This window comes from Anthonomus grandis, chromosome 19 (genome assembly GCF_022605725.1).
Source record: "Anthonomus grandis grandis chromosome 19, icAntGran1.3, whole genome shotgun sequence".
In the NCBI taxonomy this organism is placed as follows: domain Eukaryota; kingdom Metazoa; phylum Arthropoda; class Insecta; order Coleoptera; family Curculionidae; genus Anthonomus; species Anthonomus grandis.
Genome location: NC_065564.1, coordinates 12,995,573 through 13,139,751, shown reverse-complemented (window position 1 = coordinate 13,139,751; position 144,179 = coordinate 12,995,573). Strand labels below are relative to the sequence as shown.

The window sequence follows — 144,179 nt, the reverse complement described above, 5'->3', positions numbered from 1 at the left end:
GTCAAGGTCAAACTTTGAGTCTCTCGTTGATGTGTCTCTCTTGGACGACGCGACCTTCACGTGACCTTGGGTCAAGGTCAACCCTTAAGTCTCGCGATGTGTCTCTCTTGTGTGTCTCTGCGTTAAGAGGCGATGATTGTCTGATGCACGTCGTCAGTCTACTGTGTGTCTCTGTGGTTATAGACGATGGCTGTCTGATGCACGTCGTCAGTCTACTGTGTGTCTCTCTGGTTAAAGACGATGGTTGTCTGATGCACGTCGTCAGTCTACTGTGTGTCTCTGTCGCTAAAGACGATGGCTGTCTGATGCGCGTCGTCAGTCTACTGTGTGTCTCTGTGGTTATAGACGATGGCTGTCTGATGCACGTCGTCAGTCTACTGTGTGTCTCTCTGGTTAAAGACGATGGTTGTCTGATGCACGTCGTCAGTCTACTGTGTGTCTCTGTGGTTATAGACGATGGCTGTCTGATGCACGTCGTCAGTCTACTGTGTGTCTCTCTGGTTAAAGACGATGGTTGTCTGATGCACGTCGTCAGTCTACTGTGTGTCTCTCTGGTTAAAGACGATGGTTGTCTGATGCACGTCGTCAGTCTACTGTGTGTCTCTGTGGTTAAAGACGATGGTTGTCTGATGCACGTCGTCAGTCTACTGTGTGTCTCTGTGGTTATAGACGATGGCTGTCTGATGCACGTCGTCAGTCTACTGTGTGTCTCTCTGGTTAAAGACGATGGTTGTCTGATGCACGTCGTCAGTCTACTGTGTGTCTCTCTGGTTAAAGACGATGGTTGTCTGATGCACGTCGTCAGTCTACTGTGTGTCTCTGTCGCTAAAGACGGTGGCTGTCTGATGCACGTCGTCAGTCTACTGTGTGTCTCTGTGGTTAAAGACGGTGGCTCTCTGATGCACGTCGTCAGTCTACTGTGTGTCTCTGTGGTTAAAGACGATGGTTGTCTGATGCACGTCGTCAGTCTACTGTGTGTCTCTGTGGCTAAAGACGGTGGCTGTCTGATGCACGTCGTCAGTCTACTGTGTGTCTCTGTGGTTAAAGACGATGGTTGTCTGATGCACGTCGTCAGTCTACTGTGTGTCTCTGTGGTTAAAGACGATGGCTGTCTGATGCGCGTCGTCAGTCTACTGTTTGTCTCTGTGGTTAAAGACGATGGTTGTCTGATGCTCGTCGTCAGTCTACTGTGTGTCTCTGTGGTTAAAGACGATGGTTGTCTGATGCTCGTCGTCAGTCTACTGTGTGTCTCTGTGGTTAAAGACGATGGTTGTCTGTTGCACGTCGTCAGTCTACTGTGTGTCTCTGTGGTTAAAGACGATGGTTGTCTGATGCGCGTCGTCAGTCTACTGTGTGTCTCTGTGGTTAAAGACGATGGTTGTCTCTTGCTCCTCGTCAGTCTACTGTGTGTCTCTGTGGTTAAAGACGATGGTTGTCTGTTGCACGTCGTCAGTCTACTGTGTGTCTCTGTGGTTAAAGACGATGGTTGTCTCTTGCTCCTCGTCAGTCTACTGTGTGTCTCTGTGGTTAAAGACGATGGTTGTCTGATGCGCGTCGTCAGTCTACTGTGTGTCTCTGTGGTTAAAGACAATGGCTGTCTGATGCGCGTCGTCAGTCTACTGTGTGTCTTTGTCTTTAGAAACGATGGCTGTCTGATGCACGTCGTCAGTCTACTGTGTGTCTCTGTGGTTAAAGACAATGGCTGTCTGATGCGCGTCGTCAGTCTACTGTGTGTCTTTGTCTTTAGAAACGATGGCTGTCTGATGCACGTCGTCAGTCTACTGTGTGTCTCTGTGGCTAAAGACGGTGGCTGTCTGATGCGCGTCGTCAGTCTACTGTGTGTATCTGTGGTTACAGACGATGGCAGTCTGATGCTCGTCGTCAGTCTACTGTGTGTCTCTGTGGTTAAAAAAGATGGTTGTCTGTTGCACGTCGTCAGTCTACTGTGTGTCTCTGTGGTTAAAGACGATGGTTGTCTGATGCGCGTCGTCAGTCTACTGTGTGTCTCTGTGGTTAAAGACGATGGCTGTCTGATGCGCGTCGTCAGTCTACTGTGTGTCTCTGTGGTTAAAGACGATGGCTGTCTGATGCGCGTCGTCAGTCTACTGTGTGTCTCTGTCGCTAAAGACGGTGGCTGTCTGATGCACGTCGTCAGTCTACTGTGTGTCTCTGTGGTTAAAGACGATGGTTGTCTGATGCACGTCGTCAGTCTACTGTGTGTCTCTGTGGTTAAAAAAGATGGTTGTCTGTTGCACGTCGTCGGTCTACTGTGTGTCTCTGTGGTTAAAGACGATGGTTGTCTGATGCGCGTCGTCAGTCTACTGTGTGTCTCTGTGGTTAAAGACGATGGCTGTCTGATGCGCGTCGTCAGTCTACTGTGTGTCTTTGTGGTTAAAGACGATGGTTGTCTGATGCACGTCGTCAGTCTACTGTGTGTCTCTGTGGTTAAAGACGATGATTGTCTGATGCGCGTCGTCAGTCTACTGTGTGTCTTTGTGGTTAAAGACGATGGTTGTCTGATGCACGTCGTCAGTCTACTGTGTGTCTCTGTGGTTAAAGACGATGATTGTCTGATGCGCGTCGTCAGTCTACTGTGTGTCTCTGCGGTTATAGACGATGGCTGTCTGATGCACGTCGTCAGTCTACTGTGTGTCTTTGTCTTTAGAAGCGATGGCAGTCTGATGCACGTCGTCAGTCTACTGTGTGTCTCTGTGGTTAAAGACGATGGCTGTCTGATGCACGTCGTCAGTCTACTGTGTGTCTTTGTCTTTAGAAGCGATGGCAGTCTGATGCACGTCGTCAGTCTACTGTGTGTCTCTGTGGTTAAAGACGATGGCTGTCTGATGCACGTCGTCAGTCTACTGTGTGTCTCTGTGGTTATAGACGATGGCTGTCTGATGCACGTCGTCAGTCTACTGTGTGTCTCTGTGGTTAAAGACGATGGTTGTCTGATGCGCGTCGTCGGTCTACTGTGTGTCTCTGTGGTTAAAGACGATGGCTGTCTGATGCACGTCGTCAGTCTACTGTGTGTCTCTGTGGTTAAAGACGATGGTTGTCTGATGCACGTCGTCAGTCTACTGTGTGTCTCTGTGGTTAAAGACGATGATTGTCTGATGCGCGTCGTCAGTCTACTGTGTGTCTCTGCGGTTATAGACGATGGCTGTCTGATGCACGTCGTCAGTCTACTGTGTGTCTTTGTCTTTAGAAGCGATGGCAGTCTGATGCACGTCGTCAGTCTACTGTGTGTCTCTGTGGTTATAGACGATGGCTGTCTGATGCGCGTCGTCGGTCTACTGTGTGTCTCTGTGGTTAAAGACGATGATTGTCTGATGCACGTCGTCAGTCTACTGTGTGTCTCTGTGGTTATAGACGATGGCTGTCTGATGCACGTCGTCAGTCCACTGTGTGTCTCTGTGGTTATAGACGATGGCTGTCTGATGCGCGTCGTCGGTCTACTGTGTGTCTCTGTGGTTAAAGACGATGGCTGTCTGATGCGCGTCGTCGGTCTACTGTGTGTCTCTGTGGTTAAAGACGATGATTGTCTGATGCACGTCGTCAGTCTACTGTGTGTCTCTGTGGTTATAGACGATGGCTGTCTGATGCACGTCGTCAGTCCACTGTGTGTCTCTGTGGTTATAGACGATGGTTGTCTGATGCGCGTCGTCGGTCTACTGTGTGTCTCTGTGGTTAAAGACGATGATTGTCTGATGCACGTCGTCAGTCTACTGTGTGTCTCTGTGGTTATAGACGATGGCTGTCTGATGCACGTCGTCAGTCCACTGTGTGTCTCTGTGGTTATAGACGATGGTTGTCTGATGCGCGTCGTCGGTCTACTGTGTGTCTCTCTGGTTAAAGACGATGATTGTCTGATGCACGTCGTCAGTCTACTGTGTGTCTCTGTGGTTATAGACGATGGCTGTCTGATGCACGTCGTCAGTCCACTGTGTGTCTCTGTGGTTATAGACGATGGTTGTCTGATGCGCGTCGTCAGTCTACTGTGTGTCTCTGTGGTTAAAGACGATGGCTGTCTGATGCGCGTCGTCAGTCTACTGTGTGTCTCTGTGGTTATAGACGATGGCTGTCTGATGCACGTCGTCAGTCCACTGTGTGTCTCTGTGGTTATAGACGATGGTTGTCTGATGCGCGTCGTCGGTCTACTGTGTGTCTCTGTGGTTATAGACGATGGCTGTCTGATGCACGTCGTCAGTCTACTGTGTGTCTCTGTGGTTATAGACGATGGCTGTCTGATGCACGTCGTCAGTCTACTGTGTGTCTCTGTGGTTAAAGACGATGGCTGTCTGATGCACGTCGTCAGTCTACTGTGTGTCTCTGTGGTTATAGACGATGGCTGTCTGATGCACGTCGTCAGTCCACTGTGTGTCTCTGTGGTTATAGACGATGGTTGTCTGATGCGCGTCGTCGGTCTACTGTGTGTCTCTGTGGTTAAAGACGATGATTGTCTGATGCACGTCGTCAGTCTACTGTGTGTCTCTGTGGTTATAGACGATGGCTGTCTGATGCACGTCGTCAGTCCACTGTGTGTCTCTGTGGTTATAGACGATGGTTGTCTGATGCGCGTCGTCGGTCTACTGTGTGTCTCTCTGGTTAAAGACGATGATTGTCTGATGCACGTCGTCAGTCTACTGTGTGTCTCTGTGGTTATAGACGATGGCTGTCTGATGCACGTCGTCAGTCCACTGTGTGTCTCTGTGGTTATAGACGATGGTTGTCTGATGCGCGTCGTCAGTCTACTGTGTGTCTCTGTGGTTAAAGACGATGGCTGTCTGATGCGCGTCGTCTGTCTACTGTGTGTCTCTGTGGTTAAAGACGATGGCTGTCTGATGCACGTCGTCAGTCTACTGTGTGTCTTTGTCTTTAAAAACGATGGCTGTCTGATGCACGTCGTCAGTCTACTGTGTGTCTTTGTCTTTAAAAACGATGGCTGTCTGATGCGCGTCGTCAGTCTACTGTGTGTCTCTGTGGTTAAAGACGATGGCTGTCTGATGCGCGTCGTCAGTCTACTGTGTGTCTCTGTGGTTAAAGACGATGGCTGTCTAATGTACGTCGTCAGTCTACTGTGTGTCTCTGTGGTTAAAGACGACGGCTGTCTGATGCACGTCGTCAGTCTACTGTGTGTCTCTGTCTTTAAAAACGATGGCTGTCTGATGCACGTCGTCAGTCTACTGTGTGTCTCTGTGGTTAAAGACGACGGCTGTCTGATGCACGTCGTCAGTCTACTGTGTGTCTCTGTGGTTAACGACGATGGCTGTCTGATGCACGTCGTCAGTCTACTGTGTGTCTCTGTGGTTAAAGATGATGGCTGTCTGATGCACATCGTCAGCCTACTGTGTGTCTCTCTGGTTAAAGACGACGGCTGTCTGATGCACGTCGTCAGTCTACTGTGTGTCTCTGTGGTTAAAGACGAAGGCTGTCTGATGCACGTCATCAGTCTACTGTGTGTCTCTGTGGTTATAGACGATGGCTGTCTGATGCACGTCGTCAGTCTACTGTGTGTCTCTGTGGTTAAAGACGATGGCTGTCTGATGCGCGTCGTCAGTCTACTGTGTGTCTCTCTGGTTAAAGACGATGGCTGTCTGATGCACGTCGTCAGTCTACTGTGTGTCTCTGTGGTTATAGACGATGGCTGTCTGATGCACGTCGTCAGTCCACTGTGTGTCTCTGTGGTTATAGACGATGGTTGTCTGATGCGCGTCGTCGGTCTACTGTGTGTCTCTGTGGTTAAAGACGATGATTGTCTGATGCACGTCGTCAGTCTACTGTGTGTCTCTCTGGTTAAAGACGATGGCTGTCTGATGCACGTCGTCAGTCTACTGTGTGTCTCTGTGGTTAAAGACGATGGTTGTCTGATGCGCGTCGTCAGTCTACTGTGTGTCTCTGTGGTTAAAGACGATGGTTGTCTGATGCGCGTCGTCGGTCTACTGTGTGTCTCTCTGGTTAAAGACGATGGCTGTCTGATGCACGTCGTCAGTCTACTGTGTGTCTCTGTGGTTAAAGACGATGGTTGTCTGATGCGCGTCGTCGGTCTACTGTGTGTCTCTGTGGTTATAGACGATGGCTGTCTGATGCACGTCGTCAGTCCACTGTGTGTCTCTGTGGTTATAGACGATGGTTGTCTGATGCGCGTCGTCGGTCTACTGTGTGTCTCTGTGGTTAAAGACGATGATTGTCTGATGCACGTCGTCAGTCTACTGTGTGTCTCTGTGGTTATAGACGATGGCTGTCTGATGCACGTCGTCAGTCCACTGTGTGTCTCTGTGGTTATAGACGATGGTTGTCTGATGCGCGTCGTCAGTCTACTGTGTGTCTCTGTGGTTATAGACGATGGTTGTCTGATGCGCGTCGTCGGTCTACTGTGTGTCTCTCTGGTTAAAGACGATGGCTGTCTGATGCACGTCGTCAGTCTACTGTGTGTCTCTGTGGTTAAAGACGATGGTTGTCTGATGCGCGTCGTCGGTCTACTGTGTGTCTCTGTGGTTATAGACGATGGCTGTCTGATGCACGTCGTCAGTCCACTGTGTGTCTCTGTGGTTATAGACGATGGTTGTCTGATGCGCGTCGTCGGTCTACTGTGTGTCTCTGTGGTTAAAGACGATGATTGTCTGATGCACGTCGTCAGTCTACTGTGTGTCTCTGTGGTTATAGACGATGGCTGTCTGATGCACGTCGTCAGTCCACTGTGTGTCTCTGTGGTTATAGACGATGGTTGTCTGATGCGCGTCGTCGGTCTACTGTGTGTCTCTCTGGTTAAAGACGATGGCTGTCTGATGCGCGTCGTCAGTCTACTGTGTGTCTCTCTGGTTAAAGACGATGGCTGTCTGATGCACGTCGTCAGTCTACTGTGTGTCTCTGTGGTTATAGACGATGGCTGTCTGATGCACGTCGTCAGTCCACTGTGTGTCTCTGTGGTTATAGACGATGGTTGTCTGATGCGCGTCGTCGGTCTACTGTGTGTCTCTCTGGTTAAAGACGATGGCTGTCTGATGCACGTCGTCAGTCTACTGTGTGTCTCTGTGGTTAAAGACGATGGTTGTCTGATGCGCGTCGTCGGTCTACTGTGTGTCTCTGTGGTTAAAGACGATGGCTGTCTGATGCACGTCGTCAGTCTACTGTGTGTTTTTGTCTTTAAAAACGATGGCTGTCTGATGCACGTCGTCAGTCTACTGTGTGTCTCTGTGGTTAAAGACGATGGCTGTCTGATGTACGTCATCAGTCTACTGTGTGTCTCTGTGGTTATAGACGATGGCTGTCTGATGCACGTCGTCAGTCCACTGTGTGTCTCTGTGGTTATAGACGATGGTTGTCTGATGCGCGTCGTCGGTCTACTGTGTGTCTCTGTGGTTAAAGACGACGGCTGTCTGATGCGCGTCGTCAGTCTACTGTGTGTCTCTGTGGTTAAAGACGATGGCTGTCTGATGCGCGTCGTCAGTCTACTGTGTGTCTCTGTGGTTATAGACGATGGCTGTCTGATGCATGTCGTCAGTCTACTGTGTGTCTCTGTGGTTATAGACGATGGCTGTCTGATGCACGTCGTCCGTCTACTGTGTGTCTCTGTGGTTATAGACGATGGCTGTCTGATGCACGTCGTCAGTCTACTGTGTGTCTCTGTGGTTATAGACGATGGCTGTCTGATGCACGTCGTCAGTCTACTGTGTGTCTCTGTGGTTATAGACGATGACTGTCTGATGCACGTCGTCAGTCTACTGTGTGTCTCTGTGGTTATAGACGATGGCTGTCTGATGCATGTCGTCAGTCTACTGTGTGTCTCTGTGGTTATAGACGATGGCTGTCTGATGCACGTCGTCAGTCTACTGTGTGTCTCTGTGGTTATAGACGATGGCTGTCTGATGCACGTCGTCAGTCTACTGTGTGTCTCTGTGGTTATAGACGATGGCTGTCTGATGCACGTCGTCCGTCTACTGTGTGTCTCTGTGGTTATAGACGATGGCTGTCTGATGCACGTCGTCAGTCTACTGTGTGTCTCTGTGGTTATAGACGATGGCTGTCTGATGCACGTCGTCAGTCTACTGTGTGTCTCTGTGGTTATAGACGATGGCTGTCTGATGCACGTCGTCCGTCTACTGTGTGTCTCTGTGGTTATAGACGATGGCTGTCTGATGCACGTCGTCAGTCTACTGTGTGTCTCTGTGGTTAAAGACGATGGCTGTCTGATGCACGTCGTCAGTCTACTGTGTGTCTCTGTGGTTATAGACGATGGCTGTCTGATGCACGTCGTCAGTCTACTGTGTGTCTCTGTGGTTATAGACGATGGCTGTCTGATGCACGTCGTCCGTCTACTGTGTGTCTCTGTGGTTATAGACGATGGCTGTCTGATGCACGTCGTCAGTCTACTGTGTGTCTCTGTGGTTAAAGACGATGGCTGTCTGATGCACGTCGTCCGTCTACTGTGTGTCTCTGTGGTTATAGACGATGGCTGTCTGATGCACGTCGTCAGTCTACTGTGTGTCTCTGTGGTTATAGACGATGGCTGTCTGATGCACGTCGTCAGTCTACTGTGTGTCTCTGTGGTTATAGACGATGGCTGTCTGATGCACGTCGTCAGTCTACTGTGTGTCTCTGTGGTTAAAGACGATGGCTGTCTGATGCACGTCGTCAGTCTACTGTGTGTCTCTGTGGTTATAGACGATGGCTGTCTGATGCACGTCGTCAGTCTACTGTGTGTCTTTGTCTTTAAAAACGATGGTTGTCTGATGCACGTCGTCAGTCTACTGTGTGTCTCTGTGGTTATAGACGATGGCTGTCTGATGCACGTCGTCAGTCTACTGTGTGTCTCTCTGGTTAAAGACGATGGCTGTCTGATGCACGTCGTCAGTCTACTGTGTGTCTCTCTGGTTAAAGACGATGGCTGTCTGATGCACGTCGTCAGTCTACTGTGTGTCTCTCTGGTTAAAGACGATGGCTGTCTGATGCACGTCGTCAGTCTACTGTGTGTCTCTGTGGTTAAAGACGATGGCTGTCTGATGCACGTCGTCAGTCTACTTTGTGTCTCTGTGGTTATAGACGATGGCTGTCTGATGCACGTCGTCAGTCTACTGTGTGTCTCTGTGGTTATAGACGATGGCTGTCTGATGCACGTCGTCAGTCTACTGTGTGTCTCTGTGGTTATAGACGATGGCTGTCTGATGCACGTCGTCAGTCTACTTTGTGTCTCTGTGGTTATAGACGATGGCTGTCTGATGCACGTCGTCAGTCTACTGTGTGTCTTTCTCTTTAAAAACGATGGTTGTCTGATGCACGTCGTCAGTCTACTGTGTGTCTCTGTGGTTATAGACGATGGCTGTCTGATGCACGTCGTCAGTCTACTGTGTGTCTTTGTCTTTAAAAACGATGGTTGTCTGATGCACGTCGTCAGTCTACTGTGTGTCTCTGTGGTTATAGACGATGGCTGTCTGATGCACGTCATCAGTCTACTTTGTGTCTCTGTGGTTATAGACGATGGCTGTCTGATGCACGTCGTCAGTCTACTGTGTGTCTTTCTCTTTAAAAACGATGGTTGTCTGATGCACGTCGTCAGTCTACTGTGTGTCTCTGTGGTTATAGACGATGGCTGTCTGATGCACGTCGTCAGTCTACTGTGTGTCTTTGTCTTTAAAAACGATGGTTGTCTGATGCACGTCGTCAGTCTACTGTGTGTCTCTGTGGTTATAGACGATGGCTGTCTGATGCACGTCGTCAGTCTACTGTGTGTCTCTGTGGTTATAGACGATGGCTGTCTGATGCACGTCGTCAGTCTACTGTGTGTCTCTCTGGTTAAAGACGATGGCTGTCTGATGCACGTCGTCAGTCTACTGTGTGTCTCTGTGGTTAAAGACGATGGCTGTCTGATGCACGTCGTCAGTCTACTTTGTGTCTCTGTGGTTATAGACGATGGCTGTCTGATGCACGTCGTCAGTCTACTGTGTGTCTCTGTGGTTATAGACGATGGCTGTCTGATGCACGTCGTCAGTCTACTGTGTGTCTCTGTGGTTATAGACGATGGCTGTCTGATGCACGTCGTCAGTCTACTGTGTGTCTCTGTGGTTATAGACGATGGCTGTCTGATGCACGTCGTCAGTCTACTGTGTGTCTTTGTCTTTAAAAACGATGGTTGTCTGATGCACGTCGTCAGTCTACTGTGTGTCTCTGTGGTTATAGACGATGGCTGTCTGATGCACGTCGTCAGTCTACTGTGTGTCTCTGTGGTTATAGACGATGGCTGTCTGATGCACGTCGTCAGTCTACTGTGTGTCTCTGTGGTTAAAGACGATGACTGTCTGATGCACGTCGTCCGTCTACTGTGTGTCTCTGTGGTTATAGACGATGGCTGTCTGATGCACGTCGTCAGTCTACTGTGTGTCTTTCTCTTTAAAAACGATGGTTGTCTGATGCACTTCGTCAGTCTACTGTGTGTCTCTGTGGTTATAGACGATGGCTGTCTGATGCACGTCGTCAGTCTACTGTGTGTCTCTGTGGTTATAGACGATGGCTGTCTGATGCACGTCGTCAGTCTACTGTGTGTCTCTCTGGTTAAAGACGATGACTGTCTGATGCACGTCGTCAGTCTACTGTGTGTCTTTGTCTTTAAAAACGATGGTTGTCTGATGCACTTCGTCAGTCTACTGTGTGTCTCTGTGGTTCTAGACGATGGCTGTCTGATGCACGTCGTCAGTCTACTGTGTGTCTCTCTGGTTAAAGACGATGGCTGTCTGATGCACGTCGTCAGTCTACTGTGTGTCTTTGTCTTTAAAAACGATGGTTGTCTGATGCACGTCGTCAGTCTACTGTGTGTCTCTGTGGTTATAGACGATGGCTGTCTGATGCACGTCGTCAGTCTACTGTGTGTCTCTGTGGTTATAGACGATGGCTGTCTGATGCACGTCGTCAGTCTACTGTGTGTCTCTGTGGTTATAGACGATGGCTGTCTGATGCACGTCGTCAGTCTACTGTGTGTCTCTGTGGTTATAGACGATGGCTGTCTGATGCACGTCGTCAGTCTACTGTGTGTCTCTGTGGTTATAGACGATGGCTGTCTGATGCACGTCGTCAGTCTACTTTGTGTCTCTGTGGTTATAGACGATGGCTGTCTGATGCACGTCGTCAGTCTACTGTGTGTCTTTGCCTTTAAAAACGATGGTTGTCTGATGCAGGTCGTCAGTCTACTGTGTGTCTCTGTGGTTATAGACGATGGCTGTCTGATGCACGTCGGCAGTCTACTGTGTGTCTCTGTGGTTATAGACGATGGCTGTCTGATGCACGTCGTCAGTCTACTGTGTGTCTCTGTGGTTATAGACGATGGCTGTCTGATGCACGTCGTCAGTCTACTGTGTGTCTCTGTGGTTATGGACGATGGCTGTCTGATGCACGTCGTCAGTCTACTGTGTGTCTCTGTGGTTAAAGACGATGGCTGTCTGATGCACGTCGTCAGTCTACTGTGTGTCTCTGTGGTTAAAGACGATGGCTGTCTGATGCACGTCGTCCGTCTACTGTGTGTCTCTGTGGTTATAGACGATGGCTGTCTGATGCACGTCGTCAGTCTACTGTGTGTCTCTGCGTTAAGAGGCGATGGTTGTCTGATGCACGTCGTCAGTCTACTGTGTGTCTCTGTGGTTAAAGACGATGGCCGTCTGATGCACGTCGTCAGTCTACTGTGTGTCTCTCTGGTTAAAGACGATGACTGTCTGATGCACGTCGTCAGTCTACTGTGTGTCTTTGTCTTTAAAAACGATGGTTGTCTGATGCACGTCGTCAGTCTACTGTGTGTCTCTGTGGTTATAGACGATGGCTGTCTGATGCACGTCGTCAGTCTACTGTGTGTCTCTGTGGTTATAGACGATGGCTGTCTGATGCACGTCGTCAGTCTACTGTGTGTCTCTGTGGTTAAAGACGATGGCTGTCTGATGCACGTCGTCCGTCTACTGTGTGTCTCTGTGGTTATAGACGATGGCTGTCTGATGCACGTCGTCAGTCTACTGTGTGTCTTTGTCTTTAAAAACGATGGCTGTCTGATGCACGTCGTCAGTCTACTGTGTGTCTCTCTGGTTAAAGACGATGACTGTCTGATGCACGTCGTCAGTCTACTGTGTGTCTTTGTCTTTAAAAACGATGGTTGTCTGATGCACGTCGTCAGTCTACTGTGTGTCTCTGCGTTAAGAGGCGATGGTTGTCTGATGCACGTCGTCAGTCTACTGTGTGTCTCTGTGGTTAAAGACGATGGCTGTCTGATGCACGTCGTCAGTCTACTGTGTGTCTCTGTGGTTATAGACGATGGCTGTCTGATGCACGTCGTCAGTCTACTGTGTGTCTTTGTCTTTAAAAACGATGGTTGTCTGATGCACGTCGTCAGTCTACTGTGTGTCTCTGCGTTAAGAGGCGATGGTTGTCTGATGCACGTCGTCAGTCTACTGTGTGTCTCTGTGGTTAAAGACGATGGCTGTCTGATGCACGTCGTCCGTCTACTGTGTGTCTCTGTGGTTATAGACGATGGCTGTCTGATGCACGTCGTCAGTCTACTGTGTGTCTTTGTCTTTAAAAACGATGGTTGTCTGATGCACGTCGTCAGTCTACTGTGTGTCTCTGTGGTTATAGACGATGGCTGTCTGATGCACGTCGTCAGTCTACTGTGTGTCTCTGCGTTAAGAGGCGATGGTTGTCTGATGCACGTCGTCAGTCTACTGTGTGTCTCTGTGGTTAAAGACGATGGCTGTCTGATGCACGTCGTCCGTCTACTGTGTGTCTCTGTGGTTATAGACGATGGCTGTCTGATGCACGTCGTCAGTCTACTGTGTGTCTTTGTCTTTAAAAACGATGGTTGTCTGATGCACGTCGTCAGTCTACTGTGTGTCTCTGTGGTTATAGACGATGGCTGTCTGATGCACGTCGTCAGTCTACTGTGTGTCTCTGCGTTAAGAGGCGATGGTTGTCTGATGCACGTCGTCAGTCTACTGTGTGTCTCTGTGGTTAAAGACGATGGCTGTCTGATGCACGTCGTCAGTCTACTGTGTGTCTCTGTGGTTATAGACGATGGCTGTCTGATGCACGTCGTCAGTCTACTGTGTGTCTCTGTGGTTAAAGACGATGGTTGTCTGATGCGCGTCGTCAGTCTACTGTGTGTCTCTGTGGTTAAAGACGATGGTTGTCTGATGCACGTCGTCAGTCTACTGAGTGTCTCTGTGGCTAAAGACGGTGGCTGTCTGATGCACGTCGTCCGTCTACTGTGTGTCTCTCTGGTTAAAGACGATGGCTGTCTGATGCACATCGTCAGCCTACTGTGCGTCTCTGTGGTTAAAGACGATGGTTGTCTGATGCACGTCGTCAGTCTACTGAGTGTCTCTGTGGCTAAAGACGGTGGCTGTCTGATGCACGTCGTCAGTCTACTGTGTGTCTTTGTCTTTAAAAACGATGGTTGTCTGATGCACGTCGTCAGTCTACTGTGTGTCTCTGTGGTTAAGGACGATGGCTGTCTGATGCACATCGTCAGTCTACTGTGTGTCTCTGTGGCTAAAGACGGTGGCTGTCTGATGCACGTCGTCAGTCTACTGTGTGTCTTTGTCTTTAAAAACGATGGTTGTCTGATGCACGTCGTCAGTCTACTGTGTGTCTCTGTGGTTATAGACGGTGGCTGTCTGATGCACGTCGTCAGTCTACTGTGTGTCTCTGTGGTTAAAGACGATGGTTGTCTGATGCACGTCGTCAGTCTACTGAGTGTCTCTGTGGTTATAGACGGTGGCTGTCTGATGCACGTCGTCAGTCTACTGTGTGTCTCTGTGGTCAAAGACGATGGCTGTCTGATGCACGTCGTCAGTCTACTGTGTGTCTCTGTGGCTAAAGACGGTGGCTGTCTGATGCACGTCGTCAGTCTACTGTGTGTCTCTGTGGCTAAAGACGGTGGCTGTCTGATGCACGTCGTCAGTCTACTGTGTGTCTCTGTGGCTAAAGACGATGGCTGTCTGATGCACGTGGTCAGTCTACTGTGTGTCTCTGTGATTAAGGACGATGGCTGTCTGATGCACGTCTTCAGTCTACTGTGTGTCTCTGTGGCTAAAGACGGTGGCTGTCTGATGCACGTCGTCAGTCTACTGTGTGTCTCTGTGGCTAAAGACGGTGGCTGTCTGATGCACGTCGTCAGTCTACTGTGTGTCTTTGTCTTTAAAAACGATGGTTGTCTGATGCACGTCGTCAGTCTACTGTGTGTCTCTATGGTTAATGACGATGGCTGTCTGATGCACATCGTCAGTCTACTGTGTGTCTCTATGGTTAATGACGATGGCTGTCTGATGCACATCGTCAGTCTACTGTGTGTCTTTGTCTTTAAAAACGTTGGTTGTCTGATGCACGTCGTCAGTCTACTGTGTGTCTCTGTGGCTAAAGACGGTGGCTGTCTGATGCACGTCGTCAGTCTACTGTGTGTCTTTGTCTTTAAAAACGATGGTTGTCTGATGCACGTCGTCAGTCTACTGTGTGTCTCTGTGGTTAAAGATGATGGTTGTCTGATGCACGTCGTCAGTCTACTGAGTGTCTCTATGGCTAAAGACGATGGCTGTCTGATGCACGTCGTCAGTCTACTGTGTGTCTTTGTGGTTATAGACGATGGCTGTCTGATGCACGTCGTCAGTCTACTGTGTGTCTCTGTGGTTATAGACGATGGCTGTCTGATGCACGTCGTCAGTCTACTGTGTGTCTTTGTCTTTAAAAACGATGGTTGTCTGATGCACTTCGTCAGTCTACTGTGTGTCTCTATGGTTAATGACGATGGCTGTCTGATGCACATCGTCAGTCTACTGTGTGTCTCTGTGGCTAAAGACGGTGGCTGTCTGATGCACATCGTCAGTCTACTGTGTGTCTCTGTGGCTAAAGACGATGGCTGTCTGATGCACGTCGTCAGTCTACTGTGTGTCTCTGTGGTTAAAGACGATGGTTGTCTGATGCGCGTCGTCAGTCTACTGTGTGTCTCTGTGGTTAAAGACGATGGCTGTCTGATGCACATCGTCAGCCTACTGTGCGTCTCTGTGGTTAAAGACGATGGTTGTCTGATGCACGTCGTCAGTCTACTGAGTGTCTCTGTGGCTAAAGACGGTGGCTGTCTGATGCACGTCGTCAGTCTACTGTGTGTCTTTGTCTTTAAAAACGATGGTTGTCTGATGCACGTCGTCAGTCTACTGTGTGTCTCTGTGGTTAAGGACGATGGCTGTCTGATGCACATCGTCAGTCTACTGTGTGTCTCTGTGGCTAAAGACGGTGGCTGTCTGATGCACGTCGTCAGTCTACTGTGTGTCTTTGTCTTTAAAAACGATGGTTGTCTGATGCACGTCGTCAGTCTACTGTGTGTCTCTGTGGTTATAGACGGTGGCTGTCTGATGCACGTCGTCAGTCTACTGTGTGTCTCTGTGGTTAAGGACGATGGCTGTCTGATGCACATCGTCAGTCTACTGTGTGTCTCTGTGGCTAAAGACGATGGCTGTCTGATGCACGTCGTCAGTCTACTGTGTGTCTCTGTGGTTAAAGACGATGGCTGTCTGATGCACATCGTCAGTCTACTGTGTGTCTCTGTGGCTAAAGACGGTGGCTGTCTGATGCACGTCGTCAGTCTACTGTGTGTCTTTGTCTTTAAAAACGATGGTTGTCTGATGCACGTCGTCAGTCTACTGTGTGTCTCTGTGGTTATAGACGGTGGCTGTCTGATGCACGTCGTCAGTCTACTGTGTGTCTCTGTGGTTAAAGATGATGGTTGTCTGATGCACGTCGTCAGTCTACTGAGTGTCTCTGTGGTTATAGACGGTGGCTGTCTGATGCACGTCGTCAGTCTACTGTGTGTCTCTGTGGTCAAAGACGATGGCTGTCTGATGCACGTCGTCAGTCTACTGTGTGTCTCTCTGGTTAAAGACGATGGCTGTCTGATGCACGTCGTCAGTCTACTATGTGTCTCTGTGGTTAAAGACGATGGCTGTCTGATGCACATCGTCAGTCTACTGTGTGTCTCTGTGGCTAAAGACGGTGGCTGTCTGATGCACGTCGTCAGTCTACTGTGTGTCTTTGTCTTTAAAAACGATGGTTGTCTGATGCACGTCGTCAGTCTACTGTGTGTCTCTGTGGTTAAAGACGATGGTTGTCTGATGCACGTCGTCAGTCTACTGTGTGTCTCTCTGGTTAAAGACGGTGGCTGTCTGATGCACGTCGTCAGTCTACTGTGTGTCTCTGTGGCTAAAGACGGTGGCTGTCTGATGCACGTCGTCAGTCTACTGTGTGTCTTTGTGGTTAAAGACGATGGCTGTCTGATGCACATCGTCAGTCTACTGTGTGTCTCTGTGGCTAAAGACGGTGGCTGTCTGATGCACGTCGTCAGTCTACTGTGTGTCTTTGTCTTTAAAAACGATGGTTGTCTGATGCACGTCGTCAGTCTACTGTGTGTCTCTATGGTTAATGACGATGGCTGTCTGATGCACATCGTCAGTCTACTGTGTGTCTCTGTGGCTAAAGACGGTGGCTGTCTGATGCACGTCGTCAGTCTACTGTGTGTCTCTGTGGCTAAAGACGATGGCTGTCTGATGCACGTGGTCAGTCTACTGTGTGTCTCTGTGATTAAGGACGATGGCTGTCTGATGCACGTCTTCAGTCTACTGTGTGTCTCTGTGGCTAAAGACGGTGGCTGTCTGATGCACGTCGTCAGTCTACTGTGTGTCTCTGTGGCTAAAGACGGTGGCTGTCTGATGCACGTCGTCAGTCTACTGTGTGTCTTTGTCTTTAAAAACGTTGGTTGTCTGATGCACGTCGTCAGTCTACTGTGTGTCTCTGTGGCTAAAGACGGTGGCTGTCTGATGCACGTCGTCAGTCTACTGTGTGTCTTTGTCTTTAAAAACGATGGTTGTCTGATGCACGTCGTCAGTCTACTGTGTGTCTCTATGGTTAATGACGATGGCTGTCTGATGCACATCGTCAGTCTACTGTGTGTCTCTGTGGCTAAAGACGGTGGCTGTCTGATGCACGTCGTCAGTCTACTGTGTGTCTTTGTCTTTAAAAACGATGGTTGTCTGATGCACGTCGTCAGTCTACTGTGTGTCTCTGTGGTTAAAGATGATGGTTGTCTGATGCACGTCGTCAGTCTACTGAGTGTCTCTATGGCTAAAGACGATGGCTGTCTGATGCACGTCGTCAGTCTACTGTGTGTCTCTGTGGTTATAGACGATGGCTGTCTGATGCACGTCGTCAGTCTACTGTGTGTCTTTGTCTTTAAAAACGATGGTTGTCTGATGCACTTCGTCAGTCTACTGTGTGTCTCTATGGTTAATGACGATGGCTGTCTGATGCACATCGTCAGTCTACTGTGTGTCTCTGTGGCTAAAGACGGTGGCTGTCTGATGCACGTCGTCAGTCTACTGTGTGTCTTTGTCTTTAAAAACGATGGTTGTCTGATGCACGTCGTCAGTCTACTGTGTGTCTCTGTGGTTAAAGACGATGGCTGTCTGATGCACGTCGTCCGTCTACTGTGTGTCTCTGTGGTTATATACGATGGCTGTCTGATGCACGTCGTCAGTCTACTGTGTGTCTCTCTGGTTAAAGACGATGACTGTCTGATGCACGTCGTCAGTCTACTGTGTGTCTCTGTGGTTATAGACGGTGGCTGTCTGATGCACGTCGTCAGTCTACTGTGTGTCTTTGTCTTTAAAAACGATGGTTGTCTGATGCACGTCGTCAGTCTACTGTGTGTCTCTATGGTTAATGACGATGGCTGTCTGATGCACATCGTCAGTCTACTGTGTGTCTTTGTCTTTAAAAACGATGGTTGTCTGATGCACGTCGTCAGTCTACTGTGTGTCTCTGTGGTTAAAGATGATGGTTGTCTGATGCACGTCGTCAGTCTACTGAGTGTCTCTATGGCTAAAGACGATGGCTGTCTGATGCACGTCGTCAGTCTACTGTGTGTCTTTGTGGTTATAGACGATGGCTGTCTGATGCACGTCGTCAGTCTACTGTGTGTCTTTGTCTTTAAAAACGATGGTTGTCTGATGCACGTCGTCAGTCTACTGTGTGTCTCTGTGGTTAAAGATGATGGTTGTCTGATGCACGTCGTCAGTCTACTGAGTGTCTCTATGGCTAAAGACGATGGCTGTCTGATGCACGTCGTCAGTCTACTGTGTGTCTTTGTGGTTATAGACGATGGCTGTCTGATGCACGTCGTCAGTCTACTGTGTGTCTTTGTCTTTAAAAACGATGGTTGTCTGATGCACTTCGTCAGTCTACTGTGTGTCTCTATGGTTAATGACGATGGCTGTCTGATGCACATCGTCAGTCTACTGTGTGTCTCTGTGGCTAAAGACGGTGGCTGTCTGATGCACGTCGTCAGTCTACTGTGTGTCTCTGTGGTTATAGACGATGGCTGTCTGATGCACGTCGTCAGTCTACTGTGTGTCTCTGTGGTTATAGACGATGGCTGTCTGATGCACGTCGTCAGTCTACTGTGTGTCTTTGTCTTTAAAAACGATGGTTGTCTGATGCACGTCGTCAGTCTACTGTGTGTCTCTCTGGTTAAAGTTGATGACTGTCTGATGCACGTCGTCAGTCTACTGTGTGTCTTTGTCTATAAAAACGATGGTTGTCTGATGCACGTCGTCAGTCTACTGTGTGTCTCTGTGGTTAAAGACGATGGCTGTCTGATGCACGTCGTCAGTCTACTGTTTGTCTCTGTGGTTAAAGACGATGGCTGTCTGATGCACGTCGTCAGTCTACTGTGTGTCTCTGTGGTTAAAGACGATGGCTGTCTGATGCACGTCGTCAGTCTACTGTGTGTCTCTGCCTTTAAAAACGATGAGTCTCTCGTTGATGTATCTCTCTTGGACGACGTGACCTTCACGTGACCTTGGGTCAAGGTCAATCCTTGATTCTCTCGTTGATGTATCTCTCTTGGACTACGTGACCTTCACGTGACCTTGGGTCAAGGTCAAACTTTGAGTCTCTCGTTGATGTGTCTCTCTTGGACGACGTGACCTTCACGTGACCTTGGGTCAAGGTCAATCCTTGACTCTCTCGTTGATGTGTCTCTCTTGGACGACGTGACCTTCACGTGACCTTGGGTCAAGGTCAATCCATGAGTCTCTCGTTGATGTGTCTCTCTTGGACGACGTGACCTTCACATGACCTTGGGTCAAGGTCAATCCATGAGTCTTTCGTTGATCTGTCTACTTGGACGACGTGACCTTCACGTGACCTTGGGTCAAGGTCAAACATTGAGTCTCTCGTTGATGTCTCTCTTTTGTACGACGTGACCTTCATGTGACCTTGGTTTAAGGTCAATCCTTGAGTCTCTCGTTGTTGTGTCTCTCTTGGACGACGTGACCTTCACGTGACCTTAAGGCAAGGTCAAATTTTAAGTCTCTCGTTGATGTGTCTCTCTTGTACGACGTGACCTTCACGTGACCTTGGTTCAAGGTCATTCCTTGAGTCTCCCGTTGATGTGTCTCTCTTGGACGACGTGACCTTCACGTGACCTTGGGTCAAGGTCAAACTTTGAGTCTCTCGTTGATGTGTCTCTCTTGTACGACGTGACCTTCACGTGACCTTTGGTTCAAGGTCAATCCTTGAGCCTCTCGTTGATGTGTCTCTCTTGTACGACGTGACCTTCACGTGACCTTGGGTCAAGGTCAATCCATGAGTCTCTCGTTGATGTGTCTCTTTTGTACGACGTGACCTTCATGTGACCTTGGTTCAAGGTCAATCCTTGAGTCTCTCGTTGATGTGTCTCTCTTGGACGACGTGACCTTCACGTGACCTTGGGTCAAGGTCAATCCATGAGTCTCTCGTTGATGTGTCTCTCTTGGACGACGTGACCTTCACATGACCTTGGGTCAAGGTCAATCCATGAGTCTCTCGTTGATGTGTCTCTCTTGGACGACGTGACCTTCACATGACCTTGGGTCAAGGTCAATCCATTAGTCTTTCGTTGATGTGTCTACTTGGACGACGTGACCTTCATGTGACCTTGGTTCAAGGTCAATCCTTGAGTCTCTCGTTGATGTATCTCTCTTGGACGACGTGACCTTCACGTGACCTTGGGTCAAGGTCAATCCATGAGTCTCTCGTTGATGTGTCTCTCTTCGACGACGTGACCTTCACATGACCTTGGGTCAAGGTCAATCCATGAGTCTTTCGTTGATGTGTCTACTTGGACGACGTGACCTTCACGTGACCTTGGGTCAAGGTCAAACTTTGAGTCTCTCGTTGATGTCTCTCTTTTGTACGACGTGACCTTCATGTGACCTTGGTTCAAGGTCATTCCTTGAGTCTCTCGTTGATGTGTCTCTTTTGGACGACGTGACCTTAGGTCAAGGTCAAACTTTGAGTCTCTCGTTGATGTGTCTCTCTTGGACGACGTGACCTTGGTTCAAGGTCAATCCTTGAGTCTCTCGTTGATGTGTCTCTCTTGGACGACGTGACCTTTACGTGACCTTGGGTCAAGGTCAAACTTTGAGTCTCTCGTTGATGTGTCTCTCTTGTACGACGTGACCTTCACGTGACCTTGGTTCAAGGTCAATCCTTAAGTCTCGCGATGTGTCTCTCTTGTGTGTCTCTGCGTTAGGAGGCGATGGCTGTCTGATGTACGTCGTCAGTCTACTGTGTGTCTTTGTCTTTAGAAACGATGGCTGTCTGATGCACATCGTCAGTCTACTGTGTGTATCTGTGGCTCAAGACGGTGGCTGTCTGATGCACGTCGTCAGTCTACTGTGTGTCTTTGTCTTTAGAAGCGATGGCAGTCTGATGCACGTCGTCAGTCTACTGTGTGTCTTTGTCTTTAGAAGCGATGGCAGTCTGATGCACGTCGTCAGTCTACTGTGTGTCTCTGTGGTTAAAGACGATGGTTGTCTGATGCACGTCGTCAGTCTACTGTGTGTCTCTGTGGCTAAAGACGGTGGCTGTCTGATGCACGTCGTCAGTCTACTGTGTGTCTTTGTCTTTAGAAACGATGGCTGTCTGATGCACGTCGTCAGTCTACTGTGTGTCTCTGTGGTTAAAGACGATGGTTGTCTGATGTACGTCGTCAGTCTACTGTGTGTCTCTGTGGCTAAAGACGGTGGCTGTCTGATGCACGTCGTCAGTCTACTGTGTGTCTTTGTCTTTAGAAACGATGGCTGTCTGATGCACGTCGTCAGTCTACTGTGTGTCTTTGTCTTTAGAAACGATGGCTGTCTGATGCACGTCGTCAGTCTACTGTGTGTCTCAGTGGTTAAAGACGATGGTTGTCTGATGCGCGTCGTCAGTCTACTGTGTGTCTTTGTCTTTAGAAACGATGGCTGTCTGATGCACGTCGTCAGTCTACTGTGTGTCTTTGTCTTTAGAAACGATGGCTGTCTGATGCACGTCGTCAGTCTACTGTGTGTCTTTGTCTTTAGAAACGATGGCTGTCTGATGCACATCGTCAGTCTACTGTGTGTCTCTGTGGTTAAAGACGATGGCTGTCTGATGCACGTCGTCAGTCTACTGTGTGTCTTTGTCTTTAGAAACGATGGCTGTCTGATGCACGTCATCAGTCTACTGTGTGTATCTGTGGTTACAGACGATGGCTGTCTGATGCACGTCATCAGTCTACTGTGTGTCTCTGTGGGTAAAGACGATGGCTGTCTGATGCACGTCGTCAGTCTACTGTGTGTCTTTGTCTTTAGAAACGATGGCTGTCTGATGCACGTCGTCAGTCTACTGTGTGTATCTGTGGTTACAGACGATGGCTGTCTGATGCACGTCGTCAGTCTACTGTGTGTCTTTGTCTTTAGAAACGATGGCTGTCTGATGCACGTCGTCAGTCTACTGTGTGTATCTGTGGTTACAGACGATGGCTGTCTGATGCACGTCGTCAGTCTACTGTGTGTCTTTGTCTTTAAAAACGATGGCTGTCTGATGCACGTCGTCAGTCTACTGTGTGTCTCTGTGGTTAAAGACGATGGTTGTCTGATGCAAGTCGTCAGTCTACTGTGTGTCTTTGTCTTTAGAAACGATGGCTGTCTGATGCACGTCATCAGTCTACTGTGTGTCTCTGTGGTTAAAGACGATGGCTGTCTGATGCACGTCATCAGTCTACTGTGTGTCTCAGTGGTTAAAGACGATGGCTGTCTGATGCACGTCGTCAGTCTACTGTGTGTCTCTGTGGTTAAAGACGATGGCTGTCTGATGCACGTCATCAGTCTACTGTGTGTCTCTGTGGTTAAAGACGATGGCTGTCTGATGCACGTCGTCAGTCTACTGTGTGTCTTTGTCTTTAGAAACGATGGCTGTCTGATGCACGTCATCAGTCTACTGTGTGTCTCTGTGGTTAAAGACGATGGCTGTCTGATGCACGTCGTCAGTCTACTGTGTGTCTTTGTCTTTAAAAACGATGGCTGTCTGATGCACGTCGTCAGTCTACTGTGTGTCTCTGTGGTTAAAGACGATGGTTGTCTGATGCACGTCGTCAGTCTACTGTGTGTATCTGTGGTTACAGACGATGGCTGTCTGATGCACGTCATCAGTCTACTGTGTGTCTCTGTGGGTAAAGACGATGGCTGTCTGATGCACGTCGTCAGTCTACTGTGTGTCTTTGTCTTTAGAAACGATGGCTGTCTGATGCACGTCATCAGTCTACTGTGTGTCTCTGTGGTTAAAGACGATGGCTGTCTGATGCACGTCGTTAGTCTACTGTGTGTCTTTGTCTTTAGAAACGATGGCTGTCTGATGCACGTCGTCAGTCTACTGTGTGTCTCAGTGGTTAAAGACGATGGTTGTCTGATGCGCGTCGTCAGTCTACTGTGTGTCTCTGTGGCTAAAGACGGTGGCTGTCTAATGCACGTCGTCAGTCTACTGTGTGTCTCTGTGGGTAAAGACGATGGCTGTCTCATGCACGTCGTCAGTCTACTGTGTGTCTTTGTCTTTAGAAACGATGGCTGTCTGATGCACGTCATCAGTCTACTGTGTGTATCTGTGGTTAAAGACGATGGTTGTCTGATGCACGTCGTCAGTCTACTGTGTGTCTTTGTCTTTAGAAACGATGGCTGTCTGATGCACGTCGTCAGTCTACTGTGTGTATCTGTGGTTACAGACGATGGCTGTCTGATGCACGTCATCAGTCTACTGTGTGTCTCTGTGGGTAAAGACGATGGCTGTCTGATGCACGTCGTCAGTCTACTGTGTGTCTTTGTCTTTAGAAACGATGGCTGTCTGATGCACGTCATCAGTCTACTGTGTGTATCTGTGGTTAAAGACGATGGTTGTCTGATGCACGTCGTCAGTCTACTGTGTGTCTTTGTCTTTAGAAACGATGGCTGTCTGATGCACGTCGTCAGTCTACTGTGTGTATCTGTGGTTACAGACGATGGCTGTCTGATGCACGTCGTCAGTCTACTGTGTGTCTTTGTCTTTAAAAACGATGGCTGTCTGATGCACGTCGTCAGTCTACTGTGTGTCTCTGTGGTTAAAGACGATGGTTGTCTGATGCACGTCATCAGTCTACTGTGTGTCTCTGTGGGTAAAGACGATGGCTGTCTGATGCACGTCGTCAGTCTACTGTGTGTCTTTGTCTTTAGAAACGATGGCTGTCTGATGCACGTCATCAGTCTACTGTGTGTCTCTGTGGTTAAAGACGATGGCTGTCTGATGCACGTCATCAGTCTACTGTGTGTCTCTGTGGTTAAAGACGATGGCTGTCTGATGCACGTCGTCAGTCTACTGTGTGTCTTTGTCTTTAGAAACGATGGCTGTCTGATGCACGTCGTCAGTCTACTGTGTGTATCTGTGGTTAAAGACGATGGCTGTCTGATGCACGTCGTCAGTCTACTGTGTGTCTTTGTCTTTAGAAACGATGGCTGTCTGATGCACGTCATCAGTCTACTGTGTGTCTCTGTGGTTAAAGACGATGGCTGTCTGATGCACGTCGTCAGTCTACTGTGTGTCTTTGTCTTTAGAAACGATGGCTGTCTGATGCACGTCATCAGTCTACTGTGTGTCTCTGTGGGTAAAGACGATGGCTGTCTGATGCACGTCGTCAGTCTACTGTGTGTCTTTGTCTTTAGAAACGATGGCTGTCTGATGCACGTTATCAGTCTACTGTGTGTCTCTGTGGTTAAAGACGATGGTTGTCTGATGCGCGTCGTCAGTCTACTGTGTGTCTCTGTGGTTAAAGACGATGGTTGTCTGATGCACGTCGTCAGTCTACTGTGTGTCTTTGTCTTTAGAAGCGATGGCTGTCTGATGCACGTCGTCAGTCTACTGTGTGTCTCTGTGGTTAAAGACGATGGTTGTCTGATGCACGTTGTCAGTCTACTGTGTGTCTCTGTGGTTAAAGACGATGGTTGTCTGATGCACGTCGTCAGTCTACTGTGTGTCTCTGTGGTTAAAGACGATGGTTGTCTGATGCACGTCGTCAGTCTACTGTGTGTCTTTGTCTTTAGAAGCGATGGCTGTCTGATGCACGTCGTCAGTCTACTGTGTGTCTCTGTGGTTAAAGACGATGGTTGTCTGATGCACGTTGTCAGTCTACTGTGTGTCTCTGTGGTTAAAGACGATGGTTGTCTGATGCACGTCGTCAGTCTACTGTGTGTCTCTGTGGTTAAAGACGATGGTTGTCTGATGCACGTCGTCAGTCTACTGTGTGTCTCTGTGGTTAAAGACGATGGTTGTCTGATGCACGTCGTCAGTCTACTGTGTGTCTCTGTGGTTAAAGACGATGGTTGTCTGATGCGCGTCGTCAGTCTACTGTGTGTCTCTGTGGTTAAAGACGATGGTTGTCTGATGCGCGTCGTCAGTCTACTGTGTGTCTCTGTGGTTAAAGACGATGGTTGTCTGATGCACGTCGTCAGTCTACTGTGTGTCTCTGTGGCTAAAGACGGTGGCTGTCTGATGCACGTCGTCAGTCTACTGTGTGTATCTGTGGTTACAGACGATGGCTGTCTGATGCACGTCATCAGTCTACTGTGTGTCTCTGTGGTTAAAGACGATGGTTGTCTGATGCGCGTCGTCAGTCTACTGTGTGTCTCTGTGGTTAAAGACGATGGTTGTCTGATGCGCGTCGTCAGTCTACTGTGTGTCTCTGTGGCTAAAGACGGTGGCTGTCTGATGCACGTCGTCAGTCTACTGTGTGTATCTGTGGTTACAGACGATGGCTGTCTGATGCACGTCATCAGTCTACTGTGTGTCTCTGTGGGTAAAGACGATGGCTGTCTGATGCACGTCGTCAGTCTACTGTGTGTCTTTGTCTTTAAAAACGATGGCTGTCTGATGCACGTCGTCAGTCTACTGTGTGTCTCTGTGGTTAAAGACGATGGTTGTCTGATGCACGTCGTCAGTCTACTGTGTGTCTCTGTGGCTAAAGACGGTGGCTGTCTGATGCACGTCGTCAGTCTACTGTGTGTCTTTGTCTTTAGAAACGATGACTGTCTGATGCACGTCGTCAGTCTACTGTGTGTCTCTGTGGTTAAAGACGATGGTTGTCTGATGCACGTCGTCAGTCTACTGTGTGTCTCTGTGGTTAAAGACGATGGCTGTCTGATGCACGTCACCAGTCTACTGTGTGTCTTTGTCTTTAGAAACGATGGCTGTCTGATGCACGTCGTCAGTCTACTGTGTGTCTTTGTCTTTAGAAACGATGGCTGTCTGATGCACGTCGTCAGTCTACTGTGTGTCTTTGTCTTTAGAAACGATGGCTGTCTGATGCACGTCGTCAGTCTACTGTGTGTCTCTGTGGTTAAAGACGATGGCTGTCTGATGCACGTCGTCAGTCTACTGTGTGTCTTTGTCTTCAGAAACGATGGCCGTCTGATGCACGTCGTCAATCTACTGTGTGTCTTTGTCTTTAGAAACGATGGCTGTCTGATGCACGTCGTCAGTCTACTGTGTGTCTTTGTCTTTAAAAACGATGGCTGTCTGATGCACGTCGTCAGTCTACTGTGTGTCTTTGTCTTTAGAAACGATGGCTGTCTGATGCACGTCGTCAGTCTACTGTGTGTCTTTGTCTTTAAAAACGATGGCTGTCTGATGCACGTCGTCAGTCTACTGTGTGTCTCTGTGGTTAAAGACGATGGTTGTCTGATGCACGTCGTCAGTCTACTGTGTGTCTTTGTCTTTAGAAACGATGACTGTCTGATGCACGTCGTCAGTCTACTGTGTGTCTTTGTCTTTAAAAACGATGGCTGTCTGATGCACGTCGTCAGTCTACTGTGTGTCTCTGTGGTTAAAGACGATGGTTGTCTGATGCACGTCGTCAGTCTACTGTGTGTCTCTGTGGTTAAAGACGATGGCTGTCTGATGCACGTCACCAGTCTACTGTGTGTCTTTGTCTTTAGAAACGATGGCTGTCTGATGCACGTCGTCAGTCTACTGTGTGTCTTTGTCTTTAGAAACGATGGCTGTCTGATGCACGTCGTCAGTCTACTGTGTGTCTTTGTCTTTAGAAACGATGGCTGTCTGATGCACGTCGTCAGTCTACTGTGTGTCTCTGTGGTTAAAGACGATGGCTGTCTGATGCACGTCGTCAGTCTACTGTGTGTCTTTGTCTTCAGAAACGATGGCCGTCTGATGCACGTCGTCAATCTACTGTGTGTCTTTGTCTTTAGAAACGATGGCTGTCTGATGCACGTCGTCAGTCTACTGTGTGTCTTTGTCTTTAAAAACGATGGCTGTCTGATGCACGTCGTCAGTCTACTGTGTGTCTCTGTGGTTAAAGACGATGGCTGTCTGATGCACGTCGTCAGTCTACTGTGTGTCTTTGTCTTCAGAAACGATGACTGTCTGATGCACGTCGTCAGTCTACTGTGTGTCTTTGTCTTTAAAAACGATGGCTGTCTGATGCACGTCGTCAGTCTACTGTGTGTCTCTGTGGTTAAAGACGATGGCTGTCTAATGCACGTCGTCAGTCTACTGTGTGTCTCTGTGGTTAAAGACGATGGCTGTCTGATGCACGTCGTCAGTCTACTGTGTGTCTGTGTGGTTAAAGACGATGGCTGTCTAATGCACGTCGTCAGTCTACTGTGTGTCTCTGTGGTTAAAGACGATGGCTGTCTGATGCACGTCATCAGTCTACTGTGTGTCTCTGTGGTTAAAGACGATGGCTGTCTGATGCACGTCGTCAGTCTACTGTGTGTCTCTGTGGTTAAAGACGATGGCTGTCTAATGCACGTCGTCAGTCTACTGTGTGTCTCTGTGGTTAAAGACGATGGCTGTCTGATGCACGTCGTCAGTCTACTGTGTGTCTTTGTCTTTAAAAACGATGGCTGTCTGATGCACGTCGTCAGTCTACTGTGTGTCTTTGTCTTTAGAAACGATGGCTGTCTAATGCACGTCGTCAGTCTACTGTGTGTCTCTGTGGTTAAAGACGATGGCTGTCTGATGCACGTCGTCAGTCTACTGTGTGTCTCTGTGGTTAAAGACGATGGCTGTCTGATGCACGTCGTCAGTCTACTGTGTGTCTCTGTGGTTAAAGACGATGGTTGTCTGATGCACGTCGTCAGTCTACTGTGTGTCTTTGTCTTTAAAAACGATGGCTGTCTGATGCACGTCATCAGTCTACTGTGTGTCTCTGTGGGTAAAGACGAAGGCTGTCTGATGCACGTCGTCAGTCTACTGTGTGTCTTTGTCTTTAAAAACGATGGCTGTCTGATGCACGTCGTCAGTCTACTGTGTGTATCTGTGGTTACAGACGATGGCTGTCTGATGCACGTCGTCAGTCTACTGTGTGTATCTGTGGTTACAGACGATGGCTGTCTGATGCACGTCGTCAGTCTACTGTGTGTATCTGTGGTTACAGACGATGGCTGTCTGATGCACGTCGTCAGTCCACTGTGTGTCTCTGTGGTTATAGACGATGGTTGTCTGATGCGCGTCGTCGGTCTACTGTGTGTCTCTGTGGTTAAAGACGATGGCTGTCTGATGCACGTCGTCAGTCTACTGTGTGTCTCTGTGGTTAAAGACGATGGCTGTCTGATGCACGTCGTCAGTCTACTGTGTGTCTCTGTGGTTAAAGACGATGGTTGTCTGATGCACGTCGTCAGTCTACTGTGTGTCTTTGTCTTTAAAAACGATGGCTGTCTGATGCACGTCATCAGTCTACTGTGTGTCTCTGTGGTTAAAGACGATGGCTGTCTGATGCACGTCGTCAGTCTACTGTGTGTCTTTGTCTTTAAAAACGATGGCTGTCTGATGCACGTCGTCAGTCTACTGTGTGTATCTGTGGTTACAGACGATGGCTGTCTGATGCACGTCGTCAGTCTACTGTGTGTATCTGTGGTTACAGACGATGGCTGTCTGATGCACGTCGTCAGTCCACTGTGTGTCTCTGTGGTTATAGACGATGGTTGTCTGATGCGCGTCGTCGGTCTACTGTGTGTCTCTGTGGTTAAAGACGATGGCTGTCTGATGCACGTCGTCAGTCTACTGTGTGTCTCTGTGGTTAAAGACGATGGCTGTCTGATGCACGTCGTCAGTCTACTGTGTGTCTCTGTGGTTAAAGACGATGGCTGTCTGATGCACGTCGTCAGTCTACTGTGTGTCTCTGTGGTTAAAGACGATGGTTGTCTGATGCACGTCGTCAGTCTACTGTGTGTCTTTGTCTTTAAAAACGATGGCTGTCTGATGCACGTCATCAGTCTACTGTGTGTCTCTGTGGGTAAAGACGAAGGCTGTCTGATGCACGTCGTCAGTCTACTGTGTGTCTTTGTCTTTAAAAACGATGGCTGTCTGATGCACGTCGTCAGTCTACTGTGTGTATCTGTGGTTACAGACGATGGCTGTCTGATGCACGTCGTCAGTCTACTGTGTGTATCTGTGGTTACAGACGATGGCTGTCTGATGCACGTCGTCAGTCCACTGTGTGTCTCTGTGGTTATAGACGATGGTTGTCTGATGCGCGTCGTCGGTCTACTGTGTGTCTCTGTGGTTAAAGACGATGGCTGTCTGATGCACGTCGTCAGTCTACTGTGTGTCTCTGTGGTTAAAGACGATGGCTGTCTGATGCACGTCGTCAGTCTACTGTGTGTCTCTGTGGTTAAAGACGATGGTTGTCTGATGCACGTCGTCAGTCTACTGTGTGTCTTTGTCTTTAAAAACGATGGCTGTCTGATGCACGTCATCAGTCTACTGTGTGTCTCTGTGGGTAAAGACGAAGGCTGTCTGATGCACGTCGTCAGTCTACTGTGTGTCTTTGTCTTTAAAAACGATGGCTGTCTGATGCACGTCGTCAGTCTACTGTGTGTATCTGTGGTTACAGACGATGGCTGTCTGATGCACGTCGTCAGTCTACTGTGTGTATCTGTGGTTACAGACGATGGCTGTCTGATGCACGTCGTCAGTCTACTGTGTGTATCTGTGGTTACAGACGATGGCTGTCTGATGCACGTCGTCAGTCTACTGTGTGTCTCTGTGGTTAAAGACGATGGCTGTCTGATGCGCGTCGTCTGTCTACTGTGTGTCTCTGTGGTTATAGACGATGACTGTCTGATGCACGTCGTCAGTCTACTGTGTGTCTCTGTGGTTATAGACGATGGCTGTCTGATGCACGTCGTCAGTCTACTGTGTGTCTCTGTGGTTATAGACGATGGCTGTCTGATGCACGTCGTCAGTCTACTGTGTGTCTCTGTGGTTATAGACGATGGCTGTCTGATGCACGTCGTCAGTCTACTGTGTGTCTCTGTGGTTATAGACGATGGCTGTCTGATGCACGTCGTCCGTCTACTGTGTGTCTCTGTGGTTATAGACGATGGCTGTCTGATGCACGTCGTCAGTCTACTGTGTGTCTCTGTGGTTATAGACGATGGCTGTCTGATGCACGTCGTCAGTCTACTGTGTGTCTCTGTGGTTATAGACGATGGCTGTCTGATGCACGTCGTCCGTCTACTGTGTGTCTCTGTGGTTATAGACGATGGCTGTCTGATGCACGTCGTCAGTCTACTGTGTGTCTCTGTGGTTAAAGACGATGGCTGTCTGATGCACGTCGTCAGTCTACTGTGTGTCTCTGTGGTTATAGACGATGGCTGTCTGATGCACGTCGTCAGTCTACTGTGTGTCTCTGTGGTTATAGACGATGGCTGTCTGATGCACGTCGTCCGTCTACTGTGTGTCTCTGTGGTTATAGACGATGGCTGTCTGATGCACATCGTCAGTCTACTGTGTGTCTCTGTGGTTAAAGACGATGGCTGTCTGATGCACGTCGTCCGTCTACTGTGTGTCTCTGTGGTTATAGACGATGGCTGTCTGATGCACGTCGTCAGTCTACTGTGTGTCTCTGTGGTTATAGACGATGGCTGTCTGATGCACGTCGTCAGTCTACTGTGTGTCTCTGTGGTTATAGACGATGGCTGTCTGATGCACGTCGTCAGTCTACTGTGTGTCTCTGTGGTTAAAGACGATGGCTGTCTGATGCACGTCGTCAGTCTACTGTGTGTCTCTGTGGTTATAGACGATGGCTGTCTGATGCACGTCGTTAGTCTACTGTGTGTCTTTGTCTTTAAAAACGATGGTTGTCTGATGCACGTCGTCAGTCTACTGTGTGTCTCTGTGGTTATAGACGATGGCTGTCTGATGCACGTCGTCAGTCTACTGTGTGTCTCTGTGGTTATAGACGATGGCTGTCTGATGCACGTCGTCAGTCTACTGTGTGTCTCTGTGGTTATAGACGATGGCTGTCTGATGCACGTCGTCAGTCTACTGTGTGTCTTTGTCTTTAAAAACGATGGTTGTCTGATGCACGTCGTCAGTCTACTGTGTGTCTCTGTGGTTATAGACGATGGCTGTCTGATGCACGTCGTCAGTCTACTGTGTGTCTCTCTGGTTAAAGACGATGGCTGTCTGATGCACGTCGTCAGTCTACTGTGTGTCTCTCTGGTTAAAGACGATGGCTGTCTGATGCACGTCGTCAGTCTACTGTGTGTCTCTCTGGTTAAAGACGATGGCTGTCTGATGCACGTCGTCAGTCTACTGTGTGTCTCTGTGGTTAAAGACGATGGCTGTCTGATGCACGTCGTCAGTCTACTTTGTGTCTCTGTGGTTATAGACGATGGCTGTCTGATGCACGTCGTCAGTCTACTGTGTGTCTCTGTGGTTATAGACGATGGCTGTCTGATGCACGTCGTCAGTCTACTGTGTGTCTCTGTGGTTATAGACGATGGCTGTCTGATGCACGTCGTCAGTCTACTTTGTGTCTCTGTGGTTATAGACGATGGCTGTCTGATGCACGTCGTCAGTCTACTGTGTGTCTTTCTCTTTAAAAACGATGGTTGTCTGATGCACGTCGTCAGTCTACTGTGTGTCTCTGTGGTTATAGACGATGGCTGTCTGATGCACGTCGTCAGTCTACTGTGTGTCTTTGTCTTTAAAAACGATGGTTGTCTGATGCACGTCGTCAGTCTACTGTGTGTCTCTGTGGTTATAGACGATGGCTGTCTGATGCACGTCGTCAGTCTACTGTGTGTCTCTGTGGTTATAGACGATGGCTGTCTGATGCACGTCGTCAGTCTACTGTGTGTCTCTGTGGTTATAGACGATGGCTGTCTGATGCACGTCTTCAGTCTACTGTGTGTCTCTGTGGTTATAGACGATGGCTGTCTGATGCACGTCGTCAGTCTACTGTGTGTCTCTGTGGTTATGGACGATGGCTGTCTGATGCACGTCGTCAGTCTACTGTGTGTCTCTGTGGTTAAAGACGATGGCTGTCTGATGCACGTCGTCAGTCTACTGTGTGTCTCTGTGGTTAAAGACGATGGCTGTCTGATGCACGTCGTCCGTCTACTGTGTGTCTCTGTGGTTATAGACGATGGCTGTCTGATGCACGTCGTCAGTCTACTGTGTGTCTCTGCGTTAAGAGGCGATGGTTGTCTGATGCACGTCGTCAGTCTGCTGTGTGTCTCTGTGGTTAAAGACGATGGCTGTCTGATGCACGTCGTCAGTCTACTGTGTGTCTCTCTGGTTAAAGACGATGACTGTCTGATGCACGTCGTCAGTCTACTGTGTGTCTTTGTCTTTAAAAACGATGGTTGTCTGATGCACGTCGTCAGTCTACTGTGTGTCTCTGTGGTTATAGACGATGGCTGTCTGATGCACGTCGTCAGTCTACTGTGTGTCTCTGTGGTTATAGACGATGGCTGTCTGATGCACGTCGTCAGTCTACTGTGTGTCTCTGTGGTTAAAGACGATGGCTGTCTGATGCACGTCGTCCGTCTACTGTGTGTCTCTGTGGTTATAGACGATGGCTGTCTGATGCACGTCGTCAGTCTACTGTGTGTCTTTGTCTTTAAAAACGATGGCTGTCTGATGCACGTCGTCAGTCTACTGTGTGTCTCTCTGGTTAAAGACGATGACTGTCTGATGCACGTCGTCAGTCTACTGTGTGTCTTTGTCTTTAAAAACGATGGTTGTCTGATGCACGTCGTCAGTCTACTGTGTGTCTCTGCGTTAAGAGGCGATGGTTGTCTGATGCACGTCGTCAGTCTACTGTGTGTCTCTGTGGTTAAAGACGATGGCTGTCTGATGCACGTCGTCAGTCTACTGTGTGTCTCTGTGGTTATAGACGATGGCTGTCTGATGCACGTCGTCAGTCTACTGTGTGTCTTTGTCTTTAAAAACGATGGTTGTCTGATGCACGTCGTCAGTCTACTGTGTGTCTCTGCGTTAAGAGGCGATGGTTGTCTGATGCACGTCGTCAGTCTACTGTGTGTCTCTGTGGTTAAAGACGATGGCTGTCTGATGCACGTCGTCCGTCTACTGTGTGTCTCTGTGGTTATAGACGATGGCTGTCTGATGCACGTCGTCAGTCTACTGTGTGTCTTTGTCTTTAAAAACGATGGTTGTCTGATGCACGTCGTCAGTCTACTGTGTGTCTCTGTGGTTATAGACGATGGCTGTCTGATGCACGTCGTCAGTCTACTGTGTGTCTCTGCGTTAAGAGGCGATGGTTGTCTGATGCACGTCGTCAGTCTACTGTGTGTCTCTGTGGTTAAAGACGATGGCTGTCTGATGCACGTCGTCCGTCTACTGTGTGTCTCTGTGGTTATAGACGATGGCTGTCTGATGCACGTCGTCAGTCTACTGTGTGTCTTTGTCTTTAAAAACGATGGTTGTCTGATGCACGTCGTCAGTCTACTGTGTGTCTCTGTGGTTATAGACGATGGCTGTCTGATGCACGTCGTCAGTCTACTGTGTGTCTCTGCGTTAAGAGGCGATGGTTGTCTGATGCACGTCGTCAGTTTACTGTGTGTCTCTGTGGTTAAAGACGATGGCTGTCTGATGCACGTCGTCAGTCTACTGTGTGTCTCTGTGGTTATAGACGATGGCTGTCTGATGCACGTCGTCAGTCTACTGTGTGTCTCTGTGGTTAAAGACGATGGTTGTCTGATGCGCGTCGTCAGTCTACTGTGTGTCTCTGTGGTTAAAGACGATGGTTGTCTGATGCACGTCGTCAGTCTACTGAGTGTCTCTGTGGCTAAAGACGGTGGCTGTCTGATGCACGTCGTCCGTCTACTGTGTGTCTCTCTGGTTAAAGACGATGGCTGTCTGATGCACATCGTCAGCCTACTGTGCGTCTCTGTGGTTAAAGACGATGGTTGTCTGATGCACGTCGTCAGTCTACTGAGTGTCTCTGTGGCTAAAGACGGTGGCTGTCTGATGCACGTCGTCAGTCTACTGTGTGTCTTTGTCTTTAAAAACGATGGTTGTCTGATGCACGTCGTCAGTCTACTGTGTGTCTCTGTGGTTAAGGACGATGGCTGTCTGATGCACATCGTCAGTCTACTGTGTGTCTCTGTGGCTAAAGACGGTGGCTGTCTGATGCACGTCGTCAGTCTACTGTGTGTCTTTGTCTTTAAAAACGATGGTTGTCTGATGCACGTCGTCAGTCTACTGTGTGTCTCTGTGGTTATAGACGGTGGCTGTCTGATGCACGTCGTCAGTCTACTGTGTGTCTCTGTGGTTAAGGACGATGGCTGTCTGATGCACATCGTCAGTCTACTGTGTGTCTCTGTGGCTAAAGACGGTGGCTGTCTGATGCACGTCGTCAGTCTACTGTGTGTCTTTGTCTTTAAAAACGATGGTTGTCTGATGCACGTCGTCAGTCTACTGTGTGTCTCTGTGGTTATAGACGGTGGCTGTCTGATGCACGTCGTCAGTCTACTGTGTGTCTCTGTGGTTAAAGACGATGGTTGTCTGATGCACGTCGTCAGTCTACTGAGTGTCTCTGTGGTTATAGACGGTGGCTGTCTGATGCACGTCGTCAGTCTACTGTGTGTCTCTGTGGTCAAAGACGATGGCTGTCTGATGCACGTCGTCAGTCTACTGTGTGTCTCTCTGGTTAAAGACGATGGCTGTCTGATGCACGTCGTCAGTCTACTATGTGTCTCTGTGGTTAAAGACGATGGCTGTCTGATGCACATCGTCAGTCTACTGTGTGTCTCTGTGGCTAAAGACGGTGGCTGTCTGATGCACGTCGTCAGTCTACTGTGTGTCTTTGTCTTTAGAAACGATGGTTGTCTGATGCGCGTCGTCAGTCTACTGTGTGTCTTTGTCTTTAGAAACGATGGCTGTCTGATGCACGTCGTCAGTCTACTGTGTGTCTTTGTCTTTAGAAACGATGGCTGTCTGATGCACGTCGTCAGTCTACTGTGTGTCTTTGTCTTTAGAAACGATGGCTGTCTGATGCACATCGTCAGTCTACTGTGTGTATCTGTGGCTCAAGACGGTGGCTGTCTGATGCACGTCGTCAGTCTACTGTGTGTCTTTGTCTTTAGAAGCGATGGCAGTCTGATGCACGTCGTCAGTCTACTGTGTGTCTTTGTCTTTAGAAGCGATGGCAGTCTGATGCACGTCGTCAGTCTACTGTGTGTCTCTGTGGTTAAAGACGATGGTTGTCTGATGCACGTCGTCAGTCTACTGTGTGTCTCTGTGGCTAAAGACGGTGGCTGTCTGATGCACGTCGTCAGTCTACTGTGTGTCTTTGTCTTTAGAAACGATGGCTGTCTGATGCACGTCGTCAGTCTACTGTGTGTCTCTGTGGTTAAAGACGATGGTTGTCTGATGCGCGTCGTCAGTCTACTGTGTGTCTTTGTCTTTAGAAACGATGGCTGTCTGATGCACGTCGTCAGTCTACTGTGTGTCTTTGTCTTTAGAAACGATGGCTGTCTGATGCACGTCGTCAGTCTACTGTGTGTCTCTGTGGTTAAAGACGATGGTTGTCTGATGCGCGTCGTCAGTCTACTGTGTGTCTTTGTCTTTAGAAACGATGGCTGTCTGATGCACGTCGTCAGTCTACTGTGTGTCTTTGTCTTTAGAAACGATGGCTGTCTGATGCACGTCGTCAGTCTACTGTGTGTCTTTGTCTTTAGAAACGATGGCTGTCTGATGCACATCGTCAGTCTACTGTGTGTCTCTGTGGTTAAAGACGATGGCTGTCTGATGCACGTCGTCAGTCTACTGTGTGTCTTTGTCTTTAGAAACGATGGCTGTCTGATGCACGTCATCAGTCTACTGTGTGTATCTGTGGTTACAGACGATGGCTGTCTGATGCACGTCATCAGTCTACTGTGTGTCTCTGTGGGTAAAGACGATGGCTGTCTGATGCACGTCGTCAGTCTACTGTGTGTCTTTGTCTTTAGAAACGATGGCTGTCTGATGCACGTCGTCAGTCTACTGTGTGTATCTGTGGTTACAGACGATGGCTGTCTGATGCACGTCGTCAGTCTACTGTGTGTCTTTGTCTTTAGAAACGATGGCTGTCTGATGCACGTCGTCAGTCTACTGTGTGTATCTGTGGTTACAGACGATGGCTGTCTGATGCACGTCGTCAGTCTACTGTGTGTCTTTGTCTTTAAAAACGATGGCTGTCTGATGCACGTCGTCAGTCTACTGTGTGTCTCTGTGGTTAAAGACGATGGTTGTCTGATGCAAGTCGTCAGTCTACTGTGTGTCTTTGTCTTTAGAAACGATGGCTGTCTGATGCACGTCATCAGTCTACTGTGTGTCTCTGTGGTTAAAGACGATGGCTGTCTGATGCACGTCATCAGTCTACTGTGTGTCTCAGTGGTTAAAGACGATGGCTGTCTGATGCACGTCGTCAGTCTACTGTGTGTCTCTGTGGTTAAAGACGATGGCTGTCTGATGCACGTCATCAGTCTACTGTGTGTCTCTGTGGTTAAAGACGATGGCTGTCTGATGCACGTCGTCAGTCTACTGTGTGTCTTTGTCTTTAGAAACGATGGCTGTCTGATGCACGTCATCAGTCTACTGTGTGTCTCTGTGGTTAAAGACGATGGCTGTCTGATGCACGTCGTCAGTCTACTGTGTGTCTTTGTCTTTAAAAACGATGGCTGTCTGATGCACGTCGTCAGTCTACTGTGTGTCTCTGTGGTTAAAGACGATGGTTGTCTGATGCACGTCGTCAGTCTACTGTGTGTATCTGTGGTTACAGACGATGGCTGTCTGATGCACGTCATCAGTCTACTGTGTGTCTCTGTGGTTAAAGACGATGGCTGTCTGATGCACGTCGTCAGTCTACTGTGTGTCTTTGTCTTTAAAAACGATGGCTGTCTGATGCACGTCGTCAGTCTACTGTGTGTCTCTGTGGTTAAAGACGATGGCTGTCTGATGCACGTCGTCAGTCTACTGTGTGTCTTTGTCTTTAGAAACGATGGCTGTCTGATGCACGTCATCAGTCTACTGTGTGTCTCTGTGGTTAAAGACGATGGCTGTCTGATGCACGTCGTTAGTCTACTGTGTGTCTCTGTGGTTAAAGACGATGGCTGTCTGATGCACGTCATCAGTCTACTGTGTGTCTCTGTGGTTAAAGACGATGGCTGTCTGATGCACGTCGTCAGTCTACTGTGTGTCTTTGTCTTTAGAAACGATGGCTGTCTGATGCACGTCATCAGTCTACTGTGTGTCTCTGTGGTTAAAGACGATGGCTGTCTGATGCACGTCGTCAGTCTACTGTGTGTCTTTGTCTTTAAAAACGATGGCTGTCTGATGCACGTCGTCAGTCTACTGTGTGTCTCTGTGGTTAAAGACGATGGCTGTCTGATGCACGTCATCAGTCTACTGTGTGTCTCTGTGGTTAAAGACGATGGCTGTCTGATGCACGTCGTCAGTCTACTGTGTGTCTTTGTCTTTAGAAACGATGGCTGTCTGATGCACGTCATCAGTCTACTGTGTGTCTCTGTGGTTAAAGACGATGGCTGTCTGATGCACGTCGTCAGTCTACTGTGTGTCTTTGTCTTTAAAAACGATGGCTGTCTGATGCACGTCGTCAGTCTACTGTGTGTCTCTGTGGTTAAAGACGATGGTTGTCTGATGCACGTCGTCAGTCTACTGTGTGTATCTGTGGTTACAGACGATGGCTGTCTGATGCACGTCATCAGTCTACTGTGTGTCTCTGTGGTTAAAGACGATGGCTGTCTGATGCACGTCGTCAGTCTACTGTGTGTCTTTGTCTTTAAAAACGATGGCTGTCTGATGCACGTCGTCAGTCTACTGTGTGTCTCTGTGGTTAAAGACGATGGCTGTCTGATGCACGTCGTCAGTCTACTGTGTGTCTTTGTCTTTAGAAACGATGGCTGTCTGATGCACGTCATCAGTCTACTGTGTGTCTCTGTGGTTAAAGACGATGGTTGTCTGATGCGCGTCGTCAGTCTACTGTGTGTCTCTGTGGCTAAAGACGGTGGCTGTCTAATGCACGTCGTCAGTCTACTGTGTGTCTCTGTGGGTAAAGACGATGGCTGTCTGATGCACGTCGTCAGTCTACTGTGTGTCTTTGTCTTTAGAAACGATGGCTGTCTGATGCACGTCATCAGTCTACTGTGTGTATCTGTGGTTAAAGACGATGGTTGTCTGATGCACGTCGTCAGTCTACTGTGTGTCTTTGTCTTTAGAAACGATGGCTGTCTGATGCACGTCGTCAGTCTACTGTGTGTATCTGTGGTTACAGACGATGGCTGTCTGATGCACGTCATCAGTCTACTGTGTGTCTCTGTGGGTAAAGACGATGGCTGTCTGATGCACGTCGTCAGTCTACTGTGTGTCTTTGTCTTTAGAAACGATGGCTGTCTGATGCACGTCATCAGTCTACTGTGTGTATCTGTGGTTAAAGACGATGGTTGTCTGATGCACGTCGTCAGTCTACTGTGTGTCTTTGTCTTTAGAAACGATGGCTGTCTGATGCACGTCGTCAGTCTACTGTGTGTATCTGTGGTTACAGACGATGGCTGTCTGATGCACGTCGTCAGTCTACTGTGTGTCTTTGTCTTTAAAAACGATGGCTGTCTGATGCACGTCGTCAGTCTACTGTGTGTCTCTGTGGTTAAAGACGATGGTTGTCTGATGCACGTCATCAGTCTACTGTGTGTCTCTGTGGGTAAAGACGATGGCTGTCTGATGCACGTCGTCAGTCTACTGTGTGTCTTTGTCTTTAGAAACGATGGCTGTCTGATGCACGTCATCAGTCTACTGTGTGTCTCTGTGGTTAAAGACGATGGCTGTCTGATGCACGTCATCAGTCTACTGTGTGTCTCTGTGGTTAAAGACGATGGCTGTCTGATGCACGTCGTCAGTCTACTGTGTGTCTTTGTCTTTAGAAACGATGGCTGTCTGATGCACGTCGTCAGTCTACTGTGTGTCTCTGTGGGTAAAGACGATGGCTGTCTGATGCACGTCGTCAGTCTACTGTGTGTCTTTGTCTTTAGAAACGATGGCTGTCTGATGCACGTCATCAGTCTACTGTGTGTCTCTGTGGTTAAAGACGATGGCTGTCTGATGCACGTCGTCAGTCTACTGTGTGTCTTTGTCTTTAGAAACGATGGCTGTCTGATGCACGTCATCAGTCTACTGTGTGTCTCTGTGGGTAAAGACGATGGCTGTCTGATGCACGTCGTCAGTCTACTGTGTGTCTTTGTCTTTAGAAACGATGGCTGTCTGATGCACGTTATCAGTCTACTGTGTGTCTCTGTGGTTAAAGACGATGGTTGTCTGATGCACGTCGTCAGTCTACTGTGTGTCTCTGTGGTTAAAGACGATGGTTGTCTGATGCACGTCGTCAGTCTACTGTGTGTCTCTGTGGTTAAAGACGATGGTTGTCTGATGCACGTCGTCAGTCTACTGCGTGTCTCTGTGGTTAAAGACGATGGTTGTCTGATGCGCGTCGTCAGTCTACTGTGTGTCTCTGTGGTTAAAGACGATGGTTGTCTGATGCGCGTCGTCAGTCTACTGTGTGTCTTTGTCTTTAGAAGCGATGGCTGTCTGATGCACGTCGTCAGTCTACTGTGTGTCTCTGTGGTTAAAGACGATGGTTGTCTGATGCACGTTGTCAGTCTACTGTGTGTCTCTGTGGTTAAAGACGATGGTTGTCTGATGCACGTCGTCAGTCTACTGTGTGTCTCTGTGGTTAAAGACGATGGTTGTCTGATGCACGTCGTCAGTCTACTGTGTGTCTTTGTCTTTAGAAGCGATGGCTGTCTGATGCACGTCGTCAGTCTACTGTGTGTCTCTGTGGTTAAAGACGATGGTTGTCTGATGCACGTTGTCAGTCTACTGTGTGTCTCTGTGGTTAAAGACGATGGTTGTCTGATGCACGTCGTCAGTCTACTGTGTGTCTCTGTGGTTAAAGACGATGGTTGTCTGATGCACGTTGTCAGTCTACTGTGTGTCTCTGTGGTTAAAGACGATGGTTGTCTGATGCACGTCGTCAGTCTACTGTGTGTCTCTGTGGTTAAAGACGATGGTTGTCTGATGCGCGTCGTCAGTCTACTGTGTGTCTTTGTCTTTAGAAGCGATGGCTGTCTGATGCACGTCGTCAGTCTACTGTGTGTCTCTGTGGTTACAGACGATGGCTGTCTGATGCACGTCATCAGTCTACTGTGTGTCTCTGTGGTTACAGACGATGGCTGTCTGATGCACGTCATCAGTCTACTGTGTGTCTCTGTGGTTACAGACGATGGCTGTCTGATGCACGTCATCAGTCTACTGTGTGTCTCTGTGGTTACAGACGATGGCTGTCTGATGCACGTCATCAGTCTACTGTGTGTCTCTGTGGTTACAGACGATGGCTGTCTGATGCACGTCATCAGTCTACTGTGTGTCTCTGTGGTTAAAGACGATGGCTGTCTGATGCACGTCATCAGTCTACTGTGTGTCTCTGTGGTTAAAGACGATGGCTGTCTGATGCACGTCATCAGTCTACTGTGTGTCTCTGTGGTTACAGACGATGGCTGTCTGATGCACGTCATCAGTCTACTGTGTGTCTCTGTGGTTACAGACGATGGCTGTCTGATGCACGTCATCAGTCTACTGTGTGTCTCTGTGGTTAAAGACGATGGCTGTCTGATGCACGTCATCAGTCTACTGTGTGTCTCTGTGGTTACAGACGATGGCTGTCTGATGCACGTCATCAGTCTACTGTGTGTCTCTGTGGTTACAGACGATGGCTGTCTGATGCACGTCATCAGTCTACTGTGTGTCTCTGTGGTTAAAGACGATGGCTGTCTGATGCACGTCATCAGTCTACTGTGTGTCTCTGTGGTTACAGACGATGGCTGTCTGATGCACGTCATCAGTCTACTGTGTGTCTCTGTGGTTACAGACGATGGCTGTCTGATGCACGTCATAAGTCTACTGTGTGTCTCTGTGGTCACAGACGATGGCTGTCTGATGCACGTCATCAGTCTACTGTGTGTCTCTGTGGTTACAGACGATGGCTGTCTGATGCACGTCATCAGTCTACTGTGTGTCTCTGTGGTTAAAGACGATGGCTGTCTGATGCACGTCATCAGTCTACTGTGTGTCTCTGTGGTTAAAGACGATGGCTGTCTGATGCACGTCATCAGTCTACTGTGTGTCTCTGTGGTTACAGACGATGGCTGTCTGATGCACGTCATCAGTCTACTGTGTGTCTCTGTGGTTACAGACGATGGCTGTCTGATGCACGTCATCAGTCTACTGTGTGTCTCTGTGGTTAAAGACGATGGCTGTCTGATGCACGTCATCAGTCTACTGTGTGTCTCTGTGGTTAAAGACGATGGCTGTCTGATGCACGTCATCAGTCTACTGTGTGTCTCTGTGGTTACAGACGATGGCTGTCTGATGCACGTCATCAGTCTACTGTGTGTCTCTGTGGTTAAAGACGATGGCTGTCTGATGCACGTCGTCAGTCTACTGTGTGTCTCTGTGGTTAAAGACGATGGCTGTCTGATGCACGTCATCAGTCTACTGTGTGTCTCTGTGGTTACAGACGATGGCTGTCTGATGCACGTCATCAGTCTACTGTGTGTCTCTGTGGTTAAAGACGATGGCTGTCTGATGCACGTCGTCAGTCTACTGTGTGTCTCTGTGGTTAAAGACGATGGCTGTCTGATGCACGTTATCAGTCTACTGTGTGTCTCTGTGGTTAAAGACGATGGCTGTCTGATGCACGTCATCAGTCTACTGTGTGTCTCTGTGGTTACAGACGATGGCTGTCTGATGCACGTCGTCAGTCTACTGTGTGTCTCTGTGGTTAAAGACGATGGCTGTCTGATGCACGTCGTCAGTCTACTGTGTGTCTCTGTGGTTAAAGACGATGGCTGTCTGATGCACGTTATCAGTCTACTGTGTGTCTCTGTGGTTAAAGACGATGGCTGTCTGATGCACGTCATCAGTCTACTGTGTGTCTCTGTGGTTACAGACGATGGCTGTCTGATGCACGTCGTCAGTCTACTGTGTGTCTCTGTGGTTAAAGACGATGGCTGTCTGATGCACGTTATCAGTCTACTGTGTGTCTCTGTGGTTAAAGACGATGGCTGTCTGATGCACGTCATCAGTCTACTGTGTGTCTCTGTGGGTAAAGACGATGGCTGTCTGATGCACGTCGTCAGTCTACTGTGTGTCTCTGTGGTTAAAGACGATGGCTGTCTGATGCACGTCGTCAGTCTACTGTGTGTCTTTGTCTTTAGAAACGATGGCTGTCTGATGAACGTTATTAGTCTACTGTGTGTCTCTGTGGTTAAAGACGATGGCTGTCTGATGCACGTCATCAGTCTACTGTGTGTCTCTGTGGTTAAAGACGATGGCTGTCTGATGCACGTCGTCAGTTTACTGTGTGTCTCTGTGGTTAAAGACGATGGCTGTCTGATGCACGTCGTCAGTCTACTGTGTGTCTCTGTGGTTAAAGACGATGGTTGTCTGATGCACGTCGTCAGTCTACTGTGTGTCTCTGTGGTTAAAGACGATGGTTGTCTGATGCACGTCGTCAGTCTACTGTGTGTCTTTGTCTTTAAAAACGATGGCTGTCTGATGCACGTCATCAGTCTACTGTGTGTCTCTGTGGTTAAAGACAATGGCTGTCTAATGCACGTCGTCAGTCTACTGTGTGTCTCTGTGGTTAAAGACGATGGCTGTCTGATGCACGTCGTCAGTCTACTGTGTGTCTCTGTGGTTAAAGACGATGGCTGTCTGATGCACGTCGTCAGTCTACTGTGTGTCTCTGTGGTTAAAGACGATGGTTGTCTGATGCACGTCGTCAGTCTACTGTGTGTCTCTGTGGTTAAAGACGATGGCTGTCTGATGCACGTCGTCAGTCTACTGTGTGTCTCTGTGGTTAAAGACGATGGCTGTCTGATGCACGTCGTCAGTCTACTGTGTGTCTTTGTCTTTAAAAACGATGGCTGTCTGATGCACGTCATCAGTCTACTGTGTGTCTCTGTGGTTAAAGACAATGGCTGTCTAATGCACGTCGTCAGTCTACTGTGTGTCTCTGTGGTTAAAGACGATGGTTGTCTGATGCACGTCGTCAGTCTACTGTGTGTCTTTGTCTTTAAAAACGATGGCTGTCTGATGCACGTCATCAGTCTACTGTGTGTCTCTGTGGGTAAAGACGAAGGCTGTCTGATGCACGTCGTCAGTCTACTGTGTGTCTTTGTCTTTAAAAACGATGGCTGTCTGATGCACGTCGTCAGTCTACTGTGTGTCTCTGTGGTTAAAGACGATGGTTGTCTGATGCACGTCGTCAGTCTACTGTGTGTCTTTGTCTTTAGAAACGATGGCTGTCTGATGCACGTCGTCAGTCTACTGTGTGTCTTTGTCTTTAAAAACGATGGCTGTCTGATGCACGTCATCAGTCTACTGTGTGTCTCTGTGGGTAAAGACGAAGGCTGTCTGATGCACGTCGTCAGTCTACTGTGTGTCTTTGTCTTTAAAAACGATGGCTGTCTGATGCACGTCGTCAGTCTACTGTGTGTCTCTGTGGTTAAAGACGATGGTTGTCTGATGCACGTCGTCAGTCTACTGTGTGTCTTTGTCTTTAAAAACGATGGCTGTCTGATGCACGTCATCAGTCTACTGTGTGTCTCTGTGGGTAAAGACGAAGGCTGTCTGATGCACGTCGTCAGTCTACTGTGTGTCTTTGTCTTTAAAAACGATGGCTGTCTGATGCACGTCGTCAGTCTACTGTGTGTCTCTGTGGTTAAAGACGATGGTTGTCTGATGCACGTCGTCAGTCTACTGTGTGTCTTTGTCTTTAGAAACGATGGCTGTCTGATGCACGTCGTCAGTCTACTGTGTGTCTCTGTGGTTAAAGACGATGGTTGTCTGATGCACGTCGTCAGTCTACTGTGTGTCTTTGTCTTTAAAAACGATGGCTGTCTGATGCACGTCATCAGTCTACTGTGTGTCTCTGTGGGTAAAGACGAAGGCTGTCTGATGCACGTCGTCAGTCTACTGTGTGTCTTTGTCTTTAAAAACGATGGCTGTCTGATGCACGTCGTCAGTCTACTGTGTGTCTCTGTGGTTAAAGACGATGGTTGTCTGATGCACGTCGTCAGTCTACTGTGTGTCTTTGTCTTTAGAAACGATGGCTGTCTGATGCACGTCGTCAGTCTACTGTGTGTCTCTGTGGTTAAAGACGATGGTTGTCTGATGCACGTCGTCAGTCTACTGTGTGTCTTTGTCTTTAAAAACGATGGCTGTCTGATGCACGTCATCAGTCTACTGTGTGTCTCTGTGGGTAAAGACGAAGGCTGTCTGATGCACGTCGTCAGTCTACTGTGTGTCTTTGTCTTTAAAAACGATGGCTGTCTGATGCACGTCGTCAGTCTACTGTGTGTCTCTGTGGTTAAAGACGATGGCTGTCTAATGCACGTCGTCAGTCTACTGTGTGTCTCTGTGGTTAAAGACGATGGCTGTCTGATGCACGTCGTCAGTCTACTGTGTGTCTCTGTGGTTAAAGACGAAGGCTGTCTGATGCACGTCGTCAGTCTACTGTGTGTCTTTGTCTTTAAAAACGATGGCTGTCTGATGCACGTCGTCAGTCTACTGTGTGTCTCTGTGGTTAAAGACGATGGTTGACTGATGCACGTCGTCAGTCTACTGTGTGTCTTTGTCTTTAAAAACGATGGCTGTCTGATGCACGTCGTCAGTCTACTGTGTGTCTTTGTCTTTAAAAACGATGGCTGTCTGATGCACGTCGTCAGTCTACTGTGTGTCTCTGTGGTTAAAGACGATGGCTGTCTAATGCACGTCGTCAGTCTACTGTGTGTCTCTGTGGTTAAAGACGATGGCTGTCTGATGCACGTCGTCAGTCTACTGTGTGTCTCTGTGGTTAAAGACGATGGTTGTCTGATGCACGTCGTCAGTCTACTGTGTGTCTCTGTGGTTAAAGACGATGGTTGTCTGATGCACGTCGTCAGTCTACTGTGTGTCTTTGTCTTTAAAAACGATGGCTGTCTGATGCACGTCGTCAGTCTACTGTGTGTCTCTGTGGTTAAAGACGATGGTTGTCTGATGCACGTCGTCAGTCTACTGTGTGTCTCTGTGGTTAAAGACGATGGTTGTCTGATGCACGTCGTCAGTCTACTGTGTGTCTTTGTCTTTAAAAACGATGGCTGTCTGATGCACGTCGTCAGTCTACTGTGTGTCTCTGTGGTTAAAGACGATGGTTGTCTGATGCACGTCGTCAGTCTACTGTGTGTCTCTGTGGTTAAAGACGATGGTTGTCTGATGCACGTCGTCAGTCTACTGTGTGTCTTTGTCTTTAAAAACGATGGCTGTCTGATGCACGTCATCAGTCTACTGTGTGTCTCTGTGGGTAAAGACGAAGGCTGTCTGATGCACGTCGTCAGTCTACTGTGTGTCTTTGTCTTTAAAAACGATGGCTGTCTGATGCACGTCGTCAGTCTACTGTGTGTCTCTGTGGTTAAAGACGATGGTTGTCTGATGCACGTCGTCAGTCTACTGTGTGTCTTTGTCTTTAGAAACGATGGCTGTCTGATGCACGTCGTCAGTCTACTGTGTGTCTCTGTGGTTAAAGACGATGGTTGTCTGATGCACGTCGTCAGTCTACTGTGTGTCTTTGTCTTTAGAAACGATGGCTGTCTGATGCACGTCGTCAGTCTACTGTGTGTCTCTGTGGTTAAAGACGATGGTTGTCTGATGCACGTCGTCAGTCTACTGTGTGTCTCTGTGGTTAAAGACGATGGCTGTCTGATGCACGTCGTCAGTCTACTGTGTGTCTCTGTGGTTAAAGACGATGGCTGTCTAATGCACGTCGTCAGTCTACTGTGTGTCTTTGTCTTTAAAAACGATGAGTCTCTTGTTGATGTGTCTCTCTTGTTCGATGTGACCTTGACGTAACCTTGGGACAAGGTTAAATCTTGAGTCTCTCGTTGATGTGTCTCTCTGGGACGACGTGACCTTCACGTGACCTTGGGTCAAGGTCAAACTTTGAGTCTCTCGTTGATGTGTCTCTCTTGTACTACGTGACCTTCACGTGACCTTGGGTCAAGGTCAATCCTTGAGTCTCTCGTTGATGTGTCTCTCCTGTACGACGTAAACGTGACCTCGGGTTAAGGTCAAACCTTGAGTCTCTCTTTGATGCGTCTCTGTTGAACGACGTGACCTTCACGTGACCTTGGGTCAAGGTCAAACTTTGAGTCTCTCGTTGATGTGTCTCTCTTGTACTATGTGACCTTCACGTGACCTTGGGTCAAGGTCAATCCTTGAGTCAATATCCTTAAGTAATGGCACATTATTTATAATGCAATCAATAAAATAGAAACTATTTAAATTATCATTGGAACAAAGAGTTAAAATGGGTTCTGACTTACCCTTATTCAAGAAGCTGCTTGGTTTTACTCGACAGTGTTGTGCATCATGTCCCAACAAATGGCATATTGGACATTCAACTTTTGGCTTAGGGCATTTTGACTGGTAGTGTCTTTTGGCCTTACAATTGAAGCACTTAACATTTTCCAAAGGATTTTTCTCCAAGCGCACATATGGTTTAAAACGCCTTTCCATTCGTGAATTTCGTAACTCCACCTTAACTTTGTCTCGGTTGGAAAAGTCGTTTGAGGTGCTGCTGCTTTCTTCACGCAACATTGCTAAGTACTCTTCAAACAATGCTTCAGGTGTCGCGCAACGACCAGCCCTTGCGGCATTCTGGATAGAAGGATTGAATATCCCATTAATAACGCAGGATACTGCATTTTTCCCAGTTACCTGACAAACCCTGATAAGCTCTAGTTCAGCTTTTATATTGGTTGGGCTGAGGCCTTTCAAGTCAAACCAATTTTCTCCATTTTAACAAATTCACTTAAAACGTTCACTATTCACGGCTGCCAAACAACGTGGCGTCTTCAAACTTGAAACATATGCCTTATAGATTGTATACTTTCTAATACACTAATATTTTTCAAACTACTACACCACCCCGCATCACATGCACCCCGATGTCAAGCACTACCTATTAGCTATTTAGATAAGCTACATGCAAAGTAACAAAATTTGAAATTAAGCAAAGGAAAAGAGCTATGTCAGGATGGAATTATATACATATAGATCTCCTGATGGATCCGTCATGCCCCACCGGAGTTTACCAGAGCCCAACGGCCTTAGAGAAACCGATAAGGCTCTCTGGTCTGAAGTACTTAAAGTCGCTCGGTACACTGAAAGTGTTACCCAAGAATTTGAACCTGGCGCGCGTGAGTGCTGGGCACTCCCCGACTACATGGTCAACGGTTTTATCCTCCTCACAGCACCATCGGGTTGTCCGCAATACCGATAGTATGGAGATGGCTTCTTAAGTGCCAGTGACCGGTTAAAAGACCTGTCACTAGCCGAATTTCGCGTCTTTTTAGGCGTAGTAGATTTTCGGTGAGACTGGCAGAGGGCCCACCTATGTGCGCTTTGGCCTGTCTCATACCAGGGGACTCAGTTCATCTTCGGTGGGTCCACTTGTCTAGCAGACCCTTCATTGACGCGACCGCAACGCATTTGGCGATACCAACTATGGGTTCCGGCCTCATTCGCGGATCCCAGTGTGGCCAGAAAGTCCGCTTCCTCATTACCTGCATGGCCAGGTATCCAGACGAGCTGGACCCTGCAGCCAACCTGTACCAGTTTTTTCAGGTCTTTTATGCACATGTAAGGATGGAAAAAGCTGAGTAAAGGAAAGGATGCTCACTCTTACCGACTTAAATTTTATATCGCTCTAAACTGATAAATTCTAATAAAAAATTCCCCTCGCCATGTGCCTACGTGTTATCGGTAAGATGGTCCCAATGAATTATGCCTACATATCACGTAGAGCATTTTAACGTAAAAAGCAGGTAAAACTGAGCAGTTTCACCGCATTTTTGTCTGATCTAAATCTTGCACCAATATTTTGAACTTAACTGGAACTGACTTCCGCCGGAGACGTGGCTCCTTATATACTCGGCTGACTATTCCGAGTATATAAGGAGATTATAATTGACCATTCCAGAAGATTATCTGGCCTTCAAGCCGTCGTGGTGCGGTGTGCCACTTGTATTATTCCGGAATAACGGAGAATCAGCTGGTATCTCAGTGCTTACAATACGTTCTTGGCATCACTTCATTTCTCTATTATGCATAGCTGTTGCAATCGCACGGTGTAAAACCTGCTTAACGTAGCGCTAGTCATGACGTTGACATATGACGTGTCACAACCGTCAACTAGGGTAAACAGCTGTTTCAAACAAACATTGAAAAATCATTAAATTTTGCGAAATTATTTTATTATCTTTTAAACATTAAACAAAAGGCAGTTAATAATAACAACTCAAATAGAATAAGTAACTCGCAGAATGCATGAATAAATACCGTAATTTTACCGAAAATCATTAGTGAATAACCATGGAGAGGCAAGATTTTTCAGTATTAACCATAGTGTGTTTTTTGCTATTTTGGAATATTGCCTCACTGGAAAATTCTAGTACCGTATCAGTAAGGAATACTTCTTTAACATTAGGGCAAATATCTTTAAAAAATATACAGGCCCATGGTGGTACCAATGGCACAAATCTCACAGAAACAAATTTGATACAGAATATTACCCAAGCTGTGACAAATGGTACTGTACCATTGCCCAATGGTACTCTACCAACCAACACGAATAAAGATGCCAAAGGGTTAGATTTTAACATCACAAGCACACCACCGGAAACAAATGCAAGTAAAATTAATGTAACTTCGACAACTGTCTCTGTAGACCCTGTTTTGCCTGACAAGGGGTCTGCAGAGGATGAACATAACAGCTCAATGGCAATTTTCTTTGTACTTTGTGTCTTGGCTATTGGGATTTTACTTATACATTTAATGCTTCAGACGGGATTCCAGTATGTTCCCGAAAGTATTGTTATTGTGTTCTTGGGATGCATCATCGGGCTTATAATGAATGCGCTGTCCAACAGGTAAGTTATTTCTATTTATTCATTCTAGCCGAAAATTTCAATTTTTTTTCTCTTCAAATTATTACATAAGTAAAAATTTTATTTGGTATAAAACTGTATTTAAATAAGCTAATGGCTAAGAATAGTATGTTTAATTGTTTTGCTACAATGAGCAATTTGGTCAACTTATAAAATATCAGACTATTTTAAATTAAGGATATTCACATTTATATTCAGCAAGAATCAAGACACTAGAAAAATGTAATAATTTTAGAAATAGTTTTAATTCACTTGCTTTTGAACACAGGACTTAATAGTAAGAAATGCTAGGGTAAAGTAATTATGGTGGAAACCTCTGTTTAAAAAGAAAGTGTATCCACACCCGCTACTGATGCTATCAACTATATACTGACCAATGTCAACAGTGTTTATAAACTTTAAAGCCTTATTATGATTAGAGCAGTTTGTAATATTGCTGACAAAATTATTAGAGAAATTGACATTATTTAGATTCAAAAAGTAGCTTTATTATCACAAACAGTTTTGGCCATTTTACACCATCAACAGTGTAGTATAGAGAGGCCTCTATCGGCCACAGTAAAAAGATGCCCAATATACTATTATTATAGATACCTTTATCCCTGTTAAAAACATTCTTAATGCATCATTTGAGTGTCACACCAAAGATTCGAACCACAGGTCTACTATAAGCAGGAATGTTAAAATCACCATTAATAGTATACACTGAATTTTGCTTACCGAAGAGATTAGCTCCAATTTTTTTGAAAAATGTCTTATAAACATCACTGCTACTATTAGGAACAAAGCAAACTACAATAACATACAAGTAAGTAAATGAGGCAAATGACACACAATGATTCCTGATCAGCATCAAAAATTTAGTTCAATGGCAATAAAACAACTAGTTGTTAATTGCAAGCAACATACCACCTCCCTGAGACTTACTTGTTAACAACCTACTCCTATCCTTTCAAAAAGTTAGTTTATTACCAAAAGTAAACTCAGTAATATTAATTGATTCATTAAGCCAGGTTTCAGATAATGCAATAAATTCATAGTTATTAAGAAAACGGAGGTGATGGTGTGACTCTTTCTTTCGGTAGATCTCCCATTATTTGTTGTGCTGCATGCTGCTTATATCTAATACATTTTATGCATTTGTTTATCATTGTTGCAATTGTCCGTTTTGCATTGATAATCCAAAATTTCTGCCTACTGTAGGCCAAAGTTAGTTGGTTTCCTCCGTGCAATGTTTTCTCATATGGCATCTTTTATTATATGATATGGGCAATATGATTGGATGTTTTTGATCGATTAGTACATTAGCATTCTTGAGTCTTCCTCCTACACGCATTATCCATTTTGATCCAATATTGGGTATAGGTTTTGTAATTTGCTTCTTTTGTTAATTCTTTTATGTTGCTTAAGTATTTTGGTTTCTTCTGCGAACTCTGACTCTTGTACAGCTCGGATGACGGCTTCTAATGTCGATTCTAGTTCTGCTGGACTTAAATTTCCTTTTGGAGAGTCTTTTTTCATTCTTCTACATACTGAAAGAACTCGTAGCATTTTAGTCAATGACGAAAAACGTTGTCTTGACCAGATCAACTTCAATACTTATTTTGCATTTTCCTAGAGCTCTGCATTGTCCACCTGCATATCCATGTATTTTGACATCACACTTCTCCCATTTTTCTCCAAAACATAAGGCATCTGTATATCTTAAAGTCACTGCGGCACACCCTGTATCAAGTAAACCATTGCATAAGAAGCCATTGACTTTGCAGGATATAATATACCAGTCTTTAACATTTTTGTTTGGTACTTCCATTGCCATCACGTTTCTTGAAGTACTCAGTTGAGAACTTGTATTATTTTTAAAACAATTACTTTCCATATGCCCTAAGCGCTTGCATTTTCTGCACTCAATTTCTGGTTTTTGACATTGAGTAGAAATATGTCCAATATTATTACAATTAAAACACTTCGGTTGGAATTTGTCCTTTTTCTTGAAATCATTATTCAACTGGCCATAATGAGGCTTTGAAAATTTATAATTAGAATTATGGTGTTTTGTACCAACAAACGTTTTGTGGTATTTTTCTCTCCTTGGGACCTGCGGACGTTCCACTCTACCCATGTTGACAAATATTTCTTATATAAATTGGCACCGTTTTGTATGACAGGATCATAAATTCCATCAATAATCATGGAAACCGCATTTTTTCCCAAAATGTCACAACATCTCAGCAGCTCCAATTTAGCAAAATAATCTTCAGTCCATTCACTCAATTTCTTTCTAAAAATCATCTTATTTAGGGTTGAAGGAAATCGCGTGTTCTAACGGACTGTAACTTTAGTTTTTAATTCACTTTATTCCATACAAAATATAAAGGCTAGCGGACATATAAATCGCTTAAAAACAACTTAAAGTTAATAATTCGGATGGAGGCCTTGTTGTCGAACCGCTGGTCAGCGGAGAAGAGAGCTCAAACGTCGGCGGTGCAGCAGCAGGCGATTTTCTGGAAAAGCACTTATAAGCATCTGCTTTTATTCTTCCCATGAATGGTTATAATTAGATAACTTTTATACCATGATTTAGCTAGACCCGAAAGTCGACATTGCGTATAGTAAATTATAGTTTGTTCATTCCAACCATTTATTTGTGAAATTTGATCAATTTTATCAACCCAGACTTTTGAACTTAAATTAGGCATATCTGGACTAAACTCCGGAATACAATCCGATCTTATTGCTAATCGTGAAGTCTGTGAAGAATTTGTATCTAACAAATTGTTAACAAGATGTTCGAGATGAATAATCTTTGCATTTGCTTTATCTAAGTCACTTAAATTAGTCGAAGAAACAGATTGTTTATCTAAAACACGGGGTGGCGTGTAAGATAATTTAGAAAAGTTACTCTACACTTTTTTTCGAAAAACTTGAAAGTTTCCAATCTATAGGCAAAAATATGAATTTGTTTTGGATCCAACACCAAAATTGCCATAACTTCCTCAATTCTTGACCGATTTTAATGAAACTCGGATTAAAGTGAACAGTTTTAAAAATAGAACAAAAAGTTACTCTACACTTTTTTTCGAAAAACTTGAAAGTTTCCAATCTATAGGCAAAAATATGAATTTGTTTTGGATCCAACACCAAAATTGCCATAACTTCCTCAATTCTTGACTCATTTTAATGAAACTTGGATTAAAGTGAAGAGTTTTAAGAATAGAACAAAAAGTTACTCTACACTTTTTTCGAAAAACTTGAAAGTTTCCAATCTATAGGCAAAAATATGAATTTGTTTTGGATCCAACACCAAAATTGCCATAACTTCCTCAATTCTTGACCGATTTTAATGAAACTTGGATTAAAGTGAACAGTTTTAAGAATAGAACAAAAAGTTACTCAACACTTTTTTCGAAAAACTTGAAAGTTTCCAATCTATAGGCAAAAATATGAATTTGTTTTGGATCCAACACCAAAATTGCCATAACTTCCTCAATTCTTGACCGATTTTAATGAAACTTGGATTAAAGTGAACAGTTTTAAAAATAGAACAAAAAGTTATTCTACACTTTTTTCGAAAAACTTGAAAGTTTCCAATCTATAGGCAAAAATATGAATTTGTTTTGGATCCAACACCAAAATTGCCATAACTTCCTCAATTCTTGACCGATTTTAATGAAACTTGGATTAAAGTGAACAGTTTTAAGAATAGAACAAAAAGTTACTCTACACTTTTTTTGAAAAACTTGAAAGTTTTCAAGCTATAGGCAAAAATATGAATTTGTTTTGGATCCAACACCAAAATTGCCATAACTTCCTTAATTCTTGACCGATTTTAATGAAACTTGGATTAAAGTGAACAGTTTTAAAAATAGAACAAAAAGTTACTTTACACTTTTTTCGAAAAACTTGAAAGTTTCCAATCTATAGGCAAAAATATGAATTTGTTTTGGATCCAACACCAAAATTGCCATAACTTCCTCAATTCTTGACCGATTTTAATGAAACTTGGATTAAAGTGAACAGTTTTAAGAATAGAACAAAAAGTTACTCTACACTTTTTTTCGAAAAACTTGAAAGTTTCCAAGCTATAGGCAAAAATATGAATTTGTTTTGGATCCAACACCAAAATTGCCATAACTTCCTCAATTCTTGACCGATTTTAATGAAACTTGGATTAAAGTGAACAGTTTTAAGAATAGAACAAAAAGTTACTCTACACTTTTTTCGAAAAACTTGAAAGTTTCCAATCTATAGGCAAAAATATGAATTTGTTTTGGATCTAACACCAAAATTGCCATAACTTCCTCAATTTTCTTCTTCACAAAGAAACTTTTCTTCAATTTTTGTTGCGATTTCTTATGACTTATTATACCGACCAAGCGAATTATTTTCAGAACTTGAACTGGAGTCGCTATCACTACCGCTAGAATTTGATGAGCTTGACGAACGATCACGCTTATTTCGCGATGGTTTTGGCATTTTTAAACTTTTTAAATTTCTTCGGGGACCGCGCCGTTTTGTTAAAATAAACATCCCGGCAACGGTACGTATCGCTTACACATTTGTGGTGAAAATGTGATAAATACATAACGAAATCTTGCAAACAAAATCCTTAAAAGTCTGTATCTCAAATGCACTTATAGAGCTATATTGGTTATATGGTGTGAATAAAATTCAAATATTTCTATTTTGATTAACGTTTATTACTGTATGTGAGAAACACTTAGAAGGTACCCGCGCGACTTTTCTATATCAACTAAAAACTCTATTCAAACCTATACACTATAAGTGACTAAAGCATAATAACCGTTCATAACGCTGATGCCTAATCAGCTCCTGTTATAAAAACAACTTTCGGTTCTTTTTCGATGTCACATAAATAAAAATTATGCCTGGCAGTGTCTGGCAACTTAACAGTTATGTATTGTGCAAAGATTATTAGGAAATTGATTTTTGTTTTGAAACAATTGCCTAATTCAAACACACTTTCTTCTTTTCAGGAACATTAGCAACTGGCGAAAGGAAGAAGCCTTCTCACCCACCGCGTTCTTCCTCATATTACTCCCCCCCATCATATTCGAATCAGGCTACAATTTGCACAAAGGCAACTTCTTTCAGAACATCGGCTCCATATTGGTGTTCGCCATATTCGGCACGACCATCTCAGCATTCGTGATCGGCTTTGGCATCTACTTCCTCGGTTTGGCGGACGTCGTATATCGACTGGGTTTTGTCGAGTCTTTCGCTTTCGGTTCCTTAATTTCCGCCGTAGATCCGGTCGCCACAGTGGCGATATTCCACGCCTTAAACGTAGACCCGGTACTTAACATGTTGGTGTTTGGCGAGAGTATTTTAAATGACGCGATCGCTATCGTTCTCACTACGGCAGCATTAGAATCAAACCATCCCACCATGAGTACCGGAGAAGCGATTGTGGTCGGCATCGAGAACTTTTGTTTGATGTTTTTCGCATCGGCAGGCATTGGGGTGATTTTCGCCCTCATAAGTGCCCTGCTGTTAAAACACGTGGATCTACGTAAAAATCCGTCCCTGGAATTCGCTATGATGTTGGTCTTCACTTATGCCCCATACGTCTTAGCCGAAGGCATTCACTTGTCCGGGATCATGGCCATCTTGTTTTGTGGCATAGTCATGTCACACTATGCCCATTTTAATTTGTCTACAGTGACTCAAATCACGATGCAGCAAACCTTGAGGACCTTGGCGTTTATCGCTGAAACGTGCGTCTTCGCTTATCTCGGTTTGGCTTTGTTCAGCTTCAAGCATCGAATCGAGCCGGCTCTAATAGTGTGGAGCATCATTTTGTGTCTCATCGGACGCGCTTGTAACATCTTCCCTTTGGCGATCTTAGTGAATCGCTTCCGTGAGCATCAAATAACAAAGAAAATGATGTTCATCATGTGGTTCAGTGGTCTTAGGGGGGCCATTTCGTACGCCCTCTCCCTACATTTGAACTTCAGCGACGAGACCAGACACGTCATCATAACCACTACGTTGATTATCGTTTTGTTTACCACTCTGGTCTTCGGTGGGTCGACGATGCCCCTGCTGAAGTTTATGCAGGCCACGAAAAACCCCACCAGGAAGCAGAGGAAGAAGAAGAAGGACCGGGAGGTGACCTTAAGTAAAACCAGGGAGTGGGGACAAGCTTTGGACTCGGAGCACTTGTCTGAAACCACCGAGGGGGAGATGGAAGTTTCGTTTATCTCCAATAGGATCAAGGGATTCGCCAAATACGACCTTAAGTATTTTATCCCGTTCTTTACTAGGAGATTTACGCAGCAGGTAAGTTTGATATTTTTAGATCAATTAGGTTAATATTTGAGCAAGAGAATCCGACTTGGAGTAATTTAAATTTAATTTAAACATTTTGTTTAATAACCTAACTAGTTTTAAGGGTAATTTGGTCACTGGCGCCCCTTGAGCTTTATTTTATTTACTTCCTTTGTTTTAAAGAACTTGCACGACCACTCTCCGCGAGATATCCCAGCACTCTTTTCTTGTCCACCCTTTTATATTGCATTTTATGTTGACCTATGGTAAAAAAAATATGGGTGGTAATTTAAAACGGAAAGCGTTTCTCTTGGAGTCCAATGGAGTCATTGGTCAGACCCAAGTTCTCACTTATTTATTTTAAAGACTCATGTTAACGGAGAACTAGTTGTAGCTGTTCATTTATTGAATGACTAATAAATAGGACGTGTATTAAACAAATGTAAAATACAATTTGAATTCAATATTAATCTCGATATTAATACATATTTTACTATAAATTTACCGTAATAAACGTTCATAAGTATTGTCGAAAAAGCAAAAATCATTTTGCTTTTTGTGTGACACTTTCTTACACTTTTCCACTTCAATATAAGTCTTTGGGTATATAATTTAATATTTGTTTTCTTTTTGTTTCACAAAACTGTTTAAATCCTCTCGCGATAGTACCCTCAGAAACCAGTCTGACACTTTTCTTTTAAAACTAATATAACTTTCACAACATTTAATATCATCAGGGATTTTATTATATAGTCTTGGAGTTAGGTATAGCCAGCTTCTCTGTCCGCACATTTTTTTGCATTTTGGAATAATAACTTTATTTGAAGACCTTAAATTATAGTTTGTTTCGTTGGAAACTAAACTTTCTTGAGGTTTCTTAAACGTTCTTAAGAGCATTCTATAACAGAAAAGCTGTCTGATATCCATGACACCACTTATGCCATATAATGTATCCGATGCAAAAAACCTACTTTTGTTAAATACAATTTTAAGTGCCCATTTTTGAGTTATTTCTAAACCTGTAACATGTGAGTTTAGCACCCTCCCCAACCAATTATTCCATAGATCAAATGTGACTACACTAATGAAAAATATAGAGTTTTTAATTGATTCGTTGACAGGAAGTCTTTCAAATAGTTTAATTTTGGCATGACACATCTAATCTTTTGAACAACATATTTGATGTGATGGTCCCATCGGAGGTTGTTGTCTATAATAATTCCCAAATATTTTATAGTCTTTGTCGCAGATGCTTGATTATCCACTATTATGCCTTGACAGTTTATTGTTTTATCATTGGGAGAGAATAATATGCATTTGGTTGTTTCAAGATTTACAGTTAATAAGTTAAAATCAAACCATTTTTTAACTAGCGAAAAATCCCTTTCTGCTTGAATTTTTAATTCCTCCCATGTTTCTCCCTTAAACAAAATAGCAGTATCATCAGCAAATGATATAGTTTTACCATTGATGTTCAGTTTAAGTAAGCCATTTATATACAAAACAAACAGTAGTGGTCCCAAAACAGTCCCCTGAGGAACGCCACAGGTTATCGACCCAGCCTCACTCATTACTCCACCGATTTTTGTATATTGTATTCTATCACATAAGGCCATATCTTTTGATTTTTTCTAAGAGCAAGGAGTGCGAAACTGTATCGAACGCCTTGGCCAGATCAACAAAGATACACAATGTCGGGCTGCTTTCATCAAGATTTTTATATATTTGTGATGTGAGCCCAGCAATTGCATCCTCCGTCGATCTACCCTCCATGAACCCATACTGATTCTCGGATATCAATTTGTATTTTTTTAAGAATTTCATGATTCTACTTTTTAGCACTTTTTCAAAAATTTTTGCTATGTTTGTTAACAGCGAAATTGGTCTGTAGTTTATAATATCCAGTCTACTTCCAGATTTTAGCAAAGGAGAAATAATACCTATTTTTAATGGTTTTGGAAAATATCCCTTTTTTATACATTTGTTTATTAAAAATGCTAATGGGTATGAGATTAATTTTATGAATTAATTTTAAGATTTCAGTACGTATAGCATCAAAACCGGGGGATTTTTTTGTCTTTAATTTTTTTATAATCTTTTATATTTCTTGTTCAGTAACAAAATTAAGAAACATATTGTTTGCTATTTCAGCTTCGTTGTCAATAACATTTTTAGGTTTTTTAATTTTTTTGGCATAGTTTTCCCCTACTGAGCAATAGTGTTTATTAAATACGTCAGGTATTTTTTTTTATCAGATATAATTTTATTTTTTGATTTTATTTTTTCAATTTCCTGATTTTTTTGGTTTTTGTTACAAATTTTATTGACTGAATCCCATAGGCATTTGGTGTTTTGTTGGTTACTTAGTAATTTTTCAAAATATTGTTTTTTTGAGGCGGCGATGGATTTTGCAAGACTTCTTTTACACATGTTGTAATTTTGTTTTAGAGTTAAATTATTAGGAGATTTTTTTAATTCTTGATGTAGTACATTTTTACTATTAATAGCATTTAGTAGGCTTGGACTAATCCAACCCTCCCTTGGAATTTTTTTTTTGTTTATTTTAACGTTTTAAGTCCTTACAAGAGTAAAAATAATTCCAGTCTATTAAAAAGGAGTCTTGTATCAATTTTCCATAATTAATGTATTCTTTAATGATTTTATTTGGACAATTTCTACATAAATTGTTCTGATCTCCTATTTCAATGATAGTTGGATAATGATCCGTTATCTTGTAATTTAACAAATAAGCTTTAATATTTTCAGAATTTCCGGATTTAACAAAGTAGTGGTCTAGACAGGATTTCTGTAAATTTCTCTCCCAAGTGCAAACATTATTTACGTACGAAACATAGGAGTTTGCATTAAGAAGGTTAAGATATTCTTGAACATGATTTAAATCAATATTAATATCCCCACAAATAACGTGAACATCCAACCTAGGCAACTCAGATAAATAATGAAGCAGGTCTGCATTAAAAACGTCAGCATCTGTGGACGGTGGTCTGTATATAGCAGTAATTTTAAAAGATTCATTTTTTTGTTGAGTTAGATCAAGATCAATAAAATTCATATTTGACAATTTTTTTATTTCAAATTTATAACTGAACTTTTGACTAATGTATACAAGAACACCGTCATTTTTATTAATATTGCCATGATTGTAAAGCAAATCATATCCTGAAATATTTAAAATATCTGTGTTCAATATCTGAAAAGTTTCTGTCAATACTATGATATCAAAATTTACCTCAATCTGTGACAATAAGAGCAATAAATTATCAAGATTTTTAACAGCACTACAGATATTTAGTTGAAATATTTTTATGGAATTATGATTAAAACATTTTGAGTTAATACTGTTTAAATCACTGCACAATATGGTTTTATACTCGTTAGCTTCAAAGTTTAATATATTTGGATCCATTTTCCTTTTGTAATTAATTTAAACTAAAAACTATATTTAATATTTACTAAATTACCTACTAAAATTTTACACTTTTTTTTTTATTTTTTTTTGTTATTGTGCGCTTACCCGATTGGTTTTTAGACCTTGTTTTAATTCTATTTGCATCAGATAACGACGAAGTTTTGGTTTTAGTTAAAGGCTTTTTACTTGATATGTTCTTCGGTGTTTCTTGGTTGCTAGTAGAATTATTTGTGGATTCTTTGTGATTTGTGATTATTTTGTTTCCTTAATTTTTCCTGACTCGATTCTCCTGTTGCTGCTGGTGGATCTGTATATCTTTCTCCGCCTTGTCTTTATTATTGTGTTGTACTGTGTCTGTTGGGGTAGCTGGAGCACTATTGGGACGTCGATCTGAAACGACATATTCGCCTTCATCCAGTTGTTTTGCAGTATATCCTAAGTATTTAATGTAAAGTTTAAATCTTCTTATGTAACTGCTTTCATCTGGTTGTTGATTCCTTATAATTTTTAAATAGTTTCTTAATTTTCTCAAGTCCTCCTGTTGATTTTTGGTCAGATCATCCGAAATCCCAATTTTTGTTCCTTTTAGTTTCTTGAGATTAACCAGTACATGCTTTTTTCTTAAAAAACTTACAAACTCGATTTTGATAGGACTATTTTCGGATTTTCCTAACAAATATACATCGCTTATATCTCGTTCGGATATGTCTGTTCCTAGTACCTGATTCAGATCTTGACAAAGTTTAGAGACATTGTAAACTACTTCCTTATTAATGCCAAAAACAATAATATTTTTCTTTTTGCTTTTTATTTCATAGTTTTCAATTTCTTCTTTAAGAGAAGTATTTTCCACTTCAAGTTTTTTTATTTTTGTCTCTAACTCCTCCAATATACGGGATTCACTGTCCCTTATAGATTTTTTTAGTTCTGCTCTAGTGTTCTGTAGCTCAAGTAATAATTTGTTGACCGCTACTTCATCCATTCTCATGTACGGGCCGCTTTAACGATTCAGTACCATCTTATCAGTGCAAGACAGTATCTAGTACCCGTGACCTTGCTGTTTTTACGAGGTAAATCCACGAATACGAACAACTGCACGAGGTATATACAGGCATTTATAATTGCAATTTGTTGCTTGCTTTGTTTTCAAATTCAAAATATGAACGAAGAATTTAATTCAGTAGCACTAATTTATATATTTGTTACTAAATTTAAACATTTATTTTACTTTTAGAATTAATAAACACGGTTTTACTTCGAAACGAATTTAAGCGCGACCGGTCGGCGTAAAGGTCGCCATACACCTCTACTACAAATTTATATTTTTTTTAAACCTTTATTTAGTAAATAGCTACAATGCGAGCAAAATAATAATAATAATAATACGTATGTACAGGGTGCTCCAAACTCGAATCTCACCATTGAGATAGAAACGTATCATCCATTTTTCTCTAAGAGACCAAACGAAAACAAAACAGAGGTAAGGACACAAAGTCACGGTCTCATCAAATCCATATAATTTCTTAAAAAAGCTCAAAAGCTACACGTGTTTTGTCCTCCTGCATCATCAGGCTGTCGGAGCATCATCAGGCCTAAAAAATACATTAAGATATTTTTCAAAAAGAACGCTTATAAACTCATTACCTAGACCTACACAGATCACATTACAATTAACAACAAAAGAAAAGCTAGGTTAAGTTAACAATTCCCACCATAGATAAAAAAGTATGCTTAAAAAATAAAAAATAAAAATATCACCAGTGGGGAACGATCCAGCAACCTTTAGATTCACAGGCGCGCGTCTAACCCATAGGCCACCAAGTAACATGATAAAACATGGGGAACACTCCGAACTATACTATTAAGTGTGAATATAAGTAAAGATCTTAACAATAAAAACTAAAAATATCTAAAATCGCAAAAGAAAAGACTTTTTAAGACAGGTTGTTATAAATGAGGTGAGGTTCAAACGTGAAAATATCGTTCACACACACAAGGACAGGGCTCTTCTTAGCTTTAGTTATTTCCATTTTTTCTAACAAGTCCAGTTTTAGTCACGATTTAATCCTTTCGAAAGCTGACAAGGGTAATTGCCTGATTATACTTAAGAGGGATGATTACATAGAGAAGGTTTTGGATTTTTTGGGTTCGGGTGACTTTGTTATTGTAAACAAAGATCCTACTAGCTCTTTTTTCTCCAAGGTTAAACAAACCCTTGATAAGTGTAATCTGACTTTAGAATGTTTTCATACTAGGATAGAAAAATTATACCCTATGAATCCCAGAACTCCTCTCCTCTACGGCCTTCCTAAAATCCATAAACCCAATCTCCCTATTAGGCCAGTAGTATCGTTTGTAAACTCACCTTGTTACAACTTGTCAGCCTGGTTAAATACTACACTCAGAGACGAAACTGGTTTTAGAAGTACTTATTCCACAAAAAATTCAGTAGAGTTGACAAATTTTTAAAAAAATATCTGCATACCAGAGGGTTCAAAACTAATTTCTCTCGACGTTAAGAACTTATTTCCAAGCATTCCACCTGGTGATTGCCTTGATCTAGTCAGGTCCCTTTTGCTTCCCACGAAGAAGAAGAAATGAAGTCACCGCTTGACAGATTTATTGTTGATGATCTTTTAACACTCCTTAAGCTAGTACTTGATCAGAATTTTTTCGTTTTCAACAACAGGTTTTTTAGACAAATTACTGGACTAGCAATAGGGTCTTGCCTCTCTCCTCTTCTCAGTGAAATTTGTATGCACCATTTGGAGAAAAAGATTGTCATTGGTGCTTTTCTCACTGTATATAGGAGATACGTTGATGATATTTTTGTGGTATGGAATGGAAATGATCTAGAATTGGCGGATTTGCTCATTTCTATAAACTCTCTTCACGCAAATATTTCGTTTACCATTGAAGAAGAAAGAGATGGAAAGTTACCTTTTCTTGATGTGCTTATTTCAAAAAATACCAACAAACTTGAATTTGAGATCTACCGCAAACCCACCACTACGGACAATGTCATCCAATACTCCTCAAACTCCCATTATTCCTACAAATTTGCCTCTTTTAATTCCCTTTTCTAGAGAAGTTTTTCTTGATGAACTAAATATAATTAAACATATTGCTTTTAATAATGGTTTTCCACTTGATCGCCTTTATTCTAAATTCTATAATAAATACAAACTTACTTACAACTTAATCCATCTTAATAATGAAAATAGGCACCTTTTTAAATCAATGTAATTTTTTGGTAATATTTCTTTTCAGCTGGCAAAGTTTTTTAAGTCTACAAATCTTACAATTGCTTTTAAAACTACAAACAGTTTAAAAAGTCAGCTAGTTAGTTATATTCATTAAGATCTCATCCCATCTTCGGCAATTTTATCGCTCATTCCCTTGGAAAGAAGTTTGCTTTAGAACCAATAACATCTCAGAATGTGCAAACCGAATTACAGGGACGATCTTGGCAGGAATGGAAGCTTATATCCTTTTTCTACTAAATGCGGATCAAACAACAAGCAATGGTTCAACCTGAATTGCAAAAAGGCAGTAAACACTAAAAACGCAGCATATCGCAAATGGCGTCAACATCCTTCCATCGAAAATCGGAGGAACTTTTTAGCCTTCAGAAATAGCTGCAAGCGAATTATTGATGAATGCAAAGAGAGTCACAACAACAGGATCAAAAACAAACTGCTAAACTGCCCAAACGGAACAAGATCTTTCTGGTCGGTATCGAAAGCCGTTAGTCAAGGATTTGCTAAGTCGGCCTTGTCACCCCTAACAGCAGATGATGGTTCTATCGCGGTAACAGCAAGGGAAAAAGCCAACTTACTGGGTAAACTCTTCGCGTCCAATTCTACTCTGCACTCGCAAGGCAAAACACCGCCATATTTGCCAAGGGTGAATTCATCGATGGGAGAAATTTCGTTTCCCCAACGAATTATAAATAAAATTCTTAAAAGCGTAGACACCAACAAAGCTTCTGGACCCGATGGAATTCCAGCCCTAATACTAAAACGTTCTGCAGACAAATTGACCTTTATGTAGACTGTTCACTGCATCGTATAAGCAGGGCCAATTTCCAACAAGCTGGAAAATTACTCGAGTGCAAGCTGTACCCAAAAAGGCTAAGTAGACGATGCCCTCCAATTACCGCCCGATTGCACTAGTTCCAGTAATATCGAAGATTATGGAGAAAGCAGTCAACCAACAACTGTTAAGATATCTGGAATCATCTGGACTAATCAGCGATCATCAATACGGCTTCCGAAAGCTTAGATCCACCGGCGATCTCCTGGCTTACGTCACACACTTGTGGACGGAGGCCATGGAGAAGCACGGCGAGTCCCGCTCAGTCGCTCTTGACATTTCCAAGGCATTTGACAGAGTGTGGCATGAGGGACTACTAACCAAGCTCTCCTCAATCGGCATACAAAACTCATTATTGAATTGGATCAAAAGTTTTTTTGAACAACGAACAATCCAAGAAGCCGTCGATGGACACCTCTCCGACAAATTTAACATTAACGCTGGAGTCCCTCAAGGATGCATTCTATCCCCCACCCTTTTCTTGATATATATCAACGATTTGCTAGGAACCACTGTCAATCCATCAACAGCTTTGCGGACGATAGCACACTTATTTCCACATTTAAGTCCGCCAAACCAACGACAGCCGCAAGTTCTCAGAATCTTAGGCAGCAACAAGTAGCTTCAACCAACAATGATATTAGAACAATCTTGGAGTGGGCCGATAACAATTTGGTCAATTTTAACGCTAAAAAAAACGCAGGCTGCAGTATACACCAGAACAGCTGCTGACTCTTTATAAGGCTCAAATACGCCCTTCCCTCGAGTATTGCTCGCATGTCTGGAGCTCTGCACCCAAGCATAGTTTAAACCTGCTGGATTCTATACACAAGAGAGCTATTCGTCTTATCGACAAACCAGAACTGACAAAGAGTCTGGAGCACAGGAGAAAGGTGGCCGATCTCTGTTTATTCTACCGTTATTATCACGGTCAGTGCTCCTCTGAGCTGGCAGGCCTGATTCCACCCAGGGCTGTTCCGGCAAGAAGGACGCGTCTAGCAGTTGCGGCTCATCAACATGGAGTACACCTGCCTACCCCAAGGACGTCGCTGTATCGGGACTCATTCATCTGGAGAACATCTTCTTTGTGGAACGGGCTTCCACCTGACATATTTCCCGACGCATACAACCTACAGCGATTCAAGATAAATGCCCACAAATATGTTCGCGCAAGCACCACTCCAAGAGTGACATAGGATTTTCCTCTTGTGCTTGTGTTTACAATAAAAAAAAAAAAAAAAAAAAAAAAAAAAAAAGGATGTAATGACTGTAATGCCATTTACATAGAGCAATCGGGGAGAAAATTTTCTACCAGAATAAAGGAACATACAAGTTTGGTGGACAGGTATAGGGATACTGACATGATCGAAACTAAATCGGCATTTGAAAATTATTTATTGGCCTCCTCACATGGTTTTTCTTTGACTCAGGGAGCGGATATTTTGCATGAGTGCTCAAAAGGCAAAAAACTGGACTTGTTAGAAAAAATGGAAATAACTAAAGCTAAGAAGAGCCCTGTCCTTGTGTGTGTGAACGATATTTTCTCGTTTGAACCTCACCTCATTTATAACAACCTCGCTTAAAAAGTCTTTTCTTTTGCGATTTTAGATATTTTTAGTTTTTATTGTTAAGATGTTTACTTATATTCACACTTAATAGTATAGTTCGGAGTGTTCCCTATGTTTTATCATGTTACTTGGTGGCCTATGGGTTAGACACGCGCCTGTGAATCTAAAGGTTGCTCGATCGTTCCTCACTGGTGACATTTTACATTTTTATCTATGGTGGGAATTGTTAATTTAACCTAGCTTTTCTTTTGTTGTTAGTTGTAATGTGATCTGTGCAGGTCTAGGTAATGGGTTTTATAAACGGTTCTTTTTGAAAAATATCTTGTAATCAGCGCCGTAGCTACAATGGTTCCACGGGTTCGGTGGAACCAGGCCCGCCACTCTCAAGGGCCCGTAGCCAGCTAATAAACATAATAATAAATAAATAAACAAAGGATGTAAATTTGAACTAAAACTCAATAATATATTGTGAACTTATATAATCTAACAAACCACATAAAAAACATAAAAATCCAAAACTCAGTAAAATTCTTACATCGATGTGCCTATCCGCAGCCGAAGCAAATCTTTTCTCTTATTAACAGTCTATAAAATGAGTTCCAATTATAAACATTTATCTGGTGCAAGTAAAAGGAAAAAGAAAGCCGAGCTTGAAGAGAAAACTCGAAAACATCCAAAAATTTACAAATTTCAATTTTTCATTTAATCAATTCAAGCAGTTCCTCTTTAACTAATTTTGTTACTGGTGGGATTGCTACACCCTTTACGTCTACGATTGTGAGTCAATCTCTTAGTGGTAAGTATTTTACAAATTTTCAATATCTCACTTCTTAGGTCTCGAAACATAATTATTTATATTAGACCGGCCAAATAGTACAAGTGTTCTTAAAAACTCTCTATCTTTTATTGACCTAATGCCGCCTGGCTAGAACAGTTTACAAACAAAATTATTGAAGTATCATACTATCAAAAGTCTCTCATTAGCACAACGATTCATTCCTTAGAGTAAGCCATAACTTTTAAAGTATCAAACGGGCTTCTCAAAACAACTACCTATTATAGGGTTTCTACAATAAATTAATCTGACGACTTAGCCTTTCCTGACATTAAGTATGTTATTTTACTTTGTTTTGTTTTACGCATTTTTTACATATTTATGTCAGATGTCAGAATCAGAGATACTTATCAATGATGAACCAGATATTAATGTAAGTAGGTGCATAGTCTGACAAATGGATCTGTAACACTAACGTCCCGTAGGTTTTACATAAAATATTTCTGTTTTTATTAAAATCGCATTTTATGATCAGATTGTAAAAAACCTATATTAAAATTAGATCACGAATAAATTATAATTTTTTTTTTGGTAATTTGTATTAAATTTTTTTATTCGTTCGCTGTTCCATATCCATTTGTTCCATTCCACATCTCTTTATTCTAGAATCTAGATTTAGCACTAACGCTAAAACTAGGAATAAAAAAATAATATTTATAGGTAAATTTTCCTACGGACAAAGCTAATTTTGGCGAAGCTTTATTAATCCAAGAGAAAAGATTTATTATTGATAACGAACCTTGTCGTCCACGAGGACCATTTCCCGAAGATGCAAACAATAGAAGTTTTTCCTCATTTTATTATTCAGAAATATCTAAATCTGGCATTAAAACAGAAATATGGTGGCTATGTTATTCACTTAAACTAAATAAATGTTACTGTCAACCATGTTGGTTATTCTGTAACTTACAAAAACCCGATCAATTGATTTATGGTTTTAGTGACTGGAATCACTTAAACCGTATCATAAAGAGACACGAAGCAAATGATGAGCATAATAATTGTTGTGCTATTTTTGATAAATAAAAAAATAATAAAACAATAGACAAAGCCCAAGAAGATTTGTTTCATCAGGAGATTAATAAATCGAGGCAAATACTAGAGCGAATTATTGATGTAACTCTTACTTTAGCGACAACAAATATGCCATTTCGAGGTACAAATCAAAACTTAAATTCAAGCAATCCAGGAGTGTTTTTGTCCATTATAAAGTTACTTTCTATGATCAAGTTTTAAAAAATTCATTAGAGAATCATTCGAAAATGTCAACTACTTATTTAAGTCCGCAAATACAAAATGAAATAATAAATCCTTTTTTTTCAATAATTATAGATACTACTCAGGATATATCTAAAATTGATCAGCTTAGTCTTATTTTTCGATATGTTTCTGTTTAATATGATCAAAATAAGAAGTTAGTAGATCTTGTTATTAAAGAGTCATTTATGGGTTTTATTCCAATTGAAAATCAGACATCGGAAAATCTTACCAATGAAATTATAAATGCAATTAATGAAATTAGCAACTTAAAGAAATTGCGTGGTCAAGGTTACGATGGTGCCGCAAATATGAGCGGTATGTATAATGGGGTTCAATCTAGAATTTTAAAAGTGGCGAAAAATGCTCCTTTTTTACACTGTGCTGAGCATAATCTTATTAATCTTGGTCTTGAACGATTCTGTAAATAATGTAGAAAAAATTACAAATTTTTTTGATTTAGTGCAAAGCTTGTATGTTTTTTTTGCCCACAGTATTAAAAGATGGGCGTTGCTTGAGTCATGTAAGAGCGAGTCGAATGTAAAGCTTAAAAAACTATCAGCAACCCGTTGGTCTTCACGAAATGATCCTATAAAAGCCTTAAGATTTAGGTATCTTGACTTAGCCTTAAGAGCATGGCCTTGTCAAAAATTATTTTAACATCAAATAATAAAACTGAAATTGACGACTCTAAAGGATATAAAACTACATTGCTAAACTTTGACAGTATTTCTAATTATTTTGCAATCTAGAATTTTAAATAGCATAGACGCAGCATCAAAACTTGCAAAATGAGCAGCAAGATATACAAAAATCGAGTAAACTCCTAAAAAACGTTACAAATGACATATAATCTTCGAAATGAGTTTCTAAATGTAAAAGAAGAAGCTCAAGCCACGGCGAGTAAATGGGGTAAGTCCAGAGTTTGGCCAAAAACGAATTTCTAAACGTAGACGTTTTTTTTTGATGAATCTGCAAATGACTTTGTTTTTCAAACTGCGGAAGATATCTTTAGAGTTTAAGTTTTTTATAAAACGCTGGACATTATTATTAGTCAGTTACAATATAGAACACTTAGTTTACAACAAATATCTACTAACTTCAATATTTTGGATACAGAAGTTCTATTAAATTCTAGTGACACAGTAATATACCAAATGGCTGAAAATATTCGTGAAATATATCAAGATGATATATCAGATATACTTTCGAATCAATTATTAGCATTTCGAGCATGTTTTTCTGAAGAACTTAAAAATATTAGGTCAGTTAAAGATGTGCTTAAATTTATCCTGGTTGACAATTATTCGTCTAGTAGTAGCTTTACTGAAATAATAACATTATGCTTCCTATATCTGACAATTCCTGTAACGGTTGCATCGGCAGAACGATCGTTCTCAAAATTAAAATTAATCAAAATATATTTAAGGAATTCGATGAATCAAAATCGATTATCTTCTTTGGCAATGCTGTCCATTGAAAATAAAGTTGCTCGCTCTAAATTTAAAGGAAATTATTAAATCATTTGCGACTGCTAAATCTCGAAAAGTAACTTTTTAATGGTTGTATTTCTTCTATATTAACTTTGTATTTGTAACCTTTTGTAAATGTTTTTTATAATTATGCACATATGTTTTTAATATTTTTCCGTAACTATTGTTATTAGTATTTTTGTCTTAATATTAATTTCAAAAAATTTTAGTTAATATGTAATAGCCTTTTAATTTTGTCTTTCCTTAAGCCGTCGATTTATGGAGAGACGAAGGTTAGTATCTCTTTAGGGGCCCGCGGATATAGTCTCGAACCCAGGCCCGTTATGTTGTTGCTACGGCGCTGCTTGTAATGTATTTTTTAGGCCTGATGATGCTCCGATAGGAGCGAAACTTGTGAAGCTTTTGAGCTTTTTTAAGAAATTATATGGATTTGATGAGACCGTGACTTTGTGTCCTTACCTTTGTTTTGTCACCATTGGGATCTCGTAAACTAGATAATATACGAGGTCGGTTAAATTGAGGCAAAGTTGCACAATTTGGTGCTCATTAAAATGCCTTTTAGAAATTTCACAAATTCCAAATACTTAACGCACACGTTACTATTTTGCCAAGAGTTTGCAGACGGTAGCTCAGAATTATTGGAGACTTTGGATTCGAAGGTTCACTTATGACTGGCTATTAAAGAATCTAAACTTGATTATAACTATTAAATAAGAGGGCGCCACTTTTTTTTTATAAATGAAAGAAAACTAAGAAAAAGACTTGGTATATAGGTTTCAATTAACAATTAAATGACCCTGGATAAAGTAGATTTAAAGAGGCAAAAAAATATCTTAACAATACAACCAAATTATATTTACATCAAAGATATGTATACACCTCATGTTCTAATCTGTTAAATGTTAATAATTTATTATGAATTAAAATATGAATAATGTTGATATGATTAAAATAATTTTGATAAAAGTAACATTTAAATTATGATTTCGCTACTAGGTAGATTTCAGCACTTGAAAAATAAATTGCAATTATTAAAGTTTTTTTGTATATATTTGTAGTACGCAGGGGAGAGTTCAGGAACCTTTTTACCTAAGGTATATCAGCCTTAACCGAGTTATATCTACTTAACTACCAACTACAATAGTCCAATTGTGGTAGAATAAGTGACTTGATTAGCATAAGTTTAGTCCCTATCAGTAAAATATATTTGAAGGCATATAAACTGTTTAATTTAAAATAAACTCTCACAATTTCAACTGGACATGGGCTTCAAAGTTTAAGTTCTTATCAAACATAACTGAACATTTCTAGTGTGCTCTACATTTGGTAGAGGTGCACAATTAATATGTAAAATGGAAAAATTATACAGATGAACCTTGTTTATTGCAGAATTAGTACCAATAAGCATGTAGTTACTCTTTTTTTTATTCATTACCAACCCATGATTATTAGACTATTCAAATATGATAAATATGTATATACAAATAACAATGTAAATGGGCTCGGATAAGCTCCCTTGGCACTTGGGCTCATATGCATTGCATACCCTTCAGTTCAGGTTTAGTTCTTGTAAGTTTATTAAGACAAAAAAATATTTTTTCAGTTTAGCATTTTATTCAATAAATAGCATTATAGTTCTAATTAAAACAATTTAAAACACAAATTCTACTTAATACTGTCTGATTATCATAATTTACCATTTCAACTAACATTCAGCTTTTAATTTCTTCTTATTTTTCCTTTCAAACACATAAAGTACCAACAACACAAAATGTCCAAAAAAGAGCCCCGCCAATGCACCCAAGATACACGGCACTGGCCACACTTGAAAAGTCCTATCCCAGTCTAAAGGTATTACGACTGCCCCAAGCCAAGCACCTAGACAAGTAAATTGCATGAGTGCAAGAAACTGCTTGTATTGCTCTGTAATATTTAACGAGGCCAAAGAGAGCATTAGTGCAACTGATTTATCACCGCCAAGGTATAGGGAACAAGGCAGCACAGTCAATATGGTCATAGTAAGGGCAAAAGTGAAAGTTTCTTGCTGTTTGGAGAAAAATGGGGCCCCAAAGAACACAGCGACCACATAATAGGTGGCGATCATCCCAAGTAGAACTGCAACAGTTTTAAACACTCCTGGTGATTTACTTTTTTTGGTTTCGTTCTTCTTCACCTCCTTGCTGTTGTAACGATTAAAAATTATATACTTGACCACTTCGGCGAACAGTAGAACCCATTGCAGGTATGTCTTATTAAAGTGCCCCACATCAAATAAGGAATTGGTCAAATGGAGCCATAAAACCAATATTAAGATGTACAAACATGACGTCACATTGTTGATGGCCATTAATTTCGGATTGAGGCCCGTTGCAGTTTGCATTTTTCCGATTAAATGCAATTTCTATTTTGATTTGGAAATTGGAAACAATAACAAACAAGTGAGGTTATGAAGGGGCGTGGCTTTACGGCGTGTCTAATGTTAAGACCGCGAGATTTTACGTCGATCGTCGGTGACCGGTTGGTTGTTAAGGTGCGTTCATAACCCTGCGGAACAAAAAAAATTAAAAAATCTGCGGCATTTATTTTGTTAATTATTTTTATAAACACTTAGATTCGTCATGCACAGTATTCGTATTTGTTTCCTAGAAGAAACTTCTTCTAGAAAATATATTTATTTCACAATATATCAGTTATTACAATAGAATGATATTATTTAATTATTTCAAAAATTAAACTATAGCTATATCTAATACAAGTCTTAGTACTCAACACCTAGATGTAAAAACATCTGTATGTGCGTAGTAAAGTTTTTTAATAATTTATTACATTTATTTGTAATATTATTCTACACCGTGAAAACCAAAACAAAAACAATTCTACTATAACAATTTGCATATACAATCAAAAGATTAATAATGTTAACATCATAGATCTCTTAAATCTACCCAAATAGACATAAAATCACAATAACTAGTTCAAAATCCTTACAAATTGATGGTGATTTTCAAAAAATACATTCTTTGTTAGTAATTTAAATCTTTTCATTCTAGAACATATTTTTACCTCTCTTGGTAATAAGTTATAAAGTTTTGGGCCAAAGTAGTTTATATACCTCAGATTAAGATTATTTAAACTTGTCGGAATTTTTATGTGTTCGTGATATCTAGCTCTTGTTTCATAGGAATGATCTATCAAAATCTTTAAGTTAGGTTGAGTGTGTATATAGGAACATGTTGTAAGTATATATAACGACCTAATATCTAGAATATCTTTATTAAAAAGCAAATTAGAAGGATATAAACGGTTTTTCTTAAGAATTATTTTTAAAATGTACTTCTGTATTATATTTAACTTATATAAGCTGTTATTATAAAGTCCTCCCCACACCAGTATTCCGTATTTTAAAATTGACTCTACAAATGCTTTATAAATGATAGTGAGTGTTTTTTTATTCAAAAGTTTTCGGATTTTGTTGGAGACATAATCAATATGTGTTTTCCACTTTAAATTTTTGTCGATTATAATACCGAGATATTTTGTAGATGAGGTCTCCTTAATGCAATCATCATTAAATAAAATCGAGGTATACTCAGGTCTATTTACACTAGTCAAAGAAAAAGCTATGTAATTAGTTTTTGTTAAATTCAAAGTTAGTTTAGAAGTTTCTAGCCAGTTTTTTATTTCTACCAATATGTTCATGGATTTGTCCCTTATGCTTTCCCAAGAATCTTCCGAAACAACAATTGCCGTGTCATCAGCATAAGATACTGTTAACCCATCAATCTGTAATTTTAAAAGGGAGTTTAAATATGTTATAAATAATATCGGGCCTAAGACCGTTCCTTGAGGAATGCCAATTTTTATTTTTCGTTTTTCACTCGACACATTATTTAGCCTTACCATCTGATACCGCTCCGACAGATAACTAGAGAAGAGCTGAAGGGCTCTTCCCCTTATTCCATATCTTTCAAGTACATTGAGAAGATCCCTATGAGGGACGGTATCAAATGCTTTGGCAAGATCCAAAAATACCGCTAAACACCTTTTATTTGAGTTTAAATTATTTACAACCTCAGTTATTAACCTATGCGTCGCATCTTCTGTACTACATGCCTCAACAAATCCAAATTGGTTTGTGGATAAAACATTGTTTAGTTTAAAAAAGTTTGTTATTCTATGTTTTATGCATTTTTCACAAATTTTTGAAAAGTTACTAATGAGGCTGACAGGTGGATAATTATTTATTAAGGTTTTGGTACCTTTTTTGTGAATGGGAGTTACAATTGTAATTTTAAATTGTGAAGGTATTTCACCTGTTTCTAAAATTAAATTTGGTATATGTAAAAGTGGGTTTATAATTTCTAAATGGGTCTTTTTTATAAGATCGGCCCTTATACCATCATGTCCAGGGGAGCTATTCGTTTTTAGTTCTGAGATGTATTTTATTAGTTCATTTTTTGTTATTGGGATTAGGTAAACGGAGTTTGTTATTGGAGGCTCCAATTGTTGAACATATTGTGGTGGTGGAATTGCTTTTTCCATGTCAACCCCTATATTAATGTAGTACTCATTACATTAATTAGATGCCTCAAGTGGACTACTGAAATTTGCATTATTTTTATTCTTTATATTTAGAAAAGTGTCTTTGTTATTACAATTTTCATAAGTGGCATCTTTGATTATTTCGTAAAGTTTTTTCATGTTATTTTATGTTAATTTCTATTTGATTTTTGTAATATTGATTTTTTTGTTTATGTATAAGTTTGTTTAAATTATTTCTGTAGTCTTTATATGTTTTTTCTAGAATGGGACAATAATTTTTTGATAATTTTTTCTTCATTTTATCCCTTGTTCTGATTGAGGTAATAATACCATTAGTAATCCATGCTTTAATTTTTTTGTATTTTGGATTTTTTAGAATGTAAGTTTTTGTTGCATCTGCTAACAACTGTTGGTATTTTTCTAAAAAAATGTTTGTAGCAATTTCAGAGTTATTTTCATTTAATACAATTGACCAATCAAAATTCTGTAGAAGCTGTTTAAATTTAGAGATATCAATTTTATTTCTTTTTTTCTGTGTTGATATTAAATTTTCCTTTGGTTCTTTTTGGCTTATATGAAGCATTATTGGGCTATGATCTGTGATGTCCTCTTCTATAATATAAGATTCAAAACATATTGGACTTTAATTTTTGATTTATAAACAAATGATCAAGGCAGCTTTTTGAAATATTTCTTGTTTTTTTTTTTTTTTTTTTTTTTTTTGGTCGGTGGAGAAATTGTTTATGAACACTGGTTACGCGGCGCCGCCCCCAGTAGTGTGGGACTCAGTGTCGAGTCTGTCTCGTCCTATACCCACTAAAACTCCACCGCTGGGTGGTGCCTTATGGCTCCCTACACTGCGGTCTGCTAAGAAGCAGTCCTATTGTGTCCCATATGTTTAGTCCCACAGGTTCAATTCTGTAGCTTCAAGGAAGTCCAGGATTGTGCCCAGTGGTAGATTTCTTATACCCTCTGGTGCGGGTTTCTCTTCCCCCAGGAATGTTGCCCTGGTTTGATTAAATGCTTCACAGAAGCACAGTATGTGAAGAGTTGTTTCGTCCTCTTCATTGCATCCCCTACATAGCGAGGTAACTGATTTCCCTAGCGTATGCAGGTGTTTCCTGCTGGGTGCATGGCCTGTAAGTAGCCCTGCGACCTTTCGCAATTGTTGTCTGGAGAGGCCCAGTATGTTCTCACCCTTCTTGATGGGTGGGCTGCCTATAAGTTGTTTGGATTGTTCCATCTTTGGCAGCTGCTCCCAGTAGAATTTGTTCTGGTTTGTTAGCCAGTTGCCGATTTCCCTCTTCCAGGTCTTATCGCTGACATAACATGTTGGTTCAGGGCCTACCAGGCTGTTGCTGGCTCCCTGGGTTGCAAGTTGGTTAGCCCTTCTTGCAGCCTTATTGTTGCCCATATTCTCTGCTAGGATTATCTCTGGCCTATTTTGCGCTTCGGCGAGGTTCCTGAGATCCTCCCAGCAGCTTTGCACAGTCCTTGACTTAGTCTCGAACTGTTGTAGTGCAAGTGTTGCAGCCTGGTCTCGTGTGAAAATTGCGAAGGTTTTGCCTCTTGGCAGCCCTTCTCTCATCAGTTGGACACAGGTTTGTATTCCTATTATGCTTGCCTGTAAATTTGTTCTTTCCAGGCCCAGATTTAGCGTGAGTTGTCTGCCCTGTCGTTCGTCCTCCACCATGCCCACAGCTACCCCGATCTTGGATCGTTTGGTTGCCGTGTGCCATACTGAGTAACCTCTTTGCCTGAGCCTGTTCGCTTCTGCGTCCAGTGGTCCCCTTTTTTCTTTGATGATAAAAGGTTTGTCTAGGTATGTGACCTTGGTTCTGTCTGTTCTTAGGGCCAGGCGCCCAAGGTCCTGTATCTTGTCAAATAAGGCATTGTGCCCATCTTTCGATAGGATTGTTGCGCCATTTGACAGCAGTCTTTTCGCCCCCGTTATAGCTTCAGCCCGTACCACTAAGTGTAGCGGGCTTAGTCCTATCAGGTTCTCTAGGGCAGCAGTCGGCTTTGTTGACATCGCTCCTGTTATGCCCAGACATGCTATTCGTTGTGTTTTGTTGAGTATCTGTATTACAGTCCTCTTTTCTGCCGCATGCCACCATATAGGTAATGCGTATGTAATGATGGGTCTAACCATTGTCGTGTACATCCAATGTACCATTTTGGTGACAGTCCCCATGATCTGCCGAACATTCTCTTACAGTACATAAGAGTTTTCGTGGCTTTATTTGTAGCCTGGATTACATGTTTCTTGAAGCTGAGTTTTTTATCCAGGGTTATACCTAGATATTTGACATCGTCTTCAAGTCGCAGATTTTCTCCATAAAATGTTATGTTTCTAATGGGCTCTAGTTTCCTTCTTTTGGTAAAGGAAACCAGAGTAGTTTTTGTGGGACTTACCCTTAGTTGCTCTTCCTCACACCAGTGCTCGACAGTAGTCAGGGCTCTTTGCATTTTTTCGAATACATGAGCCTGACTACCCCCTCGTGTAAGGATGACTATATCGTCAGCATATCCTATAGCGAAGATAAGCTGCCTCTCCAGTCGTGTCAGCAAGCTGTCCGATACAAGGTTCCACAGCAGCGGTGACAGTACGCCCCCTTGCGGTGTTCCCCTGCACACTTTGGCCTTAACCGTTGTGCTGTTGAGATTTGCTGCTACTTTCCTATGATTTAGCATTTGGGTTATCCAGCCGCCAATCATGGGATGTATTCCTCGTGCTGCTATCGCACGGTTGATTGAGTCATATGATGTGTTTTTGAAGGTGGTAGACAATGGTACAGTGAAAACATCTTGTCGAACTTGCATTGTCTTATTTATTTAATGTAACACGACGTTTCGGTTGGTAAGTATCTCCAACCGTTATCAAGTGTAAACTGACCTTTCAGTCAGTTTACACGATAAGATGTTTTCATATGATGTATTGTCGAATGCTCCCTCAATGTCTAAGAAAGCTCCTAGGGCGATCTCTTTGTTGTTCAGAGATTGTTCGACCCTCTGGGTTATCTCGTGAATCGCTGATTCGCAAGATTTACCTGTTTGGTAGGCATACTGGTGTCGATGTAGAGGGTTGACCCGTAATACATTGGTCCCTGGTATGCCTTTCTATGAGCTTTTCCTCCGTTTTTAGGAGGAATGATTTAAGGCAGATTGGTCGGAAGGATTTAGGTTTCGCATAGGAGTCGCGTCCCGTCTTTGGTAGAAATACTACCTTTGCTTCCCTCCAACTCTCTGGTATATGCGCCGTGGCTAGACTTGCACGCATTATTTTACATAGTGCAGGCAGCAGCAGTTCGCTACCCCGCTGTAACATGACTGGCATTATGCCATCCATTCCGGGAGATTTAAATGGTTTGAAGGAATTTATCGCCCATTTAACCTTCTCGTAGGTTACTACCTTTTTCGCTAGTTCCCAGTGTTCCCTTTTGCCCCTGTTCGGAATGATAGGAGTTGGGTCCTGGGTATGTTCTGGTTGACGGAGAATTTTCGATCCCGGAAAGTGCGTGTTCAGCATTAAGCCAAGCGTTTCTTCCTCGGTTGTCGTATATTCTCCATCGGGTTTTAGACAAGAGCCTAGGGTTTGTCGTGGCCCTTTGGATATTGCCTTGTGGAGTCTAGCATATGCTGGTGTCTCTGTTAGGTCCCGGCATAGCTTCCTCCACCCTTCTCTCTTTGCTCTTTTTATAGCATCATTGTACCTGGTTAAGTGTTGTCTGTATAGATTCCACTCACCAGTTCTTTTGGCTCTGTTAAAAAGCTTTCTTACTGTCTTCCTTAGCTCGCCCAATTCTTGGTTCCACCATGAGGTGTTCCCTGCTTGACGCGGTTTGCTTAGTGGACATGAATTTTCAAAAACAACTTTAAGAGCCTCAGTCAGTCTCAATAGTCAGAGTCAGTCGACTCTGTCTGCACTTCGAGCTCTACATTGTCTTTTGCCTCCGTTGGACAGTTCTCCAGTTCGCGTCCTAGTATCTCATTGAAGAGGTCCCAGTCCGTTTTCCTGGCGTTCCTGTAGGTCTCCGGATTTATTACTCCGGATTTTCTCCTGTATCCATAGATTCTAGATCGAATCTTATGTACCTGTGATCCGACAAACTTGGTTCGTCAGATACATGCCATTTTTTAACAAGGTCGCAGATGCGTCCCTTGCCAATGGTTAGATCAATTACTTCTCTGCGAAGTATGTTGACGAAAGTCGGTTCCTCCCCCACATTAAGTATATTTAGACCGGAGGCAGCACAGTAATTTAATAATGATTAGCCTGGTTTGTTTGTTCCAGTGCTTCCCCAGATAGTGTGGTGAGCATTGGCGTCACAGCCTATTATGAGGTTTTCCAATCTTTGATGGTCTATCAACCTCCGAACTGTTGTCGGAGGTGGTTCCCCTTGTTGATCGTGCGGAAAGTATGCTGATACTATTATTGTATCGTAGCTCCTCTCCGCTGTTTTGATTTGCACTTTAACCGCCGCTGTGTCCCTGTCACAAAACTCCCACAGCGGTGTGGCCTCTATATCTTTTCTTATAAAGATACAGCTTCTTAGGTTAGGTCCCTCTTTTGGGTCTGACACTAGTCTCCCGTTGAGGTTTCCTAGTCCCCTTATCTGGCCCCTATAAGCATAAGGTTCCCGAATCAGGGCTATCTGAATATTGTTGTCGGCTATGCATTTTTGTAAGGCCGCAGTGGCTGCTTTGCAGTGGTGGAGGTTTATTTGTATCAGCCTCGCACCCATTGCGGAGAGCGATTTTAGAAAGAAGAGGTTCCCGGCAATCCCTCTGTTTCCATAGAGGTTGCCTGGTCCCTCTTCTCTTTCTCTTGGCTGCTGGCCAAGAGTCTGACTTTTATGCTGCCAAAGTTGAGGTATAGCGATTGATTCGCTTCCCTTACTTCGGCCCAGGATTTCTCGTCCATGAGGAGCGTTACCAGGCAACCCTTGTCGTCCTGGTCCTTCCTCATATCGAGCACTTTCCACAAGCTGGTGTTGATGTTGTTTTGACCATCCAGCTTGTGTAGGAGTGCTTTCGGTTCCTCAGTAGGTCCCGGCACCCAGGTTATTGCCTTCACCGGTCTGGGAAGTTTGCCGTCCTCCGTTATCTGGAGTTCAGCTCCTTCCCAGGGAGTTTCCTTCTGCACCAGTTCGACGAGCCAATTTTTAGTTGACTCGTCGACACAGGTGATGTGAAGGATTCCCCCCCGTGGCTTACGCCTGCAAACTTGGGCGCAATTTGCGATCCGCTCTGCAGAGCGAACGTTTTGTTGAGCAGCCAGCCCTTTAGGGTGTTTGCCTGCTCCTCCGAGACGAATGCCTCGGGGTATTTTTTGGCTGTTATGGCTATTCTTAGAACCCCCGCCGCAGCATCCCGATAGGACAGCCCTGGTTCCCGTCTTGGGCCCCTGGGCTTCTTCCTGGGTCTTTTTGACTCCGGCGGAGTTTCTCCCTCCGAGCGATGTCGTTTTTGCGTCTCGCTCGTATTGGCCTTGGTCTGGGTGGGTGTCAGTGCCTCTTTGGGCCCCGTCCCTCCCTTCCCTTGGCCGCCAACAGTTTGGCTTTTCGTCTTTGAGCCCCCGACGGTCGTTTCCTCCCGGCAGGTCCCTCTTTGGCTTTCTCAGCGGCGGTTCCTTGCGGCCCCGCCGTTGACTTCTCAACAGCGGTTCCTTTAGGTCCCGCCATTGCTGGTAAAGGTTGCTCTTGGCCCCCTTCTTTGGTGTTTTGGTTATCTTGGTCCATCATAGATGTTCCCACGAGTAGCTAGGGAAAGGGTGGTCCACCCCTGCAGAGCCCCGCATGCAGGGGTAAGGCTGTATACAATGGGGTGCGCCTTGTTCCCCAGGGTTCCTTTTTACGATTCCTTTTTCCCTTTCGTTTGTATTGAATAAGTTCAAGTTAATGTCCCCAGTAAAAATTTCACAATATTCTCTTGCATTTATTGAAAAGAAGTTTTCTAAATCGTCGATAAAAGAATTTATTGGAAATAGCGGTTTGTATACCGCAGTGAGACCGAAAGTAATACGATCAATGGAAAAAACAAATCGGCTGAGAGTTGGCAGTTTATATGTTAAAAAAGTAACGTCAATATTAGACCTTATGTATACTACAACACCATCATTTTTATTATAATTGCCGTCATTGTAAAATAGTTTGTAACCAGGAATATGATAGCAATTGGTATTTTCAATATTAAAAGTTTCTGTAAAAACGAAAATATCACAATACGAAAGGTCAACATTTTCTGTTAGCAAAAGGACTTATGTTGAGTTGTAAAATATTTAATAGCTTTAAGTGTATATTTATTTCCCTAGATAAATGACTAAAATCTAAAAACTAACCTACACAATCACTTTGGTCGGTTAATTCCTCCAATAATTCAGCTTCACTTTGGAAAAGCTCTACCAATATCTTCTTGATTATGAAAAAGTGTTGAAGTATCTATTTAATTTTAAATTCGCTGCAAATCTGTCTCTGATCTTGTCTAAATGGGTCTATCAGTACTTTTTTTGTTGATGTAAATCTTGCCTGTTTTTGAAGGTGGTAGACAATGGTACAGTGAAAACATCTTGTCGAACTTGCATTGTCTTATTTATTTAATGTAACACGACGTTTCGGTTGGTAATATCACCTTCAAAAACAGATTGGATAACCGGTACGGACCCGGAACCAGCAACCTATTTAGAGGCTTTGAGAAAACCAAGATAAAGATGATCAAGGAGGAGGAACACATCAGCTTCCTGCGAGAGACGAGAGATGCCAATGTCATTCCTACTGGTCTACGCCTCAAAACCGCTATACCAGGTGCAAGATCAGAACGTATACTTGAAAGTGCTAGTATGGAGCTGCTGCGATCTCAACTTAGCTATCACCGTTGGAAGAAAGCACAAATAGAAATTGAATGCATTCAGCGATTCGAAGAAATCAAAGAAGTTACATTGGAGGAAGACTATCAACCAATCTTTGACAAAATAGACTTCGCTTGCCAGAAACTAAGAGAAAAGCTAAGAGCAGGCCACCTTTCATAACTCCAAAACCTTAAATCCAGACGAACCAACAGGACTCAACCAGCACCAACCTCTAACCTCCCCGCCATCATCATTAATGTGTCAAAAAGAACCCTCACCGATGCTAAACAAAAGGTGTTAAGCAGAGGACTAAACTTCGCCATATCCTCAAAACCATCCTTTATAGACATAGTGTCTTCAGTAGGATCAATCCACCTACCACGTCCTGAGGCCGATGAACTTCGACACGAGGTAAGGGTTGCTCTGGACTCACTTAAAAAACAGAAACCTTCGCAGAACATCAGCAAAGAAGAGGAATCAGCTCTCAAGAATCTCAAAAGTGAAAAGAACATCAAAATTCTTCCTCCAGATAAGGGCAATGCAACTGTGGTTATGGACCTGAAAACCTACGAAAACAAGGTTGAGGAAGTTTTGAACAAAGGCGAATACAGGCTTCTATCTAAGGATCCGACGACAACCAAGGTCGAATTTACAGAGCACTTAAGAAGTACTCCTCAACATTGTCGGATGTGGTACGCTCTAGGCTGACACCACATTATAGCAAACTTCCACACCTATACGGACTACCCAAGATTCATAAGGAGCAAATGCCTCTGCGGCCCATCACGAGCTCTAGAAATTCGCCGACATCAGAACTCTCGAAATTCCTTTTGGAGATCATTAGACCGATCCAGGGAAATGCAGCGTCCTTCGTGCGAAACCCTGCCCACTTTGTAAACCTTCTTGGAGGGATCGAAGTCGAGACCAATGACAGATTGGTGAGCTTTGATGTCGAAAGTCTCTACACCAATGTACCCATAGGAGAGTGTCTTAACATCATCCGAGACAAACTAAGCAAGGATGCAGCTTTCTCAACTCGGACCACACTGCCTCTGGACGGGGTGATGGAACTTTTGGAGATCTGTCTTCGTAATTCTTACTTTCAGGTCAAGGATAGATTCTACGCTCAAGACGAAGGACTTCCGATGGGTTCATCTCTTTCCCCAGTAATAGCGAACATCTTCATGGAATGGTTCGAGGAACATGCAATAGATGCCTCCCATTGCAAACCCAAGCTCTGGCTTCGATATGTGGACGACACCTTCATCATCTGGGACAAAGAGGAAAAAGCACTTCAGGAGTTTCTGCTTCACCTCAACAGCTTCAGACCAACAATCAAGTTCACGATGGAGACAGAGAAGGACTCAGTTCTACCTTTCCTAGATGTCCTCGTTAAAAATATCTTCACTATGAGTCCAACCATCCTGCAACCACCAAAGTAGGCATCATAAGATCCCTCTACAATAGAGCTCGAACCATCTGTAGAAGCGACGAGGATCTCAAGACTGATGTGGATACCATCTACAAAGACCTACAACAGAATGGATATCCAAAGAAGCTAATAAGTAGGACCATCCAAAGGACGCGTCCAAATCAAATCAGAGAAGAGGCCACCACGACAACCAAACTTCTACCCATACCTTACATTAGGGGTACATCGGAACAAATCCGACACATTGCCAGCAAGTACAATATTAGAAGTGCCTTTAGATCTAGCACCACTATCAGAAGCGTGGTATCAAAGACCAAACCAGATGGCTTGTTGGATACCAAAAATTGCGTCTACCGGATCCCATGAAACGAAGCGCCCCCTAGAAATCAGAGCGAAGGAACATCGCAGCTGGACCCAAAGAGGAGAGGTCTCCAAATCCGGAATAGCAGAGCACGCGTGGCATAATGGACACAATATCCATTGTGCACAAGGAACAGCACTGGCGGAAGAGGAAGTTCGTAGAGGCAGTTTTCATTTCACAGAATCAGGGGATCTTCAGCCATCCAAGCGTCGATGTACCCAACATCTGGAAGCCTCTACTCTTAAGACAGTGTAGGATCTAGAGAGAGGCGTGTCCTTCCCCCAACTCTTTTTCACGGATGACTTTCCTTTCCACATCGCTGCACACATCTAGTATATAAGCCTATAGAATAGTAGTTTGCTGTCAGTTTACACTTGATAACGGTTGGAGATACTTACCAACTGAAACGTCGTGTTACAGTAAATAAATAAGACAATGCAAGTTCGACAAGATGTTTTCATCACCAAACTTATCAACAGTACAGAAAAAGTTTTGAAAATGTCTCCTAATTAGAACAGCAGTCCCTCCATGCAGAGAGTTTTGTCTATAATAAACTGACGGTGGTACATACTCATCAATACAAATACATTCATTAGATCTAAGCCAATATTCTGTTAATATAACAATATCAGGAAAATTAAAATTAGCAAGCAGAAGTTGAAGCTCATCCACCTTATTCCGAAGGGATTGAATATTTAATAAAAATGCACTACAATGCTTTAATTTTGATATTGCAGTTGAATGAAAGGGAGCTTCAACCTCTACGATCTCATCTATAAAAAAGAGTCACGCGCTCAGACGCAGTTCCCACGCTTTCGACAAAATTAGGTGATCTATTTAGTTTTAGAAAATATTTTTTTATGTGACCATGTAATATACAAGCCAAATCAGCAAAATGATTAGCATAATTGCATTCAAGTATTCGACTTAAGTCAATGTTGTTTTTATGGAAAGCTTTATATAATGACAGATTACTATTTTATACGACACTGCAACTTGGTCCAAAACAAGGGCTTGTCATAACGAGCAAAGTAGTGTTTTTACAGGGAATGATAAAATCGTTAATAATAGATGTAGGAGAATATGTTCCGTTCAACCACAAGATCACCAAATCGTTCTTGGTAAAATTGGAAGCAAGAGCTGAAGCAGTTAGTACCAAATCACGAGTCAAGCAACCAGGTTTTAAAAAATATTGAATGTTGTACACATGTCCCATTTTGTTACGTAAAAGCTTAAGAAACAATCTATTACATTTTCCAGCTACAAACAGAAGCTTTGGACGAAAATCATCATGTTTATTGTTTTGTTTATTGATCTCAGTACGCACATTCCTGGAGTCAGTGACTGTTGATACCACCTGCTGAGGTTTCAAGAGCCCAATCTCCAAAAGGTGGCTTTCTTTTTCTGCTTCTAAAACTCTTATAGAAGTCACCATCTCTTCATTAATAGAAGAATACTCATCAACATCTCTTTGTAGCAAAAAAATTTGATGTTTATATGCAAGACTCTCGTTTTCTATAGCGTGAATGTTGGTAATTAGGTCCTTATTTAAATCCGTTAATTTGTCCATTTTGAGTGAAAGATCCATCCAGAGACTTTACCAACAAATTCAGATCATGTTCCTTAGTCTTAAAATTGTCAATCTCGTAACTAAGTTCGTAATTTTTTTAATTGAGAATATCAAGTGTCGATGAAAACTTTCTTTCCGCTTCAAATACTTCAAAAATCAGACTATTTCTACGAATTCTCTCTAAGTGTCTATTCTTTTCCCTAAATTCCTCCATCATACTCTCAATTTTCTGGTCATAGGCCCTAGCTTGACCTTTTTCTTTATTAAAAGTTGTCTGACATCTTTCCGTACACAAAATTTTATAGCCTCCCAACCTTATAACCTCAGATTGTCGCTCGAGGCAACTAGGGTGAAAGATTGAGTTGCAGGCTACGCAGCAGTAATTTAAAAAATCCTTATTTTTACAGCACTTAAAGCTACGATTCATCTTATAAAACTAATATTTCTAAGAATTTAAATGTGCTGCTGAAACCTGAATTTCCCTAATTATAATGTGATATTGATATGATTGCAGAGACTTGAATATTCAGATGCTGAAATTGGAGTATCAAACTATGATTTATATAGATATGATCGTCAAATGGGTACGAATACTACCAAGGCTCGTGGACGTGGTGTATTAATTACGGCTAAAAAGAGTTTATGTTCACATAGAATTGTTATCCTACCTGTTGATGTGGATATTTATCAGATCTATTTGACTTTCACAATAAACAGTCCAAGCTTTGTTGGTTGCATTTATATACCATCTCCATCTTCACTTCAAGCGTATTTAAGCCATTGTGAATCCGTTGAAGTAGTCAAGTAGTTTGTTTGTCTTGGCAGGTGATTACAATATACCACATGCTAGATGGGAGAATGATGATCTTGGTTTGGTGGTTGGTGGTTGTCTGGAGAATGGCAGAGAGTCTGTGCTTTCTCTGGCCAACTGCTTTAGCGTCTATAACTTTTTCGAACGTGCAACACACAAGATTTTTTAGAATAGTTACTTACACCTTACAGCAATTAGTTTTGACCTTTGTTGTGCAGAAAATTCTGATGATATGATATATGAGGAATATTTTTATGATTTTGGTAAAGGAACTTACATGTCAATTAACGATTCTCTTCCTGGGATAGACTGGAATCCATTGTTCTTGGGAGAGACATCTATTGATGTCATAATTTCAATTTTCTATAATGTGATCTACTCCTCGATGGAAAGGTTTATTCCTCTAAAGAGGTACAAAAGTTCGGAGCTTCGCAGTTTGATCATAAGAAAGAAACAAATTCACAAAAAGTTCAAAATTAGTGGTCAACAGCAGGATTATGATGAATTTATGATGAACTTAAGAGAGTTGTGCTATCAACAATACATTAATAAGGTGGAAATGAATCTCGCTGGCAATCCGGGGTACTTCTGGTCATATATTCAAAATAAAAGAAATGGTTTTAGCCTTCCCTCCAGAATGACATACAATAACAGGATTAGCATGAATATCTCGGATACTGCGGATACGTTTGCAGAATATTTTTCATCCGTCTACTCGGATGAGCAAGTCAATGACATACCATCTTTTGATTTTGATAAATCAATTTGTCTGAGCACTTAAACTCTGTCAGCGCAGGATGTTTATGAGGTTATTACTTCCTTTAAGAATAATCCAGTTCTGTGCTGGGCCAGATGAGATTCCGGCATTCTTAACAAGTACTGTTCATTTTTAACAAGTCTCTGGTTACTGGTTCTTATCACACTCTCTGGAAAAGAAGTTTTCTAAAACCCATTTTTTAAATCTGATAGTAGAATTGAAATTTCCAATTATCGGGCTGTGTGTAAACAATCTGAATTGCCAAAGCTGCTTGACTGCCTGGTCAGTCGTAGGATTGCCTGGAGTGTTACCGCTGCTTGGAGAAAGGACTTCAGGTTGACTCGATATATACAGATTTTTCCAAAGCTTTTGATCGGGTTAACAACTTGGGACTTTAAGTATTGTGGGGCCTCTTCATCAGAGGTAGAACCAAGATTGTTAATTAAATAAAGTGGTACATGTTCCACTGAAATTTTGGTGCCACAGGGCTCCCACTCGCGCGCTGTTTTGTTTTGCCTCTTTTTGATTGATTTAGTTTGGAAACTTGAAAAAATTGTCTTGTGCTAATGTTCGCTGATGATGTGAACCTATTTAGGCTTATCATATCCCTTGATGATGCTGTGCTCCTGCAAAAAAAGTTAATTTGTTTTTTGATTGAGGCCAATTGAATAGAATATCCCTTAACATCAATAAGTGCCCTAAGATTACTTGTTCTAAGCAAAGAATTGCTTTTCTTTATAAAATAAACAATGTGGCATTTGGTGCCAAAACGGAGGTTTCTGACTTAGGAGGAATATTTATTGACTCCAGGTTGTCTTTTAAAAGTTACATCAATCAGGTGACCGGTAGGGCAATGAAAATGCTAGGTTTTATCCAGCGGTCTACAACTGATTTTTCTTTGTTTACTTTTAGATTACCGGATGGCTCTCTTGTTAGGCCCATCTTGGAGTATGGCTCAATTGTGTGGTCCCCTTCATGTAACTGCTACATTAAGCAGATTGAAAAGGCTCAAAATAAATTTTTAAGGGCGGCTGCTTTTAGATGTGGTTACAGGAGACAGGAGTATTACTATCAATGGGTCAGGGATAACCTGAACTTACCCACATTAGAGTCACGAAGAACATTACTCGACTTATGTTTTATGCATAAAGTCTTTAATGCTACTATAGATTGTCCCAAGTTATTTACTGAAAATATCACAAATATTTTCAGTCCCATTCCACCATATTTTCAGTTCCATGTCAAATTACTTTTTACGCACTAGTGCGTGTGTGTAGATATTACGGTTTCGAAAACAATAACATTATGGAAACGTGAGTCCAGCCTATCAGAATTAGGTAGGTACACTTCTGACCAAGAGCGCCGATGTGGCAACTTTTTGAAATTAGTTTTCGTTCATTTTTGGGAACACACATTTAGCATATAGAACACTCTCCTTACTTCAGGCTCCTTGATTATATCTAATGCCCAGACCCGTGTGCAAGGTGCAAAGCAAAAATCGATATTATACAGGGTGTTGCGTCGATCATGTTACAAACTTCTAGGGTACATAGAACATAAACATGGGTCCGGAAATGCTTCCTCAGGGAGCTAGAGCTCTTTGAAAATAACCTTTAAAAACTAGTTATTTTTTAATAGCTCCGAAACTACTTTAGCTACCGCAACCAATTTTGGGAGCTAAATTACTGTTAATACGTTTATTCTTTTGGACCTAGTAAACAAAAGTAATTTTAACCAGGGGCGTGGAAACCAGGGAAGTATTTGGTAAATTTAGAAAAATTGACTAAAAGTAAACTAAGATACAACACCAATACCAACAACCCCTGTTAAGATATTTTCTGTTTAATAGTTTAAAAAGCATAAACAAAATAATTTATGTCTCATAAATGGTTACGTTAAATATTGTTAACGTATGAATGAATGAATGAATTGTCGAAACAGTGAGCTGCCAAGGCAGTTATGCATATAGGTCTCCTAATGAACGCGTCATGCCCTACCGGGGGTTACCAGAGCCCAACGGCCTTAGAGAAACCGATAAGGCTCTCTGGTCTGAAGGACTTAAAGTCACTCGGTACACTGAAAGTGTTACCTAGAGATGGGTTGCTAAATAGCAGCCTGCTATTTTTTAACTGCTATTTGATTTCTAATAATGTTAGCTGCTACGGCTTCAAAAAATAGCTGCTATTTTTGTAGCAACTAAAATTGAATACGGAGCGGCTATTGACGCGAGTGTCACGATAGCTGGGAAATGGAATAGCAATAGCACGACACGACTGCGACTGGCGGGACTGGCCGACTGCGACGCGAAGTGCGATTCGATGAGTGTAACACAAACGGGAAACGGAGTATTCGGGATTCGAACATTGAAAATGTATTATGATTATGAAAGTAGCGGATAGAGATGGGTTATGGCGTGACTGGAAATACGGAAATATTTTAATATTTTGTTTCCGTGTAATATTTTTATTGTCATCCATTAAATTTAATATTAAAAAAAACTACTAATTGGAAAAAAAAATTAATTTCAAAAAACAAAATTACATTCTTAATAAAAAGCTGTTTAGAAAAAATCATATATTCTATGGAATAGAAATAACTTGTTTATTATTAATTTATAAACATTTATTAAAGAAAAACTTGAAACTTAGCTATTCAACAAGAGTATATAAAACTGTAACATATAGTAAGTATAACAGTCAGGGAAAAGCGTTAAAAGAAGTGAAAAATAGAAAAAAAATCTAAAAAAGTCTGAAATAATAAACGTAATAAAAACTCAAAGTAACTTTTGATTAACATTTAAAAACATAATTTTTTTTACTTTCTCTAACTTAATGCGACTTCTCCGCTCCGAAATAATAAGACCAGTCTTTGAAAACATGCGTTCACATGCAACTGAAGTTGAAACTGTTCCAAACTTGCATCGGACGACATGGCTTAAATTTGGAAAAACCGCACCATTGTTAGCCCACCACTTCAAAGGATCCTCGTTCCTTGGGATAATTTCTTCCTCCAAGTAACGGTTTACTTCAACTATAGCACGTGCCTGCGGACTTTGATTGACTTTAGGATGAGATGACACCGACTTATTAAACTGCTTCCAAAGGTCAAATAGTGGCTTTTCTGACGTCGCATTACCGGCACCAACCTCTAAACCTGCTTCTCCAGTCGTTTCGCACTTTGCTCTTATATTTTGAGCTACTAAACCAGTAACATATTCCTTCGCCTTATCTGAAACGACAGGATTACTAAAACCAATATTCTTAAACCTTGGATCCAGAAATGTTGACACAATTAGGGTCTTACTGGACTCTAAATCTCCAAGCCGCGATGTTATGTTTTGTATAAGATTTTTTATAAAATTTTGGCTAACTTCGGTAGTAAACTGATCGCTATTCAACATCTCAATACAAACATTTCTCAACCCATTTGTCATGATTATAACTAAAGATAATGTGACGTATTTTTCCCCAGACATTAACTCAGTTACATCAAAAAATGGTTTTAATATAATTACTAATTCCTTCATAAATGTCCACTCCTCTGTGGGAATGACTGGCAGAGAAACTGAATCCATTAATGCTAGAGTTGTTCGTATTGCTTCTTCTAACTCCACAAATCTTTCTAGCATTAGATATGTGGAGTTCCATCTTGTTGCTACGTCCTTTTTGAGCTTTTTTGGTTCTTTGCCATGTTGTCGTTGAACATTATCGAATTTATGTTTGGCGTTCGCACTTTGCTTAAAATGTGTCACAATTTTACTAATTTTGCTTAAGTCTGTTGTAATTGTCATAGATGTGACTTCTCTTAAAACATCCGAAACTTTGTTCTGCACTTCTTCAAATCGTCCTGGAAGAAGAGCATTACTTAAAGTTTTTCTAGTAGGCAATTTATACCTAGGGTTTAGAGCTAAAATAAAAGCTTTAAAACCGGAGTCTTCAACCACGGAAAATGGCTGAAAATCTTTTATAACAAGATTCAATAGAAGCTCGTCCAATTTTTTTTGTTGGGACATTGTAATACTCTTATGAGTATATTCAGGCATTAACTGTTGCTGCATCTTTTTAGCTTCAGATCGAGCCGAGGGAATTATATTTGATGAACTTCCTTTAGAAGTCGATGGCGAGGTCGATGGCAACACACTTGTATTAGAACTACAGGGTTCACTAACAGTAGAAGTACCACCGTTTTGGGTATGCTGTTCAGTATTTGCTTTTCTAGTGTTCTGAACACGTTCAAATTGATGCAGTCTTACAGAAGGATGTTTTCTGCTAAGATGTGCTTTAAGGTTCGTTACAGACGTTTTATATGAAAAAACTGACTTACATATATTACACTTGGCTTTGCTTTTATCTTCATCTGAGACTGAGAAGAAGTTCCAAATATCTGATTTCTTATTCATGTTGTTAGTTGAATAAAAGAACCTAAATAAATATACAAATAAATAACAACTTCAAAACAATTCAATGCAATTTACCTTTTTAAATTCTAATCTTCGAACAAGCAAACACAGCACACTAACTTTGAATTAATATTTTGAAATATTTTTTACCTTTCTATTGTCTTTTATCCTACTATGATACTACGTTATATATGCTACTTTTTCCACAATAACTAACACATAGGACTGGATGTGGCCAATCGCCCACTAAAAAAGGCAAATAACCCGCATTCCCGTTGGTTTATCGACAGTGAATCCCAGGCGCCCGCCAATCGTTTAATATAGAGACAAAAAAACAAATCGAGAATAAAGCCCTGTCTGTAAATCCCAGGCGTTCGCGCCTGCTACCAATCACAGTATTTTGTTTCATACCTCTCCTTGAAGGATTGAAAAGTTTCAGGACTTCTAGGGATCTACCACCTGCCATCTATGCTGTTCTAACAATTTTGTTGTTTTATTTGCGGTGAAATTTCTTATTTCGATAATTAACATTTGAGAGTTTGAGGTTTGAGTTATTGTAATTCATTAAACAAAAAGTGAAGACAACGAGCACCTACACTAAAAGTTTCAACAAAATATTGCTTAAAACAAAAAAACACCGAATGACAAAATTTTTCAAAATGAAAATTCAAAATTTAGCTAATAAATTTAAAAAAAGCAAATATTCTTTATAAAGTTATTTGTCATTGTCTTCAACGCTACTCGCTACTTATAAAGTAACACTGTAGCAACTGCTATTTAAATAGCATCTTTAATTAACTGCTATTTTTGTGTAGCAGTAGCAAAAGCAACTGCTATTCAAAAATAGCTGGGTCGACACATCTCTAGTGTTACCCAAGTATTTGAACCTGGCGCGCGTGAGTGCTGGGCACTCCCCGACTACATGGTCAACGGTTTCATCCTTCTCACAGCTAAGGATGTGCGATACGATACGATTTTCTCGAGTACCGGTATTTTTTCTTCCGATACTCGATATTTTGTACCGGTACTTTAACGTACGATACGGTCCGATCCGTTTGAGTTTTATGCAGTACCTATCGTATCCTGTATCGAAGAATGCTATGAAATAAATTTAATTTAATCAAAAAGATACCACATAAATTAATATGAATGAAGCAGTGAAGCACGGATTTACTCCTGTTTCCTTCTGTCTTTCTGTTTATGTTTATCCGTAGTGTTGGCAGATGCAACCCATTTTCTGAACGCCTATTTTCAAAGGCTGATGCGATAATGGATGAATGCCGTAACAGACTTCTTGGAGATAGGCTTTCAAGGCTATTATTTTTAAATTCGTTTGAATTAAGTTACTGGAATTTGTAATTATTTTTCAATTTCTAGAACAATTATTTTTGTCTTACGTTTTAATGTTTTCTGTTGTTCGGTTTTAATTTAAGTGACGACAAATGTCAAATTTTCACTTGTAGTTATTTCGAAATAAATGCTGTTAATAAATAATATTTTAATAAATAATAATAAAAATATCAGTATTGACCATACCAGTCCGCGCTAATTTAACATTTTAAAAAAATATATATATTTAGTTAAATCGTACCGGTACTTGGAATATCGGTACTGAACTTGTCGATATTGTAACCAACCGGTACTTTTAAAATGATACGATGCGATCCGAAATACCGGTACTTTCCTCAGTATCGCACATACCTACTCACAGCACCATCGGCATTCCGGGTTGTCCGCAATACCGATAGTATGGAGATGGCTTCTTCAGTGCCAGTGACTGGTTAAAAGACCTGTCACTAGCCGAATTTCACGTCTTTTTAGGCGTAGTAGATTTTTGGTAAGACAGGCAGAGGGCCCACCTATGTGCGCTTTGGCCTGTCTCACACCAGGGGACTCAGTCCATCTTCGGTGGGTCCACTTGTTCAGCAGACCCTTCATTGACGCGACCGCAACGCATTTGGCGATACCAACTATGGGTTCCGGCCCCATCGGCACATTCGCGGATCCCAGTCTGGCAAGAGAGTCTGCTTCCTCAATACCTGCATGGCCTGCGTGACCAGACGAGCTGGACCCTGCAGCCAACCTGCACCAGTTTTTTCAGGACTTTTATGCACTCTAGTACAAGCTTGGAGCTTACCTTTGCGGCCGTGATAGCCTTAATGGCAGCTCTGCTGTCCGAGCATATTGATACGACTGTATTGCGGTGTCCGCGGCTTAGGATTTTCTGTCCGCATTTTAATACAGCGAATACTTCGGTCTGGAAGACAGTGGCTTGGTCCCCCAGCGAGTATGCCCTATTGGTATGTGGGATCCCACCACAAAGCCCTGATCCAGCTCTGTTATTCATTCTGGAGCCATCTGTGTACCAGATCCTATTTAGCAATGCAGGTCTGTTGGAATGCTCTCTACCTGCAATGTGCGTCACGAATCCCTCGCAGTCCACAGTCACTGGAGCCATGCAGTCACTGCCCATCAGAAGGAGAGGACATTCCTGTATGGCCCGTGACCAAATTTTTGCGTGACCGGTCTCGCCAGCACGTAGTTCGCCGAGGACGTGTAACCTGTATGCAGCCCTCATTGCCTCGAATTGCACAACGAGGTCCAGAGGCGGAAGACTTAGCAGAGCCTCATTGTTAACGTATAAAAACCATAGTTTTTAAACATTATCTTTAACCCTTTAACTGCTCCAGGCGTATATATACGGTATGCATAAAATTGCTCCTTACGTATATAAACGGTTGCGTCAAAGAAATTATTTAACGACAAGCTGCTCTGGCCGTATAAACACGATTAAAAATGGTGATATTTAAAGACGCATTGGAACCGCCTGGAGTAGTGTTGGGACAAACCTGCTATTTTCGTATAGCAAATGCTTTTGCTAATGCGAATCAGAAATAGCAGTCGAAAATAGCTGCTATTTAATAGCAGGTGCTATTTGAGTTTTATTCGATACATACATGTCGTACATAGCTAGTCCTAGCTGTAAACAGTGTAAACTTTAAACTGTTAAATTTTAAAATATAAAATACTGTAAAAAGCCATGAGCGGCATGAGCGAATTTGCAAAAGGAACAATTATTATAAACTATAAACAGACCGAGTGGACAAAGAATAATCGCTAAAAGCTTTTATTTTTATTCCTTAATTTTTAAAATATTAAAAGCCGACTTCTTTCCGATAACGCTATCGCCAACGCTGCACCATAAGCTGTCGCTGTGCCGCTGCAACCAACGAGATACCAGACAATCAGCTGCCGAGGTGTCTGCGTAAAAAAATTCAGTTGCTATTTTAATAGCAGCGATTCTTAAACTCATAGCAGATAGCAGTTGCTACTAAACCAAATAGCAGTGAAAAAGTAGCAGACTGCTAAATAGCAACCCAACACTAGCCTAGAGCCATCCACGCGCCGAAATATTTCAGTGGGGGGTGGGGTTACTTTTCAACTTATGCGAACCGTCTCGATCTTGTTTGTTTAGTATGCTGATTGAATTATGGAAGGGAGGTTATTGTTTTGCTGTTTCAAAATGCCATTTAAACCAAAATTTTATACGGACGATGAGTTGTATCAAATTCTGGCTAACAGCGAAAGTGAAGATGATGATGTCGTCAGCAATTCAGGCGATTATGGCTGGTTAGACTGGTTAGACGACACTGAACCTACTGCTGGTCCAAGTACTTCAAGTAAGCAAAATTACGTGGAAGAAGATAATTTACTGAGTATTATATCCTCATCTGATTCCGAGTCGGAAGAAGATCTGGTTGTACCCACTAAAAAATTTAAATCAGATTACATTTGGAAATCATCTGATCTGTCTCCTGTAGTACATAATTTTGATAACAGTACGTCTGGCTGTCAGATTCCCCAGTTAGACATGTCTAGTACGGCACTGGATTGTTTCAAAATATTTTTTGATGAAAATGTAACCCAATACGTCGCGGATCAAACAAACCTTTACTCCATATTCGTTACAGAAAATACAGAGTTATCCAAAAGTTCGAGGGTAAATCGTTGGAAAAATACCGATTTCAGCGAAATTTACTGCTTTATAGCAACAAATTTTCTTATGTCACAAGTGAAAAAAAATTCAATAAATAGTTCTGCAAATATTACTGACTTTTGTAAAATATCATAGGAATTCATAAAGTTTTTTTATTTTGTTTTATTTGATGGTTTTTCTAACCTTCCAGAATGTATATTTTTTGTTTAGTTGTTTATTTTGTTTATAAATTTGAGTTTTTGTTATTGTAAATTTTTTGCATGGAATATGTTTTTTTTTATTCCCCAGCAAAAAAAAATTAAAAAGATGTTTTACAAATTTTTAACTTATACCAGGGTGTTTTCAAAGTTGAGTATTTCAGTGAGAGTAACTCAACTTCTTTTGGCGAGTTCTACAAGCTGGTAAAATAATTATAATATATAAATAAATTAAAAAAAATACTAATTTAAATTAGCTATACGCTGCTCCGGACATAGATATGCGTTTCGGGCTAGAAAGTGCCGCACGGCGTAAAAAGCTAACTTAGCAGTGAAAGGGTTAAAGAGATTTAGCTCCCTGAGGAAGCATTTCCGGGTACTGTTTTTTTTCTGCCCTAGAAGTTTGTTACATGATCAACGGAACACCCTGTATAAATAGAGCAAAGCACCTAGATTCCTGATGCAAAAACGAAACAAAACTAAAAAAAAATACAAAAAGGATAATAAGAACCAAATATTATATTTTTTTAATGATGAATATGGGGCCTAATTGACAAGGCACTTAAAGCGAGCATGTCTGCACTTAAACAAACCAAATAAAACCAATAGGCCCGTCCACTCTTGTTTTTCACACGTTACAAGCTTCAGTTTTTCCTTATTTATTTCAGGAACTTAAGGACTGCAAAAGCCAAATGACAGATTTAACGAACCAATGGTATCAGGCCATCCGGATATCGCCGGACCAATCGGACGAAGAGACGGGAGGAAACACCGCGCGCACCAGCATCTCGAGCATAGTTCGCTGACCGTCTGCCAAATCGACGAACCCGGAGAAAATGCCTTTAGTAAACTCTTAATTTTGTTGTTATTTTATTTTGTTATCAGTCATCTTATAAGTAGTCTTTATCCACAGTATTCTATGTATAGTATTAGTCAACAAAAGATATAAATTTGTCAAGTCATAGAGATGCACAGAACCTTTTGTTGTAAATAAAAGCGAATATTGACTCACGGTGGATATTGGATTGCTTAACTGTCTGAATAATATCGCTTATCTAGTTGTTACTATTATGTTTTGTTTGGCTTTAAAAGTAAGTATGTAGGAAATTATTTTTGCCTCGTCATAGTTAAGTGAATTAAATTCGTACCAAAACCGTGTAATTTGTTTTTTTCTTAATTTTATTACCTATTCAGGTGTAATTTTTTTGTAGCTGTGTTGTTTGTAGAGTTCGAATTGAAATTTAACAGGGAATATTTATTTAAACTTGTTAGAAAATGCAATAGAACCACTGATCCTTAAGGTCATGAATCTGAGTTGGCCTCAATTTAGCAGAAATGTTACTACTAATACTTACCCTAATTGGTTGATTGGTCGTCGAGGGCCTACCCAGTAGCCAGCCAGGTCGCCCGATCTTACACCTCTAGACTTTTTTTTACGGGGCCACTTGAAACAAAAAGACTACGTCACCCAGCCAGAATCTATCTTCGATCTACGGCTAAATCTTAAAATTTGGTTTTTAGAAAACCTGCAATATCGTCGCCATCTTGAATCCGATGGCCAATCGATTGACGTTATCGATATTTTTCTAGGCATTTTAGAATTTTTGCAACCACAGTCAACCTTATTATTTCTTAATTCGAAATAATCATCCATTACTCTCAAAGAGACTTAAGTATATGACCAAAGGAGGGAAAAAAGTAAAGTCCAAGTCTCATAAATCAGCGTCTATTAAAGGTTACGCATTTCGCCGCATTAGGGCATCATCAGACCTATCGAAATACAAAAACCACACACTGTCAAACTAACATAATTATAACATTTTAATTTTTTTACGACGACTGTAAGTTCGACCACACAGTAACTAGTCTCAACAGCGAAGTTCTCCTAGAGGTAGCTGATCTACTAAGAAACCCCACCAAGGGTAGGGCGTACGACGATTTGAAAGCTCGCCTCCTCTCGAGATTTGGCACTAGTATTGATGAAAAGATTCAACGGTTAATGGAGATGACCTTGAGTAACCTTAAACCAACACAACTCTTACATCGTATGCAAACTTTGGCGTCTAATAATATTAGCTTACAAGTTCTTAAAAACCTATGGCTTGATCGCTTACCTCCCCAAGTCCGAGGCATAATATCAATAGACGTTATGATATTACCACCCCCTAACAACTTACGGAGCCTTCGACGCTTTCTGGGAATAGCTTCCTGGTACCGACGCTTCGTACCGAATTTTTCGCAGATAGCCAGCCCTCTTAACCGACTACTCAAAAAGAGAAACCGTTGGGGCTGGACCGAAACCGAACAAACGGCATTCAATGAATTAAAAACTCGCTTAACCGAAGCGCCTGTCTTGACATGTCCGGACTTCTCAAGGCCTTTTGTACATTCGACCATGGGTTAGGAGCAGCCCTGATCCAGCACAGCTCCGATGGTGACCATGTTATTGCCTACGCCAGCCGCAGTCTTACTGCAGCCGAACAGAAGTGCTCTGTTACAGAGAAGGAATGCCTGGCAATAGTATGGGGAGTTGAAAAATTGCGACCGTACCTAGAAGGATATCATTTTACCGTTGTGACCGATCATCAGAGTCTTTAATGGCTGCACTCCATGGAGAACCCGTCCGGCCGACTCGCTCGCTGGAGCGTATACCTCCAACAGTTTGCTTTCGAGACCAAATACCATAAGGGGGTACTGAATAAGGTTGCCGATGCCCTATCAAGGGACCCACTTGAAAGTGCCATAAATAACTCCGAACCTGAACCGCTGTTAAGTCTGGGTGACTTTAATCCCTGTTCTTGGTACAGAGCCAAAAAAGCTGCAGTAGAAAGTAATCCCGCAGCTTACCCCGATTTTTGCATCAAAAATGGACAGTTATATCGACATTTTTGGGATCTTTCCGACTTAACCGAGAGCGAAATGACAGATCCGTAGAAGCTTTGCTTGCCGCAAGAAACTCGTGAGGCGGTACTCAAGGAGAACCATGATTCTCCTGTGACAGGACACCGTGGCATTGCCAAGACTACTTCCCGAATACGTAGGAAATATTATTGGCCGGGAATGATGCGAGACATCGCTCGTTATGTCAGGAGTTGTCAGTCATGTCAAAGGTACAAGCCATCGCAGCAGAAAACACCAGGACTGCTGCAGCCATCGCGAAACGAACAACCGTGGGAGGTAGTCACGAGTGATTTAGTTGGACCGTTACCAAAGATCTTCCAAATACCGTACTAACCGATAATGGAACCCCATACACTGGTCGACCATTTAAGGAGCTCCTACAGGAAATGGGTATCACTCAGCGTTTTACCCCTGTCTATACCCCACAGGCCAATCCAGTAGAGCGCACCAACAAAACGATCAAGACAATGATTGCTCAATATTGCGAAAAAGATCACCGAAAATGGGACGTACACTTACCAGAGTTAGTACTTGCCCAAAACAGCTCCCGACAAGATGCTACCGGATTTTCTCCAGCATTTTTGAATTTTGGCAGAGAGATTGATCCTCGCAATGCCTTATACCGACAGCCCGAAGAGGAAACAGCTGACATAGAGGCAATCACACAGACCGTTTACAAAGACTAAGAACTTTTTGAACTGGTGAGAATTAATCTGAGCCGAGCTTTTACCAGTCAGAGTCACCACTACAATCTGCGACGCCGTGCTTCGCGTTGTCACATAGGGGACAAAGTAATGAAAAAAGAAAATGCGTTGTCTTCCGCCGTAAGAGGTTTTGCTGCCAAGTTAGTACCGAAATATTCCGGACCGTATACTGTAACTAAAGTAATCTCTCCGGTAGTTTATGATTTAAAGAATGGCACCGGTAAAACCCTCCACTGGATTCATATTAAAGACCTTAAGCCCGCTTATGTATAACCGTCGACTTCGTTCTTATAACCGACCGAGGTACCGCCATCAAAGGGACACCCACCGACAACTTCAAGACTTGGTCAAAAGCCGCCTTACCGCTTATGTGGATGTCCTGGACATTATTAATGACCGAGTTAATTACCGTTTCTTGGGGTGACAAACCCTTTGTAAATATGTTGGTGAGGATGCCAGCATCAAGACTGGCTGAGGTACCACCAACCATCGTAGCATCACCGACCTTAAGAACAAACCGACCGATGACCAGACCTGAGGTGAGGTCTTCATGCCAGGAAGAAACCATTGCTCAATTGGACTTTTCCGACCCGATCCACGCCGCCTTCCAAGGGGATACCGATGAGGGAGTTAGTGTATAAGTTAGGTTAGGTAGATAAGTTCCGTGATATTTTGTATCTGTATCTTTTTAAGTTTAGATTTGGAAAAAAAATTGTAATTCCATTTTTTTACGTAACGAAGTTACTAGATTTTTTACTATGATGCATACTATTGATGCATTTGGGAAAGGACACTAGAGCGCACCCTACTGCCTAGTTTTCAAGTCTCTAGTTTCACCAGTTTCTTTGGAAAATTGGGTCAAACTTCAGGGTCACCCGACACAATTTTTTATTAATTTTCACTAGATCCCCTTGGAGAAAACTGTCTATATCTCAAAAACTAGTCAAAAAACATTTGAAAATTCTTGATGCATTTGGGAAAGGACACTAGAATGCACCCTAATGTCCCTTTTTTCAAGTCTCTAGTTTCACCAGTTTCCTTGGAAAATTGGGACAAACTTCAGGGTCACCCGATACAATTTTTTATTAACTTTCACTAGATCCCCTTGGAGAAAACTGTCTATATCTCAAAAACTAGTCAAAAAACATTTGAAAATTCTTGATGCATTTGAGAAAGGACACTAGAGCGCACCCTACTGCCTAGTTTTCAAGTCTTTAATTTCACCAGTATACTTGGAAAATTGGGTCAAACTTCAGGGTCACTTGACACAATTGTTACAAGTTTTCATTAGATCTCCTTAGACAAAACTGTCCATATCTCAAAAACTAGTAAAAAAACATTTAAAAATTCTTAATGCATTTGAGAAAGGACACTAGAGCGCACCCTACTGTCCAGTTTTCAAGTCTCTAGTTTCACCAGTTTCCTGGGAAAATTGGGACAAACTGCAGGGTCATCCAACACAATTTTTTAAATAAGGAAAGCATCATTTAAATGCTATACTAAGGGAGTTCAAAGTGGAGTAAACACGTTTGTCAGGGATATAACTTGGGTTGAGTCGGTTTGACGCGATCGCGGCTTAAGCGTTTTTTGACAGGTACATCGGGCACTTTAGGCCTAAAAAAGAATTTTTTAAATCCATGGATTTTTGACAGATTTCCGGTGGTTTCCTTGGAAAAATGGAACAAATTTCAAGGTCACTCTGCACAATTTTGACAAGACTTCCCGGACAAAACTGTCTATATTTCAAAAACTAGTCAAAAAACATTTAAAAATCTTTGATGCCTCTTGGAATGGATACTAGAGCGCACCCTACTGTCCAGTTTTCAAGTTTCTAGTTTCACCAGTTTTCTTGGAAAATTGGAACAAACTTCAGGGTCACCCGACACAATTTTTATTAATTTTCACTAAATCCTCTTGGAAAAAACTGTCCATATTTCAAAAACTAGTCAAAAAACGTTTAAAAATCTTTGATGCCTCTTGGAATGGATACTAGAGCGCACCCTACTGTCCAGTTTTCAAGTTTCTAGTTTCACCAGTTTCCTTGGAAAAATGGGACAAACTTCAAGGCCACTCTGCGTAATTTTGATCAATTTTCATTAGACTTCCTGGACCAAACTGTCCATATTTCAAAGATTAGTCGGTTCTTTTTCCAACTTAAATTAATAATTTTCAAGATTCATGTTGACAACTAAGCTTTGCCCAGTAAAGTTAGGAAAGTTTCTATTTTGTTAATAAACGCGCGACCGCGATATTATTATTAATTCATCACCGCGTTAATACCTCAGCACTGTTCGTGTCCGTACCACCACTACGGTTACCGCGTTTACTAAGTACCGCGCATGCCCGTGCTCTATATAACGCGAGCGGCAGTCCGTTGAGCAGCAACCATCGCCGAAAAAAAATAGAGGACAAGCAAAGAATGGACGTGTCCGATGGATACTGAACGGATAGATCCACCAAAAGCGAAGACTACAAGAGAACGACAACCAGACAAGAGAGAGAGCGGGGTAAGACTTCGGACGACTCCTCTAAGCTCCTTAAACCCCATACCAAATCCCGTACTGATTAGGGACTAGCAAAATCACTTAAAACCACTCCAAACCCCGACCTCGGAGCTGCCAAAGAGTGCGGAAATTAGGCAAAGCGAGGAAAGAGTACGCAAACTCGAGGAGAAAATTCGAGAACGAGATTTGCAAATTGAGATAAACGCAAAAGAAATGTATGAGATTAAACTTAGAAACTCTCAGATCATCGAGAGAGTACAATTGTCTGAGACCCCCCGAGAGGCACCATATGTCCACCATACGCAGGGCTCTCATCATAGGGCCCCGCATTGAGACGGCGTCTCTCCCTGGGCAAAGGATTACCAGATCATCACCGTAGGCCTCTGTGTATAGGCCAGCATTGTTGACGTTTCGAGAGCATGGCCTTTATCCAGCTAACCAAACAGGGTTCTGAGCTGCGGCTCTCAAGCGCTTGGCAGATTAATGCAAAAGGGATGTTGTCGAACGCCCCTTCAATGTCTAGAAACGCACCCAGACAGGTCTTGCCACTACCCAGAGCACCCTCCACCTTCCTAACGAGGTGGTGTAGGGCCAGGTCCGTGGATTTGCCCGCCCGATAGGCGTATTGGTGCACATGCAGTGGTTTGTTGACCAGGATGCTTTCCTTAAGATATCGATCAATCAGCCTCTCCATCGCCTTCAGCATAAAGCTGGTAAGGCTGATAGGTCGGTACGATTTGGGATCTGTAAAATCTCTTTTTCCGGGTTTCGGAATGAAGACGACTTTCACTTGACGTCATAACTTTGGGACGTAGCCCTGAGCAAGGGACGACCTGAATAGTCTGACTATGTGTGGAGTTAGTACTTCTAACCCGTTTTGAAAAAGGCATGGACATGATCCATCCGTGCCCGGAGATTTAAAGGGGGGGAATGTCTTGATTGCCGATTTCACCCTCTCGCAGGTAATTATTCTTCTAGCAGTCTCGAACTCTAAGCGAATCGGAGCCCGAGAACAGCTAGGAGGATCGCGAGATGAGTTGGAGTCTGGGAAGTGGGTGCGCAGCATGACCTCCAGTGACTTCCGCTCATTGGTAGTAAAGCCGCCATCTGGAAGTGACAGCGACCCCAATTTAGTTCCAGGTTCCTTGGATAGTACTTTGCACAGTCGTGCTGCGGATGGTGTGTTTTCAAGATCATCGCAGAACCGCCTCCAGCACTGTCTTTTGGAGTCCCTGAGTGCCTTTTTGTATTGCCTTTGAGCTGCGTGGAACGCATCCCAGTCAGTGGCAAGCTTAGTGCGCTCAGCCCTGCAAAGGAGCCGACGCGTAGTGTCACGGTGCTTTTCCGTGTTCCTGTTCCACCAGGCATTCTTGGCATTGGCGGGTCTCCGTCTGAGGGGACAGCTGCCCTCGAATGCTGCGATTATTGCACGAGTCAGGTTAACAGTCCCGATCTCCCGATCTCTGTGTCGGCCGGAAGTGTGTAGCTTGCCGGCAGGTCCGCAAGACCACCGACTAGTCCTCTCGAAAGTGGTCCCAGTCAGTGCACCTTGAGTTTCTGTAGGCTAGGGTATCGCACCGAGCCTGCTTCTTTAATTCAAAAAGAATGTGCCTGTGGTCCGGCATTGTCACCTCGAGAGACACTCTCCATGAGCTGTAAAGGTTCACAGTACTAGGTGAACAGATAGTAAGGTCAATAATTGATTGGCCCCTATTGCAGTAGAAAGCAGTAGAAGGGACACTGCCTCGGTTTAGTAGTTCTAGGCCATTTGAGCACATGAAATCAACCAGGGAGCGGCCCCTTGGGTTCGCATCTCCGCATCCCCGTGATGTGAATTCGAATTGCAGCCCATGAGAAGCGGGAGACCCAAGTCTTCACAGTATTTGACCACCGCAGTGACGGCCGGAGGGGGGGGGGGGTGTGATTCAATTTCGATGGGAAAGTAGGCAGAGCAGACAACCAGATCCTTTCCCGTGTCCATTGACAGTTTGACGGCTACTAGTCCCTTGTACCGTACCGCTTTTACATTTTGCTTACCGACATGGATTCTCTTCATTGCACCCCTCCTCTTCCCGCACCGTACCGTATTGAATTTGGCCGTATGTAAGGCTTATTGAGAAGTGTTAGCAAAGAGATGACATGTTAGGTTTTGGAATGAATAAAGGTGATTTTGTTACAATGTTGCCTATAGTTTTACTCACACAGAAGACCTGGATTACTTTCTCCACTGTCTAAAGGCTACCCGATATGCCGTGGTCCCTCATCCACATTAAGCTTGAGGGTGGTGCCCGAGATAATGGTTGGACAACCAACTACAAACCTTATAAATAACCCAGAAGATCGAAAGGGGATTAAAAAAATGAGTAAGCGCCAGTGAACACCATTACACCATAAAAATGTCCTTTAATAATATGGCCTCTGTGGAGCCAAAGTAGGCCTAGTGAGTTCCTCAGGGATCAATATATTTATTTTTTTGATTTATATTAATAACATGCATCACTTTATACTGCAATTAAAGTTGTCTCAAGCAGACAATCTACAATAGACACTCCTATACCCACAAAATTAAAAAAAAGTAAATTAGCTTTTATTTATGGATTTTCACAACTTAATAATAACATAAAATACTTAAATAAGCACATAATAAAAAAATGAACTCAGTTAGACTTTTTAGTGGTTTTGGTCTTTCTTTCTGCAAACTTCTTTAGTTTTTTATCGCGTTCCTCTTTTGCGTTTACAACGTATATACGAGTAGTTCCGTTTAATATTTCCATGGTTACAGGAAGGACGCCTCCAAGAGCATCCTCGTCAGACTTATTTGAATCTATTACCATTAGCTCGTTAACTTGATATACCTTCTCGGGTTCCGTTTCCACAATAAATTTGTCTTTTAACGGTGGCGGGGTCCATGTAAATAACGTGGTACTTTTGGTGGTTGTTTCGGCAAAAAGTGTCGGCACCGTCTTTGTTTGCTTAAAAGGAGTTACCAATCGTTTTTGCAAAATATGAATTTTCTTCATTTGACGCCACACGGTGTCCTGAAACTTTCCTGGCATCGCAGGTCTCCTTCTTTTCCTGTTGCCGCAAACTTTCCGTGTAAAGCACAACTGCGCTATGCCTGGTTTCATACCTTCGCAATCAGAATCGTTCAGAAGTATCGGATCGCCCGCCTTTCTTCCTGTTTCCTTTACGCACTGCACCTCCCTAGTCCTCACTCCACCTCTTTTTCTACATGCTCTACACGGTCCCCAAGCACCTACTCTCCACTCTGGATGACAGGGATCCGAATTACATACTTTAGCTTCAACTGTAGGTTTCTCAAGTTTCTTTTCCTCACAAAATCTATTGCTCACTTTTCCTGCTACGTCTTCGAAACATTTAATTATCGGTTCGGCAATTCCGCCTCCGCATTTGTGGCTGCACTCGCCGTAGTGATCGAAATCCCATTTGAATTTCGGTTCTCTCTGTGCAGTCTGATCGCGTTCATAATAATGCCAAAAAACCTTAACATTATCTTTCCTGTTCAGGTTTTTCAAAGGGAATATGTGTGATATGTAAAGCGCGGTGTCTACTCGTACATGGTCCACTTTGATAGTAATTAACGCTCCCTTATTCCCGTTTTCAATTAACTCTTGCTCGTAGTAAAACATATATCTATCAAAAAAAGGATACGCCCCCGCGCTTAGGCTTTGATCAAACTCAGTCGGTGAATTTATTGCAGTTTCCTGATTGTCGTTCGGATCCCCGATAGAAATAACCCCATTTAATGGGTCATCATTCCAAAATTTCAGGCTTCTTGCTCCGGCAGGAATATCTGCCAATTTATGCCATTGGGATTCAGAAATGCCATTATAATCACCTTCAACTATCTTGCATAGGGTACCATCTCCATCACATACCCCACAAAAATCTTCGACTGCCGTATTATCTGGACCGATAGGGCCTTTGCAAGCGGCAAAACTGCACTGCCCATCAAGACAAATATAATTGGGATCCTCAAGTTTACATTTAATCCCATTGGGTACATACAAGCCAAAAAAGTACGTTATAAAAGGTCCCCTATTGCCTATTCTATAAGCACAAACATTGGAGCAAGGATGTTCCTTATCGACTATTCCCCTTTGTATGTTGTAGTCCTTTTTAATCTCTCTTCGGATCGGGATAGCCCCTCTTTGCTTAAAGACTTTCTTACATGATTGTACCCTTCGAGACTGTTCGTCTGGCGGACAGTCCATTACGTAACAAACTTGATACTGTTTACGTAGCCCTAAACAGTATCTGCCTCTATTCTTCGGTCTGGGGTTGTTACAATCGCGTTCGCGTGCTTGAATTCCTTTGCCGCAAGTGGCCGAACATTCGCCCCATAGGCCCCACTCTGACCAACCGCCATCGGTGCTGTTCGGTTTTGTACCTTTTGGTACGCACACCCCGTCCAGGCAATAGTTGTCCGCGGGCTGCTTTCCACAAGGAGTACCGTCATATGGTCTTTCATTACGTGCCATAATGCACGATTTTGCTGTTCTACATAATAGTCTACTACACTCTATGATCCCTTTTATAGGGCACGGCTCTCCCTCTCTTGTCGTTTTGTTAACATTGCCAATTAAAAGGAAGCATTGTTGCTCTACGCTGTACAGCTGGCCAGGCATCATGTTAGACGCTTCCGCTTCACTGTAATCCGTGTTAGAAGGCTCGTCGTAAAAGCAGTCAAAATAGTGTTCCTTGGTGAATGTTAGGAAACTTGCAATGGAACATGGAGAATATCTTTTAATAAGTGGAGTTAGCATTGGAACCATCACATATATAGAGTTATCATATGTATCGGTGATTGTACACGGGTAGGTTGGTGGATTATATACGTCATGATCCATTGACATTAAATGACCCTGCTCGTGGGCAGCTACAAATGCTGTGTGCATACCCTCACTCTCAATAACTTGACAATTCATGGGAATCGTACATGCGGCACCTAATATAGCAAGTCCCGTCACCCCACATTCCGCTGGGCCACGACATATGTCCAGTCCTGTTACAAAAATGGCTGAATCATGATGGTTGGGATGATCTTCTTCCGGCGGGTTGATGCTATTGGTGTAACCGCAAATATTGACCAACTCTCTATCCACGTCATTCGAATTTGCGATTTTGAAAGTGTCCTCGTTTTTGTCCAGGAATATCATTCGCACTAGAACTAGATCAATTGTTGCTGGCATGCTTGCATCATGCATAATTTGGTTGATCCCGTTTATCAGCTGAAGGCCGAAAACTTCTACGTCCAGATTTGCTTGGTACTTGTCCATGGCAAACTGATCGAGTACCAACATAATTTCCTGCCATTGTCTTATAGAAGCATCCTTAATCTTACTTGCGGCATCTTCCTCTTTCCCTTTGGCGGAACGTTTAAGAACAGAAAAACCTTTTTTTTGGTACAACTCCTTGAGACTGGCTTTGATTTCATCATACCCGTGCCTCTTTACATGAGATTTAGAGCCGCAAAACTTTTTATTTAATTTCTCGTCGGCGCCATCATGAATAACATGCAAATGATGGCCATCTGAGTTCGGTGTATGTCCCATAACAGGTTCGATAAAGTACGTTTTATTATTAAAACTAATTTGACCCAATAAACCATGACAAGTCGATAAATGAACTGCTGAATCTTTAATGCCACGTATTCTTCCTTGGTAATAACACATTTTTAAGTCGTGGGGGCTACGAATTTTATTGGTTCCTCTAAATTTTGAACCGTTGTAACGTTCTATGGCAGCCCTGGGATGGAGCAAGTGCCTGTTTGGCCATACTTCCAAATGGTGCAGTTCATCATCGATTAAGACGCCGTAATGTAGACTATGCGGATCATCTAATTGCCGCTTGAATCTATTGTTGAACTCATTGGTGTCATACTGATGATGATAGTTCACATGGAAGGTATCAAATTCTCCCTCTGGTGTGGCTCGATGGGGCACCGCCAGCTGATAATTTTTTATGTTTCGCGTCATTTTACCATGCATCACGGCATCTCCATTCACAAAAAGTACTGATGACAATTCAAAGAATATTATGTAAGTAATAATCATATCAAACATTTTTTAAAATGGGTTTTTTTGTATAAACTCTTTTTAATCGTTGACAGATAGGTTGACAGATAGGAACAAGATAGGCTGGTTCAGAAAAAACCTGAAGAGGAAATTTACTCTCTGGCGTCAACCAGCCAGAATCCAGTCCAGATCCTGAAGGCGTCGTTTTCCGCAGGGGTCCTATGGATAACCTGCGCATACTAAGGAGCGGCTGTCGACGACCATCGGCAGGCTGAAGAACTTTTTGGAAGGGATTGAGCTTCAAGCTATTCAAGCCAAGGACCAAAAGACCAAAGGTCATCGGTACCCCGACCATGCCGAAGAAGAAAGGGGCAGGATCCGTCTCAAGGCACAGAGCCCGGCCTTGAAGACGGAAGAGTGGACAGACAAGAAAGCGTAAACCCTTTCCTACTCACTGCATGGGTCTTCATTCAAGGCTCTGCAGAAAGCAGGCTTCAGGGTCTGCTATCAACTGGGGAGGGTGACCCTTAAACAACTAAACCCAGGAAAACCTAATTCAAGAGCCCTGAACCAATAAGCAGGTAATAAGAGGCCTTGGGAGGGTTCACAGAACACTTATCTATGATAGGTCCAGTGAGAGACCAAGAACCCCTATTCTTACTAAGAAAAACCTCCAAGTACTCCACATGACTCTGTTTTGTTCTAGGGACTAGCAGTGAGAATAATAAATAAGAAGGAGAGGCCGAAGGACTTTGAAATCGGATCAGCATACCTTCCTTATGATGAACCAAGATCTCCACCAACAGAGGCCGTAGAGAGACTATTAAAAACTGGCATGTATCCACGTTGTTCGGACCATAAATACATTTGTTTTTAAATTACGGGTGTTGCCCGACTCCAAAAAGTTCTTGCCAAGGAGCAAGGCTGCATGATTAGCTCCCTATGCAATCGCGATGCTGAGGATACAACCACAAGAAAAGAAACACTGACCGAACTTTTTCCTGGGTGTATTATAAAGGACAACATAACGGGCAGTCAGAACAGTACAGACAAGAGTACTGTCCTGACTGCTGTGACTGCGCCTGACTGCAGTGAGACGTCAATATAAAGCACGTCGAGAGGGTTGGTAGGCTGACATAAATCTGCTGGCCCAGATGGAATCATTCCAGGATTGATGCAAGAAGGGCCAGAAGTATTAATATATAAACTGACTATAATATATATGACTATATAAGAGCTACTCTAACTTATGGATATATCCCTTACAGATGGAGGTTGGTACGGGTTGCTTTTATGTCCAAGCCCGGAAAAACTGATCTTTTCTTCTGAAGACACTAGAAAAACTGATCGACAGACACATTAGCAATGTTTGCATTGGTTGAAAACTCGCTGCTGCAAGACCAATGTGCCTACACCACAGGCAAATTTACAGAAACGGCGGTGCATAGGCTCGTAATTATGGTAGAGGAGACTTTGGAAACCAAAGGGGTGTTACAAGCTGCCTTCCTGGTTGTTGCAAAAGCTTTTGACAATTTACCGTTCAAGTCTATTACAAGGACCGCAGGAGAACTTGGCATAGACGCGAGAACATACAGGTGGTTAGACTGCATGCTTAGAAGCAGGACAGTAAGATGAATGACGAACTGCTGGATGAAACTCTGAAAGCCTTTGTAATTCGGGGATGTCCACAGAGAGGTATTCTGTCGCCTATCCTGTGGTGCATGGTGATGAACGGGCTGTTATTAAAACCAAGGGAAAAAAGCTTTAAAAATTTAGAATACGAGTCCAAGGAAAATTTAATACAACGGTGAGATACTGGAACAGGTAGGTACAGGAACTGGTAAGTTACCCTCGGGCTAACCCTCAGAATCGCCTTCATTACACTGGATTTCTGGCAGCTCTGACATCCGGCAGCACTCCAAAGGATATAGCCGTTGGACAGGCCTCAACAGTTGCCCTCGATTAGTCTCGACTCGAACCAAACAGACCTTGCCGTCTCTACCAAGTAGCAGCTCTACAACTCGAGCAACTGGCCAGTCCAATCTTTTAGTACTGTCATTACCAACAATGACCAAATCTCCAACATTTACACTACGTTCTTCCTGTTTATCATGAAGAAGTTTTAACTGTCCAAGATACTCGGCTCGGGAACGACTACGTAGACTTTCACGAAAAGATTGGATTTTACGCAATCTTTTAGACAGCGACACGTTGTCTACCGCATCACAATCAGGTAAATCGGTTTCGAGTTGATCCCGTAAAAACATTGCCGGACACGAGGCGACAAGGTCTTTCATAACACACTTGTCAATTTCTCATAGTCCAATGACGCGCGTCCCAAAGTCTTCCTAAGCAATTTTTTTAATACACCAATGAGTCTCTCCCAAAACCCTCCCCGCTATGAAGCTGTGGGGGGGGGGGGGGGGGGTTAAAACGCCACCGAATTCTTTGAATAGAAGAATCCCGCACTATAATATCCCAATCCAGCGAGGCAAAAGCATTCTCCGCTCCACCGAAATTTGTACCGTTGTCGGAGTAAACGGTTTTTGGTTTTTCACGTCGCGCAACAAAACGACGAAAGGCCTGGAGAAAACACGACGTTGACAAGGAAGTACAAAGTTCTAAATGAAGAAGTAATAGCGTCTCTTACTCGGTCAATTGGAAGGAAAGGGGATTTCACGTCTACAGGCTTGGAGTCGAATCGTACATTTGGAGATAACTGACCTCACTGTCCTTCTTCCCCCTAGTATCTGTATCAAGACTTGGGGTGTGTGTCCATAATCAAAAAATGTACGAATTAATGTTTTGCTGGAAGTATTATGGGAAACCTATAGTCTTGTGTGTCTTTTCTGTTAGATACACGGGATTTTAAGCGAATTAGGCCTTCTTCATCATAAAACGGGCTTAGACTAGCTATTCTTGGGGCGTTAACTCCAGTAAATATCTCCTTTTGTACCACCTTAAAAATAAATTTGTCGACTACCTCAAGCTCTTCCAAAGACAATTCACCTACACGTTTATCAGTGGGGTGTCTAGTGTTGTGAATGAAACGAAAAAGGTAGGCCATCACTCTTATTGTCTTCGCGGACTTAGAAAAATAGTCAATGTTCCAAAAACTAGTACCACCTATATTGATCAGCGTAGTTACCAATTTTTTCTTACGCTCCGCGTACACCTCCTTTCCGTCACATATAACATATCCCGCCGGCCAGTCCTCTTCTGATTCATATAACCATAATGGTCCCTCCCACCATTTGGAGTCCAAAAGTTGCTTGGGAGAACTCCCTCTAGATGGCAAGTCAGCAGGATTTTGAATCCCTGGTAAATGGCGCCAATCTTTTACAGAAGTTAGGCCTCGGATCTCTGCTACTCAATTCCATACGAACACTCTCGACTCCTTTCTTTGTATACAGGATATAACGGTGGAAGAGTCACTCCAGAAAAAACACCTGTGCTTCTGATTTAAGTTGGCAGCTACATTCGTATAAAGCCTAGCTCCAATCGTAGACGAGGAATAGTCATCTTTGATCCGGATTTTTTCAAAGGGGCCACTCTGGCAGCGAGCAAGAAAACGGACACATTTCGATGCAATTTAACACGAACGAAAACTGCACACGCGTAGGCATCCTGACATGCATCGCAGAACGTATGAACAGTCACTTCATCAGCAGCATCATCCCCAATCAGGATCCAGCGTGGTATCTTGATGTTTATCACATAAGGTAAGGCTTTAACCCAGGATTTAAAAGATTTTGCTGCAACCTCATCGACTGGCTATTCCCAAGTAAGGTTTTCTTTCCATTTCTTTCCAACCAATTGGGTCAAACACCTGTTGAGCCACTGAAAGAATCATGCGTTTAGTGACCTGTTCATATTCGATGCCCATGCAGTCCTGTAAAAAATGTGCATTGATTGCAATAAAATCTTCCTTTGGCGTCCAATTTATGCCAAGAACTGTACAAGGCTTCTCATTTTCTTCAAGGGTTTCACCAGGCTGTGAACGCTCCCACCCTCTAAGATCAAACTGACCCTTCGCCATGACGACTATGGACTCTTGTATAAGCTCAGTAGCAGACTTCTCATCTGGTAAACTTGTTACGCAGTTGTCTACATAAAAACTTTGACTAAGCCGCTTTAAAGTATCTCTAGAATAAGCAGACTCTAATTCACAATATTCTCGAACACACTGGGACAAATGATATTCTAGAGTAGCAGCAAGAAGAAAAGAGCAACTATTTAGACCAAAAACGACACGTTTGTGCTTGAAAATGACCTCTTGATCTTGGGGATCCAGCCACAAAAATTTTAGATATTCCTGATCCCTTTTATCTACACCTATCTGCAAAAACGCCTTCCTGATGTCGGAGATTACACCAACCTTATTTTCTCCGAATCTTAACAAAATCGAAAGAATAAGCTCTATTAAATTAGGCCCCTTTTCCAGGCAGTCGTTCAGAGATGGACCATTTTTTTCCCGAGCGGAGGCGTCAAACACAGGTCTGATGTTTGTGGTTCAAGTTTTATCACAGGCCTATGAGGCAGCAAATGACCACGTTCTCGCTGCACATCACCCGAAACCGCTGCCTTCTCAATAAACCCTTCAGTCTGCCAGTCGTTAAATATTTGACCATATTGTTCAAAATTACCCTCATTTTTTAGTTTCCTTACGGTAGAACACAGTCTTTTTTGAGCCACAATATAGTTTGTGGGTAACGGCGGGTGATCCTCACGCCAGGGGAGTCGTAGTACATAGCGATGGTTGTCATCAACAGTAACATTTTCCAAGAAAAACTCCTTCGCTGCCACCGCCATTTCCTCTTGGCTATGTTTGTCGGTTGGCGGTTTAATTCCTATTGCCTCAAGATCCCATAAGTCACCAATCTTGGCGTCCATAGTCAAAACATTTAACATTGTTAAGGCACTATCACGGTGATTTGTTTTTTGAATTGGATTCTTCCCCATTAACGTCCAACCGACAGTAGTTTCTATTGCAAATAACCCGCACGCCAACTGTTGCCGGCCTCCAGCCGATCAAAGAATTCAATAGGACCCTCATCACCATCATCGGAAATCTCAGTATTTAAGGTTCGTAGCTCACTGGTCCACGGGCCTCGAAAAACTGGAGACACATCGGCGCATATTTTTGGCTGGTCCACAGCTTCAAATTTGTGTTTGTGATAGTGATATCATAACAATAATGATCCTTTACGGTTTCAAGGCCTCCGAACAAACAATGCATGATTTTTTCCCGGCGTTTCACATGCAAACCTAACTCCATTGCAGTTTGACTCAAAATGTAGGTTCGCTGCGATCCCGTATCAATCAGTGCTCTAACATTTTTTTTCCATTCAAACCCTTCAAGGTTACGCGCAAAGTTTGCAAAAACACGTGGGTTGACGTCTGATTAGTTAAAGTTTGTTCTCTAGTCGGAGACTGGGTATTCTTTGGATGGCTACTCTCTTGTGGCTTTGAATCGACTTTATTCACTGCTAAATCTGGACACATTAACGTCACGTGCGAACGACTGCAAACAACACACCGCGTGCGTCCTCTACATCGGGTTGTATGATGGCCTATTTTCAAGCATCGGTAACAGGCCCTCTTTTTTGCTAAAATATTCCTCTTTTGAGATACAGACAATTTCTGCGCCTTGAAACAGCTGTCACTTTCATGTGGACCATCACAAAAAACACAACGTGCAGCTTCACAACTCATAAGGCCAGCAGCTGTAGCCGCTGTAGCGCCAGGAAACGCCTTTTTTACCAACGACCTACTTTTTGCTATAAATTTGACACCAGTATCCTGCGAAGAATCCTTTAGTTTCATGCCCTCGATACCAAAACCCTCAGCTGCCAGGCTAATGCGTTGTTCGTGTTCTACCTCCTGTTTAAGAAAACTCATAATATTTTTCAATTTCTCTTCGAGACTTGAAGTAGAGCTGATAAACGTAGAACGTTGCCACACCCTCAACAACTCATTGGGCAGACAAGGCTCAATCAGTGGGAATAAAATAGCAGCACACCTATCCGAAGTAATGCCCAAAGTTTCTAGAGCACGCAGCTGGGTTTCGAGCCTGTCGTATAACAAACTAACGTCGACCCCTTGCGATGTAGCATTACATAAGATGAGCTTTAATAATTCCCTAATGTAGACTTCGATTTGTAGATCTTCTCGGCCAAATCTACTTAGCATACTCTAAATGATCTTGGCGTAGTTCTCAGACATAGCGGGATAACTCTCCACCAATTGTCGCGCCCGACTTCCAAATACAGTGGCTTGACGTAAATATTCGATTTCGTCACAACTTCAATCGCACTGTCTTCGTGTATTTTTTCGGAGATTTCAGATTTTGAGCCCAAAAACCTAACCAGCCCTTTATGTCCCCGTCATATGGATTAAATTCAATTTAAATTTACGCATATTACCTGAATTTTCTCCACTATTTGCGGCTCTAGCAGCACTACTCGTTCCTGGGTGGCTCACGTGGCTCTCGCCTCTAACAGAACCATAATCCTCCATGACCTTGTTATACTTCACTCTTAACAAGATAAACCTCTTCGAGTAGGTATCACAAGTTTTCAGTTCACGCTCAAGGTCCTCCTCAGAGGCACTCTCTAACATTAATTGGCATATTTCACAATCGAGCGCTTGTAAACTGTCATATCTGTTGCTCACTAACTCGAATGACACTTGGAGAGACTCGTTATCACGCGATTCACTCTTTAAAAGCGTCTCCAACCCATTTAATACCTTTGTAATTAATCCGCGAATCACTTTACGGTTTTTCTTTTTGTTTTTGATTTCGGACATGATGTAAACCCGGTCAAAAACCGCCTGTCGTTTTAATAGAAAACCACGGCAAAACAATAAAACGCGGCAAAAGTTTACTCTAAAACAATGTCCGAAAACACCTCAAAAGAAAACACGAATTTGAGACCGCACTTCGCCCCGAAAAGACCTTGTCGCAAAACACTAAAACTTATACCAACTCCTGTTACGGTCGCCGTATGTTGTGGTGCACGTATAAAACTACCCGTTTTAAGGCCCCGACGTTCGTTAAAGGGAAATAAAACTAAATAATTAGCTTCATAACAATACAATAAATAAGTCAGTGTCGCCGACAGTAGTAGTGCCCACTATAACTTAAGCTGTACTAGCGTGGTGGCAAAAAAACCTTGCAAGTAGGAACAAGGCTTTAGTTAGGTGGCAAAAAACTTTGCAAGTAGGCACAAGGCAAAGTTAAACAAATTTTAAAGGCTCGCATATCTAGGCATAACAGGAGCCATGAAAACTACACCAACCGCACCCATGGAAGCCCTTCTTAACCTCCCACCATTGCACCTGGTGATTCAAGGAGAAGCTAAGCTGGCGCTGGAACAAATGGGAAATAATAGTTAATTAAACTTTACAAAACACCAAAGAAAATCAGAAATGAACTTGGATCACATGATTGCAAAGTATTGCTTCCGCACACCATTCAAAGTAGAATATCCACCAAGAAAAGAATGGAATGACAATAACCGCAGACCAGACGGAGATCTTATTTAGTACACAGATGGATCCAAAAGCGTCAAGCGGGAGCTGGAATTTTTGAAGAAAAACTTAAGCATGAAACGTCCCAACCACTTGGAAGACATGCCACAGTTTTTCTGCGATACTAGAATGTGCTAGGGAAAATATTAGGAGCGCATGCACTAGCAAGCAGATCCTCATAATAACAGATAGCCAAGCCACTTTAAGAGCCTTATCGAATGCTAGAATTACATCAAAACTGGTTTAGGAATGCCTCATAGAACTGAAAACCTTAGGAGACCACAACTCAGTAAGGCTTATATGGGTTCCAGGATATACAGGTACTCCAGGAACTTACCTTACATCGGACCAGAACCTGCACTGGGTGAAAAAAAAACAACAAGTTCACTGGACAGAATTGAGAGAGCTGAAGAGAGAAAATATGTCTATGAACTTTAAAATAGGCGAAATGACCTCATTACATTTAGGAGGAACAAACTCAGAACACTTATAGGTCATATCAGAACGGATCACATGGCCGTTAACGAACAGAATTGGAGTGTATAATGGAGACCTGAACTGCCGATTGTGCGAAAAGGAACCAGAAACAGTCCGACATGTCATTTGCAAATGCGAGACCCAGAACCATTTAGGTACCTCAGCAGTAAAAGGCCTGCACCGGCTGGTACGGGATAGTGAGGTAATTACAATAAGCCTTAAGTCTGGGGTGTATTCGGGCATATTGGACGAACTCCAAGAGGAAAATAAATGTGTCTCTTAGACTGACACCGCTGTTCTGCAGGGTCACACTCTCGCATAATAGGATGGCAACTTTTCAAGCCCTTAACGTCAACCTCTTGGCAGGTGTTCCAACCACCTTAAAAATCTTAAATAAAGGTCTCTTTATTCTAGTTATTTTTTATGAGTCATTTTTTGTTTAAACTTTTAACCCTACACCTTCAACCCCTTAGCAGAGGCGACATTCACCCATATTTTTTAAATGGGAGGTGTATTGAGATACATCTTTTGAAAGGGTAGTCAATTTTCTTCACAATTGCGCTTTATTTTTTTAAAATGAGCTGTGGGTTCCAGAGAAACCTAATTTCATTTTATTGATTAGTACTTATACATTATCTTATTAAATGTTAAAAATGTCCGCCGTTTACCTTCATACAATAGTACAGTAACTATTCAAAGTGTTCCCGCACATTATAAAGAATATCGGGAGTTATTTTTTGGCATTCAGGAATGATGCGGTTCCGTAAATCATCTAACGATTCAGGTTGGAGGGCATAAATTTTCGATTTCAAAAAGAAATCAAGAGGTGATAAATCGGGTGATTTCGCGGGTCATTCGATAGCACCCCTTCTCCCAATCCATCTACCAGGAAACGTTTTATCCAGAAACTGCCGTACTGGTAATGCATACTGTAACCTTAAAAACTCTTCAATAGCAGTCGGCATATCTTATAAAGACTCGAAAAAGCCCTTATCATAAAATAATTATAGATAAATATAGATGATATTTGGCAAATATATTTTTACTGGAAACTTTTTTTGATTAATCTCTATGCTTTTAAAATAATCCGTAGACATATTCACAAATATTAAAAACGATGTTTTTTTTTGAAAGTTTTATAAATAAAGTATTTTTTTAACATTAAAGCTTGTTATTACATAAAATAAGTGGATTTACTAGGACAATATTATGCAAACACTGCATTCGCCGAAAATTAAAATTTACATAAGTGCAGGCTTTTGGACAAATATTGAAGCGTCGTTGGTATACAGGTTGGAGAATCGAAGAGTACGCATTGTTCACCTCTCTGGTTGTTGGAGGGATATTTTTTTCTTTTTATTTTTTACATAATAGAATAGTTCAGATTCTGAAATAGTTTTATGGAAGCAATTCGGCAGTATAATAAAGGGTTTTGCTATCAATTACCTTTGATTTATTTATTTTTTCAACTTTTATTTTCTTGTTTTTAGCTTTTATAGGATTAAATAACTTATTTTCTAAATAATTTTTTTTTTATGGTAAACACAAGCACAAGAGGAAAGTCCTATGTCACTGTTGGAGTGGTGCTTGCGCGAAGATATTTGTGGGCATTTATCCTGAATCGTTGTAGGTTGTATGCGTCGGGAAATATGTGAGGTGGAAGCCCGTTCCACAAAGAAGATGTTCTCCAGATGAATGAGTCCCGATACAGCGACGTCCTTGGAGTAGGCAGGTGGACTCGATGTTGATGAGCCGCAACTGCTAGACGCGTCCTTCCTGGGTGGAATCAGGCCTGCCAGCTCAGAGGAGCACTTACCGTGATAATAACGGTAGAATAAACAGAGATCAGCCACCTTTCTCCTGTGCTCCAGACTATCCAGACTCTTTGTCAGTTCTGGTTTGTCGATAAGACGAATAGCTCTCTTCTGTATAGAATCCAGCAGGTTTAAACTATGCTTGGGTGCAGACCTCCAGACATGCGAGCAATACTCGAGGGAAGGGCGTATTTGAGCCTTATAAAGAGTCAGCAGCTGTTCTGGTGTATACAGTTTTTTCATTTTGAAAAGCACTCCGAGTTTTTTGGAAGCCGCCCTGGCGATTTCGGCAACGTGGTCATGCCAGGACACTGTTGGTGACCTCGACTCCTAGAAGATGTAAAGATGATTTCATTGGCAATGTTTTCCCTGCCATAACCAGCTCCGGGCCACCAAGGTTAGTCTTCATCGTAAATACTGCAGCCTGCGTTTTTTTAGTGTTAAAATTGACCAGATTGTTACCGCCTTACTCCAAAATTGCTCTAATATCGTTGTTGGTTGAAGCTACTTGTTGCTGCCTAAGATTCTGAGAACAGCAAGGGAAAAAGCCAACTTACTGGGTAAACTCTTCGCGTCCAATTCTACTCTGCACTCGCAAGGCAAAACACCGCCATATTTGCCAAGGGTGAATTCATCGATGGGAGAAATCTCGTTTCCCCAACGAATTATAAATAAAATTCTTAAAAGCGTAGACACCAACAAAGCTTCTGGATCCGATGGAATTCCAACCCTAATACTAAAACGTTGTGCAGACGAATTGACTCCTCCCTTATGTAGACTGTTCACGGCATCGTATAAACAAGGCCAATTTCCAACAAGCTGGAAAACTGCTCGAGTGCAAGCTGTACCCAAAAATGGTGAGAAGACGATGCCCTCCAATTACCGCCCAATTGCACAAGTTCCAGTAATATCGAAGATTATGGAGAAAGCAGTCAACCAACAACTGTTAAGATATCTGGAAGCATCTGAACTAATCAGCGATCATCAATACGGCTTCCGAAAGCTTAGATCCACCGGCGATCTTCTGGCTTACGTCACACACTTGTGAACGGAGGCCATGGAGAAGCACGGCGAGTCCCGCTCAGTCGCTCTTAACATTTCCAAGGCATTTGACAGAGTGTAGCATGAGGGACTACTAACCAAGCTTTCCTCAATCGGCATACAAAACTCATTATTGAATTGGATCAAAAGTTTTCTTGAACAACGAACAATCCAAGTAGCCGTCGATGGATACTTCTTCGACAAATTTAACAATAACGCTGGAGTCCCTCAAGGATGCATTTTATCCCCCACCCTTTTCTTGATATATATCAACGATTTGCTAAGAACCACTGTCAATCCAATCTACAGCTTTGCGGACGATAGCTAACTTATTTCCACATTCAAGTCCGCCAAACCAACGACAGCCGCAAGTTCTCAGTATCTTAGGCAGCAACAAGTAGCTTCAACCAACAACGATATTAGAGCAATCTTGGAGTGGGGCGGTAACAATCTGGTCAATTTTAACGCTAAAAAACGCAGGCTGCAGTATTTACGATGAAGACTAACCTTGGTGGCCCGGAGCTGGTTATGGCAGGGAAAACATTGCCAATGAAATCATCTTTACATCTTCTAGGAGTCGAGGTCACCAATAGTGTGTCCTGGCATGACCACGTTGCCGAGGTCGCCAGGGCGGCTTCCAAAAAACTCGGAGTGCTTTTCAAAACGAAAAAACTGTATACACCAGAACAGCTGCTGACTCTTTATAAGGCTCAAATACGCCCTTCCCTCGAGTATTGCTCGCATGTCTGGAGGTCTGCACCCAAGCATAGTTTAAACCTGCTGGATTCTATACAGAAGAGAGCTATTCGTCTTATCGACAAACCAGAACTGACAAAGAGTCTGGATAGTCTGGAGCACAGGAGAAAGGTGGCTGATGTATGTTTATTCTACCGTTATTATCACGGTAAGTGCTCCTCTGAGCTGGCAGGCCTGATTCCACCCAGGGCTGTTCCGGCAAGAAGGACGCGTCTAGCGGCTCATCAACATCGAGTCCACCTGCCTACCCCAAGGACGTCGCTGTATCGGGACTCATTCATCTGGAGAACATCTTCTTTGTGGAACGGGCTTCCACCTCACATATTTCCCGACGCATTCCAAGAGTAACATAGGACTCCAAGAGTAACATAGGACTTTCCTCTTGTGCTCGTGTTTTCCATTAAAAAAAAAAAGGGTGCGAGCTATTTGTTTAACATCTTTCCTCAGATTCTCTACTTCACTTTTTAACTCTTCATTGGAAGAATCATGGACCTGTACCTTAACCGCCTCACCATGGTTGTCCATAAGAATTGATGACAGGTTGAAAATTTCCTGTTTCACATCTCTGATTGAATGGAAAAGAGATTCTTGTCCATTTTCAGAGACAGTATGGAGGCGATGAATGTCATCAATTTTGTCATAGAGATTCTTCCATTTGGAGTCGTGAGAATTTAAAATGTCGTACATCTCTGAAAACACTGGAAGAAGGTCGTTATTCTTCTTTAGACTGGTACCCAGAGCATTGACATTTTCTGGAGATATCTGAGAGTTTTGCAGCTGCGAAACTTTATCATGAAGATATTTTAATGTTGGTGAATCGCAAACACTGCAGAAAAATCTAATGTTGTTGTATTTCTGCTGATGAAGGACCTTTGTAGACCTGTGCAGCCCATTCAGAAATTACGGCGGCATTCCCCACTGCAACGAAGTTTGTATTTCTCCTTATCCGAGACGATTTTTTGACAGGAATTGCACTTGAATTCAGCCATTATTCTCAAGTGGAGGGTAGATGTTTATACAGGAAAAACTCAAAAATAGTTCAACGGACAGAGTTACACAGGAACTAAATAGTTAGCGGGAAATATTTTTTAACTAGAAAGCACGCACAGCAATGGTAGCTATACAAGGTCACGTTAAGTTACACCGGAAAAGTTTATACTAGCGGAACGTAAACAGTATAATAGGAACTAGAATTTATCAGGAAGCGTACGTATAGCGGAAAACACACCGTTGTAATTTTTAAACAAAAAAGTTTTTAAAACACGCGGTCAAATCAAAACAAAACAAACATTCAATACTAACAGAGCCAACGAACGAAAACACGACTGTCTCGTACGACTGCTGCAAAATAACTGAGATCCTAAAATTATTCAAAAAATCTCAACATTTCGGGAATATAATTTTTTTTCTCTGAATTAAAATTAAACGAAAAATTATTTGAAATACTTGAAACGCGTGGAAAATGACCCTATAGTCCAGTGATAAAGCAAGATGTTATTCCCAATGCCAAATATAAGAATGCTCGGAAAATCCGGAAAATTTTAGAATTTATTTAAAAAATCTAAAAATTCTGACTTATATAATAATAATTTGCCGAAATTGTCAATTGTGGATTGTTTTGACTCCAAATGTGTTTATTATTTCTGTTAAAAATGCCACAGTTTTTAAATGTACTTTCATCGGTCCCTATTACATTTATAATAAATTTTAATCATATCTCGCTTTTCTTCATTCGTAAAAACCCTAATTTCTTAAATTATTAGTAAAACAACTGTCAGTAAATATTAAAATACTAACAAAACATGAGATATTTATGACAGTTTTTATATTTGATTGTCTTGTCGGCTTATCACAGCCAACGCAGGCAAATTTAGTTTGTTTAAAAAAATCGGGTTTTTACAAGAAATTAAATTTGTGCAACATCGTTTAAAATCAAATTTTGCAAAGATTTTAAAAATGTAAAGACTATAAGGAAATACTAAGTTGATGATGGTTGGCAAAAGACGAAACGTCGCATTAAAAATCTGAAAACGCCATCATGTAGCTAAAAAATTGCAAATTATTTTAAAATCGGATAAGAAATAAGTACACGAAAAAATTTCGGATTTTTTCAAATATATTACGAACCATAGGGAATTTTTAAGTTTTTTAAACGGCATATTGTTCAAAAATTCTCATCTTTGCCGTAATTTGACCATCTTCTTTTCTCTTATAGATTTCGAGATCTCCATGTTGCGGTTAAAATTTGAAACACCCTGTATAAACAACACACTTTAAAATAATAATCTTGCCGATATTACTTGTGTAGGTATACGATGCGACGATGTTTTAAGAGGATTAAGTTTGTTAAAACATTAATAAAACATTCGTAAATCCCAGTTTTTCAAGCAAAAAAAAAAAAAATGGAAATCCATAAAACACATCACAAGTAAACTAAACGCGTGTGAAGTAAACACCGATAACGGTAGACAATGGTGGTGAACAATCGAAGATTCAATAAACAGTTGCCGTAGCTGAATTAAATTTGTTTAACTAGGAATTAAAGCTCCAAAACTGGAAAGACAAAACAGCAAGAATGGATTTAAATACATGCAAAATTGGGAGGTCGTCAGTGCCATCCGAGAGATGTTAAGTGTAACATAATGCGTTTGGTACTTTTGCGTCTTGTGACGTGTTTTCTATTAATCAAGGCTTCTTGGCAGGCAAGTATCATATTAGTTTTAGGTCATTTCATAGTTTTTTTTTGGATATTAGAATTAATTAAGTTTTTAATATTATTAGATAAGAGATATACTGAACACGAGGTACAGTGAATCTTCAAATTTCGCTAGCAATGAACATTCAATTTTTTTAAAGTAGCTTATTCAGTTTATTTAAAACCGACTAGTAATTTTCTTAAGTAAAACAATTAAATTTTTGTAAGTAGTACAAGCTCCTTCAGGCTGGTCAACAATCACTTTTACAGAACTTGCTGACGACGTTAACTTATCGCTTTTCTCGTATTAGGCATGAGACGTATTTCAGTAAAGTTCCTTCTGAAATTGCTTCATTCTGACCACAAGCACTGTCGTGTTGAATGACGCTGCTTTGCAAGAAGAGTCATATTGTTAAGTTTTCATTTAGTTTATTTAGTTCATATTGATTCATGTTCTTTTATCACTCGGTATTTTTTCTTTAGTTAAATTTAATGCCTTTGGTTGACTCACCTTGTTAAGGAAGTATTTCATTTGTTTAAATAATTTAGTTTTGAGGCCTTAAACAGTGCGCGTTTCATTTTTATTCGAGCTCTAATCGTCGAACAGTTTAGAGTCGCGAATTATAAACTCAAACCAGCAGTATGCTTTTTAAAAAAGTTTTATTTAACCAAACTTAATAATTATAACATTATCGTTCAAATTCTATGCTAGAACTGATCTTATAAAATCTAAAAACCACCTAGAAACGATGTAAAATAATAAATGCCTATTCTGCTTATTCTACGAATAAATGCTTATATGCACGCTTATTGGAATCGGTTCATGCACATAACTCCTCCTCCGTTAAGATTCTTCAACGTCCTCGTTGATAATGTCCTGGAGGGTCTTCAGAGGAATCGCCTTATGTTTTCTTTGCCACAAATAAGTTATAACTATAATAACTATTACAAGAATTAGGAATAAAACAGAAGTGCTAATTACATGGCTTTTTTCTGGAACAGAGTCTTTAAATACAATTGGTTCCCTAAGATCTTCCTGGATTTTTTCAGGATACATTAAATGCTTAAGTTGTAAATTTAAATGAACATTTGAATCTAAAACAGAATTTTCAATTTCAACATTTTTAATGCTCAAATTATTCGCTGACCTATTATTACATTACATTAGCTTCGAATATGTGAACATCCTGTTAAATTATATTTAACAAACTGAAAACAATTTTCAAAAATAGTTTCAGGGGATTTTGTACAAAATAATAGAGCTTTATTATAGGTTAACGTGTGAACTTGATAGTTGTCGTTTATCTTTGCAAATGTACAGTCTGTTAACAAATTACAACCATTAACAATTGGATCCATACATATCCAATTCGTATTACACTTTTTATACCATAAATTGTTACAATAGAACTTACTAGGGCTCACTAAAATAGTATCATTTGATGAAGGAATGGGGTATACAATTTGTAGGTTACATGTTTTTGTTCCAAAAATGGGGATCTTAATCACTAGAATTGCCATGTCATCGGATAAAATTAATCCAGTTTTACAAATTAATGTCAGTTCTGTAATATGTGTTATCTTATATATATGTAATTTAATGTAGCTTCCAAGAAGTTTTACCAATCCGCGTTTTTTGCGAACTAAAGACTTAAACGAACTTAATTTTTCATAAGAATCGTATGTGTTATTTAATTCTTTATTGGCTTGCAAAAATAGCGAATTTAAGGTATTATTATACTTATCGGTAAAATGATTAAATATAAACAAATTAGAAGTTAATCCCGCCAAAGTAAACTTAATACTAGTGAGATTAAAATATACATAAGTACTATGATAATGATTTAACGTCATAATAGGGGCGATTTTTTCTATAAAGAATCCATTATTCGGCATCAGGGGGTCGACTTGTAGAAGGTTGATCCTTGGAAGTCGGGTTACGCTGTAAAGATGAAGGATTTTTCCTTAATCTCTTAAGTTTCCTAATATGACCAACCACGGTTTTCTTTTTTGATAGTCCAGTAAAAGCGTTTTTCTTAATAGTCTTAATTTTCGTATGGATAAATGAGGGGTTCATCTTATTCCTATAGGGATTTTTTCTGTACACAATTTGGCCTTCTGAAAGTTCAGGCATGGGGCTGGAGTTTCTATTTTGTTTTTGAGTATTTTTGGATTGTGTTTTGTGAGTTTGCTCATAAACTTTTTGGTGAAAGGGGATTAATTCGCTGTTTCGTTTTTCATTATATTGTTCGTAAATTGTAAAGTCATTGTGTTAAATATTATGGTTCAAGCAGAATAAATCAGAACACTTCCAATAAACCAGACAAAAAATGTATTTCAAATAAACTTAAACTACGCGTTACAAAGAATGAAAAACGGAATCGAAAGACTAAAGAGCAATGCTATTGCTTCGCTGAAGTCTCTCTGTCTACTACTTAACTCACTATCTAAGTTACCGAAAAGAGAAAGGCGACCCTTATTTCGCCTAACGAAATGCCAGATGGTCTCGCATATGGAAACACTTAACAAAACAAACTATAATAAAGGTCTTTTCTGTTCTTAGAATCCAATAAACTTAAGGACCAGTAAAGTGCCAATAAATTTTAAAAACATTCAAAATACCTAAATGGTCATAAAATTCAACACATTGTTTATGTTAGGTTCGTTAAGGTACGGGCCATAGAGTAACGAAAAAGGTGAAAAACCTGTAGTAGAATGAATTCTCTGATTGTATACTAAAACTGCTGAAATCATCAGATTTTGCGAGGTTTCCTCAGGGTTTTTCATTTTTTGAGTTTTGAGTGTTTCGAGAAGGGTAGAGTGTAGTCTTTCAATGGGGCTGTTAGATGTGGAGTTGCCAGGTGTAGTGTAGTGTACTTCAATATAAAAAAGTTCACAAAATTCTTGAAATAAACGATTTTTAAATTCTGAACCTCTATCGACTACTATTTTCTTCAAAATCTTTCTTTCTACATCTTTCTTCATATTTATTCTGTAAACAGATTTCACAGGTATTAATTAGGGTAGTAATCGTTTCTCGCATTTGAGGCCAGTAATACTTAAGTTTTAATTGATTATTATAGGTTTCTGTTATGCCATTATGATTTTTTTGGTGATATTCAGAAATTATATCCTTTTGCTGATCTTGGTTTTCTATATCAATTAAATAACTATTTGAAATATAAAGCTTTGCAGAACCGTTTAGGTTGGCGGCAACATATTTCTGAAATTCTACTTTTAAATCGGAGTTTGGGATAAAAATAACAAAATTTATATCTGGTCTAATTATTTCCTTTAAAATCTTACTAAAATTATCTGCAAGATTATTTTTGTCTACTTTGACAAAATGATGATTCTTTTTAAAAGGTTTAGTATATCTATGTAAAAAATTATTTCCCGATTCTATAATTAGACGTGAGGAGGAATAATTTACAGGGAGTTCAGAAATGGGTAAATATTTACCTTCTGTGTCATTATTAGAGTGCACTGTGGCATTAGAGTCGAGGTCATTTTCTCTAAGGTTATCGACATTTTGTTGAGGTTGGTCAAGAGTTTCGGAGTTAAGCTCGTTATAACGTTCGTTGAGTGCAAAGTCAGCGAGATCAAAATCGGCGAGATTTGCTACTGTTTCGTCGGTTATAGGGGCTATTGACTCGTTTTTCTCGAGGACATTTATGTCGACCCGTGATAGAGCATCGGCGACGAAGTTTTCTTAACCTTTTTTATATTTGATTTCGAAATCAAATTCACCTAATTTTAATTTCCATCGGATTAGGCGAGAATTCGGCTCTTTAATCTTTGACAACCATACAAGAGGGTTGTGATCCGTTTCTATGATAAACTTTTGGCCATATAAATAAGGGCGAAAATGTTTGGTGGACTCAATAATAGCTAGGAGCTCTTTCTCGATGGTAGAATAATTTCGCTCAGCAGAATTTAAGGTTCTAGAGTAATATGCAATGGGATGATCATTCTGGGAAAGTACGCTGCCAAGGGCTATATTAGAGGCGTCAGTAGTAAGATGAAACGTTTTCGTAAAGTCGGGGTATGCGAGTACAGGAGAGTTAGTAATTAACTCTTTGCATTTGATGAAAGCTTCCTGGTACTCTTGATTACCAATAAATTTTTCATGACCTTTCCTTAGACATTTTGTTATTGGGAATGTTATTTTTGAGAAATTTTTAATAAACATACGATAATAACCAATAAGTCCCAAAAATGATTTTATCTCCTTAGGGGTTTTAGGCATAGGATATCTTTCGATGGCATGAATTTTTGAAGGATTTGGTTTTATGCCTTCAGGAGTTATAATATGACCTAAAAATCAACTTCTTTGGACAAAAATTCGGATTTTTCTAATTGCACTTTAATTAAGATTCACTTCCCGGAGCTTAAGTCAATCAGAACAGTAATTTGCATTTTTGGCAAAAAGAAATACGGCAATTCCACTTTCTGGGCAATATTATTTAAGTTGATGGGTCTATAGAGGCTATTTCTTGAAAATGTTCAAGATTTGACCCACCCGGACAATTAGGGGGAATAAGGTTTGCTTCTTGCATGACAGGCGTTTTCTGTTGCTCACAATCACGACAAGGATTCATCATAATATTCATCGGTGGTGTGTAATTTGCTAACCAAGAATAAAAGCGTGCTACCAAAGCTATTTACAGACAGAAACTGTTCAAACTTAATATCTAATAGTAGTATATGTATGACAGCCTGCTACCAAAATATAATTGAAATAGCACCCCTCTAAGGGGTATTTTGTATTTGTCAATGTCTAATAAAAACGTGCTACCGAAGCTATTTACCGCCGGAAACTATTCAAAATCGATAACTGATGTCACTATACATATAAGTGCTTGCTACCAAAAAATAATTGAAGTAGCACCCCTCTAAGGGGTATTTTGTATTTGTCAATGTCTAATAAAAACGTGCTAAAGTCCGATTCCGAGTTCCGATTTTGAATAGTTTTCGACGGTAAGTAGCTTTGGTACCACGTTTTTATTAGAAATTGACAAGAACAAACTACCCCTTAGAGGGGTGCTACTTCAATTATTTTTTGGTAGCAAGCACTTATATTCATAGTAACATCAGATACCGATTTTGAATAGTTTCCGGCGGTAAATAGCTTTGGTAGCACGTTTTTGTTAGAAATTGACAAGAACAAACTACCCCTTAGAGGGGTGCTATTTCGATTATTTTTTGGTAGCAAGCACTTATATGTATAGTAACATCAGTTATCGATTTCGCATAGTTTTTGATGATAAATAGCTTTGGTAGCACATTTTGATTTTTGGTCAGCAAATTATTTTTACCCATATTGCATCAAAATATTGACCTGCTGATGGATCATGATTACATTCTAAATTACTTAATTCTTGGGAAGCAAAGTTTCTAGCACCGGCGGGTTGAAAATGACTTCTATAGGGCCTTTGTTGCGTTTGTTGATACATTCGAGAGGGTCCTGCAGATTGTATCGACATTGAGGTTGGTTTCGGCAAGTGCCTTGGATTAAAGTCTCTTTGAGGGGTAAAAACATTTTTTTGTTGACCAAAAACTTCGGCGTTTGTCGGAAAATGCTGTTTTACGGGTCTAGGCTGTACATTAGCGGGTTGAGACGGAAAGGGTTGATTTTTAAAATTAGTTTGTTGTGGATGTTGCTGATTCTTATGGTCATGGTATTTTTGGTTAAAATGTGGGTTGTGGTGAAAGTTGGTGTTTTGCTGTGGGTTTTGGTGTCTATGTGTAGTTTGGTTTTTTAAATTAATCTGTGATTCGATTAAATTATAGTTTGTAACATGTACAAGTGCGGCATCTAAATTATCGGGGTTTTGAATGAGTAACATCGTTTTTAACGACTCGGGGACATTGGACATTAAAACTATTACAGCAATTTTTTCGACTTGTGTGGAGAGGATTAAGTTAGAATTATTGTCAATATTTTGACTTTGAATCTTACAGTTAATTCTTTGCACAAACAGTTTAAGTCTTTGTACAAAATCTAGTAAATGTTAAAACTGTATTTTTGAACCTAGATAATAAAAAGTTGTCTAGAACCAAAAAAAACTGAAATGTCCTCAAAACTTATTGACTTATCCTAATAAATTAAATTTCCACTTATTTGCGATAAAAAATGGCATAAATACTGCCATTTGTATAGCGATACGCCTTGCTTTCGAAGAATTAAATAAGGTTTTTTCAAGTTTTACTCGAAAACCTGTAAGGAAAATATAAATACAAAAACTACAGGTTTTTTATCACTTATAATAATTATTTTTGACGATAGGCGTACATTCGTTCTTCATATTGATCACATAGTGGCTGCTTCCTTAAAACTACCGGGGTTTATTATTCGGAACTGCAGGCTTTTAAGCAGTTCAATATCTTTGATAATGCTCTATTTCTCTTTGGTCCTATCCAATATGGGTCTCTGGTTTGGTATCCATCTTATGAATGCTAAATTAACTCCCTTAAATACATCCAAAGAGCGACACCCAATATAGACAGCTCTTTTTGAACCTGGTTGATTGCATTAACCATCTGCAAATTGACCACCCAAGTGCAGAAATCATCGTCATGGGTGATTTTAACGTTCACAATATCAACTGGCTGCGCTTCTGCAACAAGAACGACGATGAAGGACGAGAAGCTGAGCTATTTGCCACCACATGAGGGCTTACGCAGCTTGTGGAGGTAGTTGGTGGAGTTCGCGAGTCTCTTAGATCTGGTCTTGGCTTCAGACCCTGACTCGTACACAGTATCAGCCTGTGAGTCCCTCAAGGATGCATTCTATCCCCCACCCTTTTCTTGGTATATATCAACGATTTGCTAGGAACCACTGTCAATCCAATCTACAGCTTTGCGAACGATAGCACACTTATTTCCACATTTAAGTCCGCTAAACCAACGACAGCCGCAAGTTCTCAGAATCATAGGCAGCAACAAGTAGCTTCAACCAACAACGATATTAGAGCAATCTTGGAGTGGGGCAGTAACAATCTGGTCAATTTTAACGCTAAAAAAACGCAGGCTGCAGTATTTACGATGAAGACTAACCTTGGTGGCCCGGAGCTGGCTATGGCAGGGAAAACGTTGCCAATGAAATCATCTTTACATCTTCTAGGAGTCGAGGTCACCAACAGTGTGTCCTGGCATGACCACGTTGCCGAGGTCGCCAGGGCGGCTTCCAAAAATCTCGGAGTGCTTTTCAAAACGAAAAAACTGTAGACACTAGAACAGCAGCTGACTCTTTATAAGGCTCAAATACGCCCTTCCCTCGAGTATTGCTCGCATGTCTGGAGCTCTGCACCCAAGCATAGTTTAAACCTGCTGGATTCTATACAGAAGAGAGCTATTCGTCTTATCGACAAACCAGAACTGACAAGTCTGGAGCACAGGAGAAAGGTGGCCGATCTCTGTTTATTCTACCGTTATTATCACGGTAAGTGCTCCTCTGAGCTGGCAGGCCTGATTCCACCCAGGGCTGTTCCGGCAAGAAGGACGCGTCTAGCAGTTGCGGCTCATCAACGTCGAGTCCACCTGCCTACCCCATGGACGTCGCTGTATCGGGACTCATTCATCTGGAGAACATCTTCTTTGTGGAACGGGCTTCCACCTCATATATTTCCCGACGCATACAACCTACAGCGATTCAAGATAAATGCCCACAAATATCTTCGCGCAAGCACCACTCCAAGAGTGACATAGGACTTTCCTCTTATGCTTATATCCATGAAAGACAGTTATCCCCTACCAAGAATTGACGATGGACACGCTATCAGGTTCACACTCGTCTAAAGAGTGGATACTGGAAGGTCAAGATGCACCCAGAAGATAATGAAAGGACCGCATTCTCGACCGGAACAGTACTTTGGCAGTTTACAGTCATGCCCTTTGGACTCTGCAATGCTCCAGCTACCTTTGAGAGACTTATGGAAACAGTGTTACGTGGAATGACTTGGGAATCGTGTTTAGTTTATCTAGATGACATCATTGTTTTGTTGTTGCTGCTCCGCTGCTGGATCACCAAATTGTGTAGTGTCTCTGCTGCTGGGAAGAGCAAGGGTTAATTGTGGACTGTATTTTTTTATAGTTGAATTAAACAAACAAGTCCATCGTAAACCACTTCTTTATTTAAAAAATGCACTTAATGTGTAAAGAAAGTGGAGGGCTTATTTGACGGCGTTAGTTAGTAGTTGACAACAACGTGACTTTTTTTTCTGTCAAAAAACAATTCATGTGTTTCAATTAACGTCAACCTTAACAATCATCATACTGGGACAAACATTTGAAGAATATTCAAAAGGTATTTGTTAAGCTCCGATAGCCTAAAAGAGCTTAAGCCTAAATGCAATTGAAAATTGGCCACGACCTACTGACCAATACCAGTTAAGAAGCTTTCTGGGCCTTTGTACCTATTACAGATGATTCGTAAAAAAATTCGCTAACCTTGTTGGTAAGCAGACTGTGAAGAAGCATTTCAAAAGCTAAAAAGGGCACTGTGCACATCTCCAATTTTAACATATCCCACTTCTGACAACAATTGTAACGAAATTAAGGAACACACTTGGATATTAGGGACGCAAAACAGGGTTTTTTTTAAAGAATTTCTTACTGGGCAAATGTTTTAGGTGGGTGGGGGGTAAAGCCGAGCCCGCACTATAGACGGGCGGAGGGTGAAGATTAGTGGGCAGAGACTAGAGAGTAATATACCTTGGACGCACTAGTTCTTACACACACTATATTATTACAATGACCAATTTAATCAAGTTCAGTCGTAAATTGTAGCTCCCGTGAGTAGTGAGTTTAAAATCATGCCCCTACATTTTTGAGTTTTTTCCTAATTCGTCTGCTGGGTCCCATATAGGTTTGCGTTTAAAAACAGCCGCAATTAATTTTTCCTCTATTTTACTAACAAACACTACCTCGCGCCTGGTTGAAAATATCCAACATGTCTGATACTCAGGTGGCTTACTACGCTGCTTAAGTTGGCGGGAGATCGCAGTGCGGCTGTTCTGGTTAAAACCGCTTGTCGGGAACATACCTGACGGGTTATTTGGAGGGTTGCTTAGTGCCTGGCTACCCACTACCCTCTAGGTAACTTGCTTGCACTGCGGCATCAGGTTTAGGGTTGTGTTGACAAATAACCATGTTTTGACAGCTACAACAATGCTCAAGTTGCCAATCATTTAGGCATGTTTTGAATGTGTCAGAAAAACTTGCATAGCTATTTATATTTAAATAAAAAACTCAGTTTTTTGCCTAGTAACTAACTTGGGATAAAAATTATACACTCAAATAATAATAATCCGTGTAAAGAAACAATTTAAATAGTATATAAGCCTGTTAAGTCGCTTATTTATACAACTTGATTATTTTAAGAAATCTTAGAATACGAGTAACCTCTATCTCGTAATCAGAATATTTGCTTATGATTTACCGGAACAATAGGAAAAATAAGTATTATTATGTTAACATTACGTTGTTACAAAACACTTTGCACTGCGTGTTCAATGCTTAGACAATAATTCCTGAAAATTATATTTAAATTAAATTATTAATTGTTAATGATTAATTAATTAATTGCCATGACAAGAAATTGCCGTAAAAACCTAAAAATAAGTTTTTATCACTAAGATTTCTACTGGTATCAAATAGTTATTGCTGCAAAAGAGCAAAATGTTTTGTTAAATAACTAATTTAGGATACCACTACCTCCATATATTCTAACTAGCATTTCTTATATTTTTTAGGCTTGCACATCATGCCAAAAAGCCGAAGAGAAAATCTTAAATTGCTACGGCAAATACTTCCATTGTGTCAATGAAACACATTTCTATCAATGTTCAAACTACGGACCAATAACACTCGCCTTTTCAAGTCAAACGATTCAACAATGTCCGGTTGGCCTGATTTGTAGTAATGCCAACCAATGGGAGTGCGTCGAGCCTTCCGAAAGCAGCACTACAACGGAGTGTCCACCAGAAGAAACTTCAACGGTGACTACGACGACAACCGCAAAAGGTGCAATAACTAGAAGCCCCGATGTAACACAAACGAGTGAGGAGTCAACTACTTCTACTACTGTTTCAACAACCCAAGAAGTATCTAATCAAAATTCAAGTATAACTGAATCAAATGAATCCTCGTCAGCAGTGACAACCACTGAAGGGTCTACTAGAACCAGCGAATCCTTAGCACCGAGCACAACAACAAATGGAAATACGGTAACCAATCAGTCTTCTTCTGAAAACACATCAACTGAAGGAACCACTGATGATTCAAACGGTAATACCTCAACTTCGAGCTCTACCACCAAGGCATCCACTGGAACTAGCCAGTCATCTTCTGACAGTACCTCAACTGACAAAACAACTGATGAAAACAATGGTGAATCTTCCCCATCGAGTTCTACCACCAAAGCATCCACTGGAACCAGCCAATCATCGTCTGAGACTACCTCAAATGACGAAACAACAGATGAAAACAATGGTGAATCTTCTACATCGAGCTCTACCACCAAAGCATCCACTGGAACTAGCCAATCGTCCACTGAGGGTACCTCAACTGACGAAACAACTGATGAAAACAACGGTAAATCCTCAACTTCGAGCTCTACCACCAAAGCATCCACTGGAACTAGCCAATCGTCCACTGAGAGTACCTCAACTGACGAAACAACTGATGAAAACAACGGTGAATCCTCAACTTCGAGCTCTACCACCAAAGCATCCACTGGAACTAGCCAATCGTCCACTGAGAGTACCTCAACTGACGAAACAACTGATGAAAACAACGGTGAATCCTCAACTTCGAGCTCTACCACCAAAGCATCCACTGGAACTAGCCAATCGTCCACTGAGAGTACCTCAACTGACGAAACAACTGATGAAAACAATGGTGAATCCTCAACTTCGAGCTCTACCACCAAAGCATCCACTGGAACTAGCCAATCGTCCTCTGAGAGTACCTCAACTGACGAAACAACTGATGAAAACAATGGTGAATCCTCAACTTCGAGCTCTACCACCAAAACATCCACTGGAACTAGCCAATCGTCCACTGAGGGTACCTCAACTGACGAAACAACTGATGAAAACAACGGTGAATCCTCAACTTCGAGCTCTACCACCAAAGCATCCACTGGAACTAGCCAATCGTCCACTGAAAGTACCTCAACTGACGAAACAACTGATGAAAACAACGGTGAATCCTCAACCTTGAGCTCTACCACCAAAGCATCCACTGGAACTAGCCAATCATCGTCTGAGACTACCTCAAATGACGAAACAACAGATGAAAACAATGGCGAATCTTCCACATCAAGCTCCACCACCAAGGCATCCACTGGAACTAGCCAATCGTCCTCTGAGAGTACCTCAACTGACGAAACAACTGATGAAAACAATGGTGAATCCTCAACTTCGAGCTCTACCACCAAAACATCCACTGGAACTAGCCAATCGTCCACTGAGGGTACCTCAACTGACGAAACAACTGATGAAAACAACGGTGAATCCTCAACCTTGAGCTCTACCACCAAAGCATCCACTGGAACTAGCCAATCATCGTCTGAGACTACCTCAAATGACGAAACAACAGATGAAAACAATGGCGAATCTTCCACATCAAGCTCCACCACCAAGGCATCCACTGGAACTAGCCAATCGTCCTCTGAGAGTACCTCAACTGACGAAACAACTGATGAAAACAATGGTGAATCCTCAACTTCGAGCTCTACCACCAAAACATCCACTGGAACTAGCCAATCGTCCACTGAGGGTACCTCAACTGACGAAACAACTGATGAAAACAATGGTGAATCTTCCACATCAAGCTCTACCACCAAAGCATCCACTGGAACTAGCCAATCATCGTCTGAGACTACCTCAAATGACGAAACAACTGATGAAAACAATGGTGAATCTTCCACATCAAGCTCTACCACCAAGGCATCCACTGGAACTAGCCAATCGTCCACTGAGAGTACCTCAACTGACGAAACAACTGATGAAAACAATGGTGAATCTTCCACATCAAGCTCTACCACCAAAGCATCCACTGGAACTAGCCAATCATCGTCTGAGACTACCTCAAATGACGAAACAACTGATGAAAACAATGGTGAATCTTCCACATCAAGCTCTACCACCAAGGCATCCACTGGAACTAGCCAATCGTCCACTGAGAGTACCTCAACTGATGAAACAACTGACGAAAACAACGGTGAATCCTCAACTTCGAGCTCTACCACCAAAGCATCCACTGTAACTAGCCAATCGTCCTCTGAGAGTACCTCAACTGACGAAACAACTGATGAAAACAATGGTGAATCCTCAACTTCGAGCTCTACCACCAAAGCATCCACTGGAACTAGCCAATCGTCCTCTGAGAGTACCTCAACTGACGAAACAACAGATGAAAACAATGGTGAATCCTCAACTTCGAGCTCTACCACCAAAGCATCCACTGGAACTACCCAATCATCCACTGAGGGTACCTCAACTGATGAAACAACTGACAAAAACAACGGTGAATCCTCAACTTCGAGCTCTACCACCAAAGCATCCACTGTAACTAGCCAATCGTCCTCTGAGAGTACCTCAACTGACGAAACAACTGATGAAAACAACGGTGAATCCTCAACTTCGAGCTCTACCACCAAGGCATCCACTGGAACTAGCCAATCGTCCTCTGAGAGTACCTCAACTGACGAAACAACAGATAAAAACAATGGTGAATCCTCAACTTCGAGCTCTACCACCAAAGCATCCACTGGAACTAGCCAATCGTCCACTGAGGGTACCTCAACTGACGAAACAACTGATGAAAACAACGGTGAATCCTCAACTTCGAGCTCTACCACCAAGGCATCCACTGGAACTAGCCAATCGTCCTCTGAGAGTACCTCAACTGACGAAACAACAGATGAAAACAATGGTGAATCCTCAACTTCGAGCTCTACCACCAAAGCATCCACTGGAACTAGCCAATCGTCCACTGAGGGTACCTCAACTGACGAAACAACTGATGAAAACAATGGTGAATCCTCAACTTCGAGCTCTACCACCAAAGCATCCACTGGAACTAGCCAATCATCGTCTGAGACTACCTCAAATGACGAGACAACTGATGAAAACAACGGTGAATCTTCCACATCGAGCTCTACCACCAAGGCATCCACTGGAACTAGCCAATCATCGTCTGAGACTACCTCAAATGACGAAACAACAGATGAAAACAACGGTGAATCTTCCACATCGAGCTCTACCACCAAGGCATCCACTGGAACTAGCCAATCGTCCTCTGAGAGTACCTCAACTGACGAAACAACAGATGAAAACAACGGTGAATCCTCAACTTCGAGCTCTACCACCAAGGCATCCACTGTAACTAGCCAATCGTCCTCTGAGAGTACCTCAACTGACGAAACAACAGATGAAAACAATGGTGAATCCTCAACTTCGAGCTCTACCACCAAAGCATCCACTGGAACTAGCCAATCGTCCTCTGAGAGTACCTCAACTGACGAAACAACTGATGAAAACAACGGTGAATCCTCAACTTCGAGCTCTACCACCAAGGCATCCACTGGAACTAGCCAATCGTCCTCTGAGAGTACCTCAACTGACGAAACAACAAATGAAAACAATGGTGAATCCTCAACTTCGAGCTCTACCACCAAGGCATCCACTGTAACTAGCCAATCATCGTCTGAGACTACCTCAAATGACGAGACAACTGATGAAAACAACGGTGAATCTTCCACATCGAGCTCTACCACCAAGGCATCCACTGGAACTAGCCAATCATCGTCTGAGACTACCTCAAATGACGAAACAACAGATGAAAACAACGGTGAATCTTCCACATCGAGCTCTACCACCAAGGCATCCACTGGAACTAGCCAATCGTCCTCTGAGAGTACCTCAACTGACGAAACAACAGATGAAAACAACGGTGAATCCTCAACTTCGAGCTCTACCACCAAGGCATCCACTGTAACTAGCCAATCGTCCTCTGAGAGTACCTCAACTGACGAAACAACAGATGAAAACAATGGTGAATCCTCAACTTCGAGCTCTACCACCAAAGCATCCACTGGAACTAGCCAATCGTCCACTGAGGGTACCTCAACTGACGAAACAACTGATGAAAACAACGGTGAATCCTCAACTTCGAGCTCTACCACCAAGGCATCCACTGGAACTAGCCAATCGTCCTCTGAGAGTACCTCAACTGACGAAACAACAGATAAAAACAATGGTGAATCCTCAACTTCGAGCTCTACCACCAAAGCATCCACTGGAACTAGCCAATCGTCCACTGAGGGTACCTCAACTGACGAAACAACTGATGAAAACAACGGTGAATCCTCAACTTCGAGCTCTACCACCAAAGCATCCACTGGAACTAGCCAATCGTCCTCTGAGAGTACCTCAACTGACGAAACAACAAATGAAAACAATGGTGAATCCTCAACTTCGAGCTCTACCACCAAGGCATCCACTGTAACTAGCCAATCATCGTCTGAGACTACCTCAAATGACGAGACAACTGATGAAAACAACGGTGAATCTTCCACATCGAGCTCTACCACCAAGGCATCCACTGGAACTAGCCAATCATCGTCTGAGACTACCTCAAATGACGAAACAACAGATGAAAACAACGGTGAATCTTCCACATCGAGCTCTACCACCAAGGCATCCACTGGAACAAGCCAATCGTCCTCTGAGAGTACCTCAACTGACGAAACAACAGATGAAAACAACGGTGAATCCTCAACTTCGAGCTCTACCACCAAGGCATCCACTGTAACTAGCCAATCGTCCTCTGAGAGTACCTCAACTGACGAAACAACAGATGAAAACAATGGTGAATCCTCAACTTCGAGCTCTACCACCAAAGCATCCACTGGAACTAGCCAATCGTCCTCTGAGAGTACCTCAACTGACGAAACAACTGATGAAAACAACGGTGAATCCTCAACTTCGAGCTCTACCACCAAGGCATCCACTGGAACTAGCCAATCGTCCTCTGAGAGTACCTCAACTGACGAAACAACAGATAAAAACAATGGTGAATCCTCAACTTCGAGCTCTACCACCAAAGCATCCACTGGAACTAGCCAATCGTCCACTGAGGGTACCTCAACTGACGAAACAACTGATGAAAACAACGGTGAATCCTCAACTTCGAGCTCTACCACCAAGGCATCCACTGGAACTAGCCAATCGTCCTCTGAGAGTACCTCAACTGACGAAACAACAGATGAAAACAATGGTGAATCCTCAACTTCGAGCTCTACCACCAAAGCATCCACTGGAACTAGCCAATCGTCCACTGAGGGTACCTCAACTGACGAAACAACTGATGAAAACAATGGTGAATCCTCAACTTCGAGCTCTACCACCAAAGCATCCACTGGAACTAGCCAATCGTCCTCTGAGAGTACCTCAACTGACGAAACAACAGATGAAAACAATGGTGAATCCTCAACTTCGAGCTCTACCACCAAAGCATCCACTGGAACTAGCCAATCGTCCTCTGAGAGTACCTCAACTGACGAAACAACAAATGAAAACAATGGTGAATCCTCAACTTCGAGCTCTACCACCAAAGCATCCACTGGAACTAGCCAATCGTCCTCTGAGAGTACCTCAACTGACGAAACAACAGATGAAAACAATGGTGAATCCTCAACTTCGAGCTCTACCACCAAGGCATCCACTGGAACTAGCCAATCGTCCTCTGAGAGTACCTCAACTGACGAAACAACAGATGAAAACAATGGTGAATCCTCAACTTCGAGCTCTACCACCAAGGCATCCACTGTAACTAGCCAATCATCGTCTGAGACTACCTCAAATGACGAAACAACAGATGAAAACAACGGTGAATCTTCCACATCGAGCTCTACCACCAAGGCATCCACTGGAACTAGCCAATCGTCCTCTGAGAGTACCTCAACTGATGAAACAACTGACGAAAACAACGGTGAATCCTCAACTTCGAGCTCTACCACCAAGGCATCCACTGTAACTAGCCAATCATCGTCTGAGACTACCTCAAATGACGAAACAACAGATGAAAACAACGGTGAATCTTCCACATCGAGCTCTACCACCAAGGCATCCACTGGAACTAGCCAATCGTCCTCTGAGAGTACCTCAACTGATGAAACAACTGACGAAAACAACGGTGAATCCTCAACTTCGAGCTCTACCACCAAGGCATCCACTGTAACTAGCCAATCATCGTCTGAGACTACCTCAAATGACGAAACAACAGATGAAAACAACGGTGAATCTTCCACATCGAGCTCTACCACCAAGGCATCCACTGGAACTAGCCAATCGTCCACTGAGAGTACCTCAACTGACGAAACAACTGATGAAAACAACGGTGAATCCTCAACTTCGAGCTCTACCACCAAGGCTTCCACTGGAACTAGCCAATCGACCACTGAGAGTACCTCAACTGACGAAACAACTGATGAAAACAACGGTGAATCCTCAACTTCGAGCTCTACCACCAAGGCTTCCACTGGAACTAGCCAATCGACCACTGAGGGTACCTCTACTGACGAAACAACAAATGAAAACAATGGTGAATCCTCAACTTCGAGCTCTACCACCAGAGCATCCACTGGAACTAGCCAATCGTCCACTGAGGGTACCTCTACTGACGAAACAACAGATGAAAACAACGGTGAATCTTCCACATTGAGCTCTACCACCAGAGCATCCACTGGAACTAGCCAATCGTCCACTGAGGGTACCTCTACTGACGAAACAACTGATGAAAACAACGGTGAATCCTCAACTTCGAGCTCTACCACCAGAGCATCCACTGGAACTAGCCAATCGTCCACTGAGAATACCTCAACTGACGAAACAACAGATGAAAACAATGGTGAATCCTCAACTCCGAGCTCTACCACTAAAGCATCCACTGGAACTAGCCAATCGTCCACTGAGAGTACCTCAACTGACGAAACAACTGATGAAAACAACGGTGAATCCTCAACTTCGAGCTCTACCACCAAAGCATCCACTGGAACTAGCCAATCGTCCTCTGAGAGTACCTCAACTGACGAAACAACTGATCAAAACAACGGTGAATCCTCAACTTCGAGCTCTACCACCAAGGCATCCACTGGAACTAGCCAATCGTCCACTGAGAGTACCTCAACTGACGAAACAACTGATGAAAACAACGGTGAATCCTCAACTCCGAGCTCTACCACTAAAGCATCCACTGGAACTAGCCAATCGTCCACTGAGAGTACCTCAACTGACGAAACAACTGATGAAAACAATGGCGAATCTTCCACATTGAGCTCTACCACCAGAGCATCCACTGGAACTAGCCAATCGTCCTCTGAGAGTACCTCAACTGACGAAACAACTGATGAAAACAACGGTGAATCCTCAACTTCGAGCTCTACCACCAAGGCATCCACTGAAACTAGCCAATCGTCCACTGAGAGTACCTCAACTGACGAAACAACTGATGAAAACAACGGTGAATCCTCAACTCCGAGCTCTACCACTAAAGCATCCACTGGAACTAGCCAATCGTCCACTGAGAGTACCTCAACTGACGAAACAACTGATGAAAACAACGGTGAATCCTCAACTTCGAGCTCTACCACCAAGGCATCCACTGAAACTAGCCAATCGTCCACTGAGAGTACCTCAACTGACGAAACAACTGATGAAAACAATGGCGAATCTTCCACATTGAGCTCTACCACCAGAGCATCCACTGGAACTAGCCAATCGTCCTCTGAGAGTACCTCAACTGACGAAACAACTGATGAAAACAACGGTGAATCCTCAACTTCGAGCTCTACCACCAAGGCATCCACTGAAACTAGCCAATCGTCCACTGAGAGTACCTCAACTGACGAAACAACTGATGAAAACAACGGTGAATCCTCAACTTCGAGCTCTACCACCAAGGCATCCACTGGAACTAGCCAATCGTCCACTGAGAGTACCTCAACTGACGAAACAACTGATGAAAACAACGGTGAATCCTCAACTCCGAGCTCTACCACTAAAGCATCCACTGGAACTAGCCAATCGTCCACTGAGAGTACCTCAACTGACGAAACAACTGATGAAAACAATGGCGAATCTTCCACATTGAGCTCTACCACCAGAGCATCCACTGGAACTAGCCAATCGTCCTCTGAGAGTACCTCAACTGACGAAACAACTGATGAAAACAACGGTGAATCCTCAACTTCGAGCTCTACCACCAAGGCATCCACTGAAACTAGCCAATCGTCCACTGAGAGTACCTCAACTGACGAAACAACTGATGAAAACAACGGTGAATCCTCAACTTCGAGCTCTACCACCAAAGCATCCACTGGAACTAGCCAATCGTCCTCTGAGAGTACCTCAACTGACGAAACAACTGATCAAAACAACGGTGAATCCTCAACTTCGAGCTCTACCACCAAGGCATCCACTGGAACTAGCCAATCGTCCACTGAGAGTACCTCAACTGACGAAACAACTGATGAAAACAACGGTGAATCCTCAACTCCGAGCTCTACCACCAAAGCATCCACTGGAACTAGCCAATCGTCCACTGAGGGTACCTCAACTGATGAAACAACTGATCAAAACAACGGTGAATCCTCAACTTCGAGCTCTACCACCAAGGCATCCACTGGAACTAGCCAATCGTCCACTGAGGGTACCTCAACTGACGAAACAACTGATGAAAACAATGGCGAATCTTCCACATTGAGCTCTACCACCAGAGCATCCACTGGAACTAGCCAATCGTCCTCTGAGAGTACCTCAACTGACGAAACAACTGATCAAAACAACGGTGAATCCTCAACTTCGAGCTCTACCACCAAAGCATCCACTGGAACTAGCCAATCGTCCACTGAGGGTACCTCAACTGACGAAACAACTGATGAAAACAATGGCGAATCTTCCACATCGAGCTCTACCACCAGAGCATCCACTGGAACTAGCCAATCGTCCTCTGAGAGTACCTCAACTGACGAAACAACTGATGAAAACAACGGTGAATCCTCAACTCCGAGCTCTACCACTAAAGCATCCTCTGGAACTAGCCAATCGTCCACTGAGAGTACCTCAACTGACGAAACAACTGATGAAAACAATGGCGAATCTTCCACATTGAGCTCTACCACCAGAGCATCCACTGGAACTAGCCAATCGTCCTCTGAGAGTACCTCAACTGACGAAACAACTGATGAAAACAACGGTGAATCCTCAACTTCGAGCTCTACCACCAAAGCATCCACTGGAACTAGCCAATCGTCCTCTGAGAGTACCTCAACTGATGAAACAACTGATCAAAACAACGGTGAATCCTCAACTTCGAGCTCTACCACCAAAGCATCCACTGGAACTAGCCAACCGTCCACTGAGGGTACCTCAACTGACGAAACAACTGATGAAAACAATGGTGAATCCTCAACTTCGAGCTCTACCACTAAAGCATCCACTGGAACTAGCCAATCGTCCTCTGAGAGTACCTCAACTGACGAAACAACAGATGAAAACAATGGTGAATCTTCCACATCAAGCTCTACCACCAAGGCATCCACTGGAACTAGCCAATCGTCCACTGAGAGTACCTCAACTGATGAAACAACGGATGAAAACAACGGTGAATCCTCAACTTCGAGCTCTACCACTAAAGCATCCACTGGAACTAGCCAATCGTCCACTGAGAGTACCTCAACTGACGAGACAACTGATGAAAACAATGGTGAATCCTCAACTTCGAGCTCTACCACTAAAGCATCCACTGGAACTAGCCAATCGTCCACTGAGAGTACCTCAACTGACGAGACAACTGATGAAAACAATGGTGAATCCTCAACTTCGAGCTCTACCACTAAAGCATCCACTGGAACTAGCCAATCGTCCACTGAGAGTACCTCAACTGACGAGACAACTGATGAAAACAATGGTGAATCTTCCACATCGAGCTCTACCACCAGAGCATCCACTGGAACTAGCCAATCGTCCACTGAGAGTACCTCAACCGACGAAACAACTGATGAAAACAATGGTGAATCCTCAACTTCGAGCTCTACCACTAAAGCATCCACTGGAACTAGCCAATCGTCCACTGAGAGTACCTCAACTGACGAGACAACTGATGAAAACAATGGTGAATCCTCAACTTCGAGCTCTACCAGCAAGGCATTCACTGGAACTAGCCAATCGTCCACTGAGAGTACCTCAACTGATGAGACAACTGATGAAAACAACGGTGAATCCTCAACTTCGAGCGCTACCACCAAAGCATCCACTGGAACTAGCCAATCTTCATCTGAAACCACTTCAACTGAGGACTCAACCGGTGGTTCCTCTATCGCAAGTTCTACCACTGGTAGTTCAAGTACCTCATCAGAGGTTACAACGAATTCTTCTGCTACAACTACAATTACAGACGGAACTACCGAGACCTCGACAACAACCTCTCTATTTAGATGTGAGAAATCTGGGAAATATCCAGATACAACTGATTGTTCAGGTTACCATTTATGTATTAACGTGCTAGGGCATATAATTGATTTAGCTGGCGAATGTCCAAAGGGCACGATGTTTGACAGTAACAGTTTAACTTGCACAACGTCTCCGGTACAATGCCCTGGAGAAACCCAACTGAATTGCACTGTTAGTGGCACATTTGCACACCCTGAGAAGTGCAACCAATATTATTCGTGCAGCTTCAACTACATTTATGATAGATGGGATCTAAAGCAGTACTTGTGCCCAATGAACCAGACTTACGATGAAACTCAACAAACTTGCGTCACTTCGGCTGGATGCTCCCCTGATAGCGCTGAAGAGTTTCAATGCACTGACGTGGGATCATATCCATATGAATACAACTGTCAAAACTTTTATGAATGTGCATTGGCAAGTAACGGTACTTTGGTGAAAAACCTTAAGACATGCGGAAATAATGCTCTGTATGATAGAGCGAGAAGGAAGTGCAGAATTAGGTGCTTGGTCACCAACTGCCCTTATAACAGTATTGATTTACAATAATACTCTGAGTTCCGGCCTATTAACTGCTAACCTATTGTTGATATTGTTTTAGTTTAAGTATTTGTTATTTTCTGGATAAATTAAATTATGTATGTATTTAGTTTTGTGTTTTAATAAAATTGGATGAATTTAAGAATTTTCTTATACCTCTTATAAATTAACGCATCGGGAAAAATGGTGGAGGTTTCGACCTGCGACACATAAACGCTAATAATTTTTGTTATAATGCATATTTTGTTTCGGGTTTTCACCGTTTTATGTGCGAAGACTGAGAGTATGTGACGGTGAACATTTTTTTGGCCACGACCTCCCCCGTAGGCGTTGCAGAAGGTTGTGGAAAACTGATTAGGCCGAATTTTATGAAACTTATAGACGTCAAAGGCCTCAACGGAAAGGGCTCTTTTTAAGACAAACACTTGGGTCAACTTCTTCTGTTACTTCTATGCCTATGATATTTGATATTGAGGTTCGTAGCTGGCGAGGATTCTTGGCGATGTGTTATATAGGCGACTTCTAAGATTATTTCCATTAAGATTAGCAGCCAAAAGTCTGGATACCTTATTAGCCCTTTTATGGCTTTGGTGCAGTATATAGGCATTTAGACCAGCCATATCTATAATTCTAAAAAATATAGCCATGGGCCCACGTGTAGTTCTGCGGCTACAGCTGTATCGAACACTTCTGGTCAACAGAATCTACACCTTTATTTGTATTGTTGTAATCTTCTATAATGATGGGTTTACCAGTATTGGGGCCAATTTCATTACTATGGTGCATAGAAGAATAGAGAACCACCGCTTGAATTGAATTGAATTGACGAAACAGTGGGCTGCCAAGGCAGTTGTGCATATAGGTCTTCTGATGGACCCGTCATGCCCCACCGGGGGTTACCAGAGCCCAACGGCCTTAGAGAAACCGATAAGGCTCTCTGGTCTGAAGGACTTAAAGTCGCTCCGTACACTGAAAGTGTTACCCAAGTATTTGAACCTGGCACGCGTGAGTGCTGGGCACTCCGCGACTACATGGTCAACGGTTTCATCCTCCTCACAGCACCATCGGCATTCCGGGTTATCCGCAATACCGATAGTATGGAGATGACTTCTTAAGTGCCAGTGACCGATTAAAAGACCTGTCACTAGCCGAATTTCGCGTCTTTTTAGGCGTAGTAGATTTTTGGTGAGACAGGCAGAGGGCCCACCTATGTGCGCTTTGGCCTGTCTCATACCAGAGGACTCAGTCCATCTTCGGTGGGTCCACTTGTCCAGCAGACCCTTCATTGACGCGACCGCAACGCATTTGGCGATACCAACTATGGGTTCCGGCCCCATCGGCACGTTCGCGGATCCCAGTCTGGCAAGAGAGTCTGCTTCCTCATTACCTGCATGGCCTGCGTGACTAGACGAGCTGGACCCTGCATCCAACCTGTACCAGTTTTTTCAGGACTTTTATGCACTCTAGTACAAGCTTGGAGCTTACCTTTGCGGCCGTGATAGCCTTAATGGCAGCTCTGCTGTCCGAGCATATTGATACGACTGTATTGCGGTGTCTGCAGCTTAGGATTTTCTATCCGCATTTTAATACAGCGAATACTTCGGCCTGAAAGACAGTGGCGTGCTCCCCCAGCGAGTATGCCCTACTGGTAAGTGGGATCCCATCAATAAGCCCTGATCCAGCTCTGTGATTCATTCTGGAGCCATCTGTGTACCAGATGGTCCCCCTATTTAGCAATGCAGGTCTGTTGGAATGCTGCCACTCCTCTCTGCCTGCAATATGCGTCACGAATCCCTCGCAGTCCACAGTCACTGGAGCCATGCAGTCACTTCCCATCAGAAGGAGAGGACATTCCTGTATGGCCCGTGACCAAATTTTTGCGTGACCAGTCTCGCCAGCACGTAGTTCGCCGAGGACGTATAGCCTGTACGCAGTCCTCATTGCCCCTCTAGTTGGTGCCGTCCGCATGGAACCCGTTATGCTGAGACATGCAAGACGTTGGACTCTGTCCAGTTGAGCACGAATTTTCGCTTTCTCCGTACATGGCCACCAAATGATAGCCCCGTATGTGAGAAGAGGTCTCACAATGTGCGAGTAGATCTAGTGGAGGATCTTAGGAGACAGACCCCAGGTATTGCCGATAGCCCGCCTGCAGGCCCATAGCGTGCAGGTGGCCTTCTTCATTCTGGTGCCTGCATGATCGTGCCAGGAGAGTTTGGGATCCAACTTGATTCCCAGAAATCGAACTGTCCTGGAGTAATGCAGCTGCACGCCACCTAGAGATATAACAGGGGGCGTGCTAAAGTTACGTCTCCTCGTGAATAGTAGGAGCTCTGCTTTTTTGGGGTTAATCCTGAGACCCCCCGAGAGGCACCATATGTCCACCATACGCAGGGCTCTTATCATAGGGCCCTGCATTGAGACGGCGTCTTTCCCTGGGCAAAGGATTACCAGATCATCAGCGTAGGCCTGTGTGTATAGGCCAGCATTGTTCAAAAGATTTATCAGGCTGTGGACCACAAGGCACCACAAGGTAGGGGACAATACTCCTCCCTGAGGGCAGCCCCTAGCCGCCAACGTTTCGACAATCTCGTTGTTGAGCTGGGCAGATACATGACGTTTCGAGAGCATGGCCTCTATCCAACTAACCAAACAGGGTTCTGAGCCGCGGCTCTCGAGTGCTTGGTAGATTAATGCAAAAGAGGTGTTGTCGAACGCCCCTTCAATGTCTAGAAACGCACCCAGACAGGCCTTGCCACTACCCGGAGCACCCTCCACCTTCCTAACGAGGTGGTGTAGGGCCAGGTCCGTGGATTTGCCCGCCTGATAGGCGTATTGGTGCACATGCAGTGGTTTGTTGACCAGGATGTTTTCCTTAAGATATCGATCAATCAGCCTCTCCATCGCCTTCAGCATAAAGCTGGTAAGGCTGATAGGTCGGTACGATTTGGGATCTGTAAAATCGCTTTTTCCGGGTTTCGGTGACTTACACGTTCACGTGTAATCCGCAGTGGACAGAAATTCGACAGGAATTATTTGCTGGCCAATCACTCATTGATCACCATGACATCACTGCAAGGGTGTTCAAAAGAAAATTAAAATCACTCATGGATTTTATTGTTAAGCATCGCGTATTCGGCGAGACAAGGTGTTGGATGTATTCAGTAGAGTGGCAAAAACGCGGACTGCCACATGCACATATCCTCATTTGGTTGGTTGAGCGGATAAGACCTAATGAAATCGATGATGTGATATCAGCAGAAATTCCCGATAATGAAGAAGATCCACTGTTACATGAGATTGTTACAAAAAATATGATTCATGGGCCCTGTGGAATATTAAATCCAAATTCACCGTGTATGGTTGACGAAAATTGTTCTAAACGCTATCCAAGAAAATGAGTACCAGAAACTATTACTGGAAATGATGGCTATCCACTTTATCGCCGCCCTTCCACCGATGACAATGGAAGATCAACAATTGTCAAAGTGAAACAACAGGACATTGAAGTTGTTAATCGTTGGGTTGTACCATTTTCGCCATTATTATCCAAAACATTTAAAGCACACATAAATGTAGAATATTGCCATTCTGTAAAATCTATTAAATACATCTGCAAATATGTGAACAAAGGTAGTGACATGGCTGTGTTCGGAATTGATGCCGAAAATGCAAGAGATGAAAAAAATGAGTGTATTTTACAGCACATAACGTATTACAACAAGCTGACAGGCCGCCCTCAACAACACTGACCAGCTTCTTTGAAATGTGCCAGAATGATGACTTTGCCCGAACGCTGTTTTGCTCTGAAATGCCAAGATATTATACCTGGAATCAATCGTTAAAGAAATTTCAACGAAGAAAACAAGGTCAGCCCGTTCCAGGTTACCCACAAGTATTTTCCACCGATGCACTAGGACGTCTTTACCCAATTCATCCCAACCAAGACGAGTGTTTTTATTTGCGTTTACTGTTAATCCATGTTCGTGGACCAACATCATTCCAACATCTGCGAACTATTAATGGTGTATTATGCGGCACATACAGAGAAGCCTGTCAACTTATGGGATTGCTAGAAAATGATAC

At 42.4% G+C, this 144,179-nt stretch overlaps 4 protein-coding genes across 53 annotated transcripts; 2 read left to right on the top strand and 2 right to left on the bottom strand.

The window, feature by feature from the left end:
• Nucleotides 1-47,931: 47,931 nt before the first annotated feature.
• On the top strand, nt 47,932-93,729 carry LOC126747322 (sodium/hydrogen exchanger 8). The gene is made up of 3 exons (XM_050455869.1): nt 47,932-48,668; nt 53,684-54,989; nt 93,237-93,729. Exons 1-3 carry the CDS (start codon nt 48,112-48,114, stop codon nt 93,372-93,374), a joined length of 2,001 nt encoding a protein of 666 aa, XP_050311826.1. The 5' UTR covers nt 47,932-48,111; the 3' UTR covers nt 93,375-93,729.
• LOC126747323 (phosphatidylinositol-glycan biosynthesis class F protein) lies at nt 69,248-70,116 on the bottom strand. The gene has a single exon (XM_050455870.1). It carries the CDS (start codon nt 70,033-70,035, stop codon nt 69,361-69,363), a length of 675 nt encoding a protein of 224 aa, XP_050311827.1. The 5' UTR covers nt 70,036-70,116; the 3' UTR covers nt 69,248-69,360.
• Nucleotides 93,730-101,242: 7,513 nt separating the features above from the next.
• Nucleotides 101,243-104,806, bottom strand: LOC126747567 (A disintegrin and metalloproteinase with thrombospondin motifs 6-like). The gene has a single exon (XM_050456305.1). It carries the CDS (start codon nt 104,761-104,763, stop codon nt 101,335-101,337), a length of 3,429 nt encoding a protein of 1,142 aa, XP_050312262.1. The 5' UTR covers nt 104,764-104,806; the 3' UTR covers nt 101,243-101,334.
• A 14,065-nt stretch (nt 104,807-118,871) lies between these two features.
• Nucleotides 118,872-140,238, top strand: LOC126747420 (serine-rich adhesin for platelets-like). Of its 50 annotated transcripts, none has more exons than XM_050456050.1 (16): nt 118,872-119,038; nt 128,787-129,595; nt 129,902-130,207; nt 130,922-131,023; nt 131,126-131,227; nt 131,330-131,533; nt 131,636-131,839; nt 131,942-132,043; nt 132,452-132,655; nt 133,064-133,267; nt 133,370-133,471; nt 133,778-134,389; nt 134,492-134,593; nt 134,798-135,409; nt 136,940-137,041; nt 137,654-140,238. In XM_050456050.1, the coding sequence occupies exons 1-16, from the start codon at nt 118,979-118,981 to the stop codon at nt 140,100-140,102; spliced, it is 6,276 nt and encodes a 2,091-aa protein (XP_050312007.1). In that variant the 5' UTR covers nt 118,872-118,978; the 3' UTR covers nt 140,103-140,238. The 50 variants fall into 50 exon arrangements, with proteins under 50 accessions (XP_050312007.1, XP_050311989.1, XP_050311974.1 ...); XM_050456032.1 differs by having other exon boundaries at nt 137,348-140,238; XM_050456017.1 differs by having other exon boundaries at nt 136,022-137,449; nt 137,552-140,238.
• Nucleotides 140,239-144,179: the final 3,941 nt, after the last annotated feature.

What these genes read in the sequence shown, in the direction of transcription:
- LOC126747567 (XM_050456305.1), bottom strand. Translation starts at nt 104,763, where the DNA reads ATGTTTGATATGATTATTACTTACATAATATTCTTTGAATTGTCATCA.
- LOC126747322 (XM_050455869.1), top strand. Translation starts at nt 48,112, where the DNA reads ATGGAGAGGCAAGATTTTTCAGTATTAACCATAGTGTGTTTTTTGCTA. An exon ending in ATGAATGCGCTGTCCAACAG is followed by an intron (nt 48,669 to 53,683) that starts GTAAGTTATTTC and finishes TCTTCTTTTCAG; the next exon opens with GAACATTAGCAACTGGCGAA. An exon ending in CTAGGAGATTTACGCAGCAG is followed by an intron (nt 54,990 to 93,236) that starts GTAAGTTTGATA and finishes TATTTATTTCAG; the next exon opens with GAACTTAAGGACTGCAAAAG.
- LOC126747420 (XM_050455999.1), top strand. Translation starts at nt 118,979, where the DNA reads ATGCGTTTGGTACTTTTGCGTCTTGTGACGTGTTTTCTATTAATCAAG. An exon ending in TAATCAAGGCTTCTTGGCAG is followed by an intron (nt 119,039 to 128,786) that starts GCAAGTATCATA and finishes TATATTTTTTAG; the next exon opens with GCTTGCACATCATGCCAAAA. An exon ending in CAATCGTCCACTGAGGGTAC is followed by an intron (nt 131,840 to 131,941) that starts CTCAACTGACGA and finishes CTCTGAGAGTAC; the next exon opens with CTCAACTGACGAAACAACAG.
- LOC126747323 (XM_050455870.1), bottom strand. Translation starts at nt 70,035, where the DNA reads ATGCAAACTGCAACGGGCCTCAATCCGAAATTAATGGCCATCAACAAT.